This window comes from Loxodonta africana, chromosome 6 (genome assembly GCF_030014295.1).
Source record: "Loxodonta africana isolate mLoxAfr1 chromosome 6, mLoxAfr1.hap2, whole genome shotgun sequence".
Classification (NCBI taxonomy): domain Eukaryota; kingdom Metazoa; phylum Chordata; class Mammalia; order Proboscidea; family Elephantidae; genus Loxodonta; species Loxodonta africana.
Genome location: NC_087347.1, coordinates 23,447,152 through 23,575,130, shown reverse-complemented (window position 1 = coordinate 23,575,130; position 127,979 = coordinate 23,447,152). Strand labels below are relative to the sequence as shown.

The following is a 127,979-nucleotide window of genomic DNA, read 5'->3' as shown; positions in this document are numbered from 1 at the left end:
GAAAAACAGGAGAGAAAGCAAATAACCCGAATAAGAAATTAAACAGGCACTATTACAACAGACCAACTGAAATTAAAGGAATCATATCAGATTACTATGAAAAACTATATTCAAACAAATTTGAAAACCTGGAAGAAATGGATGAATTCCTAGAAACACACTACCTACCTAAACTAACACAAACAGAGGTTGTTGCTGTTAGGTGCCGTCCAGTCGGTTCCAACTCATAGCGACCCTATGCACAACAAACAAAACACTGCCCAGTCCTGAGCCATCAAAGGATGAATGGATAAATAAATTATGGTATATTCACACAATGGAATACTACACATCGATAAAGAACAGTGACGAATCTGTGAAACATTTCATAACATGGAGGAAACTGGAAGGCATTATGCTGAGTGAAATTAATCACTTGCAAAAGGACAAATATTGTATAAGACCACTATTATAAGAACTTGAGAAATATTTTAAACTGAGAAGAAAACATTCTTTTGTGGTTACGAGAGAGGTGAGGGAGGGAGGGTGGGAGAGGGATATTCATTAATTAGATTGTAGATAAGAACTACTTTAGGTGAAGGGAAAGACAGCGCACAATACAGGGGAGGTCAGCACAATTGGATTAAACCAAAAGCAAAGAAGTTTCCTGAATAAACTGAATGCTTCAAAGGCCAGCATAGCAGGGGCAGGGGTCTGGGGACCATGGTTTCAGGGGACATCTAAGTCAATTGGCATAATAAAATCTATTAAGAAAACATTCTCCATCCCACTTTGAAGAATGGCGTCTGGGGTCTTAAACGCTAGCAAGCGGCCATCTAGGATGCATCAATTGGTCTCAACCCACCTGGGTCAAAGGAGAATGAAGAACACCAAGGACACAAGGTGATTACGAGCCCAAGAGACAGAAAGGGCCACATGAACCAGAGACTACATCATCCTGAGAACTAGGTGGTGCCTGGCTACAACTGATGACTGCCCTGACAGGGAACACAACGGAGAACCCCTGAGGGAGCAGGAAAGCAGTGGGATGCAGACCCCAAATTCTTATAAGACCAGACTTAATGGTCTGTCTGAGACTAGAAGGACCCTGGTGGTCATGGCCCCCAGACCTTCTCTTGGCCCAGAACAGGAACCATTCCTGAAGCCAACTCTTCAGACATGGATTGGACTCGACAATGGGTTGCAGAGGGATGCTGGTGAGGAGTGAGCTTCTTGGATCTGGTGCACACTTGAGACTATGTTGGCATCTCCTGCCTGGAGGGGAGATGAGAGGGTGGAGGGGGTTGGGAGATGAGAGGGTGGAGGGGGTTGGGAGATGAGAGGGTGGAGGGGGTTAGAAGCTGGCGAAAAGGACATGAAAAGAGAGAGTGGAGGGAGAGAGCAGGCTGCCTCATTAGGTGGAGAATAATTGTGAGTGTGTAGCAAGGTGTATATGGGTTTTTGTGTGAGAGACCGACTTGATTTGTAAACTTTCACTTAAAGCACAATGTAAATTATTAAAAAAAAAAAGAAAAAGGAAAGATTACATCTGCACATAAGCAGTTGGAATGTGCCAAATTAAAGACAGACTTCCCAGACAAAGTTAGGCTGATTATGAGTTGAATTATAACATAGATTTATACTATACAATGTTTAAACCAACATAGGTTTGATTTCTGTACCATGTTGGAGACTGCTGGTTGTGTACTAAAAATTCGTCTTCCCTTCTTCCACAGTAACATAGTTAAGTTGGACACAAGACAGTGACCCTGTTGGAGGTGACTTTTCTAAGCCTTTCTTGAAGCCATGTGGCTGTATTCTCAACGATAAAATGTCAGTGGAAGTGATGTATCAATTTCTGCCTCACTTGCTTGGAAAGAAGTTATTGCCTAGGAAATTCACTCTCTTGTCTTTTTCAGGAACTGAACCTCAGATGTTTCTATGATCCAGCTTCAGTCACGTAGAAGAGGACAATGACCTACAGGTAGGCACCAGCGAATGATGGAGGAATAAGATGAAAAGAATCTGAGTCCTGAGTAGAGCTGTGGAGCAGGTCCTTCCACCAACCTGAACTGCTCACCTTGGATCTTTCCAAAAACTCATTGCCATCGAGTGGATTCTGACTCCTAATGGCCCTATAGGGCAGAGTAGAACTGCCACACAGTATTTCCAAGGGTGTAATTTTTACGGAAGCAGACTGTCACATCTTTCTCCTGCAGCGTGGCTGGTGGGTTCGAACCACCGACCTTTTGGTTAGCAGCCAAGTGCTTAACCACTGCATCACCAGGGCTCCACTTATGCTCTTTAAGGCCCTGTATTTTGGATCTCTGTTATAGCAGCTTTACCCTACTAATACATACCTCATTGATTCTTTTAAAAGATAGATCATTTAATGGAGTCCCTGGTGGTGCAAACAGTTAAGCACTCTGCTGCTAATCAAAAGGTTGGTGGTTTGAGGCCACCCAGAGGCACCTTGCAAGAAAAGCTTGGTGATCTACTTCTGAAAGACCAGCCATTGAAATCCCAATGGAATTCTGCTCTGACACACATGGGGTCATCATAAGTCAGAATTGACTTGATAGCAGCTGATTTTTGCTTAAAAAAAAAAAGAAAAAAAAAAAATATATATATATATATATGTGTATATATATGCCTACTCCCAAGAAATGTGATCCAACCGAATGTGGAAATTACAGAACAATATCATTAATATCACACATAAGCAAAATTTTGCTGAAGATCATTCAAAAACGGCTGCAGCAGTATATCGACGGGGAACTGCCAGAAATTCAGGCCGGTTTCAGAAGAGGACGTGGAACCAGGGATATCACTGCTGATGTCAGATGGATCCTGGCTCAAAGCAGAGAATACCAGAAGGGTGTTTACCTGTGTTTATGGACTACACAAAGGCATTTGACTGTGTGGATCATAAGAAATTATGGATAACATCGTGAAGAATGGGAATTCCAGAACACTTACTTGTGCTCATGAGGAACCTTTACATAGATCAAGAGGCAGTTGTTCAGACAGAACAAGGGGATACTGATTAGTTTAAAGTCAGGAAAGGTGTGCGTCAGGGTTGTATTCTTTCACCATACCTATTGAATCTGTATGCTGAGCAAATAATCCGAGAAACTGGACTGTATGAAGAAGGGGGCATCAGGATTGGAGGAAGACTCATTAACAACCTGCATTATGCAAATGACACAACCTTGCTCGCTGAAAGTGAAGAGGACTTGAAACACTTACTAATGAAGATCAAAGACCACAGCCTTCAGTATGGATTGCACCTCAACATAAAGAGAACAAAAATCCTCACAACTGGACTAATGAGCAACATCATGATAAACGGAGAAAAGATTGAAGTTGTCAAGGATTTCATTTTACCTGAATCCACAATCAACAGCCATGGAGGCAGCAGTCAAGAAATCAAAAGACACATTGCATTGGGTAAATCTGCTGCAAAGGACCTCTTTAAAGTGTTGAAGACCAAAGATTTCACCTTGAAGACTAAGGTGCACCTGACCCAAGCCATGGTATTTTCAATCGCATCATATGCACATGAAAGCTGGACAATGAATAAGGAAGATCAAAGAAGAGTTGATGCCTTTGAATTGTGGTGTTGGCGAAGAATATTGAATATACCACGGACTGCCAAAAGAATGAACAAATCTGAATTAGAAGAAGTACAGCCAGAATGGTCCTTAGAAGCAAGGATGGCGAGACTGCGTCTTACATACTTTGGACATGTTGTCAGGAGGGATCAGTCCCTGGAGAAGGACATCATGCTTGGCAGAGTACAGGGTCAGCAGGAAAGAGGAAGACCCTCAACGAGGTGGATTGACACAGTGGCTGCAACAATGGGCTCAAGCATAACAACGATTGTAAGGATGGCTCAGGACCGGGCAGTGTTTTGTTCTGTAGTGCATAGGGTCGCTATGAGTTGGAACCGACTGGACGGCACCTAACAATAACACATATATATGCACATACGCACAAACAAGTGAATAAAGTACCAACAACTATATTTCTGCCCTGGAAAAGATGTTGTAAGAGGTATTTCTCCCAAGCCCAACGAGTGTAAAACTGTCAAAAGATTATAGGTTATTTCTCTGGCATCAACTATTTTGTGTGATTTTAGGCTACCATTTAATCTCCTTGTGTTGCCAGGGCAGTCTTTCAGCCCTGCCACTTCTCAAAGACATTGATTTTTGTTAGATTGGTGTCCAGGACACTTACATGCAGAGCATCCGCTGTGCCTTAGAAGGTGGCTCTAGGGAAGTACTCCTAACGCTGCTCAGAAGTAACCAGCCCCAGCTTTCTCAGTCTCACTTGACATTGTCAGAGCCTCTCCTGAGGATTCCTTCTTAAATTGAAAGGTCCAGCACAATACTTATTGCTATGGTAGTCTTACCAGAAGCCTTCTAAAGCTTATCTAACAATCTTCCTAAGAAGCTTCCATAAGAATGACAGGAAGTGAGGATTATCGTTTGCTCACAGGAAGAAACTGAGGCACACAGGCACTATCATGAGTCACGGGAAGCTGAAGGCAGTAACTGTCCTCCAAGGAGATCAAATGCACTCTGGAAATATTATTCTTCAGTCGTATACTTATGCTGGAGCCCTCGTTGCACAGTGATTAAGAGCTCGGCTGCTAACAGCAGTTCGAATCCACCAGCTGTTCCTTGGAAACTCTGTGGGGCAGTTCTACTCTGTCCTGTAGGGTCGCTATGGGTCAGAATCAACTTGGCAGCAATGGGTTTGGGTTTTCTGTTGTTGTTATACTTATGGTAGGCATACCCCTGTTTTGCTTTGCCTTTTTTATTTTATTTTATTTTTATTGTGGTTTATGTGAAGGTTTACAAATCAAGTCAGTCTCTCATTCAAAACGTTATATACACCTTGCTATATGCTCCTAGTTGCTCTCCCCCTAATGAGACAGCACATTCCTTCCCTCCACCCTGTGTTTCCATGTACATTCAGCCAGCTTCTGTCCCCCTCAGCCTTCACATCTCCCCTCCGGACAGGAGCTGCCCACGTAGTTTCATGTGTCTACTTAGTCTAAGAAGCCCACTCCTCACCAGTATCATTTTTTGTCTTATAGCCCAGTCCAATCTGTATGAAGAGTTGGCTTGGAGAATGGTTCCTGTATTGGGCTAACAGAAGGTCTGGGGACCATGACCTCCAAGGTTCCTCTGATCCCAGTCAGACCATTAAGTCTGGTCTTTTTACTAGAATTTGGGGTCTGCATCCCACTACTCTCCTGCTCCTTCAGGGATTCTCTGTTGTGTCCCCTGTCATGGTAGTCATTGGTTGTAGCTGGGTACCATTTATTCTTCTGGTCTCAGGTTGAGGTAGTCTTTGATTTATGTGGCTCATTCTGACTCTTGGGCTCATACTTGCCTTGCGTCTTTGATGTTCTTCATTCTCCTTTGCTCCATGTGGATTGAGACCAGTTGTTGCATCTTAGATGGCCACTTGCTAGCGTTTCAGACCCCAATCTCCAACATAGGATGCAGAATGTTTTCTTAATAGTTTTTATTATGCTTTGCCTCTTTTTTCCTCATTGGGAGAAAGGAAATTTGAAGCACTGAGTTTGAAAGCTACATCACTCAAATGTTTCCATGCGATAACATATATATATTTTTTTAACACAGAAAACAAACAGGTCCTGAGCTACTGTGGTTTTAAAATAAGGTTTGGTCCCAGTACCTGTAAATGACAGCAAACAACATGGAGAGAGGAGCCTGCTGCTTCCTAGGCTGGACATCTCCGGGCAAGGTGTGACAAGAAGCTCTGTGCTTCCTTTGTCACTCAAGTATGAAAATGTTAGATCCCAAGTGTTTCCTAGCTTGCTCAGCCACCTTGACCTTGCTTGTTAGCCAGGGTTGGGAAGCAAGGAGAAAGGAAACTATGGCCTGAGGAAAGTCAAATCATCCCTGAAAGTTACATCCCCAAAGACTTCCTGGTCTAAAAAGACAAGTGAATAAACAGGTTGTTAGCTCTCAGTCATTTGTGCAACCAAATACTTCGTAGGCTTTGCATGGGTGACTAGGAAGTAGACAGCTTCCTGCTGTAATCTGAAGACAGAAGGATTGGATTGCAAGTTCGTTGCATACTGCTCGGCTGGGCCTAAGCTGACTGTTGCCTTTAAAGAAGTTCAGAGGTCCTCACATGGGACAGCACTCCTGGACTGAGGTGGAGAGACCCCAAAAACGGAAAGCCAAGGCCAACCGGCAGGAAGTTCCCTTGGCTACGGTCCCTCTGCGACCTTTAAAGCAGGTGCAGGTGCCAATGGATGTAAAATTCTCCTCCCAGCCCTTCAGCACCTGTTCTCTTCAGGTTTAAAGGCCTGAACCTTCTAGTTCCGCCTTCCCAGAGTCATTAAATAGAGGCAGAGCGAACAAAAGTAATAGGAGAGAGGGGTAAACATCGCTCTTCAATGTAAGAAACAAACAGAGAAGGGTATTTCCTCCATACCCTGCCTAAAAGGGTTCCCCAGCTGCCAAATTGCCAGGGCAGGGCAGGGCAGGACGCGCAGGATGACTCAGGGTCCACTTGGAGCCTCCAAGGTTCTTGAGCAAGGTCGACGGAGTTCGGATCTCTGGGGAGACGTTGCATCAGGCCAAGTTTAGGCGAATTTAGAAATCTTCCTTAGGGGGCTCGCTGTACTTGCTGGGAACTGGCCAGGCAGAAGTGGGCAAGTCACGGATAGGGAGCCGGGTGCCGGGAACTGCAGGGAAACCCAAGCTCTCCTTCGGCTCAAGAGTGAAAGGAAGCAAGGTCACCACCGGCTCAGTCCGCGCCTGGCAGGGCGGCCACTTGCAGGTCCGCACAGGCTCAGCAGGTCCCCTAGAGGCGGCACCTCGGCGCCGGGCCGGTGAAGTGGGGGCACGGCCGAGCCCAGGGGCCAGGTAGGCACACCTGGACTCCCCCGCCGGCCCCAGGTGGGCCGTCCTGCCAGGAGGGCCTGCGTCCCGCGCGCCCGAGCGGAGCCTGCGGAAAGGCGGGGGACACCCCGGCGCCACTCGGGGCGGGGCTAGGAGCCGCGCGGCGTACCTGTTGGCTGGCGCCCCGGCCCCGCCCACCTGCCCGGGGCCGCGGGACAGTACCAGGGCGGAAGCGGCGGCCGGAGGAGGGCACCGGCGGGCTCCGCGGAGCGCAGCGGGGGCGCACCATGGCCGAGCTGCTGCGGAGCCTGCAGGATTTCCAGCTGGTCGCCCGCTTCCAGCGCCGCTGCGGACTCTTCCCGGCGCCGGAGGAAGGCCCCCAGGAGGACAGCGTGGGCCCCGTGGAGGGCGCGGCGCAGGGCCCCGGGACCGGGCATCTCCCCGCCGCCAATAGGAAGGGCGACCGGGGGCCGGCCAACGGGCTGCGGAGAGCCCCGGCCCCACAGGTAACCCCGGGCCAGGTGTTCGCCGGGCGGGGGAGGGGGCAGTCTGCGCCGCAGCCTGCGGACGTGCTGGTCCAGGCGACCCTGCGACGCAGGGACGGACGCGCAGCCAGCCAGCCCGCCCGAGAGGGCGCCATCCCCGGTGGCGGCCCGGCTCCAGGGACCAGGGTGCCACCTTGTTCTGCGGCCAGGTGGCAGACAGGTCACTTCGGGCTTTAAATGCTCCCAGTCTTTAAACGCGGTCTGTTAAGAGGTGTTCTACCGTAATTAATCTAATAGTTAAATGTATTTCATGTATTTTTCCCTAAACATGTAAGAATTACGTAATTGAAAAGCGGCAGGGTGGGTGGAGAGCTCCTTCAGGATTCGTGCTTTTCCTCCCCATCCCCCGTTTCCCTGCTCCGCAAGTTTGGGGGTGTAGCGGGGCTGCGTCTGCTCTTCGCGGTCTTGTACCACCAGCTTAAGGACAGAACTTCAAGCTTAGATATTTTTCTAGGGAGATTTAGAACCTCCCGGGGCCCTGTCAGTGCCCTCTTCTCCTCCCCCAGAGTCTCGGAGCCCCTCCTGTCTGGCAGGTCTTCTACTAGCAGACACCAGTGACTTTTAACCGATGCCGTCAGGAGGGACCCTCACCGAGCTGCCCGCTAGGCGCTGAGCGTGGTTACACAACCCACTGCGGCTCAGCCGGCAGGTGCTGCCGACGTAGTGCACAGGGACTCAGGCGGAGGGGACCCGGCCGGCCGCAGATGCAAAGGCGAGAGGGCTGCTCCCGGAAGGGAGGGCTTCCTGCAGCGAGGAGATGTCGGGACACCTGCAGAAACTGCCTTTCATTGGGAGAGAGAAAAAAGCCCCTGCAAATGAGGACAGAAATAAAGTAGCAACAACTCCAACTCCTTAAAAAAAGCCACAGTGTGTCCTTTCTAGAAGGATTTGATGACAGGAAGGAGGCATTTATTCGCGTGTATATAGATTCCTGGATCTAGTGACAGTATCTAGAATTATGAAGACTGATTTCTATGTGGAATGAAGTATTGTGGGAGTTGAATTCTAGAATTTGTTTGGGAGAGGGGGTTGTCCCATTCAAGAGAAACCCTCCACTATCTTTTTTTCCCCTCCTTTTATTGTTCTTCCCTGTTCCACATGACATTCTGGTAACTTTTGGATGAGCTTGGAGACCTTCCGCCCTTTCCTCTTGTCTTATACACGGTGGGGAATGGCAGAGGGGATAAGAAATATGCCCTGACTTTCTGGGTACGTGCTGTATACGCCCACAGGTAGGTGCCTGTATTGCCCTCTGTTGCTCTCTGCAGCTTCTGCTCTGCTTCCCTAGTTCAGGTGGCAGAAGAGTGACTGTATTAGTCTCCTACAGTTGCTGTAGCCGAATACCACAAGCTAAGTAGCTTATAAAAACATATTTATTATCTGCAATTTTGGAGGCTAGTAGTTGGAATTTAGGGTTTCTACAGGGCTGTGTTCTCTCCAAAGACTCTAGAGAGAAATAGTTTCTTGTCTCTCTGAGCTTCTGGAAGCCCCAAGTGCTCCTCAACGCGTAGGTGCATCTTCACAGAGCCATCTTTGCCCTGTGTATCTGTCGGCGTCCCTTCCCTTTTACGAGGGCACCCCTCAGATTGGATTAGGACCCACCCTGCTCTGGTATGGCCTCATGTTAACTTTAACATCTTCAAAAACTCTATTTCCATGCAAGGTCATGTTCACAGGTTAGGGCTAGGACTTCATCACATCTTTTTGGGAGACACCATTCAATCCATAACAGTGACTTTTTCCACTAGTGCTTTTCAAACTGTTTGAAACATTACCCTTGTTGATGTAACTGTAAATTCTGGAAAAAGATCCTCCTGGCCTTTAAAAGCAAGATAAGAAGGCTTTCTGCTACTTGAAGATCTTGAGCCCTCAGTGAGCCAAATTGTGGGAATTCCCCCTTCCCATTCAACACAGGACTTTACTCAGAGTAGATCATGAAAATGTAAGATAGGGCTAAAGATTCTAGATTAGAAATCACAGCATTGAGAACATTTGATAAATGAGAGGTTAATGAATGTATTTGAATGTGGATTGGTTCCCAGCGATTTAGAAAGCTTAATATTTTTACAGATACATGTAGAGTTTCCAGAAGAAAATGATTGCACACTTGCCATCATTTTACAGGACTTTCATAGCCAATGGAGAAAACTTTCTTCCAACAGTCATGCTTTCCCTAACCCCAGGGCATTTGCCCAGGCTATGGCTAGCAGGATCTGCCCTTTTTCCTTCCCTAAGTAGCCCCTACTCATCCTTCAACTAAGGAGCCTTGGTGGCGCAATGGTTAAGCATTCGGCTGCAAAAGGTTGGGCATTCAAACCCTTGAGAGAAAAGACCTGGAGATCTCTTCCTGTAAAGATTACACTCTAGGAAACCTTATGGGCAGTTCTACTCCCTCCTACATGGTTGCTATGAATCAGCATCAACACTTCCTCTTTCTCCTCCAAGATCAGTTTCTCAAGAGACACCTTTGCTGACCACCCACGCTGGCTCACCTTTTAAAAGCTCTCTTTGGTTTACAAGTTTCTTCATTACTGTATTTACCACATTTTGTAAAGATGCATCTGTGTGGCTCTCTGACTGTTGCCTGCCTCTTCCAGAAGACAGTAAACTCTAAGAATGCAGGAAACGTCTCCGTTTTGCTCATTATTTTCTCCCTGTGGCCGGGCACTGTGCCTGGCACGTAGTAGGAGCTAAGTAAATTTTGTGAATAAATGAGTGCGGGCTACACTATAAAATCAATGCATTTTTGAAGAGTGAATATTGAAAATTAAATGATTCTTCCACATAGCCTTGAAGTCAGGCAGCACTGGCACATTGATTTAAGACCCTTCAAATAGTAGAAATGTTCTTTACTGCATTGAGTGACCTTAGATCTCAATCTATTTTTTCTTATCTCCCACATTTTCTGTATTTATTTTCTTCCTTACAACAGGACAAGCGTGGAAATGATTGAGTGAGGGCTTCCTCTAGAAATTCTCATAACACCACACATTGCTAGCTTAAAGATTAGCCTTTTACAAACTTGGGCTGTGTTTGGCTTGCACAAAGCTGTCATCGAATAAGTTGGACGGGGCCTCAGGGATTGCTCAGTAGTCAAGGATTTCTCAGACAGAAGGTCTGAGTCCTGAAAGGGTTAAGTGCTTTGCTGAGGGCTTACCAAATGTCCGCACAATCAGGGCAAACCAGATATTTTTGACTCCCAAGTCTAAACGTTTTTCACCTGTGCAGCTTCCAGGGAAAACCTCCCGAGCCCCATTTTATGTAACTCATTGGGAAGGTGTAAGGCATTGGGGCTGGTTGGGGACAGGGTGGAAAGAAGGTATCACTTTTGTTTTGCAAGGGTAACTGGTTTACAGGAATAACCATAGCAGGACGTTCTTGGCGGTCACCTTGAGATGTTTTGCCCTGAGCAGGATCCAGGGATCAGAGTAAGACAAAGGCCAAGTCAGGACTGTGTTTGTGCTGGGATACAGCCAGCCTTGGATACAATGGCATTTTGATTTCTGTCGTCTTTGCTTACTCAGTGTGTTTGAATTTAGACTCTCAGTGACTTCCCGTATGGTTATATTAGACTAGAGATAATCTTTCTAAATCACACCACGCTCAGTAGATGCTTTTTGATAACTATTTGCTCCGATACATGTCTAAAATTGGGTTGGGAAGGGGATCAAATATAGGTTCTTTTTAGAAGTCTTTGCACTCCTAGCTTTTCTCTTGAGACATTGGGGGCCTTTCAAGCCTGTTAATCTACAAAACCCCGCTCTTGGTTTTATTGGTTTTGTGAAGTGCAAGGAACAATTCCTGGGAATCAAGAGACCTGGATTCAAGGCCTGGCTCTGCTTCTGTGTCATCTTGGACTTCTCTGGGCCTCAGTTTTCCCACCTGTAAAATGAGCAGTTTGGGTAGAACCATGATTGTCTTAGTCATCTAGTGCTGCTATAATAGAAATACCAAAAGTAGATGGCCTTAACTAAGAGAAGTTTATTCTTTCACTGTAAAGTAGGCTAAAAGTCCAAATTCAGGGTGTCATCTCCAGGGGAAGGCTTTCTGTCTTCTGTCGGCTTTAGAGGAATGTCCTTGTCCTCAATCTTCCCATGATCGGGGAGCTTCTCAGGTGCAGGGATCCCAGGTCCAAAGGACATGCTCTGCTTCCAGCACTGCTTTCTTGGTGGTATGAGGCCCCCAACTCTCTGCTTGCTTCTCTTTCCTTTTATCTCTTAAAGATAAAAGGTGGTGCAGGCCATACCCCAGGGAAACTTCCTTTGCGTTGGATCAGGGAGGTGGCCTGAGTAAGGGTGGTGTTACAATCTCACCCTAATCCTTTTAACATAAAATCACAATCACAAAATGGAGGACAACCACACAATACTGGGAATCATGGCCTAACCAAGTTGATACACACATTTTGGGGAGACATAATTCAATCCATGACAGTGATTTTCAATCCATTATCTGCACGTTATATTTATTTAGAGGAGCTTTCAAAACAAAACAAAATGTCTAAGATCCAGGTCTGAAGCGGGGCTTGGAGAAACTCATAAGCAGAGATAAATAAACCTGTTGTCTTTGAGCCAATTCTGCCTCATAGTGACCCTATAGGATGGGGCTTACTGCCCCATAGGGTTTCTAAGACTATAATATTTATGGAAGCAGACCTCCACATCTTTCTCCCATGGAGTGGCTGGTGGGTTTGAACCACCGACCTTTGGGTTAGCAGCCCAGTGCTTAACCACTGTGCCACAAGAGCTCCTTGCAATGAAGGTAGAAAGGTCTAAATTCTGTGCTGGGACCTGCCATCCCTCAGTGTGTTCAGTACGAGGTTGATGATGGTTGGAAACAGCAGTAAGGCAGCTGTGACGTTTTGGTTGATCATAACTAAAGCGATGAACAGGTCAAACTTAAGTTCTGATTACCTTTAGATGGACATTCAGGTCTGAAATGGCAAAATGAGCCGCTCTAACAATGTATTCTCGATCATGTTTTCTAGTTAGAGATATAATCATTGTTCAGAGCAGAAAACACACAGAGGAAATTAAGCCCATACCCATTATACCACTGCCCAAAGAGAATTACTCAGTAGATGTTCAACCTGATTTTTAATGGCTGTATATTACTTCATAGTATGACTATACAGTAATTTAGTTGGCCTGTTGCTGACCTTTAGGTTGTTTCCAATTTTTTGCACTAAAAATGATAACATCTTTGTATGAGTATGTTCTCACTTACCTTTTTTTTTTTTTTAATTTAAATTTCCAGACTTGGAATTGCTGGGTCAAAGATATGCATATATTATGGCTTTTAGTATGTATTACCCAGTTGACCTACAGGGAGGGTATACTAGGATGAGCAGTTAAGAATGTAGGCTTTTCTACACCCTCATCGATTCCAGGTATTAACACTTTCTTTAACCTCTGGAGAAAACAGGCCACTTTTACTTCTGTTCCTTCTTTGCTGCCTACATTTTCAGCCCACATTTATTGATTGGCTACTGTGTTTCTGGGACAGTCCTCAGCCTTAGAGATAATACGATACATAAAAATTGTTTCCCGCCCAGGGAAAGCCACAAATAAAATGGTGCAATGCAGAAAATATTAGAGTAGAAGAATGAATAAAGATGCCAGGAAAACAATAGCAGGAGTAATTTGTCTTCCCTAGGGCAGCCCATGACATCTTGAGTTGGGTCTTAAAGAGTAAGTAGGAGCCAAATAGATGAAAGTGGGAAAGCTTTTCCCTTTACCTGTAATTCTTATGTGCTAATTGTTTTTGAAACAGAAAGACAAATGTGTCATTTTGGGTGAACGGTTACAAGTTCAACTTATGTATCAGTCCGGGTCCCCATAGGAAATAAATGGCTTGTTCAAAAACGGTGCTTGAAGGAAGTTTAAAGATGAGACCTTTTACAAAGGAGTAGGTAGTTCAGTGAAAGAATTCTCACCTTCCACACGGGAGACCCAGGTTTGATTCCCGGGCAACATACCTCATGTGCAAGTACAGCCCACCTGTCCGTGGATGCTTGCGTGTTGCTGTGATGCTGAACAGGTTTCAACGGAGCGTCCAGATTAAGACAGACTGGGAAGAAAGGCCTGGTGACCTACTTCTGAAAATCAGACAGTGAAACCTCAATGGATTCCAATGGGTCAATCCCAAACTGATCATGGGGATGGCCCGGGACTGGGCAGCCTTTTCTTCCACTGTGCTTGGGGTCTGCATGAGTCAGGGGCTGATTCAATGGCAGCTAACAAAGGCAGGGTTTGAAAAAACCTACGTGGGAGGATGAAGTATCTTGGTAGGCAATTTAGACCTGAAAAAGCAAAGGAAGAAGTAGAGAATAGCGATCAGAGAGGGGCCCCTAAGTGGCGCTATGGCCTTTAGTAGAAAAACATAACCTCAGCCAAGCAGGGAGGAATGGGAGAAATATATCTGAAACCCATTCTCCACGTGCCCGCTCAGATCCTGTCAGCGCCTCCCTCTGGCCAAATTCATTCAGAAGCAGAGAGTATCTTGGGAGCCTAGTTGATGCCATCCAGAAAGGTCAGCCTCCCTGAGGATGGACCTGGACTAGGACAAATGGAGAATATCTAGCCCAGCTTGCATAAAGAAAAACTGGTGAGATGATACCAACTGGAGTTTTGGGCTGAAGCCAGAGTTTTAGGCTGAGGCCTTAATTCGGCTTACTGAAGAATTTGGACTTCATCCTATAGGCAGAGGCTGTGCCAAATCAGAATTGGCAACTCTGGAGCACTGTGTTAATAAGGGTTCTTGCAGTGTCTCTGTGCTTAGTGGGAAAGAGTGTGGGATTGATTGGCAGTGGCTGTGTGGGAGCATCAGAAAGCCTGGTAGCTGCAACATTAAGAAATGAGGCTGTTAGAAACAGCAATAAATATAAGACTAACGTGAAATCTGACTTTAAGGTCTGTTTTGGATTCTTTCATTTTACAAGGAAGACTATGACACCGAGTGTCTCCCTCCCCCACAGCTGCCTTAGGAGGAAAGACACCACAAATCATTTCTTCTTCTCCTTCTACTCCTCCCTTCTCCCTCCTTCTCCCCCATCCCCTCTTAAGTGTTTATCAGCATACTTATTATTTTTGTAAATAATAGGGTGTTTTTGGTGAAAGTTCACACAAGAAGTTAGGTTCTCATGTGACGATTTCCACACAATTTTTTTTTCATTGAGATGAAATCCACATATAAAATTAACCAATTCGAAGTATACAACTCAATGGCATTTAGTACATTCACAATGCTGTGCAACCACCGCCTCCAACTCCAAAACCTTTTTATCACCCCAAAAGGAAGCCCTGTACCTATTAAGCAACTGTTCCCCCTTCCCTAGCTCTTGGCCACCACCAGTCTGCTTTCTGTCTCTGTGGATTTGTCTATTCTGTATCTGTCTTAGTCACCTAGTGCTGCTATAAGAGAAATACCACAAGTTGATGGCATTAACAAAGAGAAGTTTATTTTCTCACAGTAAAGTAGGCTAAAAGTCCAAATTCACGGTGTCAGCTCCAGGGGAAGGCTTTCTCTCTGTCGACCTTATCTTCAATTTTTCTCCAGACTAGGAGCTTCTCTGCGCAGGGACCCCAGGTCCAAAGGATGCACTCTGCTCACGGCACATCTTTCCTAGTGGTGTGAGGTTCCCTGTCTCTCTGCTCGCTTCTCTCTTATATCTCAAGAGATTGCCTCAAAACACAATCCAATCTTGTAGACTGAGTCCTGCCTCACTAACACAACTGCCACCCATTCTTCTTCATTAATATCATAGTGGCAGGATTTACAATATATAGGAAAATCACACAATACCCAGAATCATGGCCCAACCAAACTGATAGACACATTTTTTGGGGGATGTAATTCAATCCATGACAAGATATTTCATATTAATGGAATCATGCAATGTGTGACACTTTTGCGTCTGACTTTTTTCACTTCACAAATGCACCCATTGCCCTGTTTTGTGTCATAAGACCCCATCACTATGGCTCCAGCTGATTGGCTCAGAAGTTAGCCCTTGAGTCAAAGGCTGCCGTCTCTAGACAGCACAGCATCTTACGAAGCGATCTGGCAGTAGAACTCTTCCAATCGGAATACTGCATTTTGGATTGTGAATAGCAGAGCCAATCAGATTTCTCCCTTGGGAGTCTAAATTCAAGACCCGGAGATAGGGACTTAATTGGTAGAGTGATGATGAGTGTCAGAGAGACAGGAAAAAACTGATAAACCAAACCACTTGCATTGAGTCAGTTAGGACTCACGATGACCCCATTTGTTACATAGGGTTTTCAATGACTGTGTAATGATCACTGAAGCAGATCACCAGATCTTTCTTCCGTGGTGCCTGTAGGTGGGTTTGAACTGTCAACCTTTAGGTTAGTAGCCAATTGCAAACCATTTAAGCTACCCAGGGACCTAAGAGAGGCAGAGGAGACCATAAAAAACCCTGCAGACAGAGAAAGCAACAAGGAAGTAGAAGCAAAGGTAAAAAGATAACAGAAAGTCCATAGCAGTGATAGAAACAGAAGGAAAATTTCCAAGCGGAGAAAGTAGCTGAGTCTTGGCTACGATAGAATCTACCTCTGAGGGACATACTGAAGGGACTGTTGTTTTTTGGGGTAGAATGGCTCAGGCAGGCACTCCCTGCTGACTGGCTGGGAAGCTGCTGGTGCTGTTTCCTAACTTCCTGAGAAATCGTAATGCACATCCCTCATATTGTGGGGAACCCGTGTGAGTCTCCCCTTGCAATGAGATGTTGTGGTCCCTGCTGCTGTGCAAGACTTGCACATTACTCCAATTAGATAATTACATTGGAAAGGGCAACAGAGAGCAGGTACCAGATGCCACTCACTCACCTGTGTATGTATCCTCAAGGCCTAACATGGCCTTGGAACATATTTTTACCAGTCACTATTGAGTGGATTCTGATTCATGGTGACCTCCTGTGTGTCACAGTAGAAATGTGCTCTATAGGGTTTTCAGTGGCTGATTTTTAGGAAGTAGATTGCCAGGCCTTTCTTCCAAGGCACCTCTGGATGGACTCGAACCTCCAGCCTTTTCATTAGCAGCTGAGTGTGTTAACCATTTGCACCACTTAGGAACGCTGTCTGGAACATACCAAAACTAAACCCATTCCTGTTGAGTTGATTCCAACTCATAGTGACCCTATAGGACAGAGAGAACCGCCCCATAGAGTTTTCAAGGAGTGGCTGGTGGATTCGAACTGCTGACCTTTTGGTTAGCAGCTGAGCTCTTAACCACTGCACTGCCACCCGGAACATAACCCGTTGCCCTCAAGTTGATTCCGAATCATAGTGACCCTGTAGGACAGAGTAGAACTGCCCCGTTGAGTTTCCAAGGAGCACTTGGTGGGTTTGAACTGCCGACCTTTTTGTTAGCAGCCATAGCTGTTAACCACTAGGTCACCAGGGTTTCCACCGGGAACATAGCACAGGTACTGAATACTACTTGTTGAACGGAAACATGAAGAGTGTGCTAAAAGCTCTTCTTCCCCTCTTTGGCGGAAATGCGACCACCTGTTCATCTCCCCTCACCACGGGGGTAATTTTATCCCTGAAATACTTTACCTGACCGTGTCTTCTTTTAGCTTGAAGTTTAATTTATTGTTGGCTCCTTCCTTTTTATCAGGAAACTGACGAAGGGCTTTGATTAATGAATAAGTTTTTATTGGTTTGCTTTCTTCTGTTGGACACCATGAAGGGTGTTAGGTATTACTAAAAAAGTGACCTGCCAATCTAAAAAGTGATTAAATTGCTGTGTTTTAGGAAGGCTGTTGCCAGCAAGCCTGCTCTGAATTTCACTTTCTTGACTTACATCCCAAATGTCAAGACTTCTAGATCTTAAAAAAGCACTTTCACTTGCTGGTAGTTTTTGTTAATGATTAAATCCTCTGCTCTCCTGATGAGAATTATGTTGTGACCATAGGCGTTCTTGCATTTTATCTAGTACACGATTGTATTGGGGGAAAATGCTGTCATGGTTTCCAGGCAGCGGATTTAGAGTGCTACTATCTATGGTAGGAATCCATGAAAATACTAAAATTTGGGGCATCCACTGGTCTTTATTATTCTACTTGCCTGTGAGATACTTTGGAGAAAATGAGATATTGGAAAACCCTGTCAAGGCTCTGATTCAAATTTTTCTCCCCTCACTCCTGCCTCAAATACTATATGAACTAATTAACAACAACAAAAATCCCCAAAACAAACGTGGTTGCGGCCGAGTCAATTCTGGTTCATAGTAACCCTGTAGGACAGAGTAGAGTTGCCTCATAGGGTTTCCAAGGAGCAGCTGGTGGATTCGAACTGCTGACCTTTTGATTTGCAGCCCAGCTCTTAACCACTGTACCACCAGGCCCCACGGACCCCAGGGGCTGGAGAGGAAAGGGGTTAACCATCTAAGATTGTGAGAACAGGGCTTGGGAATCTTGAGAAAAGAAGTAATCGGTTTCCTTGAACTATTTTGAATATTGTTTGTTGTTGGGTGTGATGAGTAGATACCCACTCATAGCAATCCCAAGTGACACAGTAGAGCTGCCCTACAAGGTTTTCTTGGCTGTAATCTTTATGGAAGCAGATCACCAGGCAGAGCGGCTGGGTGAATTTCAACTGCTAGTCTTCTAGGGAGCAGCCCAGCGGCTAACCAGCATACCACCAGGGCTCTTATGTTCAGTTTCCCTCCAAAAACTGCTGATGGGCAGTTTTGTAGCTCTTTGTTTAATTAAAAAAGAAGGAAAGAAAAGAAACAGCAGATTCGCTGTTGCTTTTGTTAGTACCGTTTATTTGGTAGCCACTCCTGGCAGGAGAAGTTTGGTGACCCCATGGAGCACAGTTCTACTCTGATACACGTGGGATTGCCATGAGTCACAATCAACTCCATGGCAACTAGTTAATAATTATGTGAGATGTAAACCTTTGGGGGAAATTGAACGAGAGGTACATAGAACCTCTCTGTACTACATTTGCAACTTTCTGTGAATCTCTGATTGTTTCAAAATAAAAAGTTTAAAAACAATCAATACTGCCTTGTAAAAGTCGGTCCTGTGAGCTTCTGCACGATTTTGACTGCAGGTGCTCTTTGCATAGTCTGGGGGAAATGCAGCCCAGGATGGCGTTTGGGAGATTTTCTTTGAGGTGCTTTTTGAGTCCTCCACGTGGCTTGTGTCTGCTTACAGAGCCCCAGGCATTGATTGTAAACCGCACTCTCACTGGCCGGTGCTACGTGCACGAGAGAACAGAGAGGAACCTCTGAGTGTCAAAAAAAAAAGCACACATTAGTCCTTACTTTTGGCTTATTTTACATCTGTGGATTTTTTGATGTGTTTTTTTTTTTTTTAATTTTTGTTAAGTCACTTCAAATTGGTGTTGGAAGTTGGTCAAATTTACACATGTTGTTTTTAATCTCTCCCCCAGTTGTCGTTTTCACTCTCAGTCTATGAATGTGCCCCTCCCTAATCTTCAATCTTCCTCCTTACCCACCTCGGAACATCTGCCTTCAGCACTCCCGTCCCCAAAAGCTGATAACTCTTTTGCCTTTCTTTAACCGTGAGACATCTTAAAAGAATCCACTCAGATCTACACTCCATTTCCACCTTTTCACCCATATTTTTTCCTTTGACTCATTGCCGCATGGCTTTAGCTGGTAAAGTGTTTACTAAATGAAATAAAGCCAGGAGAGAGTATTTAGCATTTATGGCTTTTGAGGTTTACTTAGCCCATGTGTAATTTTATTGAGAGTAGCTGATTAATTTTTTTTTTAATTGTACTTTAGATGAAGGTTTACGGAACAAAACTAGTTTCTCATTAAACAGTTAGTATACATATTGTTTTATGACATTGGTTAACAATCCCATGACATGTCAACACTCTGCATTCTTGACCTCGGGTTCCCTATCACCAGCTTTCCTGTCCCCTCCTGCCCTGTAGTCCTTGCCCCTGAGCTGGCGTGCCCCTTTAGTCTTGTTTTGTTTTATGGGCCTGTCCAATCTTTGGCTGAAGAGTCAACCTCAGGAGTGACTTCATTGCTGAGCTAAAAGGGTGTCTGAGGGCCATACTCTCAAGGTTTCTCCAGCCTCTTTCGGGCCAGTAAGTCTGGTCTTTTTTTTGTGAGTTAGAATTTTGTTCTATATTTTTCTCCAGCTCTGTCTGGGACCCTCTGTTGTGATCCCTGTCAGAGTAGTCAGTGGTGGTAGCTGGGCACCACCTAGTTGTACTGGGCTCGGTCTGATGGAGGCCATGGTAGATGTGATCCATTAGTCCTTTGGACTAATCTTTTCCCTGTATCTCTAGTTTTCTTCATTCTCCCTTCCTCCTGAACGGGTGAGACCAGTGAAGTATCTTAGATGGCCGCTCACGGGCTTTCAAGACCCCAGACGCTACTCACCAAAGTTTTAAACTATGTTGTTTATAAACTATGTTATGCCAGTTGAGCTAGATGTTCCCGAGACCATGGTTCCCACAGCCCTCAGCCCAGCAATTTGGTCCCTCAGGGAGACTGCATATGACTATGGAGCTTCCGTGACCTTGCCTTGGACAAGTTGTGCTGGCTTCCCCAGTACTGTGTGCTGTCTTACCCTTCACCGTAGTTGCCACGTATCTATTGTCTGTTTAGTGTTTTTCCATAAAAATATGGAACACTTCATGAATTTGTGTGTCATCCTTGTGCAGGGGCTGTGCTAATCTTCTCTGTATTGTTCCAATTTTAGTATATGTGCTGCCGAAGCGAGCACAGCTGATTAATTTTAAATTAAAAATTATAAAAGTGATCATTCTCTTCTGATAGACATAAAAAATAAAGTAGATAACTCTTTAATTAAACTGTACTCCACACAGCAAAAGTTGAAGCTATGGCTGAGAAGCTGCGCTGAATAGAAAGGTACAAATTCATACGCGTATATGTTTTTAACAGTTGCTGTCAAGCTGATTCTGACTCATGGCGACCTCATGTGTATCAGAGGAGAACTGTGCACCATAGAGTTTTTAGGGACTGATTTTTCAGAAGTATCTCACCAGGCCTTCCTTCCGGGGCACCTCTGGGTGGACGTGAACCTCCAACCTTTCAGGTAGCAGCTGAACACATTAACTGTTTGTACCTCCCAGGGCCTCCTAACTCATACTTTAATGGCTGCGTAACTTTTCTTGATCTCAAGGTCAGCACTATCCATTCTCCAAGTGGTAGCCCATTCATTATATCTTTCTATTTAATTGTTAGATTTATGTTCTCCCACAGGTAGTTTTCATCATTAGAAAATATTTATCAAATATCTATTTACGAAAATTTTTATTTGTGTTCTACAAAGGGAAATCTTAATCACAATATCCAAAGGAAATCATGAAAGTCATTCACGCACTTCTAGACATGAAAAGACATCCATGCTATATTGTTCAACAACAAAAAGATTAAAAACAGAATTTTAAAACTCAATGAGCGTATATTTGAATATATTTTTTAGAAGGGTCTAGAATGATAAACATTGCATTGTTACCAGTGGTTCTCTCTGGGCATTGGGGTTGCAGTAGTTTTAATTTTTTATTCATGATTTTCTGTATTTTTTACTTTAAAAAGGTAATAGTTTTGTGTTTAGAAAAAAAATTATTTTAGAGAAAAAAAAATCCTATGAGAATGCTTTGTACTTTTGAGATTATTAACATTGTTCCATATTAGAATTTTTAAAAATTACTATTGACATTTTTATAACATAGTCTCAAATACCAACTATATTGGTTATGATCTTTATCTTGAGGGAATATATATTAAACCATGTGAAGTACTCCAGTAGCCTTCTTAAACTAAACAAAATGGTGCCCTGTATGTCTCTGCATAAAGACTCCACGTATACCCACGTATACAGTCTACCTTTTCCTACTCTGTCCAAACAACCATATGAAATGCCAAGAGCTTAGCTTACATTATGTTCTTCTGCACTAATGGGAATTTCTTAATGCATTGAAATATTCTGACCTCAAAAAGCTCTCTTTTCTTGGCCAAAAAGTATATTATTAGAGAGCTCAGGAAAATCTTAAGAAAAGCAAACGTTAGATGTTATCGCTATTGCTCAGTAAATTTTTGGCAAGTGTTTTTGTTTATTTAAAAGTTGCTTTAGAACTAAGAGCCCTAATACATGGCATAAGCAGTATATAAAACATTACTAGAAATGTACAAACACCAGAAGAGAAATTAGATAACTGGGAGCTCCTAAAAGTCAAACAGCTATGCTCATCCAAAGACTTTACCAAGAGTAAAAAGATTATCTACAAATTGGGAAAAGGTTTTTAGCTATGACATTTCTGATCAGCAGCTGATCTCTAAAATCTACGTGTTACTGCAAAAACTCAACAACAAAAAGAAAAATAACCCAATTAAAAAATGGGAAAAGGATATGAACAGACACTTCACTTAAGATGACATTCAGGTAGCTAACAGATACATATGGAAATGCACACGATCATCAGCCATTAGAGAAATGCAAATCAAAACTACAATGAGATTCCATATCACTCCAACAAGTCTGGCATTAATTCAAAAAACACAAAATAAATGTCGGAAAGGTTGTGGAGAGACTGGAACATTTACTATTGGTGGGAATGTAAAATGGTACAGCCATTTTGGAAATCAATTAAGTGCGTCCTTAAAAAGCTAGAACCATACAATACAGCAATCCCACTCCTTGGAATATATCCTAGAGAAATAAGAGCCTTTACTTGAACAGATATATGCACACCCATGTTTATTGCAGCACTGTTTACAATAGCAAACTATGGAAGCAACCAAGGTGCCCATCAACAGATGAATGGATAAATAAATCGTGGTATATTTATACAACATTTGGTTACCAGCTGAGTGTAAACCATTTGTGCCACCCAGACACCTTTGTACTTGCCTATTTTACAGTGATTTTCCCTTCCCCTGCCAGAAGGGGTGGGTGGGTACCTAGTAAGCAATTAATAGTGCCTGTGATGCTATGCGGAAACCCTGGTGGCGTAGTGGTTAAGTTCTATGGCTGCTAACCAAGAGGTTGGCAGTTCAAGTCCCAGGCACTACTTGGAAACTGTATTGGGCAGTTTTACTCTGTCCTATAAAATTTTTTTTTTTTTTTTTTTTTTATAGGGTCGCTATGAGTCAGAATTGACTCGACGGCAGTGGGTTTGTTTTTTGTTTTTGGTGATGGTATGCTTTGAAAAATTGAGTAACTCGGTCATTCAGGGGTATCGCTTTAGGCTGCTAGACAGCGAGGCACCTTTGCATCCAGGCCAAGACTCCACCATAGGAGGGAAGATTAGGGTGATCATTGATTGATAAAGCAGACTGTGCTTAAAACAAAGTTAGATAAAAGATTACTCAGTTTGAAGGAGGAAAATCTATTTGGCAAGTAGGAAGGACTCAATTAGAACTTAGCATAAGTGATTTCATTTAATCCTCCTAATGATAATTTTTTGGAAGAAAGGCCTGGTAATCTGCTTCTGAAAATCAACCCTTGAAAGCCCTATGGAGTACAGTTCTACTCTGACACACAAGGGGTTGCACCATGAGTTGGAATTGACTCAGTGGCAACTGGTTTTTAATGATAATTTAACTATTTCACAAATATTTATTGAGTGCTTACTATATGCCAAGCACTGGGCTAGCGCTGGGTATACCCAAAAACCCATTGTCGTTGAGTCGATTCTGAATTATAGCGGCCCAACCAAAAAAACCAAACTCATTGTCGTGAGTTGGTTCCACCTCATAGTGACTCAGTGGTGAGTAAAACAAGCCAAGCTACTTCCCTATTGAGCTCCCAGGCCAGTGAAGGAGGCAGAATAATAACAGAGAAATGGATAAACAGTGTCATATAGTGCAGTTGTTGTTGTGTGCCATCATGTTGATTCTAACTCATAGCGACACTGTATGACAGAGTAGAATTGCCCCATAGAGTTTCCTAGGCTGTAATCTTTATGGGAGCAGATGACCAGGTCTTTTCTCACACAGAGGCGCTGCTGGGTGTAAGTGCAGTAAGGAAACATGTAGCTGGATAAGGGGATAGAGAGGGAGGGGAAGAGGGCGTGCCATTAACAACACCAGAAAGCAGCTTACTGCCGCGGACACTGAGGCAGGCTGGCATCCAAAGTGACCAGATGGTTTTGGCAGAGCCTGGCTTCTGACCCAGGTTAGACTCCAAAACACATGCTTGGGAACGTGTTATACATCTGGGAGTTGGGGGAGCATTTAATGTTGGCATCTAAGTGGAGACCCAAAGTCTCACAAAGGTCCAGGGTCTCATGAAGGACTCTCTATGGGAAGGATCCAATCTTAGGGCCATAAAGCTCTTTTTAATTTTACCTTTGAACTATGTCAAAGTTCCCAGCACCTGATTTGCACCATGACTGCCTGGCCTTTACTAACCAAGTGTGGTTGTTGAAACAAGGCTGTATCCTACCATGTCATAAGCTGGTTATATGCAGAGTGGGTACAGGCTCTGGAATCTGGAGTGGGGTGTATGAATGTAGACACGTTAGCCTCTAGGAGGCTCTGTTTCCTCACCTGCAAAATGTGAGAAAAGACTTGGTCATGTGCTCCCATAAAGATTACAGCCTAGGCAACTCTGTGGGGCAATTCCACTCTGTCATACAGTGTCGCTATGAGTTAGAATCAACATGATGACACACAACAACAACTGCACTATATGACACTGTTTATCCATTTCTCTGTTATTATTCTGCCTCCTTCACTGGCCTGGGAGCTCAATAGGGAAGTAGCTTGGCTTGTTTTACTCACCACTGAGTCACTATGAGGTGGAACCAACTCACGACAATGAGTTTGGTTTTTTTGGTTGGGCCGCTATAATTCAGAATCGACTCAGCGACAATGGGTTTTTGGGTATACCCAGCGCTAGCCCAGTGCTTGGCATATAGTAAGTGTTCTTGTGAAGAGTACCTTCAGTAATGCAGGTAATGGGGGTGGGGAGGGGAGACAAACTTTGTACAAAAGGCAATACCATCCCCATTGAGAAATACTGGACTAGCGTGTAATATTAAGTACTAGCGGTGCAGTGGTTAAAGCAATTGGCTGCTAACCAAAAGGTTGGTGGTTCAAAACCACCAGCCGCTGCCCGGGAGAAAGATGTGGGCAGTCTGCTTCTGTAGATTTCAGTCATGGAAACCTTATGAAGCAGTTCTACTCTGTCCTACAGATTTGCTGTGAGTTGGAATCAAGAACAATGAGTTTTTTTGTTTTTTTTTTTTTAAATAACTCCTACTTTGGCTTAAGTAGACTTAAGTCAAAGCACTTAGCTTTTAGTTCCTCCCTTTGGAAAACCGGAATAGAATATTGTGTCTTATTTCCATATAAGCAGAAACTGTGAGGCAAACGAAATCAAAACTAAGTAGGAGGGAGGGCAGGGAAGAATCCTTGGGAATAAGAACATTATGAAGAAAAAACTTTGTGAATGTGCGTGATTTTTCCAGTAAGGATAAAATAATTATAAAACAAATGATGAGACAGGTAACGGAGTGTGGTAAATGCTCAATAAATGCTAACTCTGTTTATTGTTTTTGTTGGTGGCATTTAGAGAACCTTTGCATCACTTGATGTTATGCTTGCATTACAGAGTTGGCCTCAGAAAAATGTATCTTTTTTTTGGCCCACGCAGAAATTTGCACTCATGACTGATGAACTGTGAATAGCCTGGTGACATGATGAGGGACGTTCCCCTCATAGCACATTTCTGAAGCTCAGCAGGCTCAGAATTTTATCTTCCTATTTTACAAGCTTTTGCAGACAGCACAATATGGAACTGGTCAGACTCCTAATTATGACAGCCATCCAGAGCCAGGATCCAATCATGCATATGACAAAAGAACTCGGTACAGAGACCGGTGACCAGCTGTTCCCCATCTCCAGTGAGCAGAGAGTCAGAGGAAATGGGTTTAAGCTGCGTGAAGGATTTGGGTTATTTATGACAGAATTTCCTGACAGTGAAGGTTGCCCAACATTAGGACTGGATTACAGAGAGAGATGTTGTAGAATTCCTGTCTGTGGAGATTTTGAAAACATGTTCTCATTTGTGAGATGACTACAGAAGCTGCCTTCCAGCTGTTCTCTCTGTCCTGTCTATCTCCAGTTCTACCCATATTGTGCCTGTAACCAAGTGAACCTTTTCTGAAAGACTGGGGATGAGAAGGCTGGTATGCAGAGAAGGAGGGAAGGATACAAGTTAGCCTGTGAGAATACCATCCAGGTGTTTGACACTTTGACAGTAGGCCTTGGTATGCCAAGGGAGGACACAGAAACATAAGCTGGCTTGGTTAACTTAGAATTGAAAAGCCCACCTGGGCCAGGTGAGATATAGAAATGGTCAGATTTACACTGAGATCCTGTTAAGGATGACGGAAAAAATTGGAAACGATGATGGTTGCACAAGAGAATGACCACAGTTAATGTCACTAAGTTGTACATGTGAGGAATATTGAAATGGCAAATGTTTTGTTACATATATACCACAATTAAAAAGGAAAAAAAAAGGTCAGGTTTAGGACTTTGGGGTAAATGGAGAACACGTGCCCCATTCTAACGGGGGCAGCCATTTCTCAGTGCCAATTCTTGTCATGGATCCTTTTGCGATGCCCACTGTGGCCAGGCTTTGATTTTTTTCGGAAAGGATTGGAAATCTGGGGAGTTTAAAATGCTGGCAACTAATTAAAAAATAAAAATAAAAAAAAGCAGTCCCCTGTGAGCCGAAGGGGACATATCTGTGGATCATATTCAGTGTGTTGAGCGCTTGTTTGCGACCTCTGATGTACGCGGTCACGTTGACCCTGTTGGCAAGGAGAAGGATGACTATCTCTCTAAAGTTCCAACATGGACTTGAGGCAGCAGAATTCTTTTTTTTAAATTGTTGTTGTTAGCTACCATCGTATTGACTCCATCTCATGGTGACCTTACGTGCAACAGAATGACACTTTGCCCAGTCCTGCATCATCCTCACACTCACAAGCATGTTTGAGTCAATTTCCGTGGCCATTGTACTGATCTGTCTCACTGAGGGTCTCCCTTACTCTTGCTGGCCCTCTACTTCATCAAACATGATGTCCTTCTTTAGTGATGATTCCTCCAAATGACGTGGCCAAAGCAAACAAGTCAAACAATATTCTGTTGTGATCCATAGGGTTTTCATTGGCTCATTTTTGGAAGTAGACTTTTCTTCCTTGTGTGTCTTAATCTGGAAGCTCTGCTGAAACCTGTCCACCAGGGTGACTCTGCTGGTATTCAAAATACTGGTGACATAGTTTCCAGCATCATAGCTATATGCAAAGGAACATAGTATGACAAACTGATAGATGAGTGGTGGCTTATAAAATTAGAACTTGTATATTTATATTTATGGGTTCAGCCACAAGAAGCTGCCATTTTGTAGATCAAAAATAATCAAATATTGACAGTTTCATATGCTTCAGTCTAAAAGTAATAATTCACGCATTTGAGAAAAATAAGAATCTAAAATATAAACTGTGTTATTTCCTATGACACCAAAAATGCCTGCCTCCCCAAAGACTCGTAAAGTACTCCCTTCTTGCTCCTGCTTCCCGTGTTGTTTAATAGCAAACCATGCCTGTAGATGGAGATGACGTTAGTGATTGCCTGGAGAGTGTCCGTTCGTAGTAAACCATTGTCTCGTTTGCACCAGGCAGCTTAAAGAGTCTGTCCTTTTCAGGACTAATGGTTTATGGCTTAACATGTTTCAAGCTCTCTTAACAGTAGTATAGGAAACCCTGGTGGCGTAGTGGCTAAGTGCTACAGCTGCTAACCAAAGCGTTGGCAGTTCGAATCCGCCAGGTGCTCATTGGAAACTCTATGGGGCAGTTCTACTCTGTCTTATAGGGTCGCTATGAGTCGGAATCGGCTCAACGGCACTGAGTTTGGTTTTGGTTTTTTGGTAACAGTAGTATAAGCATTTGTGGAAACATCTCAGAGATCTTTTTTCTCTTTCCTACTTCTGCTTAGTTGCATAAGCTGCCATTGCCCACAAGTATCATTAGTTTGGAATCAGCTGGGAGCACTGAGGCTAAAACTATTATTATCCACAGGCAAACAGATATCCTTCTCCAAAGGCAGGAAGTGATCCGACTAAGCCAGGATTCACATTCTAATGAGTAAAGTGGAAATCATATTACTGATTGATGGTGCTATTCTCTTAAATAGAAAGGTGTATTTAGGAGAAAGAGGGCTAAATACACCTTTATTTAGCCTGGTATTCATACGCACTGGGTGGAGGGTTCTCTTCTGGCATGTCTCCCCTGCCACCCCAGCCTTACTCCTGGAGGGGGCAGGAGGTGCCAACCAAGCCTTTGTCGTGTTTGAGGAGAAGGACAGGAAGGAGAAGAGCCTTACCTCTCTGGCCTTCCTGTATGTCTCAGAACTCAAACTCTAATGAGAGTGTTTCTCCAGGCTCTTTCTCTTCCCTGGACCCCTGACAGTGGTTAAAAATTCAGCTGCTAACGAAAAGGGAAAAGGTCGAAAAGGTCGGCAGTTCGAATCTACCAGCCACTCTTGGGAAACCCTATGGGGCAGTTCTACCCTGTCTTATGGGGTCAAAAGATGGCAATGGGTGTATTCTGTTCCCTGCGGCTTGCCTGGGGTTTTCAGAGCTCTCTGGATGAATCAGTTGATAGGTTTCTTTAACCTTTTTAAGCTTTGCTTAAATTTTCCTTTAATATACATATTGTTCTGTGACATTGGTTACCAAACCCACGATGTGTCAAAACTCTCCCCTTCACCTTGGGTTCCCGCTATCTATTCGTCCAGCTTTTCTGTCCCCTCCTGCCTTCTTGTCCTTGTCCCTGGGCTGGTGTGCCCATTTGGTCTCATATACATGGTTAAGCTATGGATATTATTGTTTCATTTATGGGCCTGTCTAATCTTTGGCTGAAGGGTGAACCTTGGGAGTGACTTCAGTACTGAGTAAAAAAGGTGACCAAAAGCTGTACTCTCGGGGTTTCTCCAGTCTTTGTCAGACCAGTAAGTCTAATATTTTTTTGTGAGTTTGAATTTTGTTCTGCTTTTTTCCAGCTCTGTCCAGGACCCTCTATATTGATCCCTGTCAGATAAGCTTTGCTTCTTCGTATTGATATATTAAATTTTTAACCCCTCTGTGTATTTCCTTTGTAATGTAGAAAATGCATTTTGGCCAAATGCGTATACATTCTAATTCTCATTTTCTCAGTTAATTGGAATTCCAATACTCTCCCCTGCCCCCAGCCCCACCATTTCTTCAGTTTTCGTAAGAAGTAACAAAGGATGAAAACCAGACTGGAAAAAAAGACAAGAAGAAAAACTTGGAGTTAGAGACTTAAAAATACACACACAAAAAACTTTCCAGAAGCAATTTTTAGAGTACTTATGAAATCAATTAGATCTAATACCTGGCGGATATTTGGAAAGAAGAAAAATTCCTTGTAAAATGATTGGCTTATTTTCTTCATGTGATTAAAAAAAAAAAAAAAAAAAAACTTATCTATTTCTTATCCCATTGATGGTGACTCCTTTGAAAGCCATGCTAATCCTCCAGAAAACATGACACACTGTTCAGCGGCCACTTTATCTAGTCTCAAAAGTTTATAAAAAAAATTATTTTGATGTGCCCAAAAGGCTAACTCTTATGCTAAACTTAATGTGGCCAACTTAGAACCTGCTGGTCAGATGGTCCAAAGGGCTGATGTCCGGAGCCCTGAGCTGTCTTGTGAGCAACAGCCAGCATGGCTGGGGTTTCCAGGTACAACTGACCCTCCTTTTCTTTTTCAAATTTTTTTTTATTTTGCACTAGGTAAAAGTCTACAGAGCAATTTAGTTTCCATTCCATAGTTTGTAAATCAAGTGTTCCATGACATTGATTTCCTTCCCCACAAGGCGCCAGGACTCCCCCTATTTCCATCCTAGGTTCCCTGTTTCCTTTCATCCTGAGTTGCTATCCCTTCTTGCCTTCTCATCTTTGCCCTTGTGCAGATGTTGCCCTTTTGATCTCATGTAATTGCTTGTTCTAAGGAGCACGTTCCTCTTGGGTGTTACTGTTTATTTTATGGGCCTGTCTATGGTTTGGCCAAAGAGTGGTCTCCGGAAATGCCTTCAGTTCCAGTTCAGAAGGGTGTATTAGGGCCATAGTCTCTGAGGTCCCTCCAGTCTTTGTCAGACCAGTGAGTCTGGTCTCCCTCAAGAATTTGATTTTTCATTCTGCGGTTTTTCTCCCGTGCAGTCTGGGACTCACCACTGTGATCCCAGTCAGAGCGGTTGGTAGTAGTAGCTGGGCACCATCTAATTCTTCTGGTCTGGGGTAGGCTTCTGGTAGACTGTGGCTTATGTGGTCCCCAGTCCCCTGGACTAGCTGCTTTCTTGGGTCTTTGGTTTTCTTGTTTCTGACCCTCCTTTCCTAATTCAGGATAAAGAATCAGACGCGTGCTAGCCTTTGCCATTGACTGTAGTTGCTTATTCTATTCCCTGGGGAATAGAAGACCCTCAATGAGTTGGATTGACACAGTGGCTGTAGTAATGGGCTCAAGCATAACAATGATTTTGAGGATAGCACGGGACTGGGCAGTGTTTCGTTTTGTTGTACACAGGGTTGCTGTAAGTCAGGACAAACTTGACGGCACCTAACAACAACAACAGCAAGCAGTCTCTTAGCAGATTTGTGCCTCAGTTTCCAAATTTGGAAAATTGTATTGCTTTTAGTACAAGGGCACCAAAAGTAAAGGGAATCATTACTTGATATTTGGCAAAATGGGCTTTAATTTTTTTTTAAACTGAGATATAATTCACATACCATAAAATTCATGCTTGTTAAATGTATAATTCAGTGGTTTTTTAATATATTCACAAAGTTGTGCAACTCTCCCTACTATCTATTTTTAGGACTTAAGAATCAATCGATTGAAGTTGTGAAAATGTGACAGTCTAGTAAATCATAATATCAATGGCAAAGTGAGTAAAAGAAGGCTTCACTGGGTCTACAGAGAAAACATTAAGACCTGGCATTCAGCACACCCAATAGAACTTTCTGTGATGGTGGAGATGTTCCGTCTCTGTCCAGAGTGGTAGCAACTAGCCACATGTGGCTGTTGAACACTGGGAATGTGATTAATTTGACTGAGAAACTCCTTTTTTTATTTTCTTTACTTTTAATTAATTTAAACTTAAATAGCCCAACATATGGCTACCATATTGGACAGCGGCGTGCTGTGTGGCAATTTACAAATTCCCAGTCTTATCTGAGATCACTTTTCCTATCTCCGCTACCTCCCCAGCTTCCAAAATGGTTGAAATTTTGGAGCATATGCTGTACAAATTGTTGCATTTAAACCTAATCGTCACTACAAAGAAAAGCCTGCAGAGTTCCCACAAGGGATCCAGATGAGAGGGGAAGGCATAAGAGAAGGTATGTTCTGGAAATATATTTGAGTGGGAGGAAACCCTGTTGGCACCGGGCATGGGTGACATCTGTACATTCATGGGAGGACAAAGAAAAGTCATGAGCTTGGCCTCAGCTTCACAAATCACAAAGAATAAAAATAATTCCAAAAGCAGGATATTTTAAGAGGCCATGAAAGTAAGGTTGATTTTCTCGGTCAAGTCGTGGGTTGCATGTGACGATAAAGACAAATGCACCCTTCTGGGATGCTGTCACCAGACTCAGAGTTACGAGGAATCAAAGAGCCATGAAAGACACCAAGCTCTCATGGTTAAACTCATTAAATTCCTCCCCTCCCCAAAGTTCCATTAACGCTTTTTCTGTTATTAAACAAAAAGAACAAGGGTCTCGAGAGGCTTGCATTGGAGAGGATTTGCTGTCGCACCCTTCAGGAGAAAAGTTACCCAAGAGGAGCCTTAAATTCGGTGTCTTTTTTCTCATTGTTCTTCATTTCCTGTTTTTTTCTTTCTTCTCTTTTTTAAATATCATATTTTGCAAATATGAAGGCAAACTTATTTAAGATGCTTTTTTTCCTAAAACTTCCTGTACTGTTATGTAGCAAGGACTAATCCTTGGTATTTATTATGTACAGAGTAATGAAAAGATGTTGTCGTCCTTAGGTGCTATCCAGTTCGTCCTGACTAATGGCGACCTGTGTACAACAGAACAAAACACTGCCTGGTCCTGCACGATCCTCACAATTATTGTTATGCATAAACCCATTGTCGCAGCCACTGTGTCAATCCATTTCATTGAGGGTCTTCCTCTTTTTCACTGACCTTCCACTTTACTAAGTATGATGTCCTCCAGGGACCGATCCCTCCTGACAACATGTCCAAAATATGTGAGATGTAGTCTTGCCATCCTTGCTTCTAAGGAGCATTCTGGCTGTACTTCTTCTAAGACAGATTTGTCTGTTCTTTTGGCAGTCCATGGTATGTTGAATATTCTTTGTCAACACCACAATTCAAAGACATCAATTGTTCAGTGTTCTTTATTCATCATCCAGCTTTCTCATGCATATGAGGCAACTGAAAACACCATGGCTTGGGTCAGGCCTTAGTCTTCAAGGTGAAATCTTTGCTTTTCAATACTTTAAAGAGATCTTTTGCAGCAGATTTGCCCAATGCAATGCGTCTTTTGATTTCTTGACTGCTCCTTCCATGGGTGTTAATTGTGGATTCAAGTAAAATGAAATCGTTGACAACTTCAATCTTTTTCTCGTTTGTCATGATGTTGCTTATTGGTCCAGTTATGAGAATTTTTGTTTTCTTCATGTTGAGGCGTAATCCATGCAGAAGGCTTCAGTATAAAGAGATGAGATGACCTTTGATGAATAATTAATATTTACTCATAAAATATGTCATGTTGGGGAAAAAAACAAAAATATTTATTGCTTGACAGAAGAAAAAAGCAATCCAGCCAACCTCTAAAGTTGCAGGCTTTTAGGGAAAGTATAAATAGAAACTCAAATCCCATAGGTCAGAGTATTGAAAGTTATATATTCAGCTAACGAAACATTAAATAGAATGTTTTGGCCTCCAAACTTGACAGATATGTCTTCATGTGTCCTGGAAAGCCAGGTTCCAATTTAGTCTTCTCAGATTTCTCAGAATTCCATACTGGAATATGGCAAAGATGTGGAGCCAGCTTGTCATCCCTCAGGAAGTTTCTTGTGAACAAGTAACTCCCCAGCCCATGTGCCCAGACTCCGTCTACATTTCTGGCAAACACCATTCCTTGGCCATGAGTCTAGGGGGGTGCACACTGGTTCTGTAGTCCACCCTAGGAAAGAGAGATGTGGGGAGAAGACCTGTGCAGGCTCCAAATACAGGACTGGGCATTTACTCAGGTAATGCTGGAGTCCCAGGTACCTGGATAGTGATCTAGAAGACTAGGCAGGTTCCCTTGGTTCACGGGGAAAGGACATGGCTGGAGGAGGGTCAGAGCAAGGCATCTGAGTCACGGAGCCCAGGGCATGGGCTCTGGTTGCCTGGGCCTAAGGGTGGCACTGAATGTCATGTTTTAGGAGCAGTGACCATTTTAGTGCCTTTGTATTGAAAGAAATTCTGCCCGCTAACATTCCCCTTAAACTTCACCAAGCGGGGACAATAGAGCAGCCTTTTATTGGAGTTTTTCTTTACAATTCGGTTCTGCAGGTGGTTTCTTTTGCAGTCAGAAGTTTTCAGTTCAGTATTTCTGAGGTTCCTGGTTGTTTTTGTTTTGTTTTGTTTTAAAGACTTATTGTGATATAATTCACATACCATATGATTCACCTTTTTAAATGTTTTTTAGTACGTTCCCAAGAAGCCCTGATGGTGCAATGGTTAAGCACTTGACTGCTAACAGAAAGATTGGTGGTTCAAACCCACCCAGTGGCTCTATGGGAGAAAGAACTGGCGATTTGCTCTCATAAAGAATACAGCCTAGAAAACCCTATGGGTCAATCTTCTCTGTCACATGGGGTCACTATGAGTTGAAATCAACTTGATGGCACCCAGCAACAACAGTATGTTCCAAGAGCCTTGCAGTCATCACCACAGTCGATTTTAGAACATTTTCATCACCTCAAAAAGAAAACTGAGCCCATTTCCAGTCACTCCCCTTTTCTTTCCACTCACCCCCATTCCCTAGGTAACCACCAATCTACTTTTTGTGTATCTGTATATTTGCCTATTCTTCAATGAGCGGTTTTGTGCTTTTAATATACTTTCCCTACAGATCCAGTAGTAAAGTCTTGGCGTCTTCAAGTATTTTATTTGTTTTCTCAATAGACGTGGATCAGTGCTTCTCAAACTTTATTGTTCGCGCAAACCATCTGGGGAATCTTGTTAAAATTCAGACTGATACAATTGGTCTGGGAAGGGGCCTGAGAGCCTGAATTTCCAACAAGCTCCCAGGTGATGCCCACGCTTCCGGTCTGGAGACCACACTTGAGAGGACAAGGACATAGATGATGCTGAAATCATTATTCTAAGCAGAGCAGCCTCTATTTCAGACAGTTTAGATAGTATGTCAAGGATTGAGATTCATGACTGGCTTACTGTGGCAGATTCCCATGATATGTGTTGAAAGTAGGGGAAGGAAGTTGTGTGTGTGTGTGTGTTCACTCCTGCTGCAAGTCATGCAATGGGAGGATTCTTTGAGTACATAGGCCTCAATCTGTTGTTGGTTGTTGTCAAGTTGATTTTGACTCATAGCGACCCCATGTGACAGAGCTGAACTCCCCCATAGGGTTTTCTAGGCTATAATCTGTATGCAAGCAGATTGCCAGGCCTTTCTTCTGTGGAGCTGCTGGGTGGGTTTGAACTGCCAACCTTTTCGTTAGCAGCTGAGCACTTAACCATTGAGCCACCAGGGACCTTACGTTACCATTTGGAAATTAGTGCTGTGAGGACCCCAAATATTTTATTTCCTGTCTTCTGGTCTTCAAATCTATGTTCTTCCTGACTCATCGCCATCTTTGTGTGAGCAGCCAGAGATGCCTCAGGGAATTTAACCTGGCCTGGTTCTCTTCCTTATTGAGGATTCAAAACCATGTTCCTCTGCCATCCCTGATGTGTCAGCGTCATTGATACGGTCTCAGAGTGCTTTCCGGATATTATGTTGTACAAAATGGAAGGAGAACCCCATTTTCCATACCTGGATACTTTCAGACAATTCTGCTTCCTTAGATACAGGCACTGCAGTCCCTGTGTGCTGAGCAGGACTCTGAAGCACGAGGTGCTCCAGTGACTTGCCTTGGTGACAGGGCTGATTTAGAGCCCAAAGTCTCGTGTTTATTCAGGGTAGATTGCTGTATAGCCTGTGATGTTTGGGTGCCATCTGTGGAAGAACTCACTTTCTCTGCGTTTTTGTCAAGCTGTTTTTGTTCCTGTGGTTTCCTGCTAAATAACTGATCATCAGATCCCATATGGCAAAGCCAAGGCTGAAAGCAGAAACCCAGCTTCACGCATCTTCCATAATGGCCCACAGAGACTCTCTGCACTTCCAGCTTTTATTTCAGATGTAAAATGGGAGCATGAGGAGGCTCCTGAAGGCCTGGTTGCTTGTAAAGCCCTTTAAGAGCACAATATAGGAAGTGGCTGAGCTTCATGCGCCTGGGGCAGCACTACTGTGACTTCTCCCTAAGGTAGATTTGAATATGAAAAAGGGAAAAAATCATGGAGAAAGATCAAGAATGAGAGCACCCACCCACTGCCACTGTGAGTCTAACTCATAGCGACTCTATAGGACAAAGTAGAACTGCCCCCCATAGGGTTTCCAAGGCTATAATTTTTATGAAGCAGACTTCCACATCTTTCTCCCACGGAGTGGCTGGTGGGTTCAAACCACCTATCTTTTGCTTAGCAGCTGAGTGCTTAACCACTGTACCACCAGGGATCCTTTAAGGAGAGCACAGTGGTGGCTGTTTAGATAATGTCATTTCCAGGCTGAAACACTGTCAGTGGCTCCTATCACTCAGATGCTAAACCCCAGCTCCTTATTATGGCCTTCAGAACTCCTCTCTCTGGTGCTGGTTTCCTCTTCTGGTCTTGCTGCCCGTTGTTAGTTGCCATTGAGTCAGCTGTGAGTGAAACAGAATGAAACATTGCCCAGTCCTGTATCATCTTCACAATCATCGATACCTTTAAGTCTATTGTTGTTGCTATTGTAGTACCCTCCAACCTGGGTCGGGGGGGGGGGGTGCATCTTCTAGTGCTGTACTGGACAGTATTCTGTTGTGACCTATGGGGTTTTCATTGGCTCATTTTCAGGATACCAATTCAGATGTTTCAACAAATGGATGCAATGGTGGAAGTGCTTACTTGTCAATGCTAAGAAATTTGGAAGACAGATACATTGCCAACCGACTAGAAAAGACCCATATTTGTACCCATTCCAAAGAAAGGTGATCCAACAGAAACCCAAACCAAACCCAGTGCTGTCGAGTCGATCCCGACTCATAGCGACCCTATAGGACAGAGTAGAACTGCCCCATAGAGTTTCCAAGAAGCGCCTGGCAGATTCGAACTGTTGACCCTCTGGTTAGCAGCCATAGCACTTAACCACTACGCCACCACAGTTTCCGGTGATCCAACAGAATGCGGAAATTATCGAACAGTATTATTAACATCACATGCAAGTAAAATTTTGCCGAAGATAATTCAAAACCAGTTGTAGGAGTACATAGACAGGGAACTGCCAGAAATTCAAGCTGGATGTGAAATAAGGGATATCATGGTTGATGTCGAATGGATCCTGGCTGAAAGCAGAGAATACCAGAAAGACGTTTACCTCTGTTTTATTGACTCTGCAAAGGCTTTCAGCTGTGTGAATCATAACAAGTCCTTGGAAACTCTATGGGGCGGTTCTACTCTGTCCTATAGGGTCGCTATGAGTCGGGATCAACTCGACAGCACTGGGTTGGATTGTGAAGAATAGGAATTCCTGAGCACTAAATTGTGTTTATGCGGAGCCTGTACATAGACCAAGAGGAAATTGTTCAAACGGAATAAGGGGACACTGCATGATTTAAAATCAGGAAAGGTGTGTGTCATGGTTTTATCCTTTGACCATACTTATTCGGTCTGTGTGCTGACCAAATAATCCAAGAAGCTGGACTATATGAAGAACGTGGCATCAGGATTGGAGGAAGACTCATTAACAACCTACAATATGCAGATAACTCAGCCTTGCTTGCTGAAAGTGAAGAGGACTTAAAGCACTTACTGATGAAGATCAAAGACTACAGCCTTCAGTGAGGATTATACCTCAAGATAAACAAAACAAAAATCCTCGCAATTGGACCAATAAACAACATCATGATAAACGGAGAAAAGATTGAAGGTGTCAAGGATTTCATTTTACTTGCATCTACAATCAACGCCCATGGAAGCAGCAGTTGAGAAATCAAATGACCTATTACATTGGGCAAATCTGCTGCAAAAGACCTCTTTAAAGTGTCAAAAAGTGAAGATGTCACTTTGAGGATTAAGGTGCACCTGACCCAAGCCATGGTGTTTCCAATTGCCTCATATGCATGTGAAAGCTAGACAATGAATAAGGAAGACCAAAGAAGATTTGATGCATTTGAATTATGGTGTTGGCAAAGAATATTGACTATACCATAGACTGCCAGAAGAATGAACATACCTGTCCAAGGAGAAGTACAACAAGAATGCTCCTTAGAAGTGAGGATGGCAGGATTCGCCTCGTGGACTTTGGGCATGTTTTTAGGAGGGACCAGACTCTGGAAAAAGACATCATGCTTGAAGACCCTTGGTGAGATGGATTGACACAGTGGTTGCAACGATGGGCTCAAACACAGGAACGGTTGTGAAGATGGTGCAGGACCAATCAGTGTTTCATTCTGTTGTACATAGGGTCACTATGAGTTGGAACTGACCTAACGGCACCTAACAGCAACACAATTTTCAGAAGTAGATTGCCAGGCTTTTTTTCCTAGCTTTGCTAGTTACAACTCTCCTTATATACTACAACTCCCCTTATATGTTCTTCTTGTGCCCTAGCTGTATTGGACCATGTACTGTTCCTTGGGTTTCCTCATGTTGTTCCCTTAAGCAGGAATGTCCCCCTTCGTTTTCTCTTCTGTCAAAATTTGAGTTGTCCTTTGAAGACTAGCTACTTGCCCCCTCTATGTTGTCTTTTTTTTTTAAATCTTTTTGCCTTCCCTCCACCATCCTCACTATAATTAGATACTCTTCTGACATTATCTTATTATCTATGTTTTTGATTAAAACAATGCAAATGAAACTACCATGTACTGAACACATGCTGTGTGCTGACATGGTACAATGTAGTGTGCATAAATGACTTCATCTTCCAAACACCTCTGCAAGGGAGGAGGGATTATACTCGCTACGCAGGTGAGGAAGGACAGCATTCCCCAAAGTTCTTCAGCAGATGTGGCATTGTACAGAAGACTGGTACCAACGCCCAGACCGTCTCAGGTTCCATTTATATCCATTCATCTCAGCCTGAGCTGGCAGGAGCTGGCAAAGGGGTCTGTGTCTCATAGAATAACCCTTAGAACTTCCAAAGACATGTATGACCTGGCTTTACATGTAGTGAGATGGATTATGGGAATGCCCCTCTACCTGAGCACAGTGACTGTTATGGTCATGCTATCCCAGGTCATTATTTCTTCTGCAATGTGTCTTTGAGCCGTGGCCCTCGGGAGGCCTTAAAGTGTATTCCTGAAGTTTTTGCAAAATATGGCAAAGAGATTTTAGGGCACTGGCTAAAATGCAATAAGCAAAGAGCAGTAAGACTAAAAGATGCAGGCACCTGGACACAGGGCTAGTGGTCAATGTGGATGGTTATTTACTCAGGATAAGAATAAGTGAGGTAGAAAGCAGGTCTCTGGAATGGTGACCATGCACTGAAGCATAACTGGGCAGAGACAGTTCTTGGGTGAGAAAATTCCTCCTCATGTCTACACTGTTCATCTGATGGACTTGTTCGCTCTCTTGGGCTGCTCTGATTGGTTGTAAGAGTGAGTGAATAAGAATTTGGAGCACAGTATACCAGCTGCCATTCAGTTGATTCCAACTCAAGGTGACCCCACATGTGCAGAGTAGAACTCTGCTTCCTAGGGCTTTCAATGGCTGATTTTTGGGAAGCAGATTGCCAGGCCTTTCTTCTGGGGTGTCTTTGGGTGGGTTCGGACTGCCAACCTTTTGATAAGTAGCCAAGAGCTTAATGGTTTGCATCACCCAGGGACTTCTGAACACAGTACAGAGAGGAGTAAACACTAAAAAGTTCGAAAGTCAAGCTCGACTGAAATAATGAGCTGAAATAATTTTTCGGGGCCTAGGGAAATGCTCACAATATGATAAATAATACTAAAAATGTAAGATTGAGTTTTTGCTAAAATACCCACCACCAGCTGGAAATATTCAAACAGGTTGAGTCTGAGGGGTGGGCTGATAGGTGATTTTTATTTTGTTTTTATATGTTTTAGTTTCTAGATGTTCTCATGTGAAATGTATTCGAAAATCAGGAAAAAAAAAATATATATGGGGAAAAGAAAAGCCTAAAACTTTAACTGAAAAAATCAGAAATCCTACATGAACAAGGCACCAAGAAATCAGAGTGTGTCAGAAATGGGCTGGGTGGGAAGGCCCATTGTTCTGAGGCAGCATGGCTTTTTTCTTAATGTTCTTTTATGTGTGTACACAAAATTCCAAAGCTGTTCCTGAGTTTGTTTTTATCATCAAAGGCTTTCAACTTTTCTCAGACAGCCTTCCAATGGTAACATGATGAAAATGGGTGGAACTTCCCAAGGAATTTTGGTATAGACAGGGCTTGGGAGGGTGTGGAGAGAATGAATCCTCTCAGCTAATGTCCTCCGGCTTCCTCTCTGTCCCTCTTTGACCTGTTCCATGCCTGCCTGATCTCAGTGCTCACTGCCACGTATTGACGGTAACCCAAGAGAATAGAGTCAATTGAGTAAGGAAAATTGTTTCCAAGTACTGTCTTTTCCATCTTGGATTCCTTTAGAGCTGCTGCTGAAAACTGGAGTGCTGGATTTAAGAAATTGGGGGGGAGGGGATATGTGGTGGTGCTAAGATACTTTTTGCTTCATCCTTCTCCATGTACATATACACACACCTACTTACATGATACAAAAAAACTTGTTGCCATCAAGTCATTTCTGCTCATGGTGACCCCATGTGTTACAGAGTAGAACAGAGCTCCGCAGGGTTTTCTTGGTTGTAATCTTTATGGAAACAGATCACCACCAGGCCCTTCTTTTGTGCACTGCTGGGTAGGTTTGAACCGCCAACCTTTCAGTTAGCAGTCAAGTGCAAACCACTTGCACCACCCAGGAACCTCTTACCTCAGCTAAAACTTCTGTGTCCATTTAGCCCAAATAAACATGCCAAAGTTGGCAGGAAAAATTGACAGAGGGAAGCGTTTCGAGAAATCTTTGACATTGGTGGCAAATTAGTCAAACTCCAGTTTTGTTCTTGTCTGATTTAAATTTTAGCTTTTAAATATTGGAATATAAAAAAAATTACCAAGGAGAAAACCTTGCATGTATATGTGCCCAAAAAACTTTCTTACATTTTGGTGCCTTTTAGGGCTTTATAAACTATTTCCGAAAGGAGATTCGGAATGGATGAAGACAGGCCGCCAAGTTAGAACAGAACGGAGTTCAACCCTTCCGAGTTCTGAATTCTGTGTGTGTGTGTGTGCACATGCATGTACGCACACACGAGATTGGGGGGCAGATTCTTGGCTTAGAACTAACGAACTCAAGTTTATAAGACTCCTTGAACATCGTATAGGTCTTCCAAAATGTCATTTTGATAAGTTAATATAAACGAATGAGAAACATCTGCACCAAAAATCCCCCTGAACACACAAGGGCTTAACAATTAAATGGAAGAATGCTTGGCACAATGTGTTTCAAGTTTTAGCGATTCAAAACTGTTTTGAAAAACAGTGAAGTTTTAAAAATATTTTGAGAATTTGAATGGCAGCTGGTTCTCCCATCCCCTTTAAAAATGGGAATAGTTCAATCCTTTGTGTCATCTCCTGTTGCTCTTACTGTCTGTGAGTGAAATTCTAGTAGAGGTCCACGTCCCTAGTCTCTGAGGTCATGGCTGCAATCTGCCATTCTGTCCGGATGAACAGAGCACTTCTAACCCCCTCCCTGTCCTATTCTTAGATTTGTTGCCTAAGCAAATATTGTGTATTTCAGGTGTAGGGTTCTAAAACTTACCATGAGACAATGGTGCAAGACCACAAGTGACATCGCAAGACTCATTTCCAGCCAGATTCAGGTTTAGTGTTGTTGCCTCCATTGATCGCTGTCTCACAGTTTCAAGAATTTGCTTCTTTGTAAAACTGGTTTCCCCCTCCTGAAGGTGCCCAGCGTGATAGTTGGCCCTTGAGGAAGAGAAAGAAAAGATAGCAGATGATCTGAATATCAGCTGGTATCTGATGTACTGTCGAGAGGAAAGCTCCAGTATAAATAAAAGCCACGTTGGTTCAGTTCCCTTTAAGCCCCCTCTTATTCTTCCACAGACTGAGGGATCCTGACAAATGCCAACTAAGCAGATGAAAGTGATTAGTGTGCAGTTCCCTTCCGAGCTCTTTGATTCGAAGAAGTTGTCCTCCCATCTTCCTGACTTTCAGTCTCGCTGTCCTGAAATTTTAATCACCCGAGAACTGAGCACACATCAGTTAGGTCACCCAACTTGTAATTCTATCTGGATTTGAAGATGAAAGAGGAAACCCTTGCACATTCTCGTTCCTTCTGTTTTCCCCTTCAAGGGACACTGCCAGTCTTTCTTAGGCTTCCTAAGTGATCATCATTTAACTTTCTTTATAGGTTGGAAAGTCTCCCTGGGTTATGAATGTCCAACTTACATACAACCCGCAAAGCCTATTATATTAAAAATTCGAGGTATGTACAATGGTTCATAATAACACAGGGATGCTACTTTGTGACGTGCATCAAAACGCTATTGTTATTATTACTGTATTATGTTAAAGATGTTTTAGTATATCTGGAAGTGTTTAATGTTTTTAATACATGGAAAGGTACACTGTATACTACATGCAAAGACAAACATTTGACTAGCTGACATTAGATACGAGCTGTACCTAAGTGTTCCGACTTGTACAAACTCAACTTAAAGACAGACTTAGGAACAGAACTTGTTGGTATTCCAGGGACTACGTGTACTACCCAAACTTTTAAAAAAAAAAAAAAGATTAATTTAAAGTGGTGAAAGTATATTAGTAAGTGGACTTGAGAATTCAGGAAGCCACACGTCTATATCACTGTGGTAACAATGTGACTCTGTCTCAATGGCTTTTAAATGTAGCACTGCTAATTAATGATTCTTTCCCACTAAGTTTAAAGGAAAAAAAAAAAAAAGACTTAAGACAGGGATTCTTCCCAGTACTTCTGAGCCAGAATTTAATTTAGTTTTGCTGGGATACATTAAGTCAAGCTTCTACTTAAAACCCTCCGTGACCTAGGGTTGCCTCCAGCCTAAATCCCAAAGCCTGACCTGGCTTTTGCTCTCAACGTCATCTCCTACCTGTCTCTTTCATACCCACCTTGTTCCACCACACCAAGCTGGCTCCTACTTCAGGGCCTTTTACTAAGTGTTCTTTCTGACCCAAAGACCCCCTATGTCCTGGCTCCTCTCCTCATGCAGGGCTCAGCTGGCTCCTTCTTGGAGAGCACCCTTCCACACACACACGGCACCTTGTATCATGCTATCCTGCTTTCATTTCATCACAGCAGATACTGATACATAAAATAATCTTGCTTATTGGCAACCTCTATTCACTAAAATGTACACAATGAATGAACAGGCTGAAGAGACATGGCCTCTATTCAGAAAAAAGATGTGCCATTTACAGTTTTTTAAAAAATGTTGAACATTGCTTTGTGCGTATCTGGTGTGCTGACATGCTAGTTGGTATCTTCAGGTAGCTTGCGGAGAGTGCTCATTTTATAAAATAGTCTGTCTCTGGAGTGTAGAATGCCATATCCACCATGCCTAGTCTTTTAGAGAGAAGTAGAAAGACTAAAATCTTCAAATTATGGATTCTATTAAAAGAGGCCTTAGATTTGCCCTTCCAAATCTCTAGGCTCTACATTAGAAATTCTAGTTGATATGCCTCACCTCCCAGAATCCCAGGTCATACCTTGGGCAAGGATGTGACAACATCAAGTGAGTTGCATTCACCCTGATGAGAGTGCAGAGTACAGTGTCTGTTTAGGATGAATGTGTATTATTGCAGATGCAAGGAGCCTTGGTGGTGCAACAATTAAGCACTCAGGTACTAACTGAAAGGCTGGTGGTTGGAACCCATCCAGTGGCTCCACGAGGGAAAGACCTGGCCACCTGGTCCCTTAAAGACTATAGCCTGGAAAATCCTATGAGGCAGTTCTACTATGTCACAATTCGGTGGCACCTAAAAACAAGAACAATGACATCTAGAAATGACAAAGAACTTCCCAGTTTGGATTAAAAAAAGAACTTCCAAAAACCGTTGGTCTTAATGAGATACACCCCTTTTAATTTTTCTTTAAAAAAAAAAAAAAAAAAAAGGCTAATTTTCATCTCCATTTTTGCAAAGAACTTCTGCTCCTCCGTGCAGAGAGAGGTCAGACAACTTTGTTTCCAAGCCAGGATTCTGACAGCAGCACAAACTCCCTTTTTAGGGAAAAGAACTTACTTTTCTGTATTGTGGAAGTCTGAGAGGTTAGGAATGTATTTCAACCTTGGTGACTCCTTAGCCGATTTTGGGTTTGTCCTCCAGGAATTTGTCTAAACCCCTCCAGATGCAGGCAAGGAGCCCTGAGATAGCTTCTTGTATGGGAAGGCATAGTCAGTTGTCCAATCAAGCTGCTGTTTCCAGTGGGGCATCTTTTATGTAAGGAGCCCTGATGGCACAATGATTAAAGGCTTGGCTGCTAAAGAAAGGTCATTAGTTCGAACCCAGCAGTGGCTCCATGGGAGAAGGGCCTAGTGATTTGCTCCTGTAACAATTATAGCCTAGCAAGCACCTAAGGGCAAGTGGCCTGGGTGGGCCACATGGGGTCTCTGTAAGTCAAATTGAAATCGACTCAATGACCTAACGGCAACAACACGGTCAAGGTGCTTGTATGGTGCTTTTGGACAGTTGTAGGCTCCTCCTTGATATTCGCTGTTTGCCTCTGGTTTTTCATCAGCATTTTTACCTGTTGCTTTGATCATGTTATCTTACTCTCTTAAACTCCAGTTGAGGCTTAACACTGAGGATCAAATCTGAGAGCCTTACTTTTGTCTTTTAAGCCCTTTCCCTTGGCTTAGGAGACATTGAGTTTCTGTTACAGGTAATGAAAATCTTGGAAACAGCGGTGATGGTCAATGTCAATGAATTGTACCGTAAACATTTTTGAATTGGCAAATGTTTTGTTATATATATTTCTGCCACAATTAAACCAACAAACAAACCTTCACTGGGCTTTCCTTGATCCTTGTTACTCACAGTGTGGACCACGGGCCGCAGCCTCAGCATCACCTGGGAGCTCATTAAAAACGCTCAGCCCTATGCCAGATCAACTTCAGCAAATTCTGCCTTTTAACAAGATTTCTAGGTGGTTCGTATGCACACTTGAATTAAGAAACACTGTTCTAGAATCCCTCACTGCCAGCGCCATCATCATCATCGTGGCTAACAGCTAAGTCTTACTGAGAAATTACTCTGCTAGGCTCTTATCTGGAAAACCTAGTGGTGTAGTGGTTAAGTGCTGTGGCTGCTAACCAAAGGGTCAGCGGTTCGAATCCACCAGGCGCTCCTTGGGAACTCTATGGGGCAGTTCTACTCTGTCCTATAGGGTCGCTATGAGTCGAAATTGACTCGACAGCGCTGGGTTTTTTTTTTTTTAGACTCTTATCTGAGCATCTTACATACACCATCAACAATAGGTTTGATCTCCGCCCTTGAGAATGAGCTCTATTCTTCTTCCAATTCAAGTGGTCTGCTTACAGCTGCAGATACAAGCACCTGGGATGAACTCCCTTGGGCTCTGTTGAGATAATGGAGAATCTCAGATTTGACCTTTGAAAGAATTCTTAAGGTTACAGCTCTAATCTGAAAAACAAAACAAACAAAAATGGAGGTAAGTCATATGACCCTGCAGTGACATTAGCCCAGAGTTTATCAAATCCCTTTAAAGACCTTCCCATGCTACGGGCTTGGGAAGCAAGCTGCTTAAGGCAGTGAAATTTTCTGCAGCCTGGGGACCTCTGTTTTAATAATAGGAAAAAAAAAAAAAACCATTGCCGTTCAGTGGATTCCGACTCATACTGACCCTGTAGGGCAGAGTAGAACTGCTCAATAGGGTTTCTAAGGAGCGTCTGGTGGATTTGAACTGCCAATCTTTTTGTTAGCAGCTGAACTCTTAACCACTACATCACTAGGGTTTCCCCGTAAAGATGACAGCCTTGGAAACCCTATGCAGCAGTTGTACTCTATCCTATAGGGTCACTGTGATTCAGAATCGACTCGACAGCAATGGCTTTATGGTGGCATAGTGGTTAATTGTTCAGCTAGTAGCCAAAAGGTCTGCAGTTTGAATTTGCCAGGCTCTCCTTGGAAACCCTTTTGGGCAGTTCTACTCTGTCCTATAGGGTCACAATGAGTAGGAATCGACTCGATGGCAATGGATTTGATTTTTATTTAATCTTTACTGAAACAAACTACCACATCTTTCTCTTGTGGAGCTGCTAGTGGGTTCAAACCACTGACCTTTTGGTTAGCAGCTTAGTGATTAACCACTGTGCCACTAGGACGTTTTTCTTTGAGGTGACAAAAATGTTCTAAAATTGGATGTGGTAACGATTGCATGCATTTGTAAATAGACTGAAAACTATGGAGTTATATGCTTTAAATGGGTGAATTGTACGGTATGTGAATTGTATCTCAATAAAGCTGATAAATAAAAAAAAGCAACTGAACTATGAAATAAGTCACCAAAAAAACCTGTTACCGCAGAGCCGATTCTGACTCATAGTGCCCTGTAGGACAGAGTAGAACTGCCCCATGGGATTTCCAAGGCTGTAAATCTTTACAGAAACAGACTGCCACATCTATCTTCCACAGAGTGGTTGCTAGATTCGAACACTGACCTTTTGTTTAGCAGCCAAATGCTTTAACCACTGTGTCACCAGGGCTCCAAAATAAGTCACTAAAGGACAAATATTGTATGATCCCACTTATATGTTGTTGTTGTTAGGTGCCGTCGAGTCAGTTCCAACTCATAGTGACCCCATGCACAGCAGAACGAAACACTGCCCAGTCCTGTGCCATCCTTACAATCGCTGTTATGCTTGAGCTCATTGTTGCAGCCACTGTGTCAATCCACCTCGTTGAGGGTCTTCCTCTTTTCCAGTGACCCTGTACTCTGCCAAGCATGATGTCCTTCTCAGGGACTGATCCCTCCTGACAACATATCCAAAGTATGTAAGACGCGGTCTCGCCACCCTTGCCTCTGGCTGTACTTCTAAGACAGGTTTGTTCGTTCTTTTGGCAGTCCATGGTATATTCAATATTCTTCGCCAACACCACAATTCAAAGACGTCAATTCTCCTTCGGTCTTCCTTATTCATTGTCCAGCTTTCACATGCGTATGATGTGATTGAAAATACCATGGCTTGGGTCAGGCCCACCTTAGTCTTCAAGGTGACATCTTTGCTCTTCAACACTTTAAAGAGGTCCTTTGCAGCAGATTTTTGGCTTTCCCACTTATATAAAGAAGGCAAATGTATAGAGATCAAAATTTATTAGTGGTTGGAGGGAAGGGGACAGGGCAAATCTTTGCTTAGCGAGCACTGAGTTTCCGTTAATGGTGGTGGAGTAATTTGGAAACGGACAGTGGTGATGAATGTAGTCAGTGTCACTAAATCGTACATGTAAAAAAATTGTATTGACAAATGTTTTATGTGTATATATATATGTTTTTCTAACCACAAGAAAACAAATAAAAAAAAAAAAAAAACTGAACTAATTCTGCTTCATTGTCTTAGGCTAGGTTCCCTAGAGGAACAAAACCAGTAACATTTTTATAGATAGATAGATAGATAGATAGATAGATAGATAGATAGATAGATAGATAGATAGATAGATAGATAGATAGATAGATAGATAAGATAGATAGATTAGATTAGATAAGATAGATAGATAGATAGGGAGAGAGAGAGATTTCAAGGAAATGGCTCACAGAGTTGTGGAGGCTGACAACTCCCTAATCCATGTCAGGCATCAGGCTGGAGGCGTCTGCTGACTCATGTGGTTGCAGGGGCTGAGGAACCCCAAATTGGTAAGTCAGATGGCAGGCTGCTGGTTCAAGTCCCAAGAACTGGAGGTCAGAGGATGACAAGTAGAATGCAGAATTGGGCGGGCGGGGTGGGGGGGGGAATGGCAGGACAGAGAATTTTGCCAGAACATCATATATATTGGATACAGACCACACCCCCAAGGAAACTTGCCTTACATCAGATCACAAAACGGAGGATAATTACATAACACTGAGAATCCTGGCCCAGCCAAGTAGACCCGTAACACTGACTAACCATCACATCCATTCTTTGCAGATGAAGTAGTTGGGGTTCAGAAAGGCGGACTGACTTCCCCAAGGTCACACATTGTTTTGACTAAAAGCGAGTTCTTGTGTTCCTCTTTTGAAAGCTCAAAAGCTGGGCCGACTGCCAAGTCAGCTAGGCAGTCTCCCTGTTCCGTCTGGATCCGGCCAGCCCTTATTATACGCAGTGGCGCTGACCTGGGCCCATTTCCCTGCATTCAGGCCTCCTGGGTGTGTGTCTAGATCACAAAACACTGTTCAGGTGTGCAGGGCAGAGTCGAGTCCAGAATCCTCTCTGCTCCATGTTCTTTCTGCTGCAGCTTGCATTCCATTTGAGTGCTTCACTTCTCTTTCTGAGTTGTTTACAAGTAAAGTTATTTACAGTCTTGGAGAGAAGATGGAAAACTCTGCTTTCGGCCAAATAGAACAGCTCTTCTCCAACCAAAAGGTTAAGAAATCAAAACCTTGATTTTAGGACAATGTGCATTTGAGGGACTCAGGACGGAAAAGGGGCGGGGAAACTGAGATCATAAGAGACTGTGAAAATGCTGGTTTTTTTTTTAAACTTCCAGGAGAATAAACCATCAATAAAATAAATTGATGTCAGCAGAACATTAGTGACATTTTGAACACTTTCAGTTAGTAATAATAGATACATGGATAAATTTCCATGTTTTCATTCCTTGTGTGTTAGAAACTGCTTCATTTCTCTTTGTGACAAACGACAGGTATACTTCTTGGGTGCCATTGAGTCGATTTCTGACTCATAGTGATCCCATGTGATCAAGTAGAACTGCTCCATAGGGTTTTCTAGGCTGTAATCTTTACAGAAGCCGATTGCCAGGTCTTTTTCCCCCCAGAGCCGCTGGGTGGGTTCGAATCATTGGCCTTTTGTTAGCAGCTGAGGGCTTACCTTTGCCCCACTAAACCAGAAAACCAAACCAAACCCATTGCTGTTGAGGTGATTGCAACTCATAGTGACCCTATAAAAAAAGAGTAAAACTGCCCCACAGGGTTTCCAAGGAGCGCCTGGTGGATTCGAACTGCTGATCTTTTGGCTAACGGCTGTAGCTCTTAACCACTATACCATCAGGGTTTCCTCCTTATACACCTACTAAGAAGCATTTTATTTAAGAGGTATTTTATTTCTAAGAGTGGCTCTCTACCCAAGTATACATTCAAGTCTTCCTGCCTTTTTGTCTTTGAGCTGCTAATTCCTACTTCTTGGATCGAATCGGGTCCCCAGAGACCTGCCTGTGCTATCAGCCCCTATGCCAGACCAGTTGGAAACCTAGGAGTCGAGTTTTGGGACACAGTTTCCTTTTCCCAGCTTTGCCCTTCTCCTCTCTGTCATGCATTTTACCTACCATTTCTACTTCTAAACACTGTTTCTTCTATCTCTAGTTGTTCCCAATGGAACCAACACACACTGGAACAGAAATTCTTACTATTTTCAGAAGATGTATTGAAATAAATTCATACACATGAGATTTCTTACAAGGAAAATGGGGATTCTTTTACGTGTGTGTGGCAGGTGTGTGTGTGTGTGCTTTAGGTGAAAGCTTGCAGCTCAAGTTAATTTCTCACTCAAAAATTTATACACATTGTTTTGTGACATTGATTACAATCCCCACGATGTGGCAGCATGCTCCCCATTTCCACCCTGGGTTCCTTGTGCCCATTTGTTCAGTTGCTGTCCCTTCCTGCGTTCTTGCCTTGCTTTTGGACAGGAGTTGCTCATTTGGTCTTGTATATTTGATTGAGCTAAGAAGCACATTCCTCAAGTGTATTATTTTTTGTTTTATAGGCCTATCTAATCTTTGCCTGGAAACCCTGGTGGTGTAGTAGTTGAGTGCTACAGCTGCTAACCAAGAGAATGGCAGTTCAAATCCACCAGGCGCTCCTTGGAAACTCTATGGGGGCAGTTCTACTCTGTCCTATAGGGTCACTATGAGTCGGAATCGACTCGACGGCAGTGGGTTTTTAATCTTTGTCTGAAAAATGGGCTTCGAGAATGGTTTCAGTTCTGGGTTAGCAGTGTCTGGGGGCCATAGTTTCAGGGGTCCTCCAATCTGTGTCAGACCAGTAAGTCTGGTCTTTTTTTGGTGAATTTAAATTCTGTTCTACATTTTTTCTCCCTCTCTGTCTGGAACTCCGTGTTGTGATCCCTGTCAGAGTGGTTTGTTCGTGGCAGCCGGGCACTATCTAGTTCTTGTCTCAGGCTGGTGGAGTCTGTGGTTCATGTGGTCCTTTAGCCCCTTGGGCTAATATTTTCCTTGTGTCTTCCTTTCTTCATTCTCCTTTGCTCTGGATAGGATGGGACCAATAGATGTATCTTATATGGTGAAACTCAGATTCTTGTTCTAAAAAGACAAGTACTTCACTTTATTTAAGGACATATACGCCTAAGAATCTGGAGGTAAATATTGACTCTCAAGCTTTTTAATGACATATGTGGAAACCGCAGGGTCTGCTCAGCGTGACTCATCTCAGCCAATAAACAAGAGACCAAGGTAGGAGAATGGAAAGACGCCTTTACAGTTTGCAGGGAAAGGAAACGGTTGGCGCTGCTGCCACCAAGGTTGCTCATCAAGGGCAAGGGGGAAGGTTACTTTTAAGGGGTTTATAAATAGGAAGTTCATGCAAGTTACATCAACAACATTCTTAATTATACTATGGGAGCACAATGGGGTTTACATATAGTTTCATGCATCACGTGTTCAGAAAATGGCAGTTAAACTCCACCCGGAGGTGGGGGAAGTTACTACGTATGAGGTCCTTTAATGAGCTAAAAGGGTATCCTGAATATCAACATGGCACCTAAACCAGTTTCTACCCACTTCTAGTTTTGGGCAGCACTTAAGGAGAGGGGAACCAGGATTTTAATGTAAAGCTACAGGGTGTGTCAAGTAAAGGAACCAGGATTCTAGGGGGTGCAAAGCAAGCTGCTTGAGGCAACAGAATTTTCTGCAGCCTGTGTACCTCTGTCTTACAGGAATATTATCTAAGAAAATCCTTTGGATGTCTTGTATATATGCTGATATTTTAAAGTTCATCTTTAGCTCTTTCATCTCTAAAAAAGATTTAGAGAATATTTAGCCCTTCTCCAAAAAAGAGAATCCTTGAGAGATTATAAAAACACTTCTAAAGATATTAATTAGTAATATGTAACACCTGAGCAGTTTACGTTTCTCCTCGAAGGTGTTTTCATTTGTTTACTGGGGTTAAGATACTGAACTTGGTCTCCCAGGTAGATCTCCAGGGTAGGGAAATAGTTGTCATCGAGTATCCCTAATACCTTGTGACACTTGGATACCATAAAATGATATCTTTGTCAAAGTTTGACAGCAGTTCTCCTTGTAAAGCTTAAAGCAGGACAGATTACCAGGTGTAGGTGGTGGGTTAAAATAACTAACCTTTATGTAAAAAGGAGTCCTTTATAGGTTTTGCCTCAAGGTAAAACCCGTTTATATGTATTTGCAAAACAGAACAGGCTGTGCTCAAGATAGAGACAGAGAGGAGTCTGTCTTATCTTTCAGAGTCACTTGACCTTGTTTTGCAAATCTAGAGGTAATCTCTTGGCAGATAAATGAAACCATGTACTTTGTTATTTAATTCATTTTGTGCCTTCTAGTTTTTCCTTGTGGAGCCCCTGGGTGGTGCAAACAATTAAGCAGTTAGGTGCTTAGCTACTAACTGAAAGACTGGAGGTTTGAGCTCACCCAGAGGCATCTTGGAAGAAGGGCCTGGCAACCTGCTTTGAAAAATCAGCTACTGAAAACCCTATGGAGCACAGTTCTACGCTGACACACATGGGGTCGCCATGAGTCTGAATTGACTCGACAGCAACGGGTTTGTTTAGGATGGATCTCTTGCCATTCTCTCTAAATTGAATTCATTTTGAAATAAAGTTTATCTCAGATAAGAGACTCCCCTCCCCCAACTTGGTTTGTGACATGCACACACTTGACCAGTTACCATCACCAGGGTAGCACCACGCATTGCTTGGCTTGAGGCTGAATTTTTGAACTTACCAAGATGGGTTTAGACCGATCCAGATCGCCTTCTGGATCTGGATTGGGACTAAGGGTGGTGTCAACTTCCCCCGAGTCACAGGGCTATGTCAGGGTAGTGCAAATGCTAGAATAAAATCAGGAATTTGGTAGGAAGGAGAAAGAGGAATGTATACTTGGTAAGCAGCCAAAAGCATCAAGTACAGTTATAGTCTTGCAGTTTCCAAGGTCATCTTGTTTTATTCCTTAAGTATAAAAGTGCCCTTGACCTTTTTCAAGACTTCAAGCACAGTATTAGTCCTTTAAAAATGCATTTCCCTGGATAGGAAGCTTAGGGGTAGTGAGTTTATGTTAATGGGGGAAGAACAATTTGGAAAAGGAGGATGAGAATGGTTGTACAACTTGCAGAATGTAGTCAGCGTCCCTGAATTGTACATGTAGAAATTGTCGAATTGGTGTATATTCTGCTGTGTATATTCTCGGCAACAACAAAAAATACATAAATTGTTTAAAAAGAATGCATTCGCCATCTCTTGGCCTTAGTGATACCTTGTTAGAAACCTCCAAACCATGAGAGCCAAGTGGAGGAAGAAGCAAACGTGCAGGCTTAAGCGGAAAGATGGGGCCAAAGTTCGAGTAAACTGCCAGTGTGTGCACCCATGGCACCAGAGCAGCAGGAACGTGGAACGCTGGAGGCCAGGGACGCCGTGCAAGTGGCTGACTGCGTGCTGCTGTCTGAAACTTCTCTCTCAATGGATCTAGAATTCCATTGCCACCCGATCACCAAGAACACCTCTGAGAGACCCACCTTGCTCCTACCTAACTAGCACCTTTTGATCCTTTGCCCTGGCCATGTGACGTTCTGGACTAGTTCTGTTCTCAATTGTGGCTAAGTGTAGTATGTACACAATAAATCATCTCTTCTGCTGCCATAGCTGAAGAATAAAAAAAAAAAATGCATCGTCCAAATTATACTCTGGTGTCCCCCACCGGATTGAGGGCCTTGAAGCTGGCACCTTACCTAATGCGTTGGAGTATTCTAAGTATCCAGCGTAAGTGCTGGGACATGTTAGGCACAGAATGAATATTTGCAGAATAAATACATAGACCTTGTTCTCTGAATCCCCTAGGATTCAAGGACTTCACACTTCATGCAAAACAAAATAAAACAAACATCACACCTATGAGAGCCTTTTATATAGTTGCTACCTGTAATAACATCACCTCTTTTCCTCCCAGTGTTCAGTGTTGGCATTTTACTTTAATTTTTATAAAGTTTATGACCACCTTAAATAGCATTCAGTTTCTACCTTTTAGATTAATTTAATGAGGGCAGGTGATAGTTCTGTTTTTTAACTTTTTTTACTAATATACCATAATTTAGGGGTATTTACCATAAAAAAAAAAAAAGAATTTTTCTTTTTTTTTTTTTTACCATAGTGGAAACCCTGGTGGTGTAGTGGTTACGTGCTACAGCTGCTAACCAAAGGGTCAGCAGTTTGAATCCGCCAGGCGCTCCTTGGAAACTCTATGGGGCAGTTCTACTCTGTCCTATAGGGTTGCTATGAGTTGGAATCGACTCGATGGCACTGGATTTGGTTTTTTTTTTTTTTTGGTTTACCATAGTTTTGATCATGTCCCTGGATAGCACAAATTGTTAAGCACTCAACTATCAGCCAAAAGATTGGTGCTTTGAAACCACCTAGAGGAGCTTGGGAAGACAGGCCTGGTGATCTGCTTCCAAAAGGTTAAACAAAAAAAACACCAAACTCATTACCGTCGAGTTGATTCCGACTCATAATGACCCTACAGGACAGAGTACAACCGCCCCGTAGGGCTTCCAAGGAGCAGCTGGTAGATTTGAACTGCCGACCTTTTGTTAGTAGCTAAGCTCTTAACCTCTATGCCGCCAGGGCTCCTCTAAAATGTTACAGCCTTGAAAACCCTACGGAGCAGCTCTGCTCTGCACAGTGGGGCTGCCATGAGTCAGAACCATACAACAGCACTACCGTACTTGTATGGGGGTGTTGATGTTTCAGTGGTAGAATCTTGCCTTGCATACAGGAGTCTCAAGTGTGATTTCTGGATAACGCACCTCACGCACAGCCCTCACCTGTCTGTCAGTGGAGGCCTGCATGTTGCTGTCATGCTAAACAGGTTTCAGTGGAGCTTCCAGACTAAGAAGGAAGATCTGGCAATCTGCTTCCAAAAATCAACCAGTGAGAACCCTGTGGATCACAACGGTCCAGTTCACAGTCGATCCTAGGAAGAGCACAGGAGCAGGCAGTGTTTCGTTTAGGTGTGCGTGAGGTTGCCAGGAGTCCGGGGCCGACTCCACGGTAGCTAATAACAACACCAGCCATACTTTTAAATAGATTGTCTGCTCATTTCTGTTTTCACCTTCTTTAAATCTTTTTTTTTCCCTGCTGCCCCTGGTGGTGCAGTGGTTAAGAGCTCAGCTGCTAACCCAAAGGGCGGCAGTTCAAATCTACCAGCCGCTCCTTGGAAACCCTATGGGGCAGTTCTACTTCGTCCTATAGGGTCACTATGAGTTGGAATCGACTCAGGGGCAATGGGTTTGTTTTGGCTTTTTTTGGTACCAGGATGACAGGGAGTGAAAGGATAGTAGAAAACAGGAGTACATTTTCAGCAGGCCTTGGGGCACTTACTGTGCTGCTTACGCCGTCACTGTGGTGGGTTGACTTTTTACTTGTCCCATTTAAAAGGTAACCTAAAAAGTTTAGAGGCGAGTGATGTTTCTAAAGTCTTTATATTAGGTATCTACTGCTGCTGTAACAAAACTGCCCCAAATTTAGTGGCTTAAAAATAGCACAAATTTATTGTCTGACTATTCTGCAGGTCAGAAGTCCAAAATGGGTCTTACTTGACTAAAATCAAGGTGTTTGACAGGGCTGTGTTCCTTCTGGAGGCTCGAGGGGAGAATCCATTTTATTTTCCAGCTTTTAGAGTCATGGTGGCACAATGGTTAAACACTCTGCTGCCAATGGAAAGGTTGGGAGTTTGAACCCCTCAGCTGCTCTGTGGGAAAAATGACTTGGTGATCTACTCCCATAAAGACTACAGCCTAGGAAACCCTATGAGACAGTTCCGGTCTGTCCCATCGGGTGACTGTGAGTTGGAATCAACTTGATGACATACAACAACAGCGATAGTGGCTGCCCACATTCCTTGATTCATACATAGGCCCTTCCTCCATCTTCAAAGCCAACAGCACAGCATCTTCAGATCTCTCTCTGACTCTGACCTTTCTGCCTCCTTCCATCTCTCAAGGATCCTTGTGATTACATAGGTCCCATCCAGATAATGCAGGATAATCCCCCCCCACCAATTGCAAGATTACGGATTCCTTCTGTAATGTCGATTCTGACTCCTAATGACCCCGCATGTGTCAGAGTAGAACCGCGTGCCATAGGATTCTCAGTGACTGACTTTTTCAGCAGCAGATGGCCAGAGCTTTATTTTGAGGTACCTCCAGGTGGACTCGAACCTTTAACCTTTTGGTTACTAGTTGAGCGTGTTAACTGTTTGCACCACCCAGGAACTAGACGTAAGGCAACATATTCACAAGTTATGGGGATTAGGACATAGACATTTGGGGTGGGGGGGCATTATCCGGCTTGCTATAGTGTACTGCCCTAGTGGAATTCACCTCCCTCAAGTTTCTAGCCTTCTATATACATGGGGGAAAGGTTTTGATTTTGGGGGGGATCCTTTGCTGGTATTCTGTCTTGGATATTACTTAATTCTGTGAAGAGCTGTCTCCTGTATTTATGTGGGCAAACTGGAGTTGAGTGATAGTTATTGATACCTTTAATAACACAACAGCAGAAGAGGCCACACATTAATTAAGACCTATGTATTTTAAACACTGGTTTTTAAAACTTGCCCCATAGTGACGTGTTCAGTGAACTCATAGAGTCTTTTACCTTTTGTCTTTTAGGCTTATACACAGAAGTACATTGTGAAGAATTATTTCTACTACTACCTATTCAGATTTTCAGCTGCTTTAGGTCAAGAAGCCTTTTACATCACCTTTCTTCCGTTCACTCAATGGAATATTGATCCTTATTTATCCAGAAGGCTGGTCATCATATGGGTTGTAAGTATTATTATTATTTGCTAACCACTACTAACTACTTATACAATTTGTGTTTTCTTTAAATCACTTAGAGTAGAATTTATTGCCTGATTTCTTTGGAAAAATAATTTACGGAAAATTAAAATGGTAGTAACACAATATTTTCTTTAATTTGCAATCTCATACATGCTGTACACCTTTCCATCGGTGAATAAACTAGAGGAGGGGAGAAAAAAGGACCTTCCTGTGGACCCATGTAGGGGTGGAAAATGCATCCTCCCAAAAGGTCCTTAAATTTTAACAAAGGCTAAAACTAGAGGGTGTCGACTAATAATTCCAAAAGACATTAAGCACCAGCTCTGTATGCATTGGAGAGACAAACACGTAATGTAGGGCACCTTCCTTGAGAGAACATCTAGTGTAGTCAGGATAGCCAACATGCGCACAAAAACCGAATGACAATTCGAGGTGGGGAGGTGGAGCCCTTTCCCATGTTTTGCTTGGAGTCCTATCATTTAGCTTAATTTACGTGTGCATGAGGTTGCCATGAGTCCGGGTGGACTACGGCTAATAACAACAACAACCATACTTTTAAATAGATTGTCTGCTCATTTCTGTTTTCACCTCCTTTAAATCTTTTTTTTCTCCCTGCTGCCCCTGGTGGCGCAGTGATTAAGAGCTCAGCTGCTAACCAAAAGGGTGGCAGTTCGAATCTACTGGCCGCTCCGTTCTGATTTTTTTTGGCGGGGGGGGGCGGGTAGGGGTAGGTTGACAGTTGTGAGGCCATAAGGCATCCTAAAAGTATATGGGCTTTGGCATTAGGACAGAGTCCAAGTGCCGCTGAGTCATGTCTGTGTACCTGTGCCCTGAGCCTTACCTTCCCCATCCATGAAATGGGTTAATAATGTGTGTCTCCCAGAATTATTGTGAAGATGTATCCAGTGCCCACATAGCTCAGCTCAGCACGTGGGAAGGTTCAAGTAGTCATTATCTGAGCATGATAATGCATAGTGACTACTCCCTGATGGGGAAGATCAATCATCTCTAAGATCAAAGATGTCTAGACAGGACAGGGGGCTTCAGGGGCAAGTGAGGCTGCCAGCACAGCTATTTCTGTGACTCAGGATTCTGTACTAAAGGCAGGTTCAGAAGCCCTTGGTTGGGTGTAATGAAGCCTGGGTTCTTTTATGGCTCTGCCTCTGAGAAGCTGTGTAATCTCAAGCAAGTGACTTCTCCACCCTGGGCTTGATTATTCTCATTTATAGAACAAGTTATTGTGGCCTTGATCAGGGGCTATATGGTCAACTGCTTTCAGAGGCCAGGGAGAGAAATAAAATAGTGAAGGCCTGGGTGGGAGAGGTGGCCAGGGTGGGGGTGTACACGTGAGTCATTCACTGTGCGGCCCCCCAGGGAACTGGTGAACAGTGCCGGCCCCTTCACTCCAGCTGTGACTGCCCTGAGGAAAAACAAGCCGAGAGTTGCCAGGTTTTCCTGTTCTTCAGGGGAAATCTCCAGGTTTTTAAATGTAGGCTTACATTTTTAAGACATTATACATCAACTTAACAAAGAACTCTTGAAATCCCAGTGCGTGAGCCCTGGTTTGAAGCCTCTAGCCTAAATGACCACCAAGGTCCCTAGAGCTTATAGCTGTGATTGTTTGGCCCTGAATTCTGTTTTTTTCCTTTTATCTCTTAACACTGCTAGCCACATTACCTCTTCCCCATCCACTCTCTCTCAGTCTACTTTCCTCTGAAATTGACCATCTGTCTAAAAGTGCAGTCCAAGAATCTGCAAACACATATGCATGTTGCGAGTCATAAAAGTGACTGTTGGTCCAGTTGCCCCTCTCCCTTTCTGAAGCCAGCTTCTGTATCTGTGGAGCAGTGATGGCAACAGGAGCAGGCCAAGGGGCTTGAGGGGAGGAGAGAAAGACAGGGAGGGAGAACATTCCTTCTGTGCTTCAGATCTGAAACCACACTTATTGCCTGAGATTAAAAAAAAATTTTTAAAACTTTTATGGCAGTTAAGAGGGTTGCAAATGATGAAATTTAATAATCTGGGAATGTCCGATACAGTGTATGATCAGCTCAGGGCCAACTCTCTCTTCTTCTGGGGCTGGAAATTTTTCCTGAGGGGCTGAAAAGACCTTTAGATTTGGTAGGGAGTGGTGGTTAGGGTTGTTAGGTGTCATTAAAAAAAAAAAAAAAAATTGCCGTAGAGCATTGCCAGAGTTGATTCTCTCTCATGGTGACCCCATGTATTACAGAGTAGAACTGCTCCATGGGGTTTTCTTGGAGTGTTTGCCAGGCTTTTCTTCCGCAGCTGGGTGGGTTTGAACAGCCAGCTTAAGGCTAGTAGACAAGGGCAAACTGTTTGTGCCACCCAGGGACTGTTACTGGTGGTTATTTTACACTTAACCCGTACTCATAATGCTCCTATAGGACAGAGTAGAACTGCCCCATACGACTTCCAAGGAGCACTTGGTAGATTCAAACTGCCAACTTTTGGTTAGCAGCTATAGCTCTTAACCACTATGCCACTGGGGTTTCCATTTTACACTTAGGATTTCTCATTTCAAAGGTGCTCAAAAGTATTGCCTGTTTGTGACAGAATTACAAGTCTTATGTTAGAGAATGAGCAAATAAAATCTGCACCTAACAACCCAAAAAACCCATTGCCTTTGAGTGGATTCTGACTCACAGAATCTGCACCTAAGAAAGGAAAGAGTAATATTTGAGTCTGCACTTCGTCCTAAGGTTTGGTGACCTGTTACTTAAGTTTTAAAATGAGGCATGGCCTTGTCCATGAGGCATCTACCCTAAGAGTTACTTAGTTCTGTGTGGTCAGCTGTGGCTCTCCTGTAAGGGCAGTGTGGGCCAGGCAGAGTAGTATGTGTGAGACAGAGCCCCACAGTTCTGTACTCTTTACCGGGCTTCCTCCCCTACAGTGTTGTATTGCAAAATTGTTTCCTTTGCTGGGCTTCCATCCCCCCACCCTCAGCTTTGCGTTTGAATCCGGCTTTTGCTCGGAGGTAATAAATAAACTCCATTGAGCCTGAGAAGTGTGATTAAGAATGTTGCTGTTGTAACTTGTATGAACTCTCTGCTTGTAAGCCCTTTTAAAAGTAACTTTCCTGCACGCCCTTGGCGAGCAGTCTTGGCAGCAGTAAGCACTGGCTGACTCCATTTCCTTGTACAGTGAAATAAAGGTGCCTTTTTTATTCACTCACCTTGGTCTCTTGTTTATTGACCAATACTAGTCATGCCGAGTAAGAATCTGGGGTGTCCACCTGGTAACATGTGCATTCCTGGCAAATTGAGGTGGAGAGAAGGACTGATGGCCATCCCAAGGAGGGGAGAGAGTGAGTGAGTGAGTGAGTGTGTGTGAGTGTGAGTGTGTGTGAGTGTGTGTGTGTGTGTGTGTGTGTGTGTGTGTGCATGTTGGGAATGAGGGTGCTCTGTGCTTGACAGCAGAGATAATGATGAAAAATGCTTGTTGGCCGCACCAGTGGTAAAGGTGGACTAGGAAGGGGAGGGAAATTCCCAGTGTTGTTGGGGATTGAGGATGAAAGTAGAGAGGAGCAGGGTGAGGTTCTTGCCAGCCAGGGCAATCAGCTTCCTGCTGAGGTGGCCTTTCTTATGTAAGGGATATCCTTAAATTAATGGCTGCCTCTGGGGGGTGGTGGTGGGGGGTGGATTAAAGAATGTTAATTAGGGGCTGAGCTTGAAGTCTGGTAGCTTTAACCATCTTCTCACCCCAAATTAGTTGGAAGGCAGCTTTGTTCAGGAATGTCAGATTCCTTGTTAGGTTTTACATTAATTTGACAGTTCTCGATGAATGAAGACTCAACAGATTTTAGTGATTTAAAAAAAAAATCGTGTGTTATGTTGAAGTAACTCACTATCTGAAGTTGTTTGCTTGAATTATGGTTGTATTAACTGCTTGGTCTTGAGAAATGGTTTTAATTCATCTGGAATCTAGATTTTTGGCTTTCATGGAGGTTGAGGTAACCCAGCCAGGCTGTTGCCCTTAGGTGTCTTTTTGGACCTTGAGCCTTGAAGAAAGTGGTGTCCTAAAAGCCACCTTTAAGTCAAACAGTGGTCTAGATATACTAGTAAAAACCGGTTTGCCTTAGGCATTGGGCTCTTTTGAAGAATTATCTTTATGCAGTCAGTTTCCGGGAACAGAAACTCTTAGATCAGACTAGAAGCTGTGTTTCAGGGTGAATTGTTATTACGTAAACACTGTTCTGGAACGTTTTTTGACTCCCTAGTCAAAATGTTACCCTGATTTGCAAATGGTGTATTTAATAAACTTCAAATCAATTTCTATTATTGGCTTAATATGATTTTTGTTTTAAAACTTCACACTCCTAATTGTTCCCTCTTTTTCACATCTTTTATCAACATCTATGTTCATTGCCTTTTGTGATTTTTACAACAATGGGTTGGTATCATTTTCATCACTTTATAAATAGATAAGATAAAAACCATTTTTAGAATTGCGGCGTTGGGTTTCCTAGGCTGTAATCTTTATGGAAGCAGGCTGTCACATCTTTCTCCCTTGGAGCAGCTGGTAAGTTCAAACCCTGACCTTTAGGTTAGCAGCCAAGTGCTTAACCACTGCACTATCAGGGCTCCTTATGATGAGGATAGTAATACTTAAAATAATAAGCCATATCATCTGTTGAACCCTTAGTATATTTACCATTTTTGTAATAGTGCTTTACCTTTTTTGCCTCTTTTAATCCTACCAATGATCTTGAGAAGTGGTTATTACCAGTCCCATTTTACAGACCAGGAAACTGAGGTATAACAAAAAGTCGGGTCTGACTCATAGCGACCCTATAGGACAGAGTAGAACTGCCCTATAGAGTTTCCAAGGAACACCTGGTGGATTTGAACTGCTGACCTTTTGGCTAGCAGCTGTAGCACTGAAGCACTACTGCCACCAGGGTTTCCAAACTGAGGTATAAAACCCAGCCCAGTGCCGTCGAGTCAATTCCGACTCATATTGACCCTATAGGAGAGAGTAGAACTGGTATAGAAAGGTTAAATAATTTGCCTAGGATCACATTGGATTCAGTGGGTTGATCCTGTCTCCTAAGGCCTATTTGAGAAAGAGAGAGTGCAAGCCACCATTGTTGTTTCTTTGAAGAACATACCTTAAGTGACAAGGACAAGCATCCATGGGATGTTTTTCTAAAGAGATATTAAAACTGAGGCTCTAAACATTAGGATGATTTGCCTGAGGTTCTCTTCTAGTATATTTGCTTTTGTTTTGTCCCAGGTTTGCCTTTGTGGCATTTATTCAACTTGTGTATCTTCTTGGGAACTCCGGTGGTGTAGTGGTTATGTACTACTGCTGCTAACCAAAAGGTCAGCAGTTTGAATCCACCAACCACTCCTTGGAAACTTGGTGGGACAGTCCTACTTTGTCCCATAGAGTTGCTATGAGTCGGAATCAACTCGATGGCAACGGGTTCAATGGGATGTATCCTTTATGTACCTCTCCTGACAACTCAGAGATGTTTTATCCCAGCAAGTTTGGATAGTCTTTTGTTAAATTAGCTCAAAGGCATCTATCAAGTAATTATTTCCCTCTTCTGTCCCTTTTCAAGGTTTTTAACTGTCATCAGACTCAACAGAATCCTAGACCTTGGGATAGAAAAGTCAGTGAATGGATTATCTGATTAGAATCCTCCTGAAGAGGGAAGAGATACTATAGGTAGTATTTCAGAGAAGAGTCATCCTCCAGGAGTCCTTATCTAATCTCTTGACTTCTATTTTGGCAGGGTGACAGCCAGCCAGTTTCTACTCATGGTTACCACATGTATTTCACAGTAGAGCTGTGCTCCCTGGTGTTGTCAAGGCTATGATCTTTAGGAAGTGTGCTTTCAACCATCTGTTTTTTTCTTTTTTGGTACATCTTAACATTAGTAATATGTACTACATACAATGTCGCAGCAGGTAATTTGCTGATGTTATTATTCTCAGGTTTCACTCACAGATGTTCAAAGACTGGATTTATAAAGATACTGGTAATAAAAGGCAATAATAATGAAAACTTTAAAAAAAAAAAAAAAGAGGTATTCGACTTAACATCAGAACTGACTCATGACAGAGTTGTCAGAATGGAGGACCTTCGAAAGTCTGGGACTACCTGTAGGTCACCAGGCTAGTCTTGCAGAGCGCCTCTGGGAGGGTTCAAACCGCCAGCCTTTTCAGTTAGTAGTCAAGCACCTAACCTTCTGCAGCCTTAACTCCCTTCATCATCCCCGCCCCCACCAAAAGCTTTAAAATAGTTTTGCTGCGTCTTAAAAGAAAGATTAGTGGCAATTTCATTGAAACTGGGTGATGTTCAGCTTTGTAACATGAAGACGTTCCATTCACTTTTTGCTAAATAAAGTTATTCTTCATTTTGCAAAATGACAGTGCAAATATGGATATTACAATTAATCCCTACCAAAACCAAACCAAACCTGTTGCCTTGAGTCAATTCTGACTCACTGTAATCCTATAGGACAGAGTAGAATTGCCCCATAGGGTTTCCAAGGAGCAGCTGGTGGATTCCAACTGCTGACCTTTTGCTTAGCAGCCAAACTCTTAACCACTGAGCCACCAGGGGAAGGCATATTTTCTCTGCTCTTATGATGTTTAATTTTACTTATTTATATCCCACCTCTCTTCACAGATATTTTATGTCATTCATGATGATATTCAAGAAAAATGGGAAACACAGAAAAAGGTCAAAATTAGGGGGAGATATAGTAAAAGATCAAAGTCCAGACTAAAGCTAAATGTAGCGTACTGATTCAAAGTTAAGCAACAAATTTGTCTTTGAACTTTGTCTTGACCTAACCAAAATGATATTACATTTTCCATTAGGAAATACTAGGCCCATTTCTATGGAATCAAGCCTTTTCCTGACACATAAGATAAATAGAATTGTGAAGACTAATAGTAGGTATTGCTAAATTGTTTTCTAGAAATACTGCTGGGTATCATTACTCCCTTGTTACCCGTGTGGGAGTGCTCAATTTGTCTGCTCCTCAGGAGCTGTGTGTTCTCATTTTTAAATTGTTTATTTAATGGATGAAAATTGGTATCTCAGTTAATTTCTATTCATATATTATTACTGAAGATGAAAACGTTTTTTCACATGTTGCTTAACTCTTTTGTGAATTGCCAGCCTGCCCTTTCAGTGTTTTGGTTTTTTTTTTAATTCTTTAGAGGGGCCTTACATTTTTTTAAATTGATTTTTACTGGTTCTTAACATATGATGCAACTGAACTATTTTCCACGTCTCATTGGCAATGCTTCTTGGTATATTTTGTTTTCCAGAAACAGAGACCCACTCAAACTAACTCATAAAAGGGGAGAGTTATCTTAAGGTTACTGGGAATCCAAGAACCAGAATATCACAGGAACAGATGTTGGTCGACAGTTTGGTTATCTGCTATAAATAAGCTGTGATTTCACATGTCTACTTCTTAATCTCCTCTTGCCAACTGGTAACTTTACAGCTTTTAGTTCAAACTCTCAAGACGACTTAACCCAGTTCATTGTACTGTCAGGTCACACAGCTCCATCCATCTCTGGCCAGTGCATAGATGGGCTGTACTTGATCCAACCAGCTATGTGAGGGTTACTGTGTATACCCATTGCTGTCGAATCGATTCGGACTCAAAGCCATGCTATACGACAGAGTAGAACCACCCCATAGAGTTTCCAAGGAGCATTTAAACTGCCAACCTTTTGTTAACAGTCAACTACTGCACCACCAGGCTGCATGTTAGGGTTGGGGGCATGTAATTAACTGGGGCCACAGGGCCCTAAGAAGGCCCTGTGTTTGGGAGTAGGTGATATTTCTAGATATCCAGAAATTTGGACTATAATTCTATCAGAGAAGCCTTGTTCAAGGCAAGTAATCATTCTGGCTGAAGTTTCCCTAGGTTTGAAATGAATGGACCTGTGATGTTGGGGGGCTTATCACATGGTGTTATGGATTGAATTGTGACCCCCCAAAGTATGTGTTGTAAATGCAGATATAATCGCATTTGGAAATAGGGTTTTCTTTGTTAGGCTAATGAGGCCATATCAGTGTAGGGTGTGTCTTAAACTAGTTAGCTTTGAAATATAAAAAGAGCAGATTAGGCACAGAGTAGGAAGCATAAACAGAGGTGAATACGTGTGCCCACATGAAGATCTCAAGGAACCAAGGAACGGAATCTGGGAAAGAGACAAAGACCTTCACCCAGGGCCAACAGAGAGAGAAAGCCTTCCTCTATAATGGTACCCTGAATTCAGACTTCTAGCCTCCTAAACTGTGAGATCAATCTGTATGCTGAGCAACTAATCTGAGAAGCCAGACTCTGTGAAGAAGAACAGGGCATCAAGATTGGAGGAAGATGGATTAACGACCTGTGTTATGCAGATGACACAACTTTGCTTGCTGAAAGTGAAGAGGACTTGAAGCACTTACTGATGAAAATCAAAGACCACAGCCTTCAGTACGGACTACTCCTCAACATAAAGAAAATAAAAATCTTCACAAACTGGACCAATAAGCAATATCATGATAAACGAGGAAAAGATTGAAGTTGCCAAGGATTTTGTTTTACTTGGATCCACAATCAACACCCATGTAAGCAACAGTCAGGAAATCAAAAGATGCATTGCACTGGGCATATCTGCTGCAAAAAAAAAAAAGACCTCTTTAAAGTGTTAAAAAGCCAGTATGTCACCTTGAAGACTAAGTGCACCTGACCCAAGCTGTGGTATTTCCAGTTGCCTCCTCTACATGCAAAAGCTGGCCAGTGAATAAGGAAAACCTAAGAATTGACACCTTTGAATTGTGGTGTTGGCGAAGAATATTGAATATACCATGGACTGCCAAAAGAACGAACAAATCTGTCTTGGAAGAAGTCCAACCAGCATGCTCTTTAGAAGCAAGGATGCCAAGACTACGTCTCAGAAACTTTGGAGATGTTATCAGGACCAGTACCTGGAGAAGGACATTATACTTGGTAAAGTAGAGCGTCATGGAAAAAGAGGAAGACCTTCAAGGAGATAGATTGACACAGGCTGCAACAACGGGCTCAAGCATAACAATGACTGTGAGGATGGTACAGGACCCGGCAGTGTTTTGTTCTGTTGTATACAGGGTCACTATGATTCAGAACCGACTCCTGTTCCTACTATTCCAAGCCAAATTATCTAAATTGGAGAGCTGAACTTAAAACGATGCTTTTCTGTATCGCTCATACTCTGATTGACAGCTAGCTTAGCCTATAATACAAGCAGAGTCCCTGGGTGGTGCAAATGGTTAGCACGATCAGTTGCTAACTAAAGCATTGGAGGTTTGAGTCTACCCAGAAGTACCTTGGAAGAAAGGCCTGGTGCTCTATTTCTGAAAATCAGCTGTTGGCAACCCTTCGGAGCACAGTTCTACTCTGATACACATGGGGTCGCCATGAGTCAGAATCGACTCGACTGCACTTTTTTTTTAATTTTTAGTATTAAAAAAAAAAAAAACCCATTGCTGCCAGGTTGATTCCAACCCTATAGGATGGCATAGAACTGCCTTACAGGGTTTCCTAGGCAGTAATCTTTATGGAAGCAGACTGCCACATCTATCTGTGGGGTAGCTGGTGGGTTTGAACTGCCAACGTTTTGGTTAGCAGCCAAGAGCTTAACCACTGTACCACCAAGGCTCCTTATATCGTACAAAGCAGACTTAAATTTTACATTTTAATTGTACCTACCATCTAAACAGCCTAACTACTGTAGAGCTTAATGTATTGTTTTATAAAACAGTCCCATAAATTGTTTAAGAGGTGAACTTTATGCTAAGATGTCAAAATCAAGCGGTGTCTCTTGGGATATAGGCAAACTGCCATCTGGCTGTCTCGCAGGGGAGTCTGTCACCTGGGAATGGTGGAGAGGAAGAAAGCCTGTCCCCATCCCTGTAATTCACAACCCTAGACTGGGGTCAATTTTAGTGCCAAAAGATGACTTTAAATGTGATTATCTCCTAATCCTCTGTTTAAACCAATACCGCCGTTCACTTCAAACGATTGTCCTGCTTGTTAAATTGGTTCTTGCTTGAGATTAATGAGTCTTCAAAGGTATCCAACAATGGCCAGATTGTAACCCTCACTAACTTGCACTGAATGAAACAGAATGAGGCGTCAGAGATTCTGCCCAGGCCTTCTGAAGTCGAATCTGTAATTTGGCCTTAGTTAAATATTAAGTGAGTGTCTCTAGGGGGTTTATTATGCAAACTGTATTTGACTTGGCTTTTGAAACACAATAAGGAAAAGTTTTGGTTTTAGTGTTGGTTAAACAAAAAAACAGCTTTAAAACCAGACTCCTGTAGTGAACAGATAAATTTGAGTCTCTCTAATTATCACTGTCATTATCTGAAAAATGATTCTCTCTTTTTTTTTTTATGATGATGATGGAAAGGCGCCCACATTCTTCCCCCCACCCCACTCACCTGCCCCTAGGGCTGCAACACTATCTTTTTTTTTTTTTGATCCAGCAGAATTGTCATCCTTCCAGATAGAGACCAGCTTCCGCCCCATCCCCCACACCCAGCACAACTTTCAATGCTTTATTTAATTTGTCATTTGGATGGGCGATTGCTTTAAAGCTGTGTGGATCATAACCAATTATGGATAACATTGGGAAGAATGGGAATTCCAGGACACTTGATTGGGCTATCCAGAACCTGTGCATAGACCAAGAAGCAGTCACTCGAACAGAACAAGGGGATACCGCATGGTTTAAAATCAGAAAAGGTGTGTGCCAGGGTTGAATCCTTTCACCATACTTAATGCAGTCTGTATGCTGAGCAAATAATCCAAGAAACTGGACTATAGAAGAATGTGGCATCAGGATTGGTAGAAGAATCTAACAACCCGCGATATGTAGGTGACGTAACCTTGCTTGCTGGAAGTGGAGAGGACTTAAAGCACTGATGAAGATCAAAGACACAGCCTTCAGTATGGATTACACCTCAACATAAAGAAAACAAAAATCCTCACAACTGGACCGATGAGCAACATCATGATAAACGGAGAAAAGGTCGAAGTTGTCAAGGATTTCATTTTACTTGGTTCCAAAATCAATGCCCACGGAAGCAGCAGTCAAAACATCAGACTATTGCATTGGACAAATCTGCTTCAAAAGACCTCAAAGTGTGAAAAATCAAAGATGTAACTTTGCTGACTAAGGCGCACCTGACCCAAGCTGTGGTATTTTTAGTCTCCTCATATGCATGCAAAAACTGGGCAGTGAAAAAGGAAGGCTAAAGAAGAATTCATGCGTGTGGGCGAAGAATATGAATATTATGGACTGCTAGAAGAACAAACAAATCTGTCTTAGAAGTATAGCCAGAATGCTTCTTAGAAACAAGGATGGCAAGACTTTGTCTCCCTTACTTTGGGTCGGGACCAGTCCCTGGGTAAGGACATCGTGCTTGGTAAAGTAGAGGATCAGTGAAAAAAAGGAAGACCATCAACGAGATGGATTGACACACTGGCTGCAACTCTGGGCTCAAACAGCAATGATTGTGAGGATGGCACAGGACCACGCAACATTTTGTTCTGTTATATATGGGGTCAATGGCACCTCAGCACCAGAAAACAACAGTAAAAAAAAATTGTTTGAAACACCAGGAGCCTGGAGGCAGGATGTCTTTAGGTAGGATCTGCTAAAATGATGCAAAGAACTTAACATTTCACACAGCTCCAGTGTGAAATTTAGTCCTTCTTCCTTCCCTTTGGAAACCCTGGTGGCGCAGTGGTTAAGTGCTACGGCTGCTAACCAAAGGGTCGGCAGTTCGAATCCGCCAGGTGCTCCTCGGAAACTCTATGGGGCAGTTCTACTCTATCCTATAGGGTCGCTATGAGTCGGAATCGACTCGGCGGCACTGGGTTTGGTTTTTGGTTTTGGGTCCTTCCCTTTAGTTTTATTCTGGTTTTTAATGTTTTATCAAGAAAAACAAGTAGCATTTGCCAAGTCTATAATTAGACCGGAAACCAGGGAGCATCCAGGCATGGCAGAGCTTGTGGAATTCAGGGCTTTTCTTTGAATTCAGCTAGTTAGGCTGCAACATAGTAGTCAAGCCTGCTTTCTCCCTCATTTCCCAAAGGTGAGTCAGTCCCTAAGGGTTCTTTACCACTAGGACTGGATTTTGTCCCAGATTTCTCCCATTCATTTGGAAAACAAAAGGGAACAGAATCCACTAAATCAATAGGCCTTGGGAGCCCTTCTTTTAGATGAAACTTCCAAATCTTAATAATTTCTACTTTTTTTTAAACCAGTCAATCCCATTTGCAAAGCAGCTTTCTTGAATGGAAATGGTTCCTGTAGCAGCTGTTCACTGAGCCCCTGTGGCATGCCAGGTGCTTTACATACAAGAGCTCCATTTCACAGATGAGAAAACTGGAATCCAAAGGGGTTAAGTGACTTGCCCAAGAGAATGAGGAGTGTTCACACCTGCTTTTAACTCCAAACACCACTCCTTTCTTTCCATTTCACCTTGTTGCCTCAGATGGCTAAACTTTACATTTTTTCCACCCCCCAAATCCGATTATTTGGAAATGTACCTTGCCTGCTTGGTTGGAAAGGCTCATTATAGTATCGCTGGCTCTTTGCAAGTGCCCTACACCTACAACAGCCATGTGTCACAGGTTTTCCAGACATCGCCTTCCAGTTCTCTGTGCTGTGGTCCTTGTGAGTAGCCCCCCCACTTGTCAGACCGTATATCCCAGATTTGCACGTACCCGGAAGTCCAGGGCATCACAGGATTGAGTAGGCGGAGAGGGCTTGGTACTTTTGATTGGCGGCAGGAGGCCTGAGGCGGGCTGCCTGCTCATCCTCTGAGAGTGTCATTCCTGATTCCGTGCTCCACTTCCTCATCCTATTTTGCAAAGCAGCCAAGTGAAAAAGAAGGAATGAGGAGGAGCGTGCCCATTGTCCCAGTTAGGAGTTGGGGATTTGGCCTGAAGGAGACTATCCCGCCTGAGGGGAGAGAGAGAGAGACCCTCCTAGGGAAGGCTGGGCATTTTTCTTGTTGGTATGCCGCCTACTTCATACCTTCTCACCTCTAGGTGCCTTCATCTTCCCTGCAGTTCATTTGTGTCTGTTCGGCCCTCCCCGTGAGTGATGAGTAGCTCTCCTACAGTATCTGAGGATTGGGAGTGTTCCCTGTACTGCGAGGGAGAGGAAAAGCTTTTATCTGTTAAGTGCTGTATTGGTTCAAAGCTGTACAGGCCACACTTTATTTTAGCCTCTGGAGTTTCCTGGAATTTTCTGGAAATGTGAGAACCACAAGACAAACTCTGTCTTCTTATATTAACCAAATGGATGTTATCACTCCTCTTCCCTGTTCTTTCATAAATTCAGGGCCCAGGCATCCCTAAAGCAGCATTTTGTAGTCTCTTCTCCCCAGTGGAGGTGGCCTGGGAAGCCCTCTTTAGCCAGAAGGCCCTGTGGGCCAAAGACCAGCCTTGACCTTCATTCCTTCCCTTCCAGGGCCTGAGGTCTTCAGATACCAGTCAGGCCCCATTGGCCCAGCGGCTTCAATGGGTGTGCATGGTGGCCGAAGGTGCTATGCTGGAAGAGAAAATTGGGCATCAGCCAAGTGAGGGTTAATCCGGGAAACAGATTTCCTGGCCATGACTTTGTCTCCAGGGCCAGCAGCCCTCCCTGTCTGGGCTCTTGCATTCCCACTGAGATCTCGGCCATCACTGGGGTCACAGCAGCAGGGTCCGAGGCCCCGACCCCATCCCTCACCCAAGAGCAAGTCCAGCTCCTGTGCTCTTATCACGTCCCCAGTGGAGTGAAGGGTCTTGAATAAATAAATTGCAAGAAGCCACAGTGTAACTGCTTATCAACAAATGACATTCTGAAATTCTTAAATGTAAGCCGCACGGAACTGTGCTGACACAATTTGCGCGTTCCTCAGTTGAATGTAGACTGAATGCCAGCTTTCAGGCTGTTAGTAGCTCTGAGTACAGCAATGGCGGTTGTTGTTAGTTAGTTGCAACCCCCTGCATGCAGAGTAGAACTACTCCATAGGGTTTTCAGGGCTGTGACCTTTAGGAAGCAGATCGCCAGGCCTGTCTTCCCAGGTACCTCCAGGTGGGTTTGAATCACCAGACTTTCAGCTGGTACTCGAGTACTTAACTGTTTGCGCCACCCAAGGACTCCTAAATATAGCGTTGTTCTTGTTGTTGGGTGCTATAGTCAATTCTGACTCATAGTGACACTATAGGACAGTAGAACTGCCCCATACGGTTTCTTAGGCTGTAAGCTTTAAGGGAGCAGATAGCCATGTCTTTTCTCCCATGGAGCGACTAGTGGGTTCGAACTGTCAACCTTTCGGTTAGCAGTTGAGCACTTAACCGTTGTGTCACTATGGCTTCTAAGTATAGCAACAGCTATTATTTATTGAATCCTCATGATGTGCTAGATATGGGACTGTGAACTTTATAAACATTACTGAGTGAAGTATAAGCACTATATCCCCATTTTAAAAGTGAGCAAACAAGGTGAGGGAAACTCTGGTGGTGTAGAGGTTAAGACCTACGGCTGCTAACCGAAAGGCTGGCAGTTCATATTTACCAGGAGCTCCATGGAAACTCAATGGAGCTGTTCTGCTCTGCCCTATAGGGTCACTATGAGTTGGAATTGACTGTACAACAACGGGTTTCGTTTTTATTTTAAACAAGGTGGGAAGGCTGGCCAAGCTGATATAGCCAGTAGGGAGTAGAACTTGGATTTGAACCCAGAACTATCTGAGTCCAGAATCCTGGCCATTTCTCGTGCACTCCTGCTCTGACCCTTTCCTTTAATTATGTTAAATATGTTCCTATTTTGTGTGTGTGCGCGTGCGTATTGAACGTGTTTAGTTTTTTTAATTTTATAAGTAATAAAGCACATTCATAGAAAAACTGAAAAAAAAAGTAAAAAAGCTTTCCCTAAATTCTGCCTTGTTCATTGATTTCAATATAATTCACTTTTCCCTCTATCTTTGCAATGTTTGCTCACAGTATACAATTTATATGCTGCTTTGTGATAAATGGTTTGATACGAGTTTAGACGTGACTTGTAGCTCGTAATCAAAATATAAGAAAGAGAGGGAAATGGGATTGTGAGAAACTCAGGATTCTTTTAACCTAAAAAAAATAATAATTGAATCAAAGGATGGTTTATTCACCTTAAGAATTAGGAGACTTAGATTCTAGCTCTGAGTTTACTAATAACTAGCCAAATGACATTTATCTCTGGGCCTTCATATGACTATTTGTAAAATGCAGAGTGAAACAAAGTGACCACAAGGCCCTTCCCCTCTTGAAAGTTTTATGATTTTAACGATATAGATGATGGTACACTTTTTTGGGTATTCAATCTTTTTAATCATAAGCTCTGACTTAAACGATGAATCTGGCCCTATTTAAATTTCCCCTAGGTGATCCCCCATACCTTGACTGGGTTGGCTTCTACCAGTTGTCTTAGGGTCAGTAGTGATTTTCTATGAAAGATGTCCTCAGGGAAAGAGTCATTTCACAACCTTGAAAACGCTATGGAGCATGGTTCTACTCTGCTCATGTGGGGTCTCCATCCAGGGTCCGAGTCACTGTTTTTAACCAGGCATCATTGGGCTTTGCAAATACAAGACAAGGGTTGAGATGACTCTGTGAGGCTCCTAGGCTCTTTCCCAGACACCATACAAGTTTTACTCATAACTTCCGTGTGTGCGCACGTGCGCACATATAAATTCATTGTTTACATTGCATATGCTCAGATTTAACTAGAAAAAGATGTTTTGTTTTTGTTCCTTTTTAAATTAAATTTCTCCTGGCATTCACAGGCTTTTAAATCAGAAGGGGAAAAAAAAATGTTCAATTTGAAAATGCTTTTCAAGCACAGAGCAGTTTGACTCTGGGGCCTGGGGAAGGACATTCAGAAGGTTCCAAAGCTCTGACTTGGAAATTAGCAAGCTGTGATGTGAGCAGAAGCGAGCTTCGTTTTAAAATAACACAGGTAAACAAACAAAGGCTGAGTAGGAGAGCCGATTTCTTTTATCGGGCCTTCCAGGCAAAGAAGAAAATGAAACCCTAGATTTAATACAGTAAAACCTGCAAAAACCAGAACTTGTGTAAGGCAGAAACCTGTCAGAGAAGGAAAACTTGTTTTCTACTAAAACCAGTGGTAACCAAGCAAACCCATTGCCGTCTAGTCAATTCCCACTCCTGGCGACCCTATAGGACAGAATAGAACTGCCCCATAGAGTTTCCAGGGAACAGCTGGTGAATTTGAACTACTGATCTTTTGGTTAGCAGCCAAGCTCTTAACCACTGTGCCACCAGGGCTTCAAAACAAGCAACAGAAAAGTGATAAAACATTGCCTTGTCAAAGGTGGAAAACTTGCGAGACCCAGAAAAGGAGGCAGTACCATTGAGTTCTGGCTCTTGCAGGTTTCATGTACCAACACTGTAATTGATTGCATACCTGTAACAGGACCGGCAGCAGAACCTGAGCCCATCCCAGCCTGACCACGCCCCCCAGGAATCCTTCACTGCACAGCTAGAAAGGTCAGTATGTAAAATAAATAGAGGTTGAACAATTTTCAGAGTCCAAGTGGTGCAAATGGTTAAATGCTGGACTACTAGCCAAGAGGCTAGTAGTTCAAACCCACCCAGAGGCACCTTGGAAGAAAGGCTTGGCAATCTGCTTCCTAAAGATCACAACCTTGAAAACCCTATGAAGCAAAGCTCCACATTGCATACGTGGGGTTGCTGTGAATCGGAATCGGCTCAACAACAACTGGTTTTTTCTGGGTGGTGCAAACAGGGAATGTACTTGGCTGCTATCTGAAAGACTGGCGGTTCCAGTCCACCCAAAGGCACCTTGGAAAAAAGGCTTGGCATCTACTTCTGAAAATCAGCCATTGAAAACCCTGTGGAGCTCAGCTCTACTCTGACACATATGGTGTCACCATGAGTCAGAATTGACTTGATAGCAACTGGTAAAAATATGATCCAGGCACATGGTAGGCCTTGGAGATACACAGGGAAGTGAGAGGGGCCAGTGTTTGCCTTCATAATTGGACTAAAGGTCTTTAATTTTCTGTAGCCAATAAGGACCGTAACTTGGCTGTTTAATTAGAATCCATTTAAAAGAAGAATTAAAAAGGAGGATGGCGCTACATTCTAAACAGGCTAAATATCTTTTGAGGCTTTTGCCTGTTTAACGGCTGTTATGGATTGAATTGTGTCTCCCCAAAATATCTGTCAACTTGGCTAGACCATGATTCCCAATATCGTGTGATTGTCCACCATTTTGGAAACCCTGGTAGCATATGGTTAAGTGCTATGGCTGTCAACCAAGAGGTCGGCAGTTTGAATCCGCCGGGTGCTCCTTGGAAACTCTACGGGGCAGATCTACTCTGTCCTATAAGGTCGCTATGAGTCGGAATCGACTCAATGGCAGTGGGTTTGGTTTTTTTGGTTGGTCTACCATTTTGTCATCTGATGTGATTTTTCCTGTGTGTTGTAAAATTCTACCTCTATGATGTTAATGAGGTGGAATTAGCAGCAGTTATGTTAATAAGACAGGACTCAATCTACAAGATTAGGTTTTGTCTTAAGTCAGTCTCTTCTGAGATATAAAAAAGAGAAGCAAGCAGAGAGACGTGGAGACCTCATACCACCAAGAAACAAGAACCAGGAGAACAGCGTGTCTTTTGGACCTGGGGTCCCTGTGCTGAGAAGCTTCTCGACTGGGGAAGATTGATGAGAATATTGATGACAAGAACCTTTCCCCAGAGCCGACAGAAAGAGAAAGCCTTCCCCTGGGGCTGACACCCTGAATTTGGACTTCTGGCTTCCTAGACTGTGAAAGAATAAATTCCTTTGTTAAAGCCATCCACTTGTGGTATTTCTGTTATAGCAGCACTAGATAACTAAGACAGCAGCTGAATTCAGAAATTTAAACATAAATTTGTACTGTAGAAAACTTTTGAGTGTATGTTAAAGACTGGCTTTTATACTTAAAAAAAAAAAAGTCTCACCTACTAAGAAAGTTTGACTCTTAGCCCTAGGGAGCAATCAGAAGGGTATGTCTTTAACACCGAAAGGATTAAATCATTAAAACTCTGTCAAGCTTCTGAGAGTTTCAGAAAACCAGGTGCCTGTCATTATTCAAAACTTCTCAACTACTAAAAATGAGATTTTAGGGATGTGCCAATCTGCTGTCTAGCTCCCTTATGAATTAGTTAATTTTGAGTAAGTTTGTATATTCATTGGAAGTATAGTTTAAGGAAATTTTTATATGAGAGCTCTAAAACCAGCTAGAGCCTTTATAGGGTGTCACCTTTAAGACTGAAGAACAAAATTCCTTGCATGGCTTGGAAACCCTGGTGACGTAGTAGTTTAGAGTTCAGCTGCTAACCAAAAGGGCGGCAGTTTGAATCCATCAGGTACTCCTTGGAAACCCTATGGGGCTTTTCTACTCTGTCCATAGGGTTGCTATGAGTCGGAATCGACTCAATGGCAGTAGCTTTGGTTTGGTGCATGGGATAGATCTGGATTCAGAAAATATACTTGTTAATTGAGGTTTTGCAATTGAAATTATCCTAGGAAACCTAGGATGAACAGATACCCAAATCCAAACCCAGGCAAAGGTAAATACTCTTTTTGGGTCACTTGGACATTTTTTACCCCCTTTCAACCAGAAGTTCTGACATTATGTGCCTTGTAATCATATTAGGTTGATACAAGTAAGAAGACAAGCATAGTGATCTTTTCAAGGTATCTCATAAAACATCTTCTGAGTCTTTGTATTTTTGTAGATACATCAAGCTTGGGTCTCAGCTTGTAATTTTTTGTTTAGGCATCTTGTAATCCTAAGCATAATTCATGAGTTATCTCTAGTAGGACCTTCTTCCTAAACTATGTGTGGGTGCTCCATAGCCAAGTCTAAAACAAATGTAAAAGAAAATGAAACTGTGCTTGTCACTTAATACATGTGATTATAATTGGTCTTGTGCCAATTCTTCACATCTACTGAGAAGGTGGCTGGATATAAGCACACTACAAATAGGTACAGGAACATTTCTGTACTCTACAATATGTCATACCAAGAACACCAAACCTGTTGCCGTGGAGTCATTTCCGACTCATGATGATTCCCTGTGTTAGAATCGAACTGTGCTCCATAGGGCTTTCTTGGCTGTAATCTATGGGAGCAGATCACCAGGCCTTTCTTCTACAGCACTGGTGGGTAGATTCAAACCCCAAACCTTTAGGTTTGGGGTACAGTGCAAACCGTTTATGTCACCCAGGGACCTCAAATATGATGTCAAAAAAAAAAAAAAAAACAGGGACATGTAAATAGGAAAGAAGAATATAAGCCATGTGTCAGTCATTGTTTATAAAAATAATGTTTAAAAAAAGGAAGCATACAACTCTAGGGATGGCATAATATTTACAAATATACTCTTATCTGAATCTAACATTAATTTCGTAAGGTACTATTAAAACTGAGGATGACATAAAAACCACACTCAGTCATCTATCAAAATAGCACATGCCTTCTTTTTACTTCTTCATACTGCCTCAGGTCTAGAGTAAAGTATCTCTTCCGAGGAGATGAAGCATCTTGGTAGGGCCCAAAAGACTGGACTGGAGGTGGTGGATGAGGAAGGACTATTGATGGATGGGGCAAGAGACCCCTGATGAAACTTCAAGGAAATGGGCAACAAGACAGACTGACTCATAAGGGAAAATTTGAGAGACGACAGCAACAGCCCCCAAGGTTCTCCATCAGCTGCCCCACACTTGGATATTTGCCCTCACTTAAGATAAATGTGTGTCCATAAGCGATGTACTGAAGGATCCAATAGTTTTTCTTTAGGTCTTGGGTCTGCAGTTCGAGATTGGTTGTTACCAGGTGATGTGTTGTCACCTGCCTGGTTGAATGTGCCCGTGGTTAGGCTTTCCCTAAGGGGAGGTAATGGAAAGCATAAGGAGGCCATCAAAAACAGTCCTAGAACTAGTCACTATAAAACATATTGGGTAAATCAGAGAAGGATTTGAAGACATTTAAACATTTGGTAAAAGACTGGATTTCTGTTTTGTTTTCTCTTTGAATTTTATAAAGGTTTAGCATGTTGCTAATTGCATGACTTATCTTAAACCACTTTCACCAAAGCCCTTTTTTACTCCACACTTCTGTTGCAAATGAAACACTGATGAGACGGAGGAAAAATTGCTAAGTACGATCTTAAAAATAAAAGAGGGGAAAGAAGGTATCAATGTTGACTTCTCCTTGAGCCCTGTGCTCCTGGAAAACAGAAAGACTAAGATATCCCCCCACCCTTTGTTTTCCAGGCTTACTGTAAGGAACCGTCTTTCCCCAAATGACTTAGGGTAAGACTCATCAGTGCCCCCTTGTTTACTTATAACAAGGCTAGACACCACCACCACCACGACCCCACTGCCTTGGAGTCGATTCCGACTCAGCGACACTATACACAGAACTTCCGAATTCCTGTTGTCTCATAAATGACTAGCTAAATTATTTTGTCCCTACCAACCAATGTGGACAAAAAATCTGCTGCCTTGACTTGACCAAATTTTAGTTAAGCCTTTCTCCTTCCCCAGGCTCTTCAACCTTGGCCTACCCCCAGCCTGAGCCAGCACACAGCCCCTCCTCAAGGCTGACTCAGGGTACCATATTCTCTGCTCTACAGTACGATCACCACCTCTACCCTCTCCAGCCCCTCTTCACCCCCTCCATCCCACCTCCTCACGCCCTCTTCTTTCTAGCTTTGCTCAGCCCTCCCTATAAAAGAAAAACTCTTTCTGCCTAGTCTTTGCGACACATAAATCTCATGGGTCCCAGTGGTCTTCCATGATAGTAGTCCCCCAACCCTCCTGCAGTAATCCTTTCCAATAAAGCCTCTCCTTACCTAAGTCCAGATTCATTTTTTATCTGACAAAGGTAATAAGGAAGCACAAAGAATTCAGCCCGAGATTACTACCTCTGCATGGCTGCACCATTTTTCTGACTTTGAATAATCATTTTGTGGCAAAATTTTGAATCAAAATAACGTTTAGCAAGGCACTTGAATTCTTCCTCTAACCAAAGCAAAATGTGAATAGCAAAGAATTAGGAGAAGGAGTTATTTCATTTAGGCTAGTATTTAGCATACCAGGACTTATCAGTTGCCACCAAATTGGTTCCAACTTACGGTGACCACATGTATGTCAGACTAGATCTGTGCTCCATATGGTTTTCAGTGGCTGATTTTTTTGGAAGTAGATCACTAGGCCTTTCTTTCCAGGCACTTCTGGGTGGCCTCGCACAGCCAACCTTTCAAGCGTTAACCATTGGCACCATCCATAGACTGCCATTTAGCATACACTTGGATCTGATGAGAAAACTAGGAGAGTTCTAAAAACTGCCTACTTAAACATAAAATGGTTTCCTAGCTTTATTTTTATAGGTCTGAATTCACATGCATTAGATATAACTTTGTTCAGATATAACTACAAAAGCACCTTGAAAAACCAAATATTAAATTGAGTCTTGTATTTCTCTCACTTTACAAAGTTTATAAATTTACAAATTGAGAACATTTGAAATTTATCCACACTCTTGCTAATTGGTGTCTGTGTTCATTTGGAAACCAATGTTTCCAAGAAGTCTACATGGCCCAGCGAGCAAGCCCTCAGAGAAGATGGCTGGGTTTTAAAAGTTGAAGGCCATCTTTGGGTTGGCCTTTTCCATCTTTAAAAGAAAACTTTGCTATCATTCAAATCTGGTCAGATATCTCATCAAACGGTAGTTTTGTAAAAGTATTTTGAATGTCACCATCACGTGAATTTCTGCCTTGCAGTAGAATGTAGCGATTGCAGAGTAACGCACACAGAGAGGTGTATAGATGTGCCTGTTTGCTTGGAAGGCAGCTTCCGGCAGGCTCAGATCAAGCCTTCCTCATTACAAAGGGTCACTGTGAGGTTATAGTCCTGGCTACAGTCCTGTCTGGGAGGTGCTGCAATTGTGTGCTTAGCAGTCTCCTCCTAATGAAGTTAATCACTCACTGGCCAAATGGAAAATCAGTGATGCCTAGCCTTCTTGCCTGCACTTTGCCTGGGATTGTTCACCCTCCTTCCTTTGCTCCCTGTGGTGAATGGGCGTCAGAGGACTCTGTGGGGCTCTTGTTCCTTCCTGCTCAAAGACATATTCTTCATGATTAAACCCATCTAAGCCCAGAGGATGAGAGCCAGCTCTACTCTGCTGGGGAGAAACCCTGTAATGAACCCATACTTGGAAAGATGAGGAGGAGGCAGACAGGAAGTGGAGTGAGGAGGAAAAAAGACTGTCTTTCTGGGGAAAAACCAAACCCAAACCCGTTGCTGTCAGGTAGATTCTGACTCAGCGACTCTATAGGACGGAGTGCAACTGCCCCATAGGGTTTCCAAGGAGCAGCTGGTGGATTTCAGCTGTAGCTTGCTGTAGCTCTTAACCACTGTACTACTGGGGCTCCTAAAGACATTATTTCAGCCAAAACAAAAAGAAAACTTGATTTGCAGAAATGGTACCTGGAGAATATTCACGTGTCTATAGCATTTTTTCCAAATTTGGTATAATCTTCGTCTTCAGAATATTTTCGTTTTAAGGAGGTGGCAAGTGACATATTTTGGTTGAGTTCTAAAAGTTGGTGTCTTTACGTTAACTCCTAATAGGCTCTTCCATGGAGTCTAAGTAGACCAGAGGCCTCTGTTGGGAAAGAACCTGAAGAATAAGATGCCAGTGCCCTGGGCTAGAACTTAGTGTTAAGGTCTCACCTTGGGCCTGACTTAGAATATGTCTGAATCTTGTGGTTGGCAGAGATCCACCTCAGGTGTTGCCAGCAGGCAGAATTAGATCCCAGATTCAAGGGAACCGTTGCTCGATTGTATGGCTGAGAGATGTTCCTCCCCGAGGTATGAGAGTCCTCACCTTATCTTCAGGGCATAGGTTCTTTCCCATGTACAGAAAGACAGGCAGGTTTTGAAATTCCCTAGGAGAGAAGTTAAACCTTAGATCAGGGGCCAGTATACTTTCACCATTTAATTGAAGTTATAGCTCCTAGCGGTGGTGGTGGCAGAGGGGTGGGAAGCACGGAAGGGTGCAGTTAAGTAATGATGGTATCGATTTTAACTTTCACCTCCATGTCTCTGTTTTCAGTATGGAAGAAGAGAATTGGTAACTAGAAAAAAAGGGGCAGAAGGAAGGAAAGGAGAGGAGCGTAAACATATACAGCTGATTTGAGGATGTTGAGGACATAGCATACACAGTTGTCTAGACTTTGGACCAATTTTGGCACACACAGTTGGTAGCCGCCCTCTGTCTGTGATCATCACTTTGGCAATTGTTTAAAATAAGTATGAAGTTGACTTTGGCTAGTGGTGATAGCATAGACCATAATGTTAAACTGAGAATGGACATATATATTGTTTAAAGAAATGGAGAGACGTTGGTGGCTCAGTGGTAGAGTTCTTGCCTTCCATGCACGTGACCTGAGTTAGATTCCCAGACAATGTACCTCGTGTGCAGCCACCACCCTGATGCTGAACAGGTTTCAGCTGAGCTTCCAGATTAAGATGGACTAGGAAGAAAGGCCTGGCAACCTCCTTCTGAAAATCAGTCAATGAAAACCCTATAGGTCACAGCGGTGCAAGCTGTTGTGGGGATGGCTCAGAACTGGACAGCATTTTGTTCCGTTATGCATGCTGTCACCATGAGTCAGGGGCAGACTCGACAGCAGCTATCAATAACAACAACAAAGAAATAGAAGACTCCATTTGTTCCCCCAGCTGAACAGATCCAGAGCAAACAGATGCAACTTCACTGAAAACTACATCATCTGCGTGGCCGTAAGTGAATTTTCTGTCCTGCATCCTGCGATTATGGCCCCCTTAATTTTGTTAGCCTGCATATTGAGTTTTTATTCTTAAGCATTTCCTCAGCGCTCCATTTCCCTCCACATATTCCAACTGGTAATTTTGTTAGCTCATAGACTGTTGCACAACCTGGCCATGAAAGGAGACTTCCTCCCCTTCCCTCCTATGTGTGTGCAGTTGTTCTAGCATAAGGAAGTATAGCCAGCAATATCAGTCTTTGGAAACAAAGAACATTGAGACCTGACGTTTGGGAGATGATCATCTATGGTTCTTATCACCATTTAATTCAGTGTTCAATTAGCTCCCAAGTAAGGAGGTAGGGAAAGCTGGGCATTTGTGAAGGGAACTGAATCCAGACAAATAGAAAGCTTCTAATCCTGGAGCTTTCTCAAACAAAGATCATTAGGACAAGGACTTCTTTAATATTGCTTTCACTGATATTTGCCTTGAGCAGTGAACGCTTCTTAGAAGTGGTTTTAATCCTTTGGGGTTAGAGCAGGGATCATGTGAGGCCATACCATAAATCCAGACAGCTAACCGGTCATGGGAATGGCAAGGCTTTGCTTCGGGTTTGGCTGTGAGTCAGAACCGCATGAATAAGGTTGCTGTCACTTGACTGCTTGGAGACTGTGATTACTCTAGAAAGAAATTAGATCACCACTCCAATCTTTTCTGAATTCTCTGAAGAATGTTGACAGACTTTCACTGAGGTAATGTCCAGCTCCAGCAGCTCAGCATATGGAGAGGTTCTTAACCCTCCGAAGCCATCTCTTTACAGGGGCCACCATGAGAGGACCCAGCACTGCCTACATGTGTAAGGAAAGCCTGCGGTGTCTGAAAAGCTAGGTATTCGATGTTAATGACAACATCCTTCACCCTAAACCAGGCTTCTGGTCTGTCGGGTCAGCCAGATGTCACCGTATCAAGAAACTTACTGACAAACCAATGCTGCCATAAAAAAGATGGGCTGAGTGCCAGGCATTTACATTTTCTCTTGTTTCATGGTAATTTCAAGAGTAGATACTTTCCAAGGTTTGACATAGTTCAGGATATGCTGAACCTGAGTCCCATTTTTAATGCCATGTTTATTTTTCTGGAGGCATGTATATTTTTCTGGTTCAGTGGTAGAATTCCCACATTCCATTTGGGAGACCTAGGTTCGATTCCCAGCCAGTGTACCTCATGCACAGTGACCACCCATCTGTAAGTGGAGGCTGTGTGCTGCTACGATGCTGAACAGGTTTCAGCCCAGCCTCCAGACTAAGACAGACCTCACAATCTACTAAGAAAGGCCTGGCAATGTACTTCCAAACAATCAGCCAGTGGAAACCCTGTGGATGACAATGGTCCGATTGCATTGTGCATGGGGTCTCCATGAGTCAGAGGCCAATTTGATAGCAATTAACAACAAATTTTTACCAAGTTTTAAAAAAAAAACAAAACTTCCACAGCAAATTATGAGACATACGACAAAAACCCCAATAGCTTAGTCTTCAGAGTTAGTTTTGTTTTGGTAAGTGTTAGGGTTATTGGTAGTGGTGGAGGTGGGAGGGAGGGGACAAGTAAAAACATTAGTTTTTATGACCAACGTTTTAAAACAAATACCTTCTCAATCTTCGTGGTGTAACTCAAGCTTACCTGGATGCCCACAGGATGACCAGAAGCTTTAAGGAAGGCTTCTTTGGGCAGCTAGCTACTGCTTCTGCCACCTCACAAGTTTCCTATTTGCAAGGTGGGATCTCGGAACGCTGGTGACTGCATTGTAGGAACACTTGTAAAATTTTTATGAAGAGGAAAGTTGGCCTAGATGAATCAGGAGATTAGCTCAATTAAGTTAAAAAAAAAAATACCAGGAACCAGGGTATGTACATTGAAATGTCTTGGGAAAAGTTACCAATCATAAGTTCATAGTTTAGATTTAACCTAACCGGTATCCCCTTCTTACTACTTTTATGGGGAAAAATCAGAGTGGTTTTTCAGGGTCGTTTGAGGGTAGGTGGAGAATATCGCTTTTCTGAATGACTGCCAGAGCACACCCCATATTTGCTTTATAACGTACACCACCACACATAGGCTGCTGTTCACAGCATTGTGTTTTTAATAATCTAAATGGCACCCGAGCTGATAACATGTAAGTAAGTGAGTGAGGGTTATAAATAAAAGGGAGGATTTTGATAAAGGCAGCAGCAGGTGGTTATTGCACCATGCTGAAAAGCTCTAGCCTGTTACTGCTACAGGGAAGAATGCCAGGGAAGTAACCTATGTTGAGCTCTAGAAGGATCGAATGGGTTAGGATCACAGAATTTGGGCTCTTCAAGAACGGGTATCTATTCTCATATAGTGTATATGCTCTCACTTGATCTAATTAGAGGCAGTAGTGAATTTGTCAGATGCTAGGTGGTGGGGCATGGTGAAAAGAGCCTAATATTTGGAATCAGAAAACCAAATTCAAGTCCAGCTCTTCTGTACTGACTGCATTATCTTTGGCAAAACTCCTCCAAGCATACATTTCCTCATCTGTAAAGTAGGGATGATGCGAACGTTAAATAATGTATATGAAAGTGTACTGTAAAAAAATCACTGCTCAAATGTTGGTGATTGTTTAACCTCTTTCCTAATAAACGAAAAACTCCCAAGTGGTTTGAAGTGACTTTCCTAAAAATATACCTAAATCTGACATCATTACCAATGTTTGTACCTTAAGTGTTTATCTTCAAAAATTTCAGGAGATCTGAGACTGAAAACATGAGCATCAGAAAGAACAAGAAAATGTTGTGACTTAATTATTTTTCTTACCAGCCATTGGTGCTTTTGTTATTTTATCTCCATTTTTACAGACCTTGGAATATGCAGAGATCTGTTTTCTGATAGTCATGGATGACTTATGGTGTTTGCTTCAGGCATGGAACAAGAGTTTTTTGAGTTTAAAATTACAGTTGCTCTCCCAGCAATTCACACCCCCCTATATACACACAAATCCACATGACGCACACAGTCATGAATTTTAAAAAATAATAACTCTAGAGGTCTGAATGGGCATTCACTAATTGAAAACAACTTTTCACACAGGATAGTAAACGGTAGCCTCTAGAATCTTTCCAAACTAACCAAAACAGAGAACAGCTTTTTTTTTAAAATAATTTTTATTGTGCGTTAAGTGAAAGTTTATAAATCAAGTCAGTCTCTCACATATAAACTTAAATACACCTTACTACATACTCCCATTTACTCTCCCCCTAATGAGTCAGCCCATGCCCTCCTTCCAGTCTCTCCTTTCGTGACCGTTTTGCCAGTTTCTAACCCTCTCTACCCTCCCATCTCCCCCTCCAGACAGGAGATGCCAACACAATCTCAAGTGTCCACCTAATACAAGCAGCTCACTCCTCATCAGCATCTCTCTCCAACCCATTGTCCAGTCCATTCCATGTCTGATGAGTTGTCTTCGGGAATGGTTCCTATCCTGGGCCAACAGAAGGTTTGGGGACCATGACCGCCGGGATTCTTCTAGTCTCAGTCAGACCATTAAGTCTGGCCTTTTTATGGGAATTTGGGATCTGCATCCCACTGTTCTCCTGCTCCCTTCGGGGTTCTCTGTTGTGCTCCCTGTCAGGGCAGTCATTGGTTGTGGCCGGGCACCATCCAGTTCTTCTGGTCTCAGGATGATGTAAGTCTCTAGTTTATGTGGCCCTTTCTGTCTCTTGGGCTCATAATTATCTTGTGTCCTTGATCCAGGTGGGTTAAGACCAATTGATGCATCTTAGATGGCTGCTTGTTAGCATTTAAGACCCCAAATGCCACACTTCAAAGTGGGATGCAGAATATTTTCTTAATAGAATTTATTTTGCCAATTGACTTAGATGTCCCCTGAAGCCATAGTCCCCAAACCCCTGCCCTTGCTCCACTGACCTTGGAAGCATTCAGTTTATCCAGGAAACTTCTTTGCTTTTGGTCCAGTTCAGTTGAGCTGACCGTCTGCGTATTGAGTATTGTCCTTCCCTTCACCTAAAGTAATTCTTATCAACTATCTAATTAGTAAATAACCCTCCCCCCACCCCCCCTCGTAACCACAAAAGACTGTGTTCTCAGTTTATACTATTTCTCAAGATCTTATAATAGTGGTCTTATACAGTATTTGTCCTTTTGCATCTGACTAATTTCACTCAGCATAATGCCTTCCAGGTTCCTCCATGTTATGAAATGTGTCACAGATTCCTCACTGACAGAACAGCTTTTAATTCACTCTTTGAAGCCAAATAGGAGGGTGCAGAGCAGTATGTATCCCAGGGAGGAAAAGATGAGGCTGAGCACGGAGTAAACAAAAACACAGCCTAGTGTGGTCAGTCTCTTTTTGAATAAAATTGTGGATTTGAGAAGCCTACACAGCTAAAAATGGCTCATGGAGTAAGTCCCACTGTCAGGATTTTGAGTAGGTGGTTTTCAGTAGCTCTCTGTGGTGTGGTCATCTCCTCAGTATCCCATGAAACTGGGAACACAGGGACAAAGTTGGGGATGACTTTTGAAGAAAAGAATGTTATTGTTGTCAGGTGTCATTGGGTCAGTTTCAACTCATAGTGACCCTACGTACAACAGAACAAAATGCTGCCTGGTCCTGTACCATCCTCACAATGTTTAAGCCCATTGTTGCAGCCACTATGTCAGCCCATCTCCTTGAAGGTCCTCCTCTCCTTCACCAACCCTCTACTTTATCAAGCATGATGCCCTTCTTCAGGGACTGGTCCCTCCAGACAACATGTTCAAAGTATGTGAGATTAAGTCTCACCATCCTCACTTCTAAGGAGGATTCTGGCTGTACTTCTTCCGAGATAGACATGTTCATTCTTCTGGCAGTCTAGGTATAGTCAATATTCTTTGCCAACACCATAATTCAAATGCATCAGTAGTTCTTTGATCTTCCTTATTCATTGTCCAGCTTTCGCATGCATATGAGGCGATTGAAAATACCATAGCTTGGGTCAGGCGCTATGACATATTTGCTTTTTAACACTTTAAAAAGGTCTTTTGATTTCTTGACTGCTGCTTCCATGGGCATTGATTCTGGATCCAAGTAAAATGAAATCCTTGACAGCTTCAATCTTTCCTTCTTTTATCATGATGTTGCTTATTAGTCCAGTTGAGAGGCTATAAAAACGGCTTGGTGGTGGTGTCTTATCTCCTCTAACTTCACAAGGGGGAAGGAGAATAGAGATCAACAGCCCAAGTCTGATTCCCATGAGGCAGAAGTCAGACATGCCTCCTCTCTCTGCCGTCTTTACCGATACCGACACCAACCATCCCTCTGACTGCACTCTCTACTTACGTGCTGGGATTGATAATTCATTGCAATGGCTGCACAGAACTCACAGACAATACTCATGATTATGGGGTTTATTAGGGAAGTCACAGGTTACAATTCAGGCTCAGAAACACTTGGGATACAGTTCTTCTGTCAGAATAGCCTCTTCCCAGCTGTGATCACAGACACACCTCTCCCTGGCCCTAGGTCTCTGCCCAAAGGCACACAGCTTTCTCTTTCCATGGGCAGGGATGCCCACCTCGCCATCTCTTGCTGCCATGTCTCTGTTGCTGGGTCTCTTCTGCCGCTTCTTGCTGCCTTCAGTGCTACAGCTCTCTGTCTCTTGGGTCCAGGAGCTTCTGAGCATAGAGATCTCGGGTCCAAAGGACATGATGGCTCCTGGCTATTCTTCCTTGGTGGTGGTGGGACCTTCTCTTTCCCACCTCTAGGGGTGGTTCCTTTCAAACCTAGCAGGATGGCAAAACTGACTAATCCCTTTGGTGGGTCACAATTACCCTGTCACACAATCCTGCCCAATCACTTAGGTGGAGGTTAGAAGACCATGGACAGAAAGGCCACACAAAAGTGATCCATCACACTGCAGAGGATTTTTGTTTTCTGTATTTTGAGGTTTAATCCGTACTTAAGGCTGTAGTCTTTGAATGTTACTAGTCCCAATAGCAGCTTCTACTGGCATCGATATTTGAAGGCATTTTCAGATCACATTTTGGAGCAAGGGACTTCAGAAACATATGGAAGAGATATTTCAGGGCCCATCTTGATGTCTGGTCTCTTGCTGTCTTTTTTTTCAGTTGAGATATAATACACATACCATAATAGTCCCCATTTAAAGTGTACAATTCAGTCATTTTTATATATTCCCAAAGCTGTACAACAATTCCCACTATCTAATTCCAGAACATTTTTATTACCCCAGAAGAAACCCTGTACCCATTAGTAGTCACTCCCTACTCCCACCTCCCCCAGCCCTGTTGGTGGTGTTAGCTGCTGTTCAGTTGACCCTCGACTCGTGGTAACTCCATGCACAGTGGAATGAAACTCTGCTTGGTCCTGGTCCTGTTCCATCCCCATGATCATTTCCCTCAGCCCTAGGCAACTACTAACCTCATTTCTGTTTCTCAGGATTTGCCTATTATGAACATTTCCTAGAAGTGAAATCATATGACGTGTTCTTTTTTTACATCTGGCTTCTTTCACTTGGAGCCATGGTGGCCTTGTGGTTAAGAGCTTGGCTGCTAACCAAAAGGTCAGCAGTTCAAATTCACCAGCTGCTCCTTGGAAACCCTATAGGGCAGTTCTACCCTGTCTTTTAGGGTCACTATCAGTTGGAATTAACTCGATGGCAATGGGTTTGGGTTTGGGTTTTTTTTTTTTCCTTTCACTCGAAACAATGTTTTCAATGTTCATTTGTTTTTATGGTCAAATAATATTCCGTTGTGTGGATATACCACATTTTATATATCCATTCATCTATTGATCGACCTTTGTGTTATTTCCACTTTGGGGCTATTGTGAATACTGCTGCTAAGAACATTGATGACAAGTTTCTGAACATACATTTTCACTTCTCTTGGGTACCTAAGAGGAGCTCTAGTGGCACAGTGGTTAAGTGCTTGGCTGCTAAATGAAAGGTCAGTCATTTGAATCCACAAGCTACTCCATGGGAGGAAGATGTGGTAAAGATTACAGTCTTGGAAACCCTGTGGAGTCATTCTGCTCTGTTCTGTAGGATCACTGTGAGTTGGAATCGGCTTGACAGCAATAGGTGTTTTGGTTTTTTAAGAGTGGAATGGTGGGCTGTTCAGTCCCTCATAATCCAAATCTTCGTATTAGTAACCTGGGAACAAGTGGGATGAGCTTAATTTGGATGGAGTAAGAAACAGGGTGGCTATGTAGACTAAAGAGGAACTGAAAGAGAGAAGCTTAGTATTATATCTCATTGTTTTTAAGTGTCTGTCTTAGTCATCTAGTACTGCTATAACAAAAATACCACAAGTGGATGGCTTTAACAAAGGGAGATTTATTTTCTCACAGTCTAGTAGGCTACAAGTCCAAATTCAGGGTGGCAGCTCCAGGGGATGGCTTTCTCTCTCTTGGCTCTGGAGGAAGGTCCTTATCCTCAATCTTCCCCTGGTCGAGGATCTTCTCAGGCACAGAGACCCCATGTCCAAAGGATGTGCTCTGCTCCTGGTGCTGCTTTCTTGGTGGTATGAGGTCCCCAACTCTCTGCTTCCTTCCCTTTCCTTTTATCTCTTGAGAGATAAAAAGGTGGTACAGGCCACACCCCAGGGAAATCCCCTTTACATTGGATCAGAGAGATGACCTGAGTAAGGGTGGTGTTAGAATCCCACCCTAATCCTCTTTAGCATAAAATTACAATCACAATGGAGGACAGCCACACAATACTGGGAATCATGGCCTAACCAAGTTGATACATATTTTGGCGGGGACACAGTTCAATCCATGATTTTGTAACAGTTAAAGAATTATATAACTAATAACTGACTTTTAAGAAATAAATGCAGAAGAATCTATCTTCTCAATCACAGTGGTCCCCAAAGTATCCTCCATATTCTGCTCCCCAGAACCTATGAATGTTACCTTATTTGGAAAAAGAATCTTTGCAGATATAGTTAAGGACCTTGAGAAGTTCAGGATCATCCTGGTTTATCTGGGTGGACTCTCTCTTAGTTGCCTAGTGCTGCCATCACACAAATTCCACAAGTGGATGGTTTTATACAACAAGAATTTATTGTCTCACAGTTTGGGAGGCTAGATGTCCAAATCAGGGAATCTGCTCTAGGGGAGGGTCCTTTGTCCATAGGCCTAGGTGTTCTTTGACGTTTCTTGGCTTCTAGAGATTCCTCACGTGGTCTCTTGCCCTTGTGCATATCTGTGTCTATTGTACCTTAAATTTTTTTTTTTAATTTTATTGTTGAGACTATACACAGCAAAAATATATTCCAATTCAAGTTTCTGCATGTACAATTCAGTGACATTAATTACATTCTTCAAGCTGTACAACCATTTTCACCCTCTTTGAGTTGTTCCTTCCCCATTAACATAAACTCACTGCCCCTTAAGGTTCCTGTCTATTCTTTTGAGTTGCTGCTGTCAATTCGATCCCACATAGATAGTTGTTAAAAGAGCATAATGCTCAAGGCAGATATTCTTTACTAGTTAAGCTATACTATTATTTGGTTTTAAGAAGACTTCAGGGGATACTTTTGGTTTAAGGTTCAAAGATTATCTCCGGGCAATAGTTTTGGAGGTTCCTCCAGCCTCAGTGGCTTCAGAAGCTCTAGATTCCATGAGACTTTGAAATTCTATTCTGCATTTCCCCTTTTTGATCAGAATTCTTCTATAGCATCTTCAATCAAAATGTTCAGTAATGGTAGCTGGGCTCTATCTAGTTCTTCTGGTCTCATGGCATAGGAGGCAGTTGTTCATGGAGGCAATTAGCCACACATTCCATTCCCTCCTTCTATTCCCAGCTCTCCTTTTTCCTCTGTTGCTCCAGGTGAATAGAGACCAATTGTTATACCTTGGATATTCTGCTTTTTTACTAAGACACCACTCAGAAGGGATTTTAGACTGCAGAAGCTGGTAAAAATCAATTTCTTCATCTGTGGCCTTAGTGGTTCGTGCATAGATTTGAATAATATTTGTATTAACTGGTCTTTATTCTAGGTGTGTGGATATTATCACTGACAGCGTTGTACTTCAGGATAAATCTTGAAATGTTCTTTTTGATGATGAATGCAACGCCAATCCTCTTCAAGTGGTCATTCCCGGCATAGGCGACCACATGATTGTCCGATTCAAAATGGCCAATACCAGTCTATTTCAGCTCACTAATGCCTACGATATCAATGTTTATGCACTCCGTTTCATTTTTGACAATTTCCAATTTTCTTAGATTCATACTTCATACATTCCATGTTCCAATTATTAATGGATATTTGCAGCTGTTTCCTCTCATTTTGGGTCGTGCTACATCAGCAAGTGAAGGTCCCGAAAGCTTTACTCCATCCACGTCATTAAGGTCGACTCTACTTTGAGGAGGCAGCTCTTCTCCAGTCACCTTTTGAGTGCCTTCCAACCTGGCGGGCTCATCTTCCAGCACTATATCAGACAATGTTCTGCTGCTGTTCGTACGGTTTTCACTGGCTAATGCTTTTCAGAAGTAGACTGCCGGGTCCTTCTTCCTAGTCTGTCTTAGCCTGGAAGCTCAGCTGAAACCTGTCCACCATAGGTGACCCTGCTGGTATCTGAGTACCAGTGGCATAGCTGCCAGTAACACACAAGCCCCCACGGTACGACAAACTGACAAGACACGTGGGGGTACTGGTGATTAGAATGCAAAATATGGGAACAAAGAAGAGTGGGCAGTTGGAAAATATGGCCTTGGTGATAGAAATGATGCCAGAGATGGCATGATAGAATTTTTAAGACCAACAACTTATTCATTGCAAATACCTTTTTTCAATAACATAAATGGCAACTCTACACGTGGACTTCACCAGATGGAATACACATGAGTCAGATTGACTACACCTGTGGAAAGAGATGATGGAGAAGCTCAATATCATCAGTTATGACAAGGCCAGGCCTCCTGTAGTATGAGAAAAGAACTTTCTCTTTAAAGTCACCCACTTGTGGTATTTGTGCTACAGTAGCACTAGGAAACTAAGGCAGCCCCATCATAAATCACATTGTTAGACTGCCCGGTGGGCAAGGCCTCCCGGGTAATCAAAGACACCCATATCACACAGTACATTCCAAGGGCCTAGAGATCACTTCCTGGTAGATGAAGGTAAAAGCTAGATCTTTTTCGGGGCAAGATTAAAGTCTTTACTATGCACTCATGTTAAAAAAAAAAAAGTTTTAATATAGTTTTGAAATCTGATTGACATATAATAAACTGCACATATTTTAACAAGTTTATTGAGATATAATTCATATACCATACAATCTACCCACTTAAATGTATAATTCAGTAGTGTAAAATATATTCACAGAGCTTGTACATACCCAGCCCACTGCCGTCAAGTAGATTCTGACTCATAGCAATACACGTTACTTTTGATACATTTGATACATTTTGACATACGTACATACCTATGAAATAATCACCACAATCAAGACAGATAACCATTACCCCCAAAAGTTTCCCTGTGCCTATTTGTGATTTCTTCCCTCTCCTGGGCAACTAGAGCCCTGGCAGCACAGTAGCTAAGCATTCAGCAGCTAACCAAAAGGTCGGCAGTTCGAATCCACCAGCTTCTCCTTGGAAACCCTATGGAGAGGTTCTACCCTGTCCTATAGGGTTTGTATGAGTTGACTCGATGGTGATGGATTTGGTTTTGTTTTTTCCTGGGCAACCACTGATCTGCTTTCTATCACTATAAAGCAATTAGCATTTTTAAGAATTTTATATAAATGGATTCATATAGTATGTCCTCTTTTTTATCTTTTTTGTCTGGCTTCTTTAACTTAGCGTGATTATTTTGAGATTCACCTGTGTTGTGGCATTTACCAGGAGTTCATTTCTTTTTACTGCTGAGCAGTATTCAGTTGTAGGACTATACCACAGTTTGTTTCTCCTTTCACCTGCAGGTGGAAACTGGGTTGTTTCTACTTAGGGGCAATCACAGAGATGTCGTTATAACCATTCGTGCACGTGTTTTTATGTAATGTATACTTTCATTTCTCTTGGTGAATACTTAGGAGCGTAAGGGCTAGATCATATGGTATGTATATGTTTAGCTTTTTAAAAAGCAGCTAAACTGTTTCACAAAGTGGTTGCTTGCACCTGCGGTTCAGGTGCTCCATATCCTTGCCCCGCTAGCACTGCAATTAAGTGCGCGACTGATAACTGAAGGGCAGGCAGTTTGAACCCACCAGCAGCTCTGGGAGAAAAAAGACCTGGTGATCTGCTCCCGTAAAGATTACAGCCTAGGAAACCCTATGGGGCAGCTTTGCTCTGTCATATAGGGTTGTCGTAAGTTGAAATCTACTAGGCAGCACGAAACAACAACAATAGATGTGTAGTGTCTCACATTTTGAACTCTGGTGGCCCTAAGCTACTAGTAGCTCCTACTACATACCGTATCACCCGGTTTCACTTCTCTAAGCCTTTACTCATGTTGTTCCTGTAACCTGGATGCCTCTCTACCCATCCTTCATTTTAGTGAAGCGATCTTCCTTAATAAACACCCAGCCCCATTTCCCCTAATCCTCAAGACAGGACCAAAATCTCTGCCTTTCTCTAGGTATATATATAAATAAGCATAAATAAATATATGTGTATATATACCCAACCCATTGCCATTGAATCAATTCTGACTCATAGCAATACATGTTACCTTTTCACAAATAACCCATGTGTTATGTGGTTTTTGTTTTTTCCCAAACGTAACATATAAAAAAAATTAGATACCGTGCTTATAAAAATACCTCATGGGGGAAAGATATGGTTGGCAAAAAAACTATAGCATGTGCATTATTTGTGTAAAACTACAGAGTGTGTGTATATATATATATATGTGTGTATGTATGTATATGTATATATGGCAACTCAGTCGTTAAGTGCTGAGTTGCTAACTGAAAGGTTGGCTGTTTGGACCCACCCACTGGCTCTGAGGGAGAAAGACCTGGCAATCTGTTCCCATAAAAGTACAGCCTAGAAACCATAAAAGTACAGCCTAGAAACCCTAAGGGACAGTTCTGCTCTGTCATATGGGGTCCTATGAGTTGAAATCGACTCAGTGGCACCTCACAACAGCTACATACGTATATATGTTTGTGTCTTTATGTATATGCATAGAATTCTGTGGATAATTTTTCTTCAAAGATTTTTTGCCCTCTGCTTGTTGGACTGTTTACTCCAGGGCAGGGCTTGGCACACAGTAGGTTCAGTGTAATGCGCAGCAATGTCAGAGACAGGACTGAAGACCCCAAGAGTGGCACATATTCCATGCTACTTGAGAAATATAGTGCTGTTTTCTCTTCTTTAAAGAAAGTGGACATTACTCTAATTGTTATTTGAAATCTATTAATCAGAAACAATGTGTAGCTGAAGTAGTATTTTTAGATGAAATGAACTATTGTCCTAATTCTAAAAACATCCCTCTAATGTAAGTGGCTAACTGTAAATGCAGTCAAAGGAACTCATGAACTCCAAGGAGATTAAACTTCACCTGAATGAGAGGCAGGGCCTGGCAGCTCAGTGGTTAAGCATTCGACTAGTAAACAAAAGGTCAGTGGTTTGAATCCACCAGCTGCTCCTTGGAAACCCTATGGGACAGTTCTACTCTGTCGTGTAGGTTCTTATGATTCAGAATTGACTCAACAGCAATGACTTTTGGGTTGAATGAGGGTCACCCAATCAGCCTTCACTTTTATGATTTTAAGCTTTCGTGCCTCTGAGGATTTTAAGTATTTTGTTTTTGTTTATGTTGATGCTCAGGGAAAGGGCAGGGCTGAGAAAATATATTTCCAGCAGCTTCTGAGAAATGCTTGGTAGTCCATAAGATCTGCAAGTTTTTTTTAACTCCCTAGATAATAGTTTGATGTGGTTGTTCCAGGTTCACAGGCGGGAGGCAGAAACATAAAAAGAGTGAGCTGGTCTCCAGGGAAAAGAGATCCTGGTAACAAGGGGATGGCAACGTGGTTAAACTTCAAACTCCAATTAGAAATTCAGGCTCTGGAATTCAGAGGAATTGTCACTGAGGCTTTATATCCTGTGGGTTTGACATGCTGTGCACAGCCAGTGGTTCTTTATTTTTAATCCAGAGTAAAGTGGCTGTGGAGTCCAGAAACATCTGCAGCACCTTCTGGGAGCTGCTGAGTGTGCTAGGGTAATGGTTGAAATTAACGGGCAACTAAGGGAGGTAAAAGAAAGCACACAATCTGGGAAACCCTAAAGCAATCCAGCTGACTAATCAAAATTATTTCAAAATAGTCCTTTATAGCAGGTTATGTTCCAAAGTAAGGTAACTTCTTCCATCACAAGCCCTTGAAGATCAATGCAGCCATGGTAAGATGAGAAGGTTTAGAATTAAAGCCCATGACAGAAAGACCTGTGAGAGAAGCCAGTACAGAGCAGGGCTTCTCACATTCTCGTGTGCACGCCAATCACCTGGGAATCTTGTTAAAAGGAGGTTCTACATTTTGGTCAGAGATTTTGTAGAAGAAACCTGATCAATAGGGGGGAAATGAAGAACAGAATTTAAAATTTTCATTGAATCTAGAATTTCTGGAGCTATTGAGGCTGAATGAACCCCCGAAACTATGGCCCTGAGATCATCTTTAAACCTTAAACCAGAAATATCCCCTGAAGTCTTAGTAAACCAAACAATAGTGTTATGGATTGAATTATGTCCGCACCCCCGCCTCCCCCAAATATGTGTTGTAAATTCTAAACTCTGTGCCTGTGGTTATAATCCCATTTGGGAATGGGGTTTCTTTGTCACGTAAATGAGGCAGGATCAGTGTAGGGTGTATCTTAGTCAATCTCTTTTGAGATATAAAAGAGATTAAATAAACTAGCAGAGGAGAGATGGGGTAAGATAGAGGCCAAGATACATGAAGCTGTCCAAGGAACAGGAACCAGGAAGCAGAAGCTGAAGAGACAAGGACCTTGCTCCAGAGCCGACAGACAAGAGAAAGCCTTGCCTTAGAGTTGGCGCTCTGAATTCAGACTTCTATCTAGCCTCCTAAACTGTGAGAAAATAAACTGTTTGTTAAAGCAATCTGCTTGTGTTATTTCTAGGACACCTGGAGTTACAAGGGCAGAGACTTTTAAGTAGACATATTGCCCTTTCCTCTTTCGTAATGGATCAAGAAATTGTCCTGTAAAGCCCTTTGACAAAATATTTAAGTCTATTGTTAATAAGCCCATTGCCGTCACGTCGATTCCGACTCATAGTGACCCTATAGGACAGAGTAGAACTGCCCTCATGGAGTTTCCAAGGAGCTGTTGGTAGATACAAACTGTGAACCTTTTGGTTAGCAGCTGTAGCACTTAACCACTGCACCATCAGAGTTTTGTTAAGTCGTATGTGTATTAGGATTATGGACATCAAATTCTGATTTCTATCTTCTGCTTTAAAAAAGTAGGGGGTGCGGGTTCTTCACTGATGGCATAGTGGAAAAATTATTTGAAAATACTCCAAATTATGTTATCTTTATTTTAGGGTTTAAAATACCCATGCCGTTTATTTTGCTGATGGTCCTGATTACTGAATGAAGTTAAATTAAATCCAGTATGTTGCCTACATACAATGAAAGAAACAGTGGTATTCAAAAAATTTTAACTAGAAATTCTATCTGAACAGTAATTTTCCTGGTTAAAACTTGAAAACAAGGGCTGTCTGATTTGGTTTTAGGTTATCTTTAATCCAATTCTATCCTGGGTTTGGAGACAGCTTCATGTAGCGGATTAAGGCATAAACTCTGAAGCCAAACTTGGTGGGTTTGAATCCTAGCTCTGTCACTTGCTGTGCCTGTGGACAAGCTACGTGTGCCATGGCTTATTCATCTGTACAATGGGTCCACATTTTGTAAGTGTTCTTAGGATTAAAAGAGTTAACATTTGTAAAGCTCTAAGAACAATGCCTGGCACACATAACGAGCTATACAAGTGCCTGTTAAGTGTTTGTCTAAAATAAATATATGTTAATGTTGTGGAAACCCTGGTGGCGTAGTGGTTAAGAGCTACGGCTGCTAACCAAAAGTTTGGCAGTTAAAATCCACCAGACGCTCCTTGGAAACTCTATGGGGCAGTTCTACTCTGTCCAGTAGGGTCGCTATGAGTCAGAATTGACTCAACAGCAATGTGTTTTTGAATGTTATATTGTAGTTGCTCAGTGGTCATGTGGAATCCAGAAAGCCTGTTTTCCTGTTACCTACTAAAATAATATCCTACAAGACTTTCCCAATAAGTAGCTGGGTCAGAGAGAAAGGATACTTCAGCCAACAAATAGGAACCCTAAAAGAAATTCATGAGATCAATTAATTCATTAATTGTACTTATTTGGAAAGACTTACCTCAGTCCTTTGGTTTTGCAGTTGGTGATGTATATTGGTCAGGTGGCCAAGGATATCTTGAAGTGGCCCCGCCCCTCCTCCCCTCCCGTTGTGATACTTGAAAAGAGAATAATTGCCGAATATGGAATGCCATCCACCCACGCCATGGCAGCCACCACCATTTCCTTCACCTTCCTGATCTCCACCATGGACAGATACGAGGTAAGGCGCCTGATTCTTCCTCCATGGTCCAGTGTTATCCATGTAATGGTCCAGCAAACAGAGATTTGCTTAAAGAATTTTCTTTTAAAGGTGGTTGGAGGGAATTTGAGATTTATGAAATCCAGACTAAGGGAACCTGAAACCTATCGGGCCATCAGTTCGAATTTCCTCATAAATAAAGTGACCATATAATTTAGTGTCCAAACCAAGACACCCTGAGAGGGAAGGTGGGCACCATTAATAGTGACACCAGGAGAGCAAGCATAACATCGGGCTGTCCTGGGCTAACCAGGGAATGTAGTCTTCCTACCCAGAAGGCATTGCACCCTGAGCTGCCTGACAACACTTGGATCAGCACGCTCATCCTCTGTGAGGAGCAGACTTGGAAGTTTTACGATCTTAGAAAACGAGCCTCCATGGCTGAGACAATTCCACCAAATCCCTGCCAGATTCCTCAAGGCAGAAACGAGTCCGTGCCCTGAATTATTAGCCCCTGAGGATGCCTTAGTTTTGGTTAGGGCTCATCCGTTAAGAGATGATGGTGCCAAGTTTTTCTAGAAAAGCATGTAAATGAAACACTGTATTTGTCAGGAGATTAACAACTGTTGAAAATAAAGAATTGCACTTACTTTGATATCTGCTTAGAAGCCAGTAGGAGTGCTTGGGTAGCACAGGCAGTTAATGTGCTTGGTGATGAATCAAAAGGTTGGTGGTTCGAGTCTACCCAGGGGTGTCCCGAAAGGAAGACTGGGTGATCTACTCCCCCAAAATTAGCTGTTGAAAACCCTGTGGAGCACAGTTCTACCCTGACACACTAGGGGTACCTTGAGTTGGAGTCGACGTGACGACAACTGGTTTAGTTTGGTTTTGGGTTTTAGATGCCAGTTACATTAAGACCGTTTAAAGGCTCCGAGATTACAGCAGCAAAGATTTTTGTCTCCTGTTTGAGAACTATTGCTCTAATCTTGTGAATAATTTTATAAATGTTACTTTTTACCTATTGGGAATTTAGATTGCATTGGATCTAGCAGGCTAGTGAGGTATATGTCAGTATTGTCTCACCCTGCCCGTTTACCCCAGAAACCCAGGAATATTCTGTATTTCAGGTTGCTACAAACTGGTGAAGGAGTCTTGTTAACAATAATTAAGTATTCGGCTTAATGATAGTTAAGCAGCAAATAGAGGCTGATTGTAGGAAAACACATGCACGCATTTCTACACACATCTTAAAAACACCTGGTCCTTTTTTAAAAAATTCTTTCCAGCTACATGCTAAAGCAATTTGTATACGACCTGAGCTGTGTTCTGAACTTCTTCCCTGTTTACTTTTTAATGATAAATATATTTAGCTATTGAGTTTATTTGCTCATAAACAGCTCTAAATATGAGTTTATTTATATAAACGTATTTTCTGGTGGCTTAGTTGTTAAGTGCTTGTCTGCGAACTGAAAAGCTGGTGGTTGGAATCCACCAGCTGCTCCGCAGGAGAAAGATGGGGCAATCGGCTTCCAAAGATTTACAACCTCGGAAGCCCTGTAGGGCAATCCCACTCTGTTCTATTAGGATCACTAGGAGTCGGAATTGACTTGATGGCAGTCAATTTTGTTTTTTGGGGTGCCCAAACTCTGGTTTTCAACAACTTTGCAATTAAAATCCGAGGGAACAGCAAATCATGAGGAAAAAACATACAAGGTGTTGTTTTACTTGGAAAGAAAACATTGGACTTGGACTCAGAAGGCATGGCTTCTGATTCTGACTCTCACTTATGGCTCTGTGAACTTGGGCAATCATTTTCCCTCTCTGAGCCGCCTCTTATGTGAGCCAAATGGGATGATTGATGGGAAAGCATCTTTGCGAACCATAAAGTTCAGTGCTAATGTAACTTATTATTGTAGTTAAGAGTTTCCTCATTTGAAAAATGGAGCAAATAATAGGGTCGTGTGAAGATTAAATGAGATGATGAATATAAAATGCTTTATCTATAATATAGATAGAGCTTATGGTCTTTATTCTTGTATCTATGTAAGAATATACTTGAAGCATGTGGCTTATATCTGTAGATTGAATTAACGAGCAAAATATCTGCATGTTCCTAATATAGTTTAGCATTAGCCAGATTCCTCTAGCTGCTACAATTATCAACCAGTAAAAGCTGAGATTTAGTGGATTCTGCTGCTGTGATGTTTGTGAATAAATATGCCCTTTATTTGTTTGGGCCTGTTATCCCTGGGCCTTCTCAGGGAGCTAATTGTTGCCCAGCTTTATCACCCTAGCACATGACCTTCAGATTGTAGCATTGTCCATCTACCTTGCTGTTTGGTCAAAACTGTTTACTTCATGAATTCTAATCTAAGAATAGGTAGAAATAAAACTGCTAGCTAAACAGTAAAACTGCTAGCACAACAACTGAGGTCATGAGTCTTAAAGCCAAGTTCTCTTGTTGCTGTTAGATGCCGTCTAGTTGGTTCCGACTCATAGCGACCCCACGTACAACAGGACAGACAGTGTCCAGTCCTGTGCCAATCTCACAATTGTTGCTATATTTGAGCCCATTGTTGCAGCCACTGTGTCAATCCATGTCGTTGAGGGTCTTCCTCTTTTCCGCTGACCCTCTATTTTACCAAGCATGATGTCCTTTTCCAGGAACTGGTCCCTCCTGATAACATGTTCAAAGTACGTAAGACAAAGTCTCGCCGTCTTCGCTTTTAAGGAGCACTGTGGCTGTACTTCTTCCAAGACAGGTTTGTTCGCTCTTCTGGGAGTCCATGGTATATTTCGGTATTCTTTGCCAACTCCATAATTCAAATGCATCAATTCTTTGCTCTGCCTTATTCATTGTCTAGTTTTTGTATGCTTATGAGGTGATTGAAAACACCAGGGCTTGGGTCAGGTGCACCTTAGCCCCCAAGGTGACATCTTTGCTTTTTAACATTTTAAAGAGGTCTTTTGCAGCAGATTTGCCCAGTGCAGTATGTTCTTTTATTTCTCGACTGCTGCTTTCCTGGGTGTTGATTGTGAATCCGAGTAAAATTAAATCCTTGACAATTTCAGTCTTGTCTCTGTTTATCATGATGTTGGTTTCTGGTCTTGTCGTGAGGACTTCTGTTTTATGTTGAGACGTAATCCATACTGAAGGCTGTAGTCTTTGATCTTCATCAGTAAGTCCTCTTCACTTTCTGCAGTCATGGTTTTGTCATCTCCATATCGCAGGTTGTTAATGAATTGTCCTCCAATCCCGATGCCTGTTCTTCTTCAGATAGTCCAGTTTCTCGGGTTATTTGCTCAGCATACAGATTGAATAAGTATGGTGAAAGGATACAGTCCTGATACACACCTTTCCTGACTTTAAACCACGCAGTATCTCCTTGTCCTGTTGGAATGACTGCCTCTTGGTGTATGTATAGGTTTTGCATGAGCATAATCAGTGTTCTGGAATTCCTGCTCTTCATAAAGTTATCTATAATTTGTTACGATCCACACAGTCGAATGCCTTTGCATAGTCAATAAAACACAGGTAAACATCTTCCTGGTATTCCCTGCTTTCAGCCAAGATCCATCTGACATCAACAGTGATATCCCTGGTTCCATGTCCTCTTCTGAATCCAGTTTGACTTTATGGCAATATACTGCTGCAACCGGTTTTGAATAATATTCCCCAAGATTTTACTTGTATGTGATATTAATGATATTGTTTGATAATTACCACATTCTGTTGGATCACCTTTCTTTGGAATGTGGATGTATCGCTTCCAGTCAGCTGGCCAGGTAGCTATCTTCCAAATTTCTTGGCATAGACAAGTGAGTGCTTCCAGCATTGTATTCGTTTGTTGAAATATCTCAACGGGTATTCTGTCAATTCCTTGAGCCTTGCTTTTCACCAATGACTTCAGTGCCGTTTAGACTTCTTCCTTTAATCCTATTGGTCTTTGATCATATGTTACCTCCCAAAATGACTGAATATTGACCAGTTTTTTTGGTACAGCGACTCTGTGTATTCCTTCCATCTTCTCTGATGCTTCCTGTGTCTGTCAATATTTTGTCCATACACCACACACACCCGTTGCTGTCGAATCGATTCTGATTCATAGTGACCCTATAAGACAGAGTAGCATTGCCCCATAGAGTTTCCAGAGAGCGCCTAGTAGATTTGAACTGCCGAACCTTGGGTTAGCAGCCGTAGCTTTTAACCACTACACCACCAGGGACTCCTTCAATATTGCAACTTGAGGCTTGAATTTTTTCTTTGTTCTTTCAGCTTGAGAAATGCCAAGTGTGTTCTTCCGTTTTGGTTCTCTAACTCCAGGTCTTTTCACATTTCCTTATTTTTATGTTTTATGCTTCGTCTTCTGGAGCCACCCTTTGAAATCTTCTGCTCAGCACTTCTTCATTTCTTCCATTTGCTTAAGTGACTACTTAGTGTTCAAGAGTAAGTTTCAGAGTCTCTTCTGACATCCATTTTGGTCTTTCCTTTCCTTTCCGTCTTTTTAATGACCTTTTACTTTCTTCATGTATGATGTCCTTGATGTCATCCCACCACTTGTTTGGTCTTCCATCATTAGTATTTAAAACACAAATCTATTATTGAAATAGTCTCCAAATTCAGGTGGGATATACTCAAGGTCATACTTTGGTTCTCGTCAACTTGTTTTAATTGTCTTCAGCTTCACCTTGAACTTACATATGTGCTATTGATGGCTCTGTTCCACAGTAGGCCCTGGCCTTGTTCTGATTGAAAATATTGACTGTCTCCATCATCTCTTTCCACACGTGTTGTCAGTTTGATTCCTGTGTATTCCATCTGGCCAGGTCCACGTATATAGTCACCATTTATGTTGTTGAAAAAGGTGTTTCCAATGAAGAAGTTGTTGGTCTTGCAAAATTCTATCATGCGATCTCTGGCATTGTTTCTGTCACAAGGCCATATTTTCCAATTACTGATCCTTTTTTGTTTCCACCTTTTGCATTTCAATCACAGTAATTATCAATGTATCTTGATTGCAGAAGTTGGTAAAAATCTTTAATTTCTTCATCTTTAGAATTAGTGATGTCACATAAATTTGAATAATAGTTGTATTAACTGGTCTTCCTTATAGGCATATGGATAGTATCCTATCACTGACATCGTTGTACTTCAGGACAAATCTTGAAGTGTTCTTTTTGACAGTGAATGTGATGCCACTCCTCTTCAATTTGTCATTTCTGGCATAGTAGACCATATGATTGTCCAATTCAAGGTGGCCAATACCAGTCCATTGTAGCTCACTAATGCCTCAGATATCTATCTGCAAGTGTTCCATTTCATTTTTTGACAACTTCCAATTTTCCTAGATTCATACTTCATACCTTCCATGTTCCTATTACTAATGGATGTTTGCAGTTGGTTCTTCTCATTTTGAGTCTTTCCACATCAGCAAATATAGATCCTGAGAGCATGACTCCGTCCATGTCATAAAAGCCGACTGCTTTGAGGAGGCAGCTCTTACCCAGTAATATTTTGAGTGCCTTCTAACCTGAGGGGCTCATCTTCCAGTGCTATATCCACTGCTATTCCTTAGGTTTTCACTAGCTGGCTTTTTTAGAAGTAGATCGCCACATCTTTCTTCTGACGTGTCCTAGTCTGGAACTTCTCCACCATGGGTGACCCTGCTGGTATTTGAAATACTGGTGGCATAGCTCCCAGCATCACTGCAACATGCAAGCCACCACACCACAGTACCACAGACAAATAAGTTCATCAGGTCTGCCGTAGGCCTGCATCTGATCTGGTCAGGTTCTCCAAAATCACCTTGAACCAAATCAGGTGTGCACATCAAAGCCTTTACCACTGTCTTTCTGTATTCCTTATTAGATTGCACAAATGGAATGTTACTGTTTTACCAGCAAGGAATTAAAATGCATTATAAATTCTTCTTATCTTCAGTTATCTTATTTCCTGTTAACAATTAAAAAAAAAAATTGAGCTCATGGGTCTTAAAGCCAAGTTCTGCTAGGTCTTATTTGCATATTTATATACTGTAAACCATCCCAATCTACTGTTAGCCCTGAACTGTATTCCTAGGCCTCTCTCCTTTCCCCTTTCTTCAGTTTCCTCATTTTAAAAATGGTTTTAGATCATCAGGTTGCTGATCCAGGGAACGTGAGAATTAGACCAGCAATGACTGGATAATGAAGTCTATTCCAGCATCAAATTATGTATGTCTGAGCATGGTCTGATATCTTTGTTTTCTCTTCTCCCTCCCTGCAGTATCCTTTTGTTTTGGGACTGATGGTGGCCCTGGTGTTTTCTACCTTGGTGTGTCTCAGCCGACTCTACACTGGAATGCACACAGCCCTGGTAAGGCTTTGTTTCAGTGGTTGCCGTGATTGCTTGAATAGTATTATGGTCGGTGTGTCAGTGGTTTCTCACACTACTTACGAACAAACTCATTTGCTTGCTTAATTACATTTCTCAACAGGTCAATGAGCTGTTACTATATTATAGTGAATGCATAAGGATAGCAATGAATCACGGAGATACTATCGATGAGTCTAAGCCAGGACAGACCCTCAAAACTTGGAAGATTCGCGAGAACAGCAACCAAGACTCAGTTAATTTTACTTTCACGCTGATTTATCAATGATGCAGCAATCAGTGCAGAAAATACGCCCGGGTTCAAAGGTGTGAGTGTGTGGGTGCAGTTCCCCACTTAGTTCCTCAGAGACGTGTCTGAAATTCAGGGGTCTCAGTGCCCTTGCAAGGTAAGGGTCTTGTGGGTCAGAAGAGCCTAGAATCATCGGCTCAACCTTCCATACCGTTTAGGCTGGAAGTGGAGGTGGGCACAGGAAGGCACATCAGCATTTAAAGGTCTGTCTACCCCTTTTTCATATTAGGAATTTTTTTCTGGGCTGCCACAGTTATATCCTAGGGCAGCAGCTAGCTGCCTTGCAGTTCCAGAGCATAGGACTGCCCATGGCTTACCACAGGGACACCAGTTATCATCATAATTAGGAGGAGAGAGATATCTTTACAAAGACATAAGCCTTGCTAATTGTGTTTTTCTCAACCGTGAAGCTCAAACGTGACATTAGCAAAACACCTCTGAGGGAAAAGCCACGCTGCACAGGCCTCCCTGGTGCCTAGTGTTGGTTATCATGAGAAGGGTGGAAGGAGGGGAGAGGTAGACAGATTTAGGGAGAGAATTTGTCAGAATGAACAGGGGCAAAGAACTGGAAGTAAACGCCAGAGAAAGAGGGCTTATGGCTTCACAAGATTCTACTGGAGAGCTAGAGGCACTTTCCTCTTGTGAAAGCAAACCCTATTTCACAGGGAAGCTAGGGAGGGGCTGAAGGTTCTGGAGTCAGGGTTGGGATTAGGGTGAGGCAGGAGACACAACCCTTTCTTCAGTTTCTTCATTTTAGAAATGGCTTTAGATCATCAGGTTGCTGATCCAGGGAGTGTGAGATTCATTTAAGGGGTGCCAGAAAATCCAGCAACCAGTATAAATAGCTGGGCTGTGATATTTTAAAAAATCAAAATTAATGCAAAGAAAGTCCACTATGAACAAAATATCAAAATTTAACATAAAAGCAAGGAAGTTTCCTGAATAAACTGAATGCTTTGAAGGCCGGTATAGCAGGGGTGGGGCTTTGGGGACCATGGTTTCAGGGGACATCTAGGTCAATTGGCATAATAAAATCTGTTAAAAAAAAAAATTGAGCTTAAAGACAAGATTTGAGCCTATATTTGTGCCACCTGGCCTCACTCGCCCCACCCTAATCCATACCCTCAATTGGAGTAGTGTTTGGATGAAGGGGGGGCCCAGATCATGGAAACCCTAAAGGAGCAATTAGGGAGCAGCCTTATTATCCAGCCCACCCAGGCACATCCTTGCTGTCTCCCATTCCACTGCACACTGCGTCTGGTGGCTCCATCCAAGAGGAGAGGGGAGAAGAGGAAGCCTACACTCTCAGTTTGCTACACTGCTGCTTTGCTTTGCACTGTAAAAAGGCTCGATCTCAATATGTTCATAGAACTTTCTTGGGTGTTTTGGCACTTCTTTTATCCAGGGCTACTTTTTAATTTCTGTAGGTTTGAATAAAAAGTGATCTTGGGTACTCAGGGTGAAATGTGAAACCAAAGCAGAAACAGGAATGTGGAGCTGTAGACATGAATAGAGAGTATACAAAAACCACCTCAGAAAAGAATACATAGCTACATTTTTTTCCCCTCTTTTTAATGTGGACTATGGGATATGGACAAATATTTATGGAGAAGATAGATCAGACCTTTCATACAGATATAAGGAATGGTACAGCCACCCTGTGGAGAGACTGTTACAGAAGGAACTAGAGCAAGAGCCATGCCAACTGTTGCACTCCTCACCACCATCCTGGTCCACTGGGGGCCAAGGCTTCTTTCATACTCATGCTCTGTTTCATAAAGATCTCAGACCCTGACTCAGGCCTAGGCCACAAGTCAGGCTACAGGGCCAGAGGCAGGGTCCAGCGTACGATGGTGCATAGTTTCTAGTAGCTGGTTTAAATAGTAGGATACAGTTAAATTGTGGATTGGTAAAGTCTCCTTTATTCAGCAGCGACTCAAAAAGCTCCTATGAGGATTTTTGAGACGATAGCCCTGAGACACACTTTAAACCTAGTACCAAGCCTATCTCCTGAGATCACCTTGTAGCGAATTAGCAGAGAGGCACACAAAATAAAGGTTATTACCTGTAAGATTGGTGCTCTGCTTAAAAACCATCTGTATGAGACGAAAAGGTCAACAATTACTCAGAAGCAAAGATGAGAAGATAAGGGATCAGGGAAATAAGAGTACTGGAAATGGAACAAACAACACAATTAAAGAGAATGTTGACACATTATGATAAATGTAACTAACGTCACTGAACAATTTGTGTGGAAATTGTCAAATCGGAACTGCCTAACTTGCTGTGTAAACTTTCACCCAAAACTCAATAAAATATTATTTAAAAAAACTCCTACGGGGTGCCATGCTTGGTGCTAGATTCAGGAGATACTGAGGTGAATAGAACGCTGCCCCATCCTCCTGGGTCTCAACATCTACAAAGGAGACAGATGAATAAACTGATTACTAGATATGTTGAGTACTATAAACCTGTTGCCATCGAGTCAATTCCAACTCATAGCAACCCTACAGGACAGAGTAGAACTCTATAGGGTTTCCCAGGAGGTGCTCTTGGATTCTCGAACTTCTGACAATTTGGTTAGCAGCCAAGCTCTTAACTACTGTGCCACCAGGTGTCCTTTGAGTACTATAACTAGCATTAAATGCAAGGTGTTGTAAGAGTGAGAAGAAGCAACATCTAATTTGGGAAGACCTCACGTTTGAACTGACTTTTTAAGTGTCTCTGTGTAGATACACACATTTATTTAATTACATAAGTTGTAAATGCTCAGTTTTTAAAAATTTCGAGCAATATGAGATCAAAAGGGAAGTCACCTCCTACAACAAACCCATTCACCTGTAAGCGCTGTTGGCAGGTGGGGAGTTTAGGGACGACAGGGCTTTCCACGTAGCTGGAACAGCATATGCAGTGTGCAGAGGAGAGAAAGACCACGGCAAGTTTTAGGAGCAAGAGGCAGGTCAGTGAGACAGAAGCACAGAGCACATGGCTGGAACTGCAGCCAGAATAATAGTGAAAGAACCAGTTGCCGTCGAGTTGATTCCAACTCACGGCAACCCCATGTGTTCAGAGTAGAACTCTGCATAGAATTTTTAATGGCTGTGACCTTTCAGAAGCAGATTGCCGAGCTTTCCTTGAGATGCCTCCAGATGGGTTCAGACCAGACAACCTTTTAGTTAGTAGTTGAGTGCTTAACAGTTTGTACCCTCCAGGCCTTCTTGGCCAGAAGAATGGGCAGCGGTCTTTTGACTGGTCTTGCTAAGGAATTGGAACTCTGTTCTATGGACGTCTGGGGGTAATCACCTGGTCAGATTTGGAAATGATGTTCTGGCAGTGGTGTGAGAACAGACTTGAGAAATATTTAAGAGCCAGCATTGACTGGGCTTGGTGACCACCTGGCTGATGGGCGTGTGGGACAGGAAGAACTAGGGTAGTGCCAAAATCTCCTGCTTGGGCAGCTTGGTAGATAAATCGCCCTTCCCTGAGGTAGGGCCAGAGCTGGTTCGGCAAGGATGGTGACACCACCATACAGGTTGAGTATCTCACTGTGCTTTACTCGCCTACCCATGAGTCTCGCTGGAGCCTGTCAGTGAAGCCATGACATCAACAGCAAACCAGTCACGTCTGACATGGAGGGATTTCTTAATGTGTGCAGTGAGCAAATGATTTCTCTCCATGACTGTCTCTTCCCTCTTATGCCATGGAGCTATTAGAAGCAGGCAGCCAGCCACCTGGATGAGGCACTAAAGTGCTGTGAGCAACATACCACTTTCTGACTCTGACTCATGGCGAGCCCACGTGTCAAGAGTAGAACAGTCCTTCATAGGATTTTCTTTTCTTTTTTTTTCAAATTCACTTATGTTATTGTGCTTCAGATGAAGGTTTACAGAGCAAATTAGTTTCTTCTTAAACAATTTACGCACATATTGTTTTGTGACATTGGTTGCCAACCCCGTAATATGTCAATACTTTCCCCTTCTCAACCATTCGTCCAGCTTTTCTGTCCCCTCCTACCAACAACCATCCACAACAACAACCTAAAAGGACTCCAGTGAGGATAGTTTCAGGAAAGATATTTTATTAGCCCAACCTGAGCAAGAGCTGATTGCTGTACCAAATGCTGGTCAAGGAGTACAGAGAACCAGAAGAAGAGGGGAAGGGTGTTGGGCAGACAAAGCTCCAATGATACTCTTCCTACATCTGTGTGGGTGCATTGTTCCTATTGCTTCAAAGGCTCAAAAACTGGACATTATATTTTATTTTGTGTTTATGGGGAAAGGAAGACCACAGCCAATCAAAAAAGAGGCTGAGTATATTTGTGATGCCCTAAATTAATCAACCGACAGCATTGATTTTAAGGTTCTTTGACTTAAAAACCAGGCATTCCAAATTTATTGACGGTAAAATTAGCCAGACTTTTTGTTGTTGTTAGTGAATATTTGAAATTTGAATAGTGAACGGTTGTTCCATTATTTTGAACTCAAATTAGCTGAAATGCTGCGCTATTTTGTTGTCTCTAAATGGTTTGGTCTGCGGATAATTATATAGATACTAGGTTTTATTTGCACACTCATTTATTTTTTTCCTAAGTATTGTTTTAGTTTTGGTTGGAGTTGGAGAACGTTGAAAAGGCTTCCAAATATTAAATTATGTGTAGACCATACAAAACTGTATTCTGGCTTTGGACTAGAGCATATTTGGTGTGTTTTTTCAAGCTGTTTGAAGCCACTTTTAAAAAACATAAACAAACTTCGAACTGCTTTACTTGGTACGGAGAAGAAAGTCAGTTGTGATACAGATTACAGTTCACGATGCCTGACTTTCTCTTGTGCCCCATTGGAGAAGATCCCGAGATGAAAAGGGAATTCGGTTGGGTTTCTGAGCACCAGTCACCATGTTCTTATGTCCACTGGTTTCTGTTTACCCTGGAGAGAAATACTTTTACCCTTTTGTGAAAATAGAGAATTATTTCTGGTTTCAGAAGCCATAAGTACTCATGGTAAAACCTTCAGCCACTTTTTTTTTTTTTTTTTAGGAGAAAATAAATTATTATTTACCATAGAAGAGGTTCAGACAGCCATTTGTTGGGATGGTATAAAGGGAAATTGAAGGTACTTTATGGTTCTGTATTAATCAAATCAAAATTAGGGCTTAGCACAATTTCCAGCAAGAACTGCTCATGGTATATATTCCTAACAACAAACATAAACCCATTGCCATCGAGTCAGTTCCAACTCACAGGACAAGATGGAACTGCCCCATAGGGTTTCAAAGGCTGAAATCTTTACAGAAGTGGACTGCCACATCTTTTTCCCATGGAGCGGCCGGTGGGTTCAAACTGTCAACCTTCAAACTGCTGACCTTTCAGTTGGCAGCCTAGCACTTAACCACTGTACCATCCTATCCATTTGCCCACAATATACACTAAATCAGTGCAACCAGCTTTGTCAGATTGGCAACAAGTTTCCAGATCACATTCCTGCCAAGCAAGGATTACTGTTTTTAAACTTATGGATAAATCATTGGTATAGGCTTTCTGAAGTGTATTTTGCAAAATGTATTAAGACCTAAATTGTACATTTATAGCCTTTTAGGCTTCTAGCCCATTCTGGGGGTTTACCTTAAAGAACACATGTAACAGTAAATATAATACTAGCAAACAATTTGTAGAGCACTTAGGATTTGCTAGGTGGCATTCTCAGAGCTTTACATATATTAGATACTGCATAGGGTGGTAAACAGCAATCACATGAGGGGGCCCTGTTACTATCCGGGTTTTACACATGAAGCACAGAGAGGTCAGGTAACCTGGCCAAGGTTACATAGCTGGTTAGGAACTGAATTAAGATTTAAAATCAAGCAGTCTGACTCCAAAATCTTTGCTCCCCCCCACCCCTGTCCTGGGAATGAGAGATTTATTTATTTATTTATTTATTTTAATTGTACTATAGAGGAAGGTTTACAGAACAAACTAGTTTCTCATTAAACAATTAGTACACATACTGTTTTATGACTGGTTAACAACCCCACGACTTATCAACACTTTCCCTTCTCAACCTTGGTTTCCCTATTACCAGCTTTCCTGTCCCCTCCTGTCTCCTAGTCCTTGCCCCTGGGCTGGTGTGCCCCTTTAGTCTTCATTTTGTTTTATGGGCCTGTCCAATCTTTGGCTGAAGGGTGAACTCAGGAATGACTTCATTATGAGCCGAAAGGATGTCTGGGCGCCATACTCTCAGGGTTTCTCCAATCTCTGTCAGGCCAGCAATCCTCGACTTCTTTTTGAGTTAGAATTTTGTTCTATGTTTTTCTCCAGCTCTGTCTAGGACCCTCTATTGTGATCCCTGTCAGAGTAGTCAGTAGCGGTAGCTGGGTACCATCTAGTTGTACCGGACTCAGTCTGGTGGAGGCCATGGTAGATGTGGTCCATTAGTCCTTTGGACTAATCTTTCCCTTGTATCTTTAGTTTTCTTCATTCTTCCTTGCTAGCGAAGGGGTGAGACCAGGGGAGTATCCTAGATGGCCACTCACAGGCTTTTAAGACCCCAGCCGCTACTCACCAAAGTAGAATGTAGAATATTTTCTTTATAAACTATGTTATGCCAACTGAGCTAGATGGTCCCCACAGCCCTCAGCCCAACAATTTGGTCCCTCAGGGAGTTTGGATGTGTCTATGGATCTACCATGACCATGCCTTGTACAAAGTTGTGCTGGCTTCCCCAGTATTGTGTACCATCTTACCCTCCACTTATCTATTGCCTATTTAGTATTTTTCCATTCCCACCTTCCCCTCCCCTCCCCTCCCCTCCCCTCCCCTCCCCTCCCCTCCCCTCCCCTCCCCTCCCCTCCCCTCCCCTCCCCTCCCCTCCCCTCCCCTCTCCTCCATCAAAAATTATTTCTTTGTGTGTGTAAACCTTTCCATGAGTTTTTACAGTAGTGGTCTCATATAATATTTGTCCTTTTTTGATTGACTTATCTCACTCAGCTTCCAAATCTGTGCTTTTAGTTACCACTCTGTACTACCACTACAGGGTGTTCATTAATGCATTTAATAGCAAGCAATGAAAACACGGTAAATGTTCATGAATCAGATCTCGTTAAATAAAGTATGATATTTCAACAGAGCAGACTGTTATACAGCCATTAAAATAATGTGGTGCTGTTTTCATGAACAGATATCTATGACATATTGCTAATAGCCAATCCCAGAAGAACTTGTATAGGATGTTGCCATTGGTTGTAAAATTGTGTAAGCAGGGTTACGTACAGAGGGCTCTGAAAAGCATTTTTTAGAGTGAGCCTCACTTGATTCACAAAAACAGTAAACCTATTAATTATTTATTGATTGAGTGATTGTGCTTTAGGTGAAAGTTTACAAACAAGTCAGTCTCTCATACAAAAAGTTATACACACCTTGCTACGACGTACTCCTAGCTGCTCTCCTCCTAATGAGACAGCACACTCCTCCTTTCCACCCTGTATTCCCTGTGTCCATTCAACCAGCTTCTGTCCCCCTCTTCCTTCTCATCTTGCCACCAGACAGGAGCTGCCCACGTAGTCTTATGTGTCTACTTGACCCAAGTAGCTCACTCCTCACCAGTGTCATTGTTTGTCTTATAGTCTAGTCTAATTCTTGTCTGGGGAGTTGGCTTTGGGAATGGTTCCAGTCTTGGGCTAACAATGGGTCTGGTGACTATGACCGTCAGGGACCTCCAGTCTCAGTCAGACCATTAAGCCTGATCTTTTTACAAGAATTTGAGAACTGCATCCCACTGTCCTCCTGCTCCATCAGGGATTCTCTGTTGTATCCCTGTCGGGGCAGTGATCGATGGTAGCTGGGCACCATCTAGTTCTTCCAGTCTCAGACTGATGGAGTCTCTGGTTTATGTGGCCCTTTCTGCCTCTTGGGCCCATCTTTACCATATGTCTTTGGCGTTCTTCATTCTCCTTTGCTCCGGGTAGTAAACCTATTATTATTTTTTTTAATGAAAAGGGACTATCTTATTCTTCTTCTATCTTAGTGTATTTCTTGGTATATAATAGACAATTTAAGAAAAAAAAAGCACATGATAGCTACTGCATGAATGATGAGTAAATAATTTTCTGAGCTCTGTTATTCATTTCCAGGATCCCTTGTGCTACAACAGTTAAGTGACGGCCTGCTAACTGAAAGGCTGGAGATGCGGACCTACTCAGCGGGTTTGTGGGAGAAAGGCCTGGCAATCTACTCCCATAAAGACTACAGCCTAGAAGCCCTACGGGGCAGTTCTGCTCTGTCGCCTGGGTCCCTGTGAGTCGAAACTGACTCGATGGCACCTGGCAGCATTATTCGCTTCGTTCGCAAAGCCTTTATGTGAGGGTTTTCTAGAAGAGAAGGAAGATTTTAGGCTTTACCCTGATGACAGTTACATTTCTTATGACTTCCTTCCTCACTCTGTATCATTTTTTAACAGAACAACACTTAATTTGAGTTTTGGGCAATAATACAAATACATGAGTTTCAAAGAGATTTTGTCTTTTTTTTTGTTTGTTTGAGAATCAGTTTTAAATCCTGTGAACTGTTGATTTCTAAAATTTTTTAGTCTTTATAGTCCTACCTCCCAAATCTAATTGAAAAGTAGAACCAAGTTCTCACCAGAATTAATATCCATCCTTCCCTTCTCTGTGGTGCTCTTTGAAAATGAGGAATACACCTTTGGAGAGTTAGCTGGGCCAAGTCACTTGTGGAGAGAAATATCAGTGTCCAGCTAGTCACCAAGGGCAGATGGAGTATTTATCCATCACAGCCATGAAACTGCCCAAGAATCGGCCTCATTACCAAGACATGTAATCGAATGTTAACCTAAAGGTTGGAGATTCGGACTGACCCAGCGGCTCCGTGGAGGAAGGTCCTGCCGAACTGCATCCGTAAAGATTACAGCCAAGAAAACCCTATGGAGCAGTTCTCAGTAATACATGGGGTCACATGAGTTGGAATCACTCGACAGCAGTGAGTTTAGAGTATACCATAATTTTACGCAAATAACATGTCCCGCCACCCAAGGTATTTTTGTAAGCATGCTATGCTAATTTTTTTTTTTTCTTTTTTACAGCGACATGTAAAAAAAATTGGCATGGAGGCATTTATCAAAATACCTCACGGGGGAGGGCATGGTCAGCAAGCAAATATAGAAGGCACGTGTTATTTGGGTAAAATAGTAATTTTTGAAAGGTAAAATCATAACTCTTGTCCAAATGTAAAATGAACACATCCCAAAGGTGTTACTCAGCTCATTAATTAATGAGAAAACCAGTAAAATGTTAAGAAGAGCTAAATATTTATAGGCAGTTTAATAAAATATTACATGAAAAGTGTGTAGGTTATATAAAAAACTGATCACTGTCCTACATGGCAACAAACTGTAAACCTTTGGGGTTACCATTTCCATATCATATTCTCATTCTGGTAGGAATGAGTTCAAAAAATTACTTTCCCCTCTGTAATCCGCAGCGGCCTTTGCCCTCATATGACGCCGAAATGAGGTTTTAACCCTATGTCCAAGACTTGTGTAATTTTTCATCACACATGTACAGAAACCATTGTCTATTAAAAACGTCAGCATAATTTCCAATGAAGGCTTAAGTATGGTCACCTTCAAGGTAGGCATTTTTTCTAAAATTGTGGAAGGTGGTCTGGTGAGTATTAGTTGGGGTGCCATAGACAGGTACAGAAAAGGCAAGTTTGCATCTGTGCTCTGAAAATCAGCTAAAGGTCTAGAACTTAATTTTAATCTAAAAATACTCCTGGGATCTACATTCATGTATATTTGTGGGAAGGCTCCTTAAAACTTGGGGAAGGAAATAAACATTTTATGTATAATATTTTTAAATGCACACAGGGTTTCCTGTAACTACTCTAGTTCATATGATTTTTTAAATCCCTGAAACCTCCATAAAATGATTTCATGTGTAAGGCATAGGTCTGTTGCACAGTTTGATTTCCATACCATACCCCTGAGTTCTCACCACATCATAAAAACAAAGTATTACCCCAGTACCACAACCTTGTACCTCATTGTATCTTGAACCTCATTTTTCCATTATAGTAAAGTCACTTTACCTTCTTCTCACTTGGGAACATACTTAATGACAGGGAGTGACAGTTGCTGTAATTGAAATTGCCCAGCCTCATCAAAGGCAGAACATGGCCACATTTGACTTCAGTGTAACAGCGAAGCAAGACTGATTTTTTTTTTTTTTTAAATCTCCAGTTATCTCCAGCTCCTAATACAGAATAAGACCTGCAAAGAATTCCCTCCAGGAATTCTGTCTTTGGACAGGGAGCCAGACCTCAGTGGTTTGAGCCAGTATCCCTCAGTGTCACCAACAAAGGCCTGGCATAGCTTTCCTTTGCCTCTAACGTGAGCACCCAGGCCACCAGGTCAACAAAGAATTGTCAGCTCTTTCTCCTGTGCCACTTTCACCTAGGACAGTAAAGCCTGTGCAGGCCGGAACCTCTGTAAGGCAGAAACCTGTCAGAGAAGGAAAACTCAAATATTTTCCACTCATAGAGAGCAGTAGAAAAGTGGTAAGACTGTACCCAGCGAAGACAGAAAACTTGCAAGACCCGGAAAAACAAGGCAGTCCTGTTGAGTTCCAGCTCTCACAGGTTTCATTGTGTTTCTATATTGGAAGATCGTTTTATTCACAGGCTATAAATATCACTTCCAAGCACGGCACTAATATAATTGGGTAATTTTTTATCCTTTTATGTGTGTTTCAAGAAAGTGTGCCAGAAGCACTGACATGCTACACTCAGCTGAGGAGCCCACAGTGGCCTCTATTTAGGGAGGCAAGGTAGTCTTTGCCACTCACAGTATGGTCGGAGGACCAGCAGCATCAGATCACCCGCGAGCATGTTAGAAACAGGCTGTCAGGCCCCACCTGGACCTACTGAATCAGAACCTGCATTGAACAAGCTCCGCAGCTGATTCGATGTACAAGACAGTTTTAAAAGCCTTGAAACAATCTACACCCCAACCCCAGCAAATATAGTGTCAATGCCAACTAAAATCCAACCTGCCTGGGCCTGCTTAACAATTACATTACATTGAACATGACTTTCTTCTGCTCTCTTGTTACACAGAGGCCCCTCTGCCCACCCAGATTTGAGAAAAATCGCTTAAATGTTTGACAGTGTCTTTCGTGCCTCCTAGCAGATGGCTCATCCCTGTACTTGTCATTCTTGCAAGCTGCCTCGCAGTTGTCAAGGATGATGTTATAACCTGCCTGGAAGTTTGTTTGATCTGGTGTCCTAATCCCATTGACCTGCCAAACACACTGATTCATTATAGGTAGAATTTTCATATTAGTGGGAATTATGGGTGGGGAAGTTCTGTCTGTTAAATGAAGACCTACTGTTTGGACTTGTTAGATTCTTTGAAGCCAAGACAAACAAGGGATTACTTCCTAAATCATGCTGTATGTGGAATAAAGTTGAGAAATACACAGTATTTCAAATATCTTTCTAGTTAATATTGATATTACATTGTGATTACATTATGCTATCACATTAAGAAACAATACTTGCCTTACTACTTTTTTGACACACCAGTGCTATTTAAAGAGACTATCCAAAGGAGGATAAGATTAAATTCCAATTATTTTCATAGAAAATATGCATATCTAATCATTCAGGATAATTTTCTTTATAAACATTTAGCCACGTGAATAAACACTGAAATAATTATCTACTTGCTAGAGTATAATTAGAGGAGCCTGGGTAGCTCAAGCAATTTGCCCTTGGCTGCTGACCTAAAGGTTGGCAGTTCAAACCCACCCAGTGGCTCTGTAGAAGAAAAGCCTGGCAAACTGCTTCAGTAAAGATCACAGCCAAGAAAACTGTATGGAGCAGTTCTACTCTGTAACACACGGGGTCGCCATGAGTCAGAATCGACTCTGGCAATAGGCTTAGAGCATCATTTTCAGGAGTTTAAAAGCATAACTTGTCCAAATGTAAAATGAACATGTGTCAAAGGTTTTAGTCGACTCAGTAATTAACGAAGGAACCAGTAAAATGTTAAGAAGAGCTAAATATTCATAGACGATAGAATAAAGAAACATTACATGAAGATTCCTGGGTTATAGACAAAACTGGTTGATGTCCTACAGGGCAACAAACTGTAGTGTTTATGCAATGTCTGTCCACTGAACAGACATTATTTGCATTTCTACCAGACAAAAAACTGAGTTGAACCCATTGCTTTCCCCTCTGTAATTCTCAGTGGTCTTTGCCCTCGTATGACATTGAAATGAGGTTTTACCTTATGTCCAAGATTTGTGTAATTTATCTTAACACACGTATAAAAAATCATTTCCTTTTTAAAATGCCAATGTAATTTTCAACACAGGCTGAAATGTGGCTACCTTCCAAGTGATTTTATTCTAAAATTTTGGAAGGTGGAAAGTGACAAACTTTTTCTGAAATACACCTCACATACTTGTTACTACCGACCGAGCTCCAGTGAGTTTTCTAAAAGTCTTTTTCTAAGGCTTGTCTTTATAACCATAGACTTTCATCCCCAGCAGTCCTTAGTCCTAGGTTTGGAGCAGTGCTAGGTTATCTAAAGTGGCTCAGAGAACAATCATGAAAAGAAAGAAAGGATATTGATGACCTAGTACCCACCCAAAGACCTGTTAATATCAGGAGGTTCTCCGACACCACGTGGAAGGTAAATCTGCTTCCGGCTTCCTGCTTTCCACTGATCTCTATGGGCAGCTGTGTGCTTCAGTAGGAAATTCATGTTTTAGGGCTGGTGCATTCAGTTTTTCTCCCCTATGCATATGCTAATTGCATAACGTGTAGGTTTCTCTCTGTAATCATTTATATTCATATTCATGAACAATGTTGCTTCCCTCTTGCCATTTGGCTTCTATTGAATCTCATCTGCCTTACTCTCAAAAAGCAAATTCATTGTGAGCTAGCGTGCTAGGAAAAGAATAAATATTCGAGTGTGTTAACTAGGCAACACTGACTAACCTATAACTAAAACGTATTTTCTAGAATAGTGGTAGGAGGGTTGTTTGTCTTATTTTCTTTAGTGTCAGTGTCTGATTGCATTCAGAGCAGGAAGTGCGTCTCCAAGAAGCAGGCCTTGGTTTTTGCTCTGCTCCTGGCTTCAGCTCGCGCTGAGAAGGCAGCCGGTGGCAGAGAAGGCCCTTCATGCTCTCAGCAGGGGACCTGGCAGAGGGGAAGATCCCGGAATCGTAGAGTTCTCTGCATAAATAGTTCCAAGATCTGAATGCATTCTTTCCTAACAATTGAATGAATGGGTTTGTTCTCCCCTCTTCTTTCTAGCTAGCTAACCTTGTGTTGTGTTGTTCTGCTCAATAGCATTCTTCAGAGAAGAGTTTCGGAGATAGAATGTAAATGTGTTGCAGTAAAGTGTATTTGGGAACGGGCTGTAGGGTCAGAATTCATAAATGTTGGGAGTTCTCAGGGTTAGGGCCTGCTGTTGAAATATCTACAGATGTTTACCAAAAGGCAGAGCATTTGGGTTTGACTAAAAACAACACTGTTTTATGTGTTTATATAAGCATTTACTACAATTTGTTCTGATGTTTCGGATAGCTCTATTAGCATTCTTTTCTAAACATTTTAGATTGTCTTTATTGTTGTTTCGTAGAATGAGACATAATAAAGCTCAAGCTTTCTTCTAAATGCCAAGTTTTATAATTGAAAATGAGACTAGGTACAAAAATCAAAGGGATTTAGCTTTTTCTGCGTTTTAACTTTGGAAAATGTTAGTTTCATAGCTTCCCCGCCCCCCCCCCCCCCCGCCCAATAATTTGAAAGGCTTCACTTAAACCTTGGCTGGTAGATTGAATTAAAGGTTGATTATGCTTCAAACAGTACAATCTTTGACGTAGTGCTGGCAATGCCTCTTTTGTACCTTTATTTTCAATGTTACTTAGATGCACTGGGTTTGGGTTAGACCCTGGAGGAATCCTAAGACCTGTGTTGATTATCGTGAAGATTTTTGGTGTGATGTGAAAATTACAAGAATTGGCTGATTATTTTTGTTTTAGTCTGTATTGAAACATTCTGATTTTGTTTGGCATCCTGAGGTCTTCTCCTTGATTGCATTCTTATTACGATTAAAATAACAGACGTTGACAGTAGAAAAATTGAAAAATACTGCAGAGCATAAAAAAGAAAGTAGTCCTGGGTAATATCCAAATAGAAGAAATAAAAACTCCTTAACATTTCAGTTTATTTCCTTCTGGTATTTTCCCCATGCATACAAGTGTTCATTTATATAAAAGTAGTGTCAGTCTTTACAGAAAGTTTGTACTCTGCTTGATACAGCTCACATATTGCAACCATAAACAGATGAGGTTGCTGAATTGTATCTCTTCAAATGGAAAATGTTTATGCTGTATTATTAAATAAGAAAGCTGTATATTTTTGTCCTGATTTTTGGTGTAAACAACATTATCATATGCTTGATTATAGCTTTTCAGATTTTTTTAATTATAATTTATGCTGCATTCTTTATGTCATTTCTGTTTGTATTTTCTGACTTTTCTGTATTGGAACATATATTTAATTTTTGGACTTAATTGGTATGCGTTGAAATAACTCAACAACTTGAGTTATCCCTATAAGTAAACCTTTGTGAGCATTTAAATTATTTTCTCTGATTATTTTCTTAGAACAAATTCCTGAGGGTAGAATTACTGGCTCTTAGTGTTTGAATATGGAGCTCTGGTGATGCAAAAGTTTAGCGCTTAGCTGCTAACCGAAAGGCTAATGATTCAAACCCACCCAACGGCTCTGTGAGAGAAAGACCTGCTGATCTGCTCCCATAAAGATTACAGCCTAGAAAACCCTATAGGGAAGTTCTACTCTGTTTGAAGACTTTATAGTCAAATTATATTTTTCTGTGGACAAGAGATTTGAATTTGTTTTTTGCACCATTATCTTTGACTATCCTCAATTTATATCTCCCTATAAACCGCATACACCCTTTCTTCTCTCCTCTCTGCCTCCCAGCCGCCCCATCCACCTGTTCAAAAAAAAAAGCTAAACCCATTGCCATCGAGGCGATTCTGACTCATAGGGGAATTATCCCAGCCCCAGCCAGTGGCTCCCACCGGTACCCCTGTGCTGTGTTGCGCTGTCCCTCTGTTCTGTTGGCACTGTCTCTCTCCCACAGCTTGCCTTTGCTGTTCTGTAAAATTGTGAAATCTTTTTCCGCAGCTCTTACATACCATGCCAAACACGTGACCATGCAATTCCAAAGAAATAACCTCCTAGTTCCGAATTTAGGAAAATCAACACAGCAGGCCCAATTTACAGATAGAGATTTGGTTTAGTGAGCATTTATAGTTTCCGTGAGTTTAGTGGGTTTAAAAAAAATTAATGTAAAAAGTTGTCCCTGAATTTTCAAGCGTTATAGTCTTTGTTTTTAGAAGGTATGTAGAATAATTTTGTTATAAGAAATTTAGAGCCCCAAGTTACAAGGCTTATTAGCTATAGTTCAAGCATTTTCCTGTCAGAAATACCTAAATGTCTTTATTACGATAGTACCTTGTATGGCTGAAAACCTAACTGTGTTGCCAGAAGGAAAAAAATATACACCAGCAGCCATGTTGGCTAAAGTTAACTTTTCCCTGAAATGCTGGGGCTCTGGACCAAAAGAATCTAGTCTCCTTATGCATTAAAAATAAACAGAATTAGTTCAGAAAGAATATTCCAGTCAGATGTGTTGGAATTTGGTAACTGCATTTGCAAAGGAAGACAGAAGAAAGAGAGACGAATGTTTGTTTGTGTACTGTTGGTTCACTGTGAGTCCGAATTGACTTGACTGCAATGGGTTTGGTTTTTGTTTTTGGTATTGAAATGGTGAGTGCTAAATATCATAGATATTCAGAATAAGAGAAAGGTAAGGTTTGTCACATTGGAGCCAAGACTATAACTGAACATCAGCTATGTATCGAGCACCGTGCTAGGGGCTTTGAGGAAGAATGCAAAGATGCAAGACACTCAGCTCCTCTGACCAGAGTCTGAAAATCAACTCAGGGGTGCAGGCATGTGAATACATAAACTGTGGCAAAAGGCAATGTAGGAAAAGGGGGAAAATGCAGAACAGAATTTCAAATTCTCATGGAATCCAGACTTTCTGGAGCCAACGAGGATGGATGAACCACTGAAACTATTGCCCTGAGATAATCTTTAAACCTTAAACCAAAAATATCCTCTGAAATCTTCTTTTAACCTAAGAGTAGTTTAGCTTAACTATTAAAGAATGTCTGCCTTGAACATTGTGCTCTTCTAAGATGTACCTATACGGGATCAAATTTACAACTGTAACTTGAAAGATTAGATAAGAAACTTAGAGGGCAGTGAGTTTATGTTAAGGAGGGAAGAACAGCTCGGAAAGGAGGGTGAGAACGCTTGCACAACTCAAAGAGTGTGTTCAATGTCACTGAATTATACATGTGTGTAGAGACGGTTGAATTGGTGTATGTCCTGCTATGTATATCCCGAACAAGAAAAATAAAATAAATTATATAAAAAGAAAGTAGAAAGCAAACAAAAAAGACAACCTAAGGTAAGGGCTCTCTGAGTAATACAAAGCAAGTACCTTAACATTCATTTCAGGAAGAGGGAGAAGAAGAGGTTATTTCCAGCTGTGCTAACACATGAAGATATTTTGGACAGGAAGTAGCTTTGGAGCTGAGCCTCAGAAGGACTGATGAGATCTTAATGGGTAGAGATGCTTAAGCTGTGCTGTACGTAAATGCAAAATTATGATAATAAAATGGCACTGGCCATGTTGGGGAAAGGTGACTAGACCTATTTGACAGGAGTGGAAAGTTGAAATGGAAAAATAGTGAGAGAGAACACTGGAAATATAGATTAATTAAACCATTACCCTGGAGGACTTTGACTACGAACATACTGAAGAAAAACTCAAACCCATTGCCCTCGAGTCTATTCCAACTCATAATGACCATATAGGATAGAGGAGAACTGCCCCGTAGGGTTTCCAAGGCTGTAATCTTTATGGTAGCAGACTGCCATATCTTTCACATGCAGAGCTGCTGGTGGGCTCGAACCACTGACCTTTTCCGTTAGCAGCCTAGCACTTTAACCACTGTACCACCAGGGCTCCATGACTACCAACCTATAGGCCAGTATTTCTTAGAGTTTGCCATTTAGACCCCTTGCACTGGAATCACCTTTGGGTGTTAAAATGCAGACTCCTATGGGCACACCAGCCCAGGGGCAAGGACATAAAGGCAAGAGGGGACAGGAAAGCTGGTACTGGGGAACCCAAGGTTGAGAAGGGGAGAGTGTTGACACATTGTGTGGTTGCCAACCAATGTCACAAAATAATATGTGTATTAATTATTTAATGAGAAATTAATTTACTCTGTATACCTTCATCTAAAGCACAATAAAATAAATAAATAAATAAAATGCAGGCTCCTAGGCCATTTCTAATCAGAATCCAAGAGCAGTACCCTGGAATCTGCATTTTAGCCATCTTTGTAGGGATTCTCCTGCACGTTAATGCTTGAGAACAGTTGCTCATCGGAGTCCATCAAGAAGGTAGCCAGTGAATGTTTGGGGACAGAGGTTGGCAGGCATGAGGTGCAATGACAGTCTGAAGTCTGGGTGGTAAAGTGGGCCATCAGCAGTGGGGGCAGACTGAGGGAGCTTGTGAATGAATGAAGGAGGAATCTGTGGAGTATATGACTGATGGGAATAGTTGATGAGAGAAAGGAGCATCAGATGTCACCAGCAGGACTCTGAGCTTCCGTGACCAGGGAGGCCAGACTGCCATCAAGAGAAACATGACAATACATGAATTTCCCTAAGCACCTACAGGATCACTGTGAACCTTTTTGCGCCTTCTTCAAAACTGTATTTTACCCCACCCCTAACAGAAATTTCTAGCCCTGGTGGCCCAGCGGTTAAGCATTTGCCTCCTAACCAAAAGGTCGGCAGTTCAGATCCACCAGCTACTCCTTAGAAACCCTATGAGGCAGTTCTACCCTGTCCTGTAAGGGTCACTATGAGTCAGAATCAACTCAGTGGCAAAGGGTATTTATTTATTTATTTTTAACAGAAATTTCCACTCAAAGATATTCCAAACAAAAATAGAAAAAGATGATACCTTCTTTTATTGCCACTGCATAATATTGTTGAGCACCTGCTGCTGTAGATGAAGTCCCCTGGGTATAGAAACAGTTAATATACTTGGCTGCTAACCAAAAGGTTGGAGGTTAGAGTCCACCCAGAGGACTCTAAAAAATTCAGCCGCTGAAAACCATATGGAGCACGCAGTCCTGCCCTGACACGTGCGGGGTCACCATGAGCCAGAGTTGACCTGAGAGTAACTGCTTTGGTTACTAGTTAAGTAACCATCGTGTGTCTGCTATGTGAGCATGGCTCCCGGAGAAGGGAACCTCCCCTCCAACCAGCGTGCACACCCAACCCCTGCCTGCATAGAAGAGATGGCACCACGTCTTTGAAGACTGACAACAGTTGTGATGTAATGCTAAATAAAAGTGATATGCAACTGAAGGGACAACGTCATTATAGCTGTGCATTAAGAACACAAAGATGGAATTTGTTCTTAACTAGAGAACAACTAGAAAAAAAATACATAAAATGTGAATAGCATGATTGTGTCTGTACTTTTTCCTATTTTTAAATTTTTACAACTTTACACACTCTTTCAACATGTACTGTAAAATAAAGCAATTTAAAAATTGTATTTTAAACCGAATCAACCGTATTTGACTCAAAACTCTACCGATATACAAGCAAGCACTCACTAGCTTATGTTTTTCTTTTGTCTTTCCTTCTCGCAGGACGTGCTGGGTGGCGTCCTGATCACTGCACTGCTCATTGCCCTCACCTACCCTGCCTGGACCCTAATTGACCACCTGGACTCAGCCAGCCCCCTCTTGCCTGTGTGTGTCATAGTCGTGCCGTTCTTCTTGTGTTACCATTACCCCGTGTCTGACTGCTACAGCCCGACCAGAGCGGACACCACCACCATTCTTGCGGCTGGAGCTGGAGTGACCATAGGATTCTGGATCAACCATTTTTTCCAGCTTGTGTCCAAGCCCACTGAATCGCTCCCTGTTGTTCAGAACATCCCTCCGCTCACCACTGACATGTTCGTTTTGGGTCTGACCAAATATACTGTAGGAATTGGGTTGATCCTCTTGGTTCGTCAGCTTGTACAAAATCTCTCACTTCAAGTATTATACTCATGGTTCAGGGTGGTCATTAGGAACAAGGAGGCCAGGAGAAGACTGGAAATTGAAGTGCCTTACAAGTTTGTTACCTACACGTCTGTTGGCATCTGCGCTACAACGTTTGTGCCAATGCTACACAGGCTTTTGGGATTACTGTAAGCCCCCAAACAGTTGGAAAATAGCCCAGTGAATGCAAGAGCCAAGACATAGGAAAGTTGCCAGGTGGGCAAGTCTTGACAACTCATTTTCCTTTAAAAAAAAACAAACCTTAGGCCGCATTTCTGTGTTGCTGATATCTGAGGTAAATGATGCTACTGTGCAAAAGGAAAAAAAAAAAAGGACTCATAGGGACCATTAGGCTTCTGGTTATGCTGCAATTGAACCCAAGCTAAAAGCCACAGCTAAGTTCTTTAAGGGTTCCCTCAAGCCCCCTATGGCACAGGTGTTGGATCTAGTCATGAGCTGGCAGGAATTGTGGCACAGTTCAGGAAGAGCCACAGTGGCACTGACTCTCATCGCCAAAACTGGAACTTTGGTGTGGCAGAAAGGGTGGCACCATATAAAACTGCATTCCTTCAACAAGGTGACTCTGATTGTCATTATAATCAAATTAGACATGCCTGGCTCATGACAAGGCCACTTTGAAGTAAACCTGACTGTGAAGAGGTTGAGGATGGTGACAGAGCTGTGAGATAATGGGGAAAATCCTCTCCTCGTGAGCCATTGCTTCTTTTAGGCATTCATTTTGAAACAGGCATCTGCTTTTCCTTCTTTATACATTCTGCAGGATTCCAGGTACCATTACATACTCTTCTGATCCGGAAAACTAACTGGCTGCTCCCACCTCAGCAGGCAAGTGGTGTCTAGCCTTCACCAAAAGTTGAAAACCCCATGGATGTGTCTGGGGTTCACTGAACATCTGGCTGTCTCCTGCTTCAGACTGACCTGGGACAAGCCCTCTGCCTATCTTCAGCTTCCTTTGCTTCCTTAGAAGCTTGGAAGGTGCCATCACCTGCCCACAAAGGTGCATCAGTAGAACAATGACTTTAATCCGTTCTGGGGCCTGACAAAGAGAGGACAGGCATTCCTGACACAGTCACCCTGATAAGGTCACCATGACTTTGATCGTGACAAAGTCACCTTGACACTGACCCTGACAAGGCCACCCTCACTTTGTTCCTCCATTTCTCAGTTACTTACTATGAATCTGTTTTTCGTCTGCTAAATAGAATCAGGGCCTCCCTGACTTTCCAACTCTTAACTCATGGCAATCTTAAGGGTAATTAATGCAAGAACCACTTCAGCCTCTCTTGGGAAAACAAGCCAACCCAAACACAACACCGTCTACACTAGAGTCCTCCTTAGAGTTAGGAAAGTGGTCATTATGCAGACACCACAGGGTTCTCTCCCAGGGCTCCTCTTCATTCCTTAAGAAACAGGTATCAATAAATTTTTTAAATGTTAGTTTAAACAGGCAGCAGAGTTTCTTTTGAGATATAGTATCTGGGCCACTGAAGCCACGTTTTATAATGTGTACACCTCGGGGAAAATTAACACTCCTTGAAAGTCAAGCCCTTCTCTCTGCATCCAGTGTTAAAACTGAAAACCACATTTTCCTGATTTCTAATATATTCCATGGCCTTATTGTTGGGATGATTTTTGCTGTTTGACTTATCCGTGAGAAAAATGGAGGTGTCTTGGTGGCACAATGGTTTAAAACATTTGGCTGGTAACCAAAAGCTCAACAGCTTGAACCCGTCAAGCTGTCCAGCAGGAGAAAGATGTGGCAGCCTGCTTCTGTAAAGACTGGCAGCGTTGAAACCCTATGGGGCAGTTCTAGTCTTGGAATCCACTCGACAGCCATGCATTTGGTTTTGAGAAGAGTCATCTTTAGCAAAACGTGCATTTTTCCCTTAAAATGTTCTTCACATCTTTGATAACTAGAAGGGTGGAACAAGAATGACCTACCACTGGACTGTTTTTACATCAAATTCTGACCGGTATTTGTAGCACCATGGTTGAGGAGAAAGAGGAGTCCTACCTGACAGAGACCCCAACCCTAGATCCGCTCCTTCAGGACAGTAGATGAAAATGAGGTGCAGTCATGTTCCTCAGACTCCCCAGTTGCCAAACCAGAGAGCACAACACTGGATAATATTTACACAAAATGATTTTAGTTGACTGAAGCCAACTGAAAATGTGTCACCTTTTCCTGCTGTACCTTTTGAAAAGATGGACCAGAATTTTCACAGCAGTGGGTATTGGTGATACATATATATATATATATACGTAATTTTTTTTTTTTACTACTGTCCCTTTTGAGTCCCAACAATATTGATGTTTTTACGACTATCTTTAGGTTGAGGATGAATATATTAGCAACAGTACATTAAAGAATGATCCAAAGATTTGTCATGGTTGGTCACTTTTTAAAGTAGCGTATTACAGCAACTAGAGAATAAGTGGTATTATGTATTGGGGAGTCCAAGTTAAGGTTTAGTTTTTAAGCACTCCTGCTTTGTGGCCTGGAATCAGGCAGAAACTAGTTGAAAGACAGTTGTTAAGTGATTCAAACTTTTGTTTGTTCAGCATTCTTCCACTCATTTCTCCCGCAGCAATTCTCTTTAACTGTCACAGACTCACACCTACAGGCTCACAGGCCAGGATCCTTGTCTCCTTTGGGAAGTTGGATTTTCTCTCTGGGGAAAGACTGCCCCCTGCTGGTTCGCCCTCAGTCTTGGCCCAAAGCCCCTCTCCTGATGTGGAGTCTGGGAGATTCAATTTACAAGTTTCCAGGACCATGGGATGCAAGCTTACAGTGATGTATCCAGCATAGAGCTAGGTCCTTTGGTCTGGCCAACCCTGTGTTTGGAAATTGTGACACGAAAGCCCCCAGGATTACCGTAATTTTTTTTGGGGGGGGGCAAATAATATACATGTTAGACGTTTTTGGACAACTGTACAACCCCTATTTCCGTGTGTTATTTTCATAAGTGTGCCATGCCAATTTTTTTTTACATGTTGCTGACTTCAATTGACACAACGAAGTCGTAATGAAACTATGAAATAAGCAGACTTAACATAACCTTTTTTTTAACATAACCTAATGGTTTCATTTAAGACGATCTGGTAAGGTTTTTACATTCAAATGTTTAACTAATGCCCTATAATTATCAGATTAATAGAAACAAGTGCACGGTTTCGATGATTCTTTCTGATTACCAGGGGACTACGAAACTCCACCCATGACTTCTTGACCATGGCGTATACCTTTATTATACTTTTTATACACATAAAAAAAACACTTAAGCAGGAGGTTAAAGTAAATGAAGAGAACAAGAGAATATGAACAGAACAATATGATTTACCTGCAATATGGGAGGACAGGTGAATGAGGCCAAGAGTCATTCTGGAAATGTCATGAGACGTGCATGGTATATGTGTGGGCTCACCATACCAAAACTTTTACTTAATCTCATCATTTCCGTGCGTTGTATGTGTGGGCATGTTATTTGTGGGTGCGTTATTTGTGGAAAAAAGACAGTATTGGCCTCCCCAGGAGCCAGGTAGAATGAAATGTTTCTTTCCTAATTGCCCCCATCCTGCCCCTAACCAGCTACCCCTGTGGGCCAGGCTGTGGCTCCTGAAAACTTCATTCTAAACAGCTGTCCTTTTGTGCCAGTTTTGCTCAGCCCTCCACTGTGACATAATGTGCAGAAGAAAAACGTAGGAGACCCTTGAACTAAAAACTCTTAAATGGCGGTGGCAGAAATCACTCCACAGTATGCCTGCTGGTCTCACTGTGACATGGGATTTTCTTGCCCAAATAGGCAACTCGTGCTTCCCAAGTATAATCAAAGCATATAGTGTTTCAGGACCATATGCTTCGGGTTTCTATTTCGGAAGCCTTCAGCTGTTTTGCTTATATACTGTATGTAAATGTATTCTTTTTAAAAATAAAATTACTTTTGCTCGATTATGACATTATTAAATTCTCTTAAAGCCAGTGCTCTGCTTCCTTGGTTTTTTTCCCCTAGATCTTTTTCTGTAGGTTCATTGGATCTGCTGAAAAGAGGGGACTAAAATTAATGGCAGGCCATAGAATTCTCTTCTGTCAGAATTCAATCATGTACAAATGTTGGTGATCATCGCAGGTGAGATTAACAAGAATTAAGTGGTACACTGGCATTCTTAAACCACCTCAAACTTCTTCATACTAGGGAGGATGCTTATACTATATGCAGAGATAAATGCTGTCACGGGTTGAAAGGTAAATGTTACAGGTGTCGCTAGTTAAGTCAGCTAAGGCCTTCACTATTGGCTGTGCCAAATGAACACAGCCCTATTTCAAATTCATATTATTACAAAGATATGCTCTGCCTTTAAGGAGCCCTGGTGGTGCAGTGGTTAAGAGCTACCGCTGCTAACCAGATGGTTGGTGGTTCAGACCCACCACCTGCTCCTTGGAAACCCTATGGGGCAGTTCTGCTCTGTCCTATAGGGTTGCTACAATTCTGAATAGACACGACGGCAACAGGTTTTGGCAACGGGTTGTTGCTGTTGTTAGGTGCTGACAAGTCGGTTCCACCTCATAGTGGCCCAAGGCACGTCGGAATGAAACACTGCCCGGTCCTGCGCCATCTTCACAATTGTTATGCTTGAGCCCATAGTTGTAGCCACTGTGTCAATCCATCTTGTTCAGGGCCTTCCCTTTTTTCGCTGACCCTCTATTTTACCGAGCATGATGTCCTTCTCCAGGGACTGATCCCTCCTGACAACATGTCCAAGTTATGTGAGATGTAGTCTCGCCATCCTGGCTTCTAAGGAGCATTCTGGCTGTACTTCTTCCAAGACAGATTGGTTTGTTCTTTTGGCAGTCCATGGTATGTTCAGTATCCTTTGCCAACACCACAATTCAAAGGCATCATTTCTTCTTCAGTCTTCCTTATTTATTGTCCAGTTTTCACATGCATATGAGGAGATTGAAAACATCATGGCTTGGGTCAGGTGCACCTTAGTCTTCAAGGTGACATCTTTGCTTTTCAACACTTTAAAGAGGTCCTTTGCAACAGCTTTGCCCAATGCAATGCGTCTTTTGATTTCTTGACTGCTCCTTCCATGGGTGTTGATTGTGGATCCAAGTAAAATGAAATCCTTGACAATCCTAATCTTTTCTCTGTTTATCATGATGTTGCTTATTGGTCCAGTTGTGAGTATGTTTGTTTTCTTTATATCGAGGTATAATCCATTCTGAAGGCTGTGGTCTTTGATCTTCATCAGTAAGTGGTTCAAGTTCTCTTCACTTTCAGCAAGCAAGGTTGTGTCATCCGCGTAACTCAGGTTGTTAATGAGCCTTCCGCCCTCCTGTTCTTCATATAGCCCAGCTTCTCCTATTATTTGCTCAGCATACAGATTGAATAGGTATGGTGAAAGGATACAACCCTGACGCACACCTTTTCTGACTTTAAACCATGCAGCATCCCCTTGTTCTGTTTGAACGACTGCCTTTTGATCCCTGTACAGGTTCGTCATGAGCACAGTCAAGTGTTCTGCAATTCCCATTCTCTGCAATGTTATCCATGATTGGTTATGATCCGCACAGTGAAAAACCTTAGGAATGGGTTAAGCAGCCCAAATTTGCTTTTTGAGATGGTATAGAAAGCTGACATTTTATGTGCAGGGCCAAGTCTAGGACTCTATTTATACTTTGAACAAGTGTCTATTTAATATCTGATATGCTGGGTACCGTGCGCATGTGAAGCTGAATGAGACCCAACCCTGCTGTATAGTTCTCAGAGGAGAGAGAAGACAGAGTTTCAGAGATCCAAAGTGTTAAGGTTGTAAAGAAAAAGTACTGATGCTGGGAGAACTGAGAGGAAGGGGAGATGAATTTCGATTTGGAAGCTGCAGTAACTGAAGGAAGGCTTCATGGAAGAAGTGTTGCACGAACAACGGGATTTACACAGGGAATATTTTGGGCAGATCCCAGCTAAGGCATCTTATGCACCGCCGCCACCCACCTGTCTGGAGGCTTGAACAGGTTTCAGAGGAGCTTCCAGCCTAAGACAGGATATTACACTCCTGAAACGTCAGCCCGCGAAAACCCTATGGATCACAACAGTCCAATCTGCAATGACTACGTCGTGCCTGAGGTTGACATAAGTCAGGAGCCAATTCGATGGCAGCTAACAACAACAGGCAACAGCTTGTCAGAGGCACTTCCCTAAACACCTCCAGCTCTTGAACTTTTACAACAAAAACATAAGAAACAAAGCTTGTGCAGTGATTGTATCTAAGACTAAGTGATGATGGTGGTGGAATAAAGGTTGAGCAAGAGCCTTTGACGTTGCAGAGCCAAAGCTCCGGAACAGGACGGAATCATGAGAAGCCCATTTGTCCGTTTCCAGCATCTGTGGGAGCCTTCCAGAGGAGGTGACTTCTAGAGGTGAAATCACAGTGTCCTTTATCGTTCCTCTCTCGAATATTTTACAGTCTGCACTGGGAACTCGCCCCTTCTCCCGTCTCTGAACCACTCACACACGACCTCATTCCTGTGTCATTTGTTCTGCTCTCAGTGGAGATGAGCAGCAGCTGGTTGCTCAGCCTACTCCCCTAATAAGCACAGCCTGCCCCTGTCTTCTTGCCAGCCTGAATTATCTCAGTTTCCCCAAGGAGCCTGTGAAACTCCATTTTTTAAATATTTGGTCATGATCCTGATTTTCTTCTCTGGGTGTCTGAATGCCCCTTGCCTTTCTTTAAGGACGATGAGTGAAGCCCGGGTTCTCTAGTAAGAGGCTTCAAGAGGAATAGGGTGTAGACAGATCTCGTTTTAGACAATAGATGTCTTCCTAAAAGGTGCTTCTGTCTTGATTTTGGAAACTTGAATTTTAAGTGCGTCGAGGGGTTTGCTGTGGAACCATCATACGGCAATTCTTCATTTCTGTAAAAATAAGGATCTTAATTATTTTGGGCACCCCACGTGCCACAAGGCATCTGTTGTTTTCTTAAACTGGGGCACACCTGTAATGCAGACTTGAATAATTTACAGGATGCATCTAAAGAAGAATGATAGTTCAATGTGGGCCATGAATAGAATGTAAGATTCTTAAAACTATAGCCATATGAGACCGGGGAACTCTATGAAGCCCCAAAAATCCTTTTTCCTTTTCCATACCTGTCTATATGGTATGCAAAAACCAACAAGAAAAGCGAGGATGCAGCCAGGAGTTCCGGCTGTGACGCTGCTTTAACGCACCCCCTCAACACATCTGGCCTTGGCTCTTTCTCTCTTGCTGTGACATAAGGGTCCCATTGGTGGGAGCACACAAACCAGATTCTTCCCCCATGGAGGTGTTCAAAGAATGTCAATACCTCTTTAACATACACAGAGCTGGCCTCAAATCTTTGGGGTGGGGCAGGATGGCAATGGATGCTGCTTTAATGCCTGAGCTGAATGGGCCCTATAATC

At 42.5% G+C, this 127,979-nt stretch overlaps 1 protein-coding gene and 1 non-coding gene across 2 annotated transcripts; one reads left to right on the top strand and one right to left on the bottom strand.

Moving 5' to 3' along the window:
• Positions 1–20,049: 20,049 nt before the first annotated feature.
• LOC111749491 (U6 spliceosomal RNA) lies at positions 20,050–20,156 on the bottom strand. Its single transcript, XR_002784624.1, has one exon. It is a non-coding gene; the product is annotated as a U6 spliceosomal RNA (small nuclear RNA).
• A 34,793-nt stretch (positions 20,157–54,949) lies between these two features.
• SGPP2 (sphingosine-1-phosphate phosphatase 2) lies at positions 54,950–122,723 on the top strand. Its single transcript, XM_023541137.2, has 4 exons — positions 54,950–55,098; positions 94,434–94,613; positions 100,858–100,947; positions 120,119–122,723. Exons 2-4 carry the CDS (start codon positions 94,440–94,442, stop codon positions 120,668–120,670), a joined length of 816 nt encoding a protein of 271 aa, XP_023396905.1. The 5' UTR covers positions 54,950–55,098; positions 94,434–94,439; the 3' UTR covers positions 120,671–122,723.
• Positions 122,724–127,979: the final 5,256 nt, after the last annotated feature.

Excerpts from the sequence above, each read along its gene's own strand:
- SGPP2 (XM_023541137.2), top strand. The coding sequence starts at position 94,440 with ATGTATATTGGTCAGGTGGCCAAGGATATCTTGAAGTGGCCCCGCCCC. Across the intron at positions 94,614-100,857 it reads CCACCATGGACAGATACGAG|TATCCTTTTGTTTTGGGACT; the intron begins GTAAGGCGCCTG and ends CCCTCCCTGCAG. Across the intron at positions 100,948-120,118 it reads CTGGAATGCACACAGCCCTG|GACGTGCTGGGTGGCGTCCT; the intron begins GTAAGGCTTTGT and ends TCCTTCTCGCAG.